The following is a 144,179-nucleotide window of genomic DNA, read 5'->3' on the forward strand; positions in this document are numbered from 1 at the left end:
AAGAGCTACAAATATACAGCACTTCTGATCCCAAATGCACTAGCCAACCAAGAAAGGAAGGAGAGGACTAAATGCTCAGCCAGCCGGTACTGTCAGAATCTATTTCACTGTTTAGTAATTATTTTTTTTATTACTATGACAACACGGACCATAAGAATTGCTTCTTTAACCCCAGCAAATGAGACTGTGCAGATGAGACTTTTTTCTTAACTGAAGTAATTGCTTTTTACTTCTGCCATGTAAGAAAGTGATGGCACTACCAGAGTGTCCTGCCCTGCTCTGCCTCCTCCTGCCCTGCATGGATAGCTCTGCTGCAGTGTGGCACTCGGGTCATTTTTTTAATATCAGGAGGCATTTGAGAATGGCTCCACACTGGCTCAGCATTTTCTGTCTTAAAAAAAAAAAAAAAAAAAAAAAAAGCAGCAGCATTCTCCTTTTTAAAGTGCTTCCAAATCTTTTACATCTCTTTTCCTTTTCTCTCTCTTTTCAACCCCCACCTTTTTTTTCCCCCCTTGTGGTCCTGGAGACCACCCTGTAAGCCTACATGACATCATGAGAGAGAATTAAACGTACTTGAAAGGCCACTTCTGTTTTGGTGGGAACTTCTATGCAATTGCAAAGTGCCCATTAAAGCACAGGTTGTTTCCTAGAAGCATGTCCAAGCCAGTAGCGTGCAAACCCCTTCAGGGCTTCTAGAAAGCATTCGCTTTTGAAATGCTGAAGGAAATTCAGAGATGAAAGGATAAGTCTCCCTGGCTGTGCATTTACAGTCTATTGTCTTCCATGAAGGATAGTATCACTCCTCAGTTGTGTTATTGCAGTTAATCCACTTAAATGCTATTGGATTTTCAGATGAGCTGAATTCTTTGCATCTGCTATTAAGAACCTTTGTTTAGATGAGAAAGGGCTGTTATTTAAATCACAATGAGTTCAGGGAGATGTCAGGGTGCAGCAGGCACCTTGTGCCAATTCGCGCCGGGGGAACGGGGGCAATTTCTCTCCGGGGCGGCTAGGAGGGAGGACGCGAAGGGAACGCGAGCTGGGCCGGCTCGGGGCCGGCTGCGGGGTTCGGGACGTGCTGCGGGGGGCCCGGGCCGGCTGCGGGGTTCGGGACGGGCTGCGGGGGGCCCGGGCCGGCTGCGGTTGCGGAGGATCGGTGCGGAGTGCGGGGCCGGGGCAGTTGCGGGGATCCAGGGCGGGGGTCTGGGGCAGTTGCGGGGGGCTGTGGCAGTTGCGCAGTTGCGGGGTGCTGAAGCAGTTGCGGGGTGCTGAAGCAGTTGCGGGGTGCTGAAGCAGTTGCGGGGATCCGGGGCAGTTGCGGAGGCTGGGTCCGGCTGCGGCGGAGCCCCGGGGCGCGGCGTGCCCGCGGCCGCGGCGGGGAGCCCCGCGCCCGCGCATGCCGCAGCCGGGTGCCGCAGGGCGGAGGGCTCCGCTGCCCCCCGCCCGCACCGCCCCCCCTGCCTCTCGTGCAGTTTGGGGGTGCTTTTGTATTCCTCAAGGCTGCGCGTGTGTGTTGTCCTTCGCAATGAAGGCTGCGCTGCAACGGCAACGTTAAAAGCCGCACACCACAACCCTCCGCCGCTCTGCCCCTCCCCTTCTGCAAAAGGCAAGGCCCCCCCCGCTAAAATAGAATAACAACGATAAGAAAGCACACACACACACACACGCACACACGATCGCGCCGTGGCCATGGCGATCCGCTCTGCCTTATGTAAAGGCAAAGCACACGGCCGAGCCCGCCAGGTTACACGGCGGCTGCTGCGCAGCAGCGCCCGCCCCTCCGCCCGGTGCCGCAGAGGGCCGGCGGCGGGGGCTGCCCCGCTCCCCCCGACCCCTGCCCGCCGCCGGCTCCTTGTTTTCCCCTCTCAGTGGGCAGAGCCCCTGGCCCCGGAGCAGGCGCCGCAGCTGCCGGCACCCCCACGACTTGTTGTTGGTGGGTCTGGTGCCGGGAGTACCCGGGAGGAGGGGCGGGGGCGGCGCACGGCAGGGCGGGAGCGGTATATGCTGCTCCTCGCCGGGGCCACGCTCCAGACCGGCCACCGCTCCGGAGCGAGCCCCGAGCCTCCCTCTGCCTGGAGTTGCAGTTCGTCTCCGATCCCCTTGGGATTTAAACCTTCTTGCATATATATATTTTTTTTCCCCTCCTTCCTCCTCCTCCTCCCGTCTTTTTCTCCCGTGCAAAGTGGAGCAGGAACTGCACCAAGGCAGCCCGCGAGATCCTGCAATACCGCTCCGATTTGTCCCTGCTATTATTCCTAATTAATTATTATTTTTTGACCTCGCCCCAGCCGGGGAGGGAAGCGGGACCATTCTCGGCAAGAGAAACATTTCTCTCCTTATCAATAAAGATTTTTGATTTTTCCCCTCTCCGCGGAGGGGCCGGGTGTGGAGGGCAGGCACGGCGGGGGGGGCCGGCCCTCGGCGGAGAGCGCAGCCCCGCGGTCCCGGCGCGGCGCGGAGCGGCGGCCGCGGCGGGGGGAGGCGGCCCCAGCGCCGCCCGCGCGAGGGGGGCAGCCGCCCCAGACAGGTGATGGGCGTTTCGGCTGCGCTCCGGATCGACTCCTTGGGTTTCACTTTGGTCTGATCTAAGCAAATATGCAGAAGTACCGGCTGGTCTAGTCCTAAGAGCCAAGAGGAGCGAGCGAGAGCGGCAGAAGGGAGAGCAGCCACGCTCCCGTAGCGAGGGGAACGTACAAACAGCGGCCGCGCCGTCATTGAGCCACCGCCGCCCCGGGCAGCCCCGACCTACCCTGGATGCGGAGGACCCCCGAGCCACCCCGCTGCCTTTCCCCTGAGGGATGGTACTGAATTCCTGCGCGGCAGGAGCCGGCCTGCAGCCCCTCTCCATCAGCGTTGCCTTCCCTCCGTGTCTAAAGTGCACTAGACCGCGATGAGGACCTGGGCTTGCGTTTTGCTGATAGGTTTTGGGTACCTGTCCTTTACCTTCTGCGAGGTAGGTGAGAGCGGCTTCCTGCGCTGCCGGTCCCCGGGGCACGGCGCAGCCGGGGGTTGGGGCGATCCGCGGCGGAGGGCAGCGGGGAGGGAGCGGGCTGCCCACCTGGGCTCCGCGGGCATCCCCGCGCCCCGGCCCCGCCGGGAGCGCTGCCCTGCCCCGGGCCCTGCGCGGCCGAGCCTGGCAGCAAGTTGCCATTTCATGCATGGCAGAAGCGAAGGGGAATGACCGTGCATTCCGCGCCCGGGCTGCTGGCCGCCCTTAAGAATTAATATGTATATAATATATATTATATATATATATAATAAATATATGATAAAATATCCACGCCCCGCGGGTGCCAGCGGGCTGCGGCTGTGCGGAAGCCGAGGGTGCGCGGAGCCGGGCCGCCCCCGCGGCGCCCAGCGCTGCACACGGCGGCCGCGGGCACCGCTAGTGCCGCGGGTAGAACTTGGCTGAATCCCCCGCGCCCCAAAACGCCGCTCCCCGCTCTGTGAATCTTCCCCGGAGCAGTCGGGAGCTCTCCCGCCCGCGTGCCCGCAGGGGACGGAGGGGGCGCGGAGCCGCGTCCCGGGGTTGCTACAGGTGGTCCCGGCCGGGGCGAGCGCGGTGCTCGGCGCTGCACAGCGGCTCTAACTTTTCCCGGGACCCGGTCTGCTTGGCACCGGCAGCCGCGACGTGGGCGCTGGTAGGATGGCGGCGCCCCGTGGGACGCGGTTCTCCTCCTCCTCCTCCTCCTCCTGCTGCCCGGCTCGGGGGAGCCCGCGCCCGCGGGAGACTTGGCACCCGCCCGGGCGAACTCCGGCAGCCGCTGCCCGGGGTGTGCTCCAGCCGCCCGGCGGGGCTCGGCGCTCGGCGCTGCCGGGCACACGCTGCCAGGCGGGGCCGTGCGGAGCTGCCGCCCCGCTGAGCCGTGGCGCAGTCGGGCGGGCGGCGCGCAGCCCCCGCGGGCGCGCAGGCGGGGGCGGCGGGAGCGCTCCGGCGCCCCGCGGAGCGCTGTGGGGGGATGCGCGCGTGGATTTTCCCCCTGCTTCATCCCCGCATGTCTCGCAAACACCCCGCACCCTCCCCAGCGAGCCCGGAGGCGCGGCGCGCCGGATGCCCGGCGCTGCGGGCGGGACTGCGCGGTGACCCGCGGTGTGTGTGTCTTTGAAGGAGGCCGAGATCCCGCAGGAGCTCATCGAGCGGCTGGCGCACAGCGAGATCCACAGCATCCGCGACTTGCAGCGCCTCCTGGAGATTGACTCCGTAGGTAAATTAGTCCCGTCCTCCTTCCTTCCGCGCCGTCGGCCGCCGCCGCCCCGGGGGGAGGCCCCGCTCGCCCCGCGCTCCCCGCACGCCTCGCCCGAGACCCCCGTGCGGGCGCCGCACCGAGAGCCGGGCGGCCCCGGGTGCGAGTCACAGCGAGGCGGCGGCCAAGGGGCCCATCGGGGATTGAAACTTCCCGGGGTTCAGGGTGGAGAGGGACCTTGTGACCCCCACCCCGTGTTTTTAGAGCTCTCTCCGTCTCGCAGCGGAGAAGAATTGCCGTAAGGTTTGTTGTTGGTCTTGCATTGCTGTGTTATCTTTAAACTACTGTCCTAGAGGTATTTAAAATATTTGAAACAATATTTATGAATGAAGTAATGTCTCTTCAAGTGCTGGGCTTTATTAAAAGGAAAATAAAACGGTCCGCACTGATTTTAAACAGAAACCTGCATATGAAGCTTACCCTCAAAAATACACTTTTTTCCTTTTTTTTTCAAAATAAAATAGTGCAGGGTTATTTTCTGCATCATTAGGCATGCAAATGGGTGTAGTGAGAACGTGCAGTTTAACAGATCGTTACAGCAGTAAATCTGATCTAGAAGCATGGTATTGCTGGGTTCCTTATCATTTGGTTTCACTTGATGCACTTTGTTCCTGGTGATTTCTTCTCTCAGTAGAGAGCAAGAATAAACCCCGGCACCTTTGATGTGCCCTGGGGAAGCCTGCATCTTGCTGAAGCACAAACATGGAGAAAAATGAATGAGTTCTTGCTTGCATTGGTACTGGGCCATCTCCTTTTAAACCATATGCTGTGTATTTTTGTAAAGTCTGTGCCAGGTTCAGTCACCTTCATTCAGAGTTGTGGGATCCTTCTAGAGTTTAACTCTCTGCTTTTTGTGCAGTGCTCTATTAACGAGCAGGAATGCACTAGGAACGTATTTTACAGTCATAGCTTTCAATTTTCATGTGATTAGAGAGCAAATGTTTTCCCATTACACTGAAAATGGGAGTATTTCTGTCTTGCACAACGATTTACCATAGAGGCTAATTAGTAATTACCAGATTGGCATTGGTTTAGTATTTTTGGAGAGCAGTGCTTCATCACAGTTGTTTATCACCAAAATTAAAGAAACTTTCACAACTGGGAAGGGGTGTGCAGTTCATATTTCCTCACTGAAGGCTGTTTTGGACCAGACAAGTGCACTACTGCTAAAATCTTTTTCCCAGTGAACTTGGTGGAGTTGGCTGCTGTTGCAGAAGGGCTGGACCTGAGTGCTAGCATTTTAAAATAGTGCATACTGCTCCTGCCTTTGAGTCAGGGTTCTGTAGCTACCAGAATACATTATTTTTTCAAATACCTCAGCGTAACAAGCCCATGCTTCATTTTTAAATACCACTTAGAAGGAGAGCAAAAGTTCACGTGGCTCCGTTGCAAGTGAATCAGGCAGACAAGTGGGGCAACGGCAGGAGCTGAATAAATGGGTAGATGTAGCAGAGAAATTTATTTCAGAAAATAATTATTTATCTCATGGTAAATATTAACTGGAGGATGCAAGACCAAAAATGGAGAAGGTCAGCCACAAGTTTACCCGTTTCATTTTGCTGTTTTCTTGCAATTTGTCAGTTTAGAGACCATTGGAGAAACAAGAGACATAAATATTTTACTATTTCACTGTGAAACAGTAATTCCTTAAGACATGAACTCAAACAATATTAAAAAATAAAACCAAAATATTCAGCCTTTCACCCGGCTCTTGCTTATGTGAGTGCTGCTTTTGCCTGTGTGCTAAGCTGTGCTCTGAGCTACTCGTGGTTGGGTTCTCATGGAGTAACCTTGCTTTACTACCCACAGTTGCTTTTCCTGGGCACAGTCCTGCAGACTTTACTGTCGTGAGTAATTCTTACTAAAGGCTTATCAGGGTGACTAATCGAGTATTGAAATTGCTGTGCTTTCCTCAGTAAACAGGATCAGGCCTGTTTACTATATTTAGTATTAGCTTGAATTAGCAAATCAAATGTTTTCTCGTTGTCCCTGGTAAGGTGATATTTCTGAAATTTATTTCCTTAGGGCTGCAATTGCCTTTAGGGAACAGCCAGTTCAGTGAGGGCTTGTACAGTAGGTATATTTCACTTTCATAGCATGTACTCAGTTTCAACTGAGGCTTAGAACAAAATCACTCCAGTGACTATCCTCTCCCTCGTTTTAGTGCATGGTATTGCCAGTCCTTCTGCATGTGAGTAGCCCTGTTTAAACTCAGTGGGTGGACTTGAGAATTAAGAATGATCTTGTAGGCTAAGAGTTTGCAGGATCAGGCATGCATGAAGAAAGTGTCTGATATTCCTGAGTAACAAGGCAGAATCTGTGGAAAATCAAGGAAGAACAGTCATTTTCACTCCTGCAATGCAAAACATATATTTTTAATTGGAAAAGTAAGTTTTGTAAGTCAGAGTGGGCAGGTTTTTCTTCTATTCTGACAGATTTGGTCTCTATATTGTAGCGCAGAGATGACTGATAACCCCCTTCATAAAATTAGAAACCACACCCCCAGACCATCTGGCATATTACTTAAAGAAAAACACTACCCAACATGGAGCTTATCATTGTATTCAAAAAAGAAAATCCAGGCCAGTTTGTGAGAGCCCAGTTCTGCATGTCCGACTCAGAGGGTAAAGGCAGCATGACAATTCTCTATTCCTATCAGGAAACGGGGTCTTGTATTAATTTGCTGCAATTGGGATCCAGAGGCAGTGACAGAATTGCCTTGGCATGAAGGAGAGCAGAGTCTGACCCTGTTTAAAGGAGAAAGCATGCACAGTCCCAGGAAGTAGGCAGCTCTAGTGTGCAGAGTACAGTTTTACTACGAGCAGACTAAACCCCCCAAACGGGGGCATTTCCTCTGCTCTGCTTGTGCAGCTCTCTGTGGCTCGGCAGCGTGCTTTTCCTCCTCGTGCTTCACCTCTCCCATCTGTCCTGTGGGAGGTAGAGTTCATTTCATCACCTATTATGCTTGCCTCCCGCTGGGAACAGATTTTTTCCCCAAGTCATCTGCCTGCTTGGGGAGAGGCAGGGCTGAGTGTGCCTCTTTGCACGGGTTAAGGGCATCCACCAGGGTCACCTTAGGCCATGTGAATTTAACGGCCTGTGATTAAGAACTAGCAGAGCAGCTTTTGTTAAGTGGAGAAACGTTCTAAATTAGCTGTATACTTCCATGGAGAAAGTGTTGGGTTGCTGCAGAACTCAGTCTTTTGGAAAATGAGCTCTTGACTTTGTGGGTTTCGGTTGGTGCTCCATGAAGGATGGTACAGTGCAGTGTGTTGGCTTCTCTTGCACCTCTTACGCATCGTGAGAGAGAGAGAGAGGTATCTTCCATGTGTGGCCTGTAGACAGATGAGGGAATATTCCTCCTTCCTTATAGCTGGTTGATCACACCTAGGTAAAGGAAAAAACAAAACCAAGCTGAACAAAACAGGATCTTGCGAGCTGCTACTTATATTTCCTTTAACAGATCAAAGTTGAAAATTTAATGACATCTATCTCTGCAGTTGGATGTCAGAAGGGCAAATTTTGCATCAGCCAAAAAGAAGATCAAAAAACCAAACTGATGTTGCCGTGGGCTTTCTGGCTCTAGGAATGATTGTGAGACAGACCATTTCAGCTTATTGTACCTTACATTGAATTCCTGAAAAAAATGAGATTATAAGAATTTCCTAAACTGCTGCTGTTGGTTCTAGAAATCTTGGATCTGTACTTTGTATCAAAATGCAATCTAGAAGGGTTTGCATTAAGACTGGATGTGTTGGGGGTTGTACTCACATAAAATAGTTTGGTAAGAAGATGGAAATTCAAAAGTATAAATTGATAAATAGAAAATAGCAGTAAACTTAGGATGCTTTCCACATGCTTCTTGAGCAAAAAGAGTAATCATGTATTGGCAGAATGTCACAGGAACTCTGTGATTTATATTCCATGACCCAGTGGAAAATTGCCAATCTGACAAAAAAGAACAATTTCAGCTACACTAATGGATTGACCAAGGCTAATTGCAAGAGTTTTTATGCCCATCATTGATATGTTGTCAGTACATAAAAGATTACAGAGAAATTTCTTGATCGGCTGCCATGAAAACATTTTTTTATTATTAAAACATTAAAAGAAAGCTGCACTAATCTGGCTCTGTGCAGCATCCTCCATCTTCACTTGGTGATGAGCAGTGTTTGAGTTCTAAACTAAGAACCACCCATTTCTAGGCTTTCTGCTCCAAGCCTCATTTTGTGAGGTGCTAACCCATAAACTCACATTTCCTTTGCTAAGAGCTACCCTGCACCGAATTCATTACATTGGGAGAAAAACTGATACAAATTAAGTATCATTCTTCCTTAATGTAGCATCATGGTTTTAATAAAGGAAAAGGAAGTCTTCTGGCCACACATTCAGAGCCAAGTGTGAGTTTCAAACCTGACTTGGTGATTTTTCACTCCTGCTTGGGCAAGACTCCTGTTGACTTAAACATTGCTTGAAGTGCATTGATTTTTCCCATTGACTCCACTGGGAAATGGAATTCCTTCCAAATGCCTGTGGGAATCAGGGGGGACACTTAAATGCCTTCAGCATTGTAGTGTCTTGTGGCTCCAGCCATGCCCCATGATTCTGTTTATTAAACCAAACTTGGATGATGTGTTGGTAGAAATAATACAATTTGTGTTAGATAACACATTGAGGTTTGACTGGAGCTTGTTCTGCTGAGCTAGCTGTGTTGATTTCTTTTTGCAACCCTCACAGAGAGACATGAACTTAGGAACTGCTGTACATGCTTAAGATATGTAGTGAGACAGTGAGGTACAGCATAGGCCAGAGGCCTTCATCACCTTAGAAATCATCTTATAAGCAACACAACCCTTTGAGGTGTCATTTTGCTTTAAAATATGTGATGGAAAAAGGCTGATTGCAGCTGAGTTGAGCAGTTATGTGTAAGCACATGACTTAACACACTGGTTAGCTGATCATACCAGTCCTTTGGTTCTTACCAGCTTCTTTCAAGGAGGATCCTTCATGCTAGGAGGGAGCTGTGCCAGCATTGCTGAGTGTGGGATTAGGAGCCATGGCCCAGCCCTGCTGTAGTGCTGGCAGCCCTGCCAGCTTCCCTTTCCAGCCTGATGCCTGTGCCCACCAAGCAGTTGGGATTAGAGGCATTACTTTTGTGTTTAATCTCCTTTTAAACACTGTTTGCTTGTGCACGGACATGCTTCTTGCTCCCAGCCTAGTTTGGATCTCAGGCTGAGCAGAATTCATGCTGCTTTCAAGTATCACTTCATTGCCTCAAATTGAGGGAGAGGTTGTGACAACTTGAAGCTGCCAAAAAGGAGGTCAGTATTAAGGTGTTGGGTGGCTGAGTGCTAGGAAACAGAAGAGGGCTGGAGGCACATCAGAACGGATCCTCATTTTGCCTAACACCATTTGGGATCAGGTGGATGGCCTGGTGCCATTGGAATGGGATGTGGGAGACCTGGCTCCACTCCCCAGCTCAGTTGCAAACTTCCTGTGGGATCTCTGGCAAGCCATTTTATTTATACCACTGATGAGTTTTCTGGAGTATGGGGTGCAATAAAAGCAGAAATAATACCCTTTAGTCATTGCTGTGTTACATTACTGGACTGGGACTGCAAATAAGGCCCAGTACCAGCTAATTAGTCAGGTTCCAAAATTTCCCATTGAAATCTAGGGGAAACAAGTACCATAGATAGGAACTAGGAGCCAATTTCTTTGGATAAATTGAGACTAATGACTAATTTCATACAAGGATCTGTTCAGCTGATAAAGGAGAATAGGCAGAACCAGTGGGTGATCCTGGCACTACCTCTTGGACCTCTGATTTTATTTTCTCTTAGCTACTTACATTAGTATTTTCCAAGAAGTAATGATAAACCCTGGGATGCAGAACTCTTTCTAAGGTGCTGAAGATCCATCTGTCTTCCTGCCTCACCTGGCTGTACAGGTGATTTCACAAGCTGCATGTTCCTTAGGGCACAATTTCTTGGAGGGAGGAGAAAAGGAGTTGGTTGTTTTGTGGAGCAGAGCCTTATGATGTGTGTTACTAATAAAGCTGAGATTAAAACACGTTCCAGAGACAGACAGCTGTGTGTACAGAACAAACTGGAAGCAGGGAGTGTGACAGTGCAGAAGATGGGAGTGTAGGGTGTTGGTAGCTTGCAGAGAGGGTAATTGAGTACTGTGTAATACCCTTTTGCTTTTTATTAGAGCATGTCACAGTTTTCTTAGGAGCCAGCAGTGAAACCTTGAAACTCTGCAGTGATGTTCCAGAGGACACTCCAAGCAGCAGAGTGCTAAACCCCTTAGTTTGGGTGTCCTGGGGTCTGTGTGCAGTTCTCTGTTTGGTTCCTTCTTCCTCATCCCCCGTTTGCACACTGTGCTTGTGGTTTTCAGACCCCACGGCATGGGACACGACCTGAACTGCTTCACTTAACAAACCCAAATAGTTGGAGCAGTTATTTTGTTGTTTTTTATGATAAATGAAATGCCAAGTTTTCCATCTTTGCTTTTTCTCATGGCCCTTTAACCCATGTGGTAGGCTTATTTAGGGAACAAGACAAGCCTGGATGCAGTCCCAGAGTTTGCAGTAGCTTCAGATGCCCCTCCAAAGGTTAGGATACTTCACAGGGGATTTGTTCTGCAACAGAGAGGCTAAAAGGAAACCCATGCTAGTTACTTTTTGCTTTTGATTCTGCCCTAGTACTGCCCTGAAAAACCAAGCAACAGAAAATTTACAGAGGCAGCATTGTTGCTGTTGGGTCTAATACCATATTTTCTACTGTTGCCTCATACCAGAACTTCAAAATGTTTGTAAGAAACATTACACATGCAGGAATATTGTTCCTATTTCTACACCTTTCCAGTAAGAAAAGCCGTATTATGCTTTTCACATAAAAATGCAACTGTTTTACTTTAGATATGGTTCTGTGCCACAGTGTGTGCACTCTTTCTGGGGGCTTTCAGTAAAATGGATATTGGAATTAAATTGTGCATGCTTATACATGATATTCAATGTCTGTGTCTTTACTCCCTGCCTTATGCCCTTGCAATTGCATTTGCAGGGGTTACATTAGAGTGATTGTAGCAGGATTTGGTCTTGTGCCTGTGAACAGCACAGATTTGTACCTGTGGAACAGCACTGTAGTGACATTGGTGCACATAACATACCTGAGGTATAACATTTTGTTTCCTGTTCTAGGATATGATGATGTTTCAGAAACAAACTTGAGATCTTACAGTGTTCATTCTGCTAAACATGTGCAAGAGAACCGTCCTGTGCCCATTCGCAGAAAAAGAAGCATTGGTAAGAAACAAGCTATTTGTACTTTGGGAGTGAAAGCAGAGGGGGTGCCTTTGGTCAGCCAAGCAGGACATTTCACTGGAAAAATGTGACATGCACAAAGGGAAAAAAGGGCCATTTCTAGCTTCTGCTTTTCTTTTTGCACAAAACGAGCCATTGCCTGAGAAGCTGTCTTCTGGAGGATGTCCATAGGAGACAGACATGCACAAATTCTTTACATTCACTTTCTTGTTGCAGCATGTTGGAAAGCTAGACCTTGGTTAGAAAATGCTGTGATATTCAATGTATAATTCATAGTGTGGGGAACAACTACAGCAGTGTGCTTTAAAAAACATCAACAGTTGGTAGAGTTTTCAGTACAGAAGCTCCACAAAAGGAAACAGCTTGACTCTTTATTCACAAGAAAAATACAGTTTATCCCAAAAATTAAAAGCCATTGATGGAAACGCTGGGGCATTGATTTCCATCACTGTGTAGGGCAGCAGGCATGTTTACAGGGGATTTTATCCTTATTAATGGTGATGAGGATGCAAAAAATCCCAAATATAAATTAAAAATGGGGCATGAGAATAGGATTTATGTGCAGTGCTTGTTCATCTGATTAGCTGTGAGTGTTCCACCATTCCACTGGCCCGTGGAAAACATCCCTGGTGCTATCCCTGGTGGGTAATTCAGCGTGTTTGTCCTTGGAGCTGTGGTGGCAGGCAGAGCCAGCCCAGCTTGCTGTCAGCAGGGATTTGCAGTGTGAGTTGGCAGCGCCTTGGCTGCCTGGGGAGAGCAGCGGTGCTGGAGCAGCCGGCGACGTTGGCGCCTCACCCTGCAAGGTGCTGGGTGCCTCCCCACCACAGGCACTGGGAACTGGGTGTGCTCAGTACCTTGTGGGAGTTGCCAGCTATCTTGCAGGATTGCATCTGTTAATTTTCTTGAGTTCATGGCACTGGGGGCTGAGTGTAAGGATTTTCACGCTGTTTAGTCTATTGAGATGCATCTTTCAAAGCTAAGCCTAGATTTCCATGTTGCAGGCACAGGCTAGGCCTGAGCTTCTTGTACTTAAGAACTAAGTGAAGAAGTGCAGGCAGTGTTCCAGTTCCCTGACACATCTAACCCAAAGCTATCACAAGCTTCCACTGTAAGGCAAAAAAAACAAAACAAAACAACCCAGCTGTCTTTGGAGAACTTATCAGCAAACAACTTGTCCCTGAAATTGCTATTTTTTTCTGGACTGTTTTGAAATATCAGTGTGACTTCTTAAACAGTTCCTAGGTTGATGATGATAAATGGTTTGGATCATGGCAACATCGCACAGTAGTACAGAGCTACTCTCTATAATCCTGAACAAGCTCACCTTACCTGAGCCCTCCAGGATATTGGTTTAGCTGCAGGTTTTTCCATCATGCTGCTCTGGTGGTTTTGCATCATTCAAGAAATAACAAATTAAATAAAACCCACCATCTACAAAGCTTTGATGATTGCAGGAAAAATAGTACTTTCCCTTTGGAATGGTGGATAAACCAGACTCCCTGATGTGGGGATGTTAAAGTTCTGGAAGTGGAAACCCAAGTCTTGAAAGTTTCAAGCTGGTGCAGGTTGTTTCCCAGCTGTGCAAATTGGGTATGACACAGATAATCCTCAGTTTGACTTCTGAGGTGGTGTTTGCTAGGTGTGATGGTATTTGTGTGAAGAGGTGCTGGAAAGCAACAGCTGCTGTTGCACAGTGACTCTGAGGGGTCACAGTCACTCTGCACTAGGGGGTCATTGAATGTGGAGGAGCTCCTGGCTTTCTGTCACTTCCAGAGCCAGGATTGCCTTATCTCATGGCATGTGCTCCAAGCTGTGTGGGGAGCCAGGCCACTGCAAACCCTCATTGCAGGCTGGGCTTTGGGAGCGAGTCAGGCTTGTCCCCAGGGTAAGAGCACAGCTCAGCTGTGAGCACACAGCGCTCGGCGCTGGCTCACCAGTGACCAGTGGGGACTGGGAGCAGTGACCCCGCGTGTACCTCATCCCCATGGGCGCTCACCTGGGGCTGTGACTCTCCTGTGCCTACATGTACCTCATCCCCATGGGCGCTCACCTGGGGCTGTGACTCTCCTGTGCCCGCAGAGGAGGCCATCCCGGCGGTGTGCAAGACGCGGACGGTGATCTACGAGATACCTCGGAGCCAGATCGACCCCACCTCGGCCAACTTCCTGATATGGCCGCCCTGCGTGGAGGTGAAGCGCTGCACCGGCTGCTGCAACACCAGCAGCGTCAAGTGCCAGCCCTCCCGGATACACCACAGGAGTGTCAAGGTGAGCAGGGGCTGCAGGGCCCTCCCTGGCTCCTCTGCAGCCTGGAAACTCCCCTTACCCCTCTGCCTGTGTGACCCAAATCTCTGCTGTCCATCCTTGCATAGAACGCCCCTCTCCGTTTATGGCCTTTTCAAGTTACGTGGTCATTTGGAAATCTTGGGTTTGGATTTGGTTTTCACAGGATTCCCTTTAGGTTTTCTCTCTCTTTCTTTTTTTTTTTTTTTTTGACAATGAAAATAAAGTTGATCGTGCCTTTCCCATGATCTCGCGCAGTACAGATCTTAAAGTTAAGAAGATAAAATGACTCAAGGGGCATTGGACTTAAAAAAATAAATAAATCACAGTATGGAATGCTGTTTTCTTAATTAAATATTATGCAGCCTAAATTGGGCTTTTATATTTGACAACATAACACTTTTGATCTGAAAAAATGTGTTTCAAATTATCTTACCCCAGGGATAGAAGACTCAACAGCTTCATGCTGTATTTACTCATTAGACAAAATCCCTATTGCAACTTTCCAGTAAATATTACGTGAAATATTTATGCTCATTTGGCTTCACTGTGTTCTAATTTTTATCAGTATTTAAACAAGTGCTGTTGATCTACATCTGTGTGTAGGAGATTAGACTTACACTTAGCATTCATATTGTGAAGACTCTGAGTTCTTGTTGCCCTGAATTTCTTAAAAGCAGAATTAAAATGAACCCCACCACATTCTTGAATGTGAAATTGCTCAGCACAACACACTGATTGCTGCACTTGTAATGGATTTCTTGAGAAAAGTGCTGTTCACTTAGTGCTGGACATCCTAAAACAAAAATAAGGCACCTAAGCAATTTCATTGTTTTTCATACACTGTTTTTCATACTTGCAGACGTGTCTGGGCAGAATTTCTTTTTCTTTTCTGTTTCTGAACATCTGAGAACAATGTTTTTGTATCCAAATAAGCTGGAAAAACATCTGAGATTCCGTCAGTGTTCCCAAAAATAATCATGCTTTACACTTGCTTGCTGCCTTGCATTTGTGGGATACACTTTGCAGAAACAATTAAAAATTATGTATAAATTTGGATCAATAATTACTTGAGGGCTGAGAACAAAGTGGGGAGGACTACAATTGTAAACCTTTCTGAATAGGAGCTAAACAGCAAAGTGCCTCAGGGCTGTGATATTTAGTGCTGTTGCCTTGGGTTTGATGCAGCTTCCCCTTGATTTTGTGTAGCAGCAAACATGTACAGAGCAGCTGGATGTGCTCAGCAATGAGCTGAGACATGTGTGATGAACTTGCTGTTTGTACCTGTGTGTGATATTGAACAATATTGTGAGATTGTGCTTCTCTCCTGGCCCTGAGGGATGGGGGAGATGACAGATGAGACAGAGACTCAAACTCCTGGCAGCAGCTTTGCAGGATGGCACTGCTGGGGCTGCTTCCCCAGCACACCACCACGTTGAAGGAATTTTAGTCTCTCAGCCCCTTGTAGTGCTTTTAGATTTGCATTCATTTTAGTAGGGCACAAGCTAAAAGTAGGCTCAGCTGAGCAGCTGCTTTTCGTGGCTGTGTAAATATATTGCCACCAGCAATATCAATATACGTCAGCCAGCTTTGGAGGACATTTTTTTTTCCAAGCTCCAAGACTGCTCCAAACAGTCATTAAGTAGCAGGGGAAAAAAAGGACAAGAGGTCAAGCAGGAACAGGATGTTCATTGTAAAGGTTGTAGGCTGACCCCACTGTAACACCAGAACTCTTAGAACAGAATCCATATTTATGCCCTCCAGAGTCAGATCCCCTTGTAGCTTTGATGTAATTGATGGTTTTCTGAGCCTTTTGCCAATCCTAAGTTTAGAGCTGAATGTCTGCTCATGCCATTAAGTAGCTGGCTCAGAGCGAGGGTCCCTGGAAAGGTGGGAGCGGTTTTGGAGAGCCTTCTCAGCTGCAGTGCATTGGAAAGCCAGCTTGTGTTTTCCCCTGATGTCAGACTGCATAAAAGCTCTCTTTTGATGGAACATTGAAAAGGCTTTCCCCGCTTCCTCCTCATTGACAAGGTAGTGAGATCATAGCTGGCCCATTCACACTAGAAAAATGTTCATCCAGAAAGGTCAGCAAGTGGGTTTGCATCATCCAACAGGCCAAAGCAAAGGGTGTTTTCTTTGTCTCACTGAGGGCCACTGTAGTCAAGGTTAAGAGACGGCTGGGGCAGGGTGGGAGGAGCAGTGGAGGTGCTTGTGTTGGGGCATTTCATTCCTGGGACATGATTCAAAGGCTGGAGGGTTCAGGGATTTCCTTTTTTCGTCTTCACCGAGCTCTCATCAGTGAAATACCATTTATGTGGAACTGAAGCTGTAGGGAGGCTCCAAGCCAGGGGGTTTGGTGGATCAGCTTCCCTGAAATGGCTCTTGTGAGGTTTCCCTTTCACAGGGTGGGTTTCATTAGTGCAAGGTGGGTTTGCCCTGCCTGGTGACAGTGAGCCCATGAGAGCTCTGGTCCTAAAGACATCTCTGTTCAGCAAACTGCACATGCACAGCCCTGCAGAACTCAGACTGGGATGGAGAGGCTGGATGGGAGCTGCTCTTTGATGGGAGGGAAAGGATTCCATTTCTCTCCTCATAGAGCAATGCTGACAAGGATGGGGGAGTTAGGGGTGGTTAGGGGTGTTGGTGTCTGTTTCAGAGAGCTTTCTCCTCTGTGTTCAAAAGCATTTCAGTAACATCTGCAGATCCTGTTGCTTCTGTCCAGTGAGTTCAGTACTTACCAAGTACCAGAGTATAATTTATTTGGGGGGTTCTGAACAAGAGTCTTCCCAAGAGGCTTTTTCAGCATGGTGTTGTTCTTGGTGAGTTTGGTCAGAGAAGCAGAAAATCATTAGTATTCTGGAGCAAATCCTGCCTATACTACTAATTTTGAATTAGTAGTTCAGGATGAGCTGTTCAGCAGAGCTACCCAGCCTCAGAGAGGGTTGAAAAGGCCTTGCAGAACACATGGGGAGTACAGGTGAAATGGCTGTATGTCACATTTGCAGGTTCAATAACCTTTTTCTTCTGCCATTGGGATAAGCAGCACTTGGATTGAGCTGTGGCTTAACTGCAATTGCAGGCAGGACCAGGTATCAAAGGTCAGTTTAGGAAAAGGAGAAACAAAGGGAACCCTGACAGAGGTGAAGGCGGAAAAGCAGCGAGGTGCCCTTGGAGCATGGGGTGCCCTGTCAGCCTGGCAGGGTCTGGCTGCTCTGCTCAGGGACACAGGGACCTCACAGAGCCATTCCTGCCCTCCTGTCCCTGCAGCACTGACTTGCCAGGCCCTGAAGGCTCCTGATGCCTTCCCAGTCCTTCAGTCTCTCTAGACTCACATCTTCCTCACAGACAGGCTTTCCCTCCATTGTATCAGCACACAATTATTTTAATATGGAAGCAATAGATGATTCCAAGAAGTATCCTCATTCAGTTGCTTTTTGGGCTTGTTTCCATCCAGTATTTAAGTATCAGCACATGAGTTCTGCTGTTATGAGGAATTGTCTCTGCTGACACTTCTTTTGCGAGCTCCTGCCCATGATAAATTTTAGCTTCATGCTGGAGGTGTTCTGGACATTTCTGCTTACAGTCTTGCTTTTTTCCCCCCCTGCTATTAATCCCTGATTTCATCTCTCCTGGAGAATCAGTAAAAAAAAGTGTTCCCATGATGTTTCCATTAGCCCGCATATTTTTATCAGATTGTATTTTCGTTTTTACTTAGCCACCACACTGTACTGCAGGATGTAGATCTAGAATCTACACTGATGCAAGTGTGGTGTCACTGATTATATACCATTTGAGAAGCTAATCACTTATTTCACTGTCTTGCTCTCAAAGAGTTTTTATGTAGTGATATTTTCTGGATCTGGAGGGCTTGAGGATTTTTATTTTTGTTACATTAGAGACAAGTAAAAGGAGCTTGTTGATTTGTCGAGGACTGACCACCTCAAAGTTCTGTGTAATACACTTGAGAAACTTTACAATATGAATGCCAGGGAGAAAAATACAAAGAAGAAAAAAACTTTGAATTTGCACACAAGGCCAAATCCCATGCTGTTGGCACAGCTAGCCCTGTTTATACCCACTGAAAATGTGACCTGCAGCCTTCATCGCTGTAGATCAGCACTGTGTGTGGCAGCAGGTGTTAACAGGTGACACAGACACAGCAGCTTATCTGGTTTGTGCTGCTTCACTTCCAGTATTTGCAACATCTACAAAATGAAATTCCTTTAACTTGTGTAGCGTGAAGTAGGGCAGTGGAACGTGTGCTGGATTGTATTTTAACTACAACGCTAAAAGCCAGCTTCAAATTGCTGCATAAATTCATTATGATCCCCCACAAAGTTTCTGGTTTTTTAACTGTTGTTTAATACCAAATAGCCACAGGAACTGCATATATCTTTCAGTTTGTAAAACCAGGCGAAACAAGGACAGACTTTTAAAAGCTTGATTACAGTTTATTTTTGTTGCGTGTAATTTTCAATGAGACTGGTTTATTCTAACAGCTGTAATAAGCATGACAGATCTGAGAGCTGTTTTGTGATTGCTGGGTCCCTTTCTTTGTCTCTGATGATGGAGGTGTCTTAATTACTGTTTGTTTTCATAAATTTTAAGGATTAGTCATCCTTTGACACCAGATGACTCAGTTGTACCATACATTTTCCAATCATGGTGTTCAAAGGCTTGATGGAGTTGGGTTCTGATAGGAAATTTTGAAACTGCTTCAACCCATAGTTAGTGTTTCAGATAAAGTGTTCTGGTATGTCATGGCCAGCTCCTAATCTGTTTACATGGAGAGCTGACAGTTTCAGAATATACCTTTTAATGTGGGTACTTCAGTTATTGCATCTGGCTCTGTAACTTTGGTTTGCTGGATGAAATGAAAATCATCTCCAGATCCTGTTGACACAAGGGGTGGTGACTAAAACATGGATCTGAACTCCTTGCTCTGTGAAAGCTTAGATCTCCTATTGGCTTTAGAAAGGCCAGGATTTCGCTCTAGCTTCTCTCACTGGCATTCAGAGGCCCTTGACAGTTGTGACCCCAGAGCCAGAAGAGTTTTTCTGGGAGCTGGCCATAGAATGGGTTTTTCCAGCCACCACTCTCATTTTGTGACAGTGTTGTTCCAGTTTTGAAAGGGCAGGGGAATGATTTTCGCAGTGTGAAGATTGATTTGGAGCATTGAATCCTCACCAAACACACAAGGAGGTCATGGCTGGGAGTGTCACTGTGGATGCTTTATTTGGTAGTGACTACAGCTTTTGGATGGACCAGCCTTTATGGCTTTGTCATGTAACTTCTGTAGAGACAACCAGCCTGCCCTGTCCTTCTGCTCCCTCACCTCATTTATACAGCATCCCTGTGACTTGTAGTCTTCTTGTTTGCTGGGATAGCCACACTGCTGTGCCCAATTGTCAGATGGGTAGGTCTGAGAAGCCATGATTTAATTGTAGTGATTTCCATTGCATGCAAATGCTCAGCACCTATTCTGCAGTGTCCAACACAGTTGAGAGCAGAACACAGGACCCCTTACAAAGTCTCTAGTATTCTCCTTGCCCACATCAGGCCATATTCCCTTGCATGGCCCTGACCATCATGCCCACTACACTTAGCACAAGTCAGTGCCCAGCTCCCATGAGCCATTTCAGTACCTCAGAACATCAGTGCTCTGCCCCCTCTGCCATTCCTCCTCTCCTGGCTGCCAACCTGTGAGTCAGGATGTTTAGAATCCCCCACCCCAACATCCTTCTGTTCTGCCTTGGTTTCCTTAAGATGAGAGATCTGCATGTAGCCGGAGCTGCTCCAGCATGATCCTTCCTCCAACCTCAACTTGCCCTCCAGACATTTTTATTTAAGGATGCCATAAGTGGAACAGTGCAGTTGTGAACAGTTGGAAGGACTGGGGAGAAATATTCTGTCTGCCAGCTTTCCACAATAAAGCCAAAGGCTGGACCCAGTTCAGGAGTGGTAGTTCCTTGGACTTAAAAACTGTGCTTGAGAGCTCTTGTGAACAAGCCCCAGGTTATTGCAGGGGGTGAGTAGGAATGAAACTGCTTCTTAAGGTGATGTCCAGATCCTGGTCATGTAGGGTTGAGCACTTCACATTCAGAGGCCTCTGGAGACACCAATTTGTAAATAATAAAATGTATTACAAACCAATCTAATGCCTTCACTGTCAGCCTTTAACAACACCTACAGAAGATTGTGCTAAAAGTGGCAGTTTACAAGAAAAACCACTGATTTGAATCTGTATAGAAGTTTATTGTGATACATGTGGAAACTGAGTTGCTTAAAACATCAAACCAAAATGAATGGGAAATTGTTTTATCTCTTGGGGGAAAATTGTTTCGAACTACTGAACTTGAATAAACAAATAGTCTGTGCAATATATAGTTACACGATGCACAATTAAGATAAAAGATGATTAGTATGCTAACATTTTATATGGGTTTGGCTACATTAAAAATAGAGGTATATAGTTATCTGTCTTCAGTTCTGAACTGTAACCTTGTTGATGTGTCTCAGTACATACCTCATCGTATTTTATAGGTGGCAAAAGTGGAGTATGTTAGAAAAAAGCCAAAATTAAAAGAAGTTCTGGTGAGATTAGAAGAGCATATGGAATGCACCTGTACATCATCAAATACTAATTCAGATTATAGAGAAGAAGAAACTGGTATGTTTTCCTTTTATTTTTGCATTAATGCTGATTTCATATGGACCTCATTTTTATATTAGTAAAGAACGTAAAACAAACGTTGCTTACAGTGAACTGAGTAGAGAAGCTCCCAGCTACTTTTCTGTGTTGAAGATGCCAAATGAGGGCCAGTTTGTGCTGTATAAGGAGCATGGATTTAAAATTTAATGTGTATCACTTCTCATTAGGTTGGCCTTTAAATAAATACAAATGCCCAGTAGTGTTCAGGTCTTGCTTCACTAAGTTAAAGGTTGTCATGTTGCAGCTCGTGGATGAACTCTGTTGCTTAATTTCTTTAGACTTTGTGGATAACACTGAGATTTACTTGACCTTGGGGAAAATATGAATGAAATTAATGTAAAGCACTTGGGAATAAATTCAGGATTCAGGGCTAAGGAGTTAGTTTGGAAACAACATTGCTCGTTCCTGTTGTTTCTTTACAGATGTATACTCAAGAATTTGTCAGTTGTGGCATTAAACCTAAATTTGCCTTGTCAAGACAACCCTTGAGTTACAACAGGGAAAGATTTGTGGGGAAAAATTACTTCCAATCTGGCTTTCATAAAATCATTCTAAATTAATCTAAAAATCATTGGCTCTGATCTACTTACCACAGTGCAATCAATGCAGAGCTCAGCACACTTATTCAGGAAACCCACTATGGTAGAAAAGACATTTCCTTTTCTCCTGATACTGGTTGAAGGCTGCCATAAAAGGTTGTTTTGCACCTCTGCAGGGAATTTAAGGGTGCAGTAGAACCAGCCCAAAATTAAAAAGTCAGTGAAGAGCAGCTAAACATAGGAGGAAAGCTGCCCAAAGGTGGTAGATTTTGTAGGGTGAGGAATGGTTTTCTGTACTGGCTCCATCCAGCAGGGAGACATAAACGTGGTCCAAGCAAATGTAAACTTTAGTTCCTATGTACAGAGCAGAGGAGTTAGAATTTCTATGAAAGCAATTTTACTGGACATCAATTTATCATCAGAGCTGAGTGTTTAGCTGAAACCAGGTGGAGTTATTAGACAAAACCACATATAAAGTGGCTATTTTTAAATGTGGGTATGGTTTGATACATTTTCTGTGTCTCCCATTTGGGAAAAAAAGTTTCATTAGATCAATTTCAGTTTTTCACATTGTCTTTAATTGCCATAGACTAAGCAGCTATGATTTTAAGATCAAAATTTTTGGTTTTGATATGTGTAAAAACTGGGGCAGAATTGTCATGGAAAAATGCATATTTCTAGGATTTAATTACTGATAGGAGCAAAACTTGCACCCAGCAAGTGGATGGTGAGCTGAAAATAGCTCAACTCCAGAACTGAAGGCAAATGTTGAGTACTGCATGGTAACAGCAATTATAGATGGATCCTGGGAATGACGTGGGCAATGCCAACTTCGTTTATTATTTCTTTACTTTTGTGTAATTACTTTGTAAACTCAATGTCAAATCAGACGTTATAAAGTTATTACTTTAATGCAAAGGATAATGAGATTTCTTGGAAATGTAAACGGTTTGAGTATTTATGACTTCAGTGTTACACGAAATGCATTACCTTAGGGCTTTTCACCAGCCCTGCCCTTATGTTAACAGGAAGGCCTAGGGAATCAGGTAAAAAACGGAAACGAAAAAAGTTAAAACCAACATAAAACCTACTGGAACTATTTGATATTCAGGTAGGACCTATATGCTGAACACCCTAATAGCACAAGTACTGGAAAACTTAATCAAATATCATCACTTCAACTTAATCACTGTTCAAAATCTTGACACTTGCTACCTCAAGGCTGCAAAGAGATTAGATTTGATTGGCTTTGATAATTCTACCTGCTGGTATTTTCCCTTTAAGCTCCACATCACCATCAGCATCTTGCATTCTTGAGCTACTTCCTTTTCTTGCCTTTTTGATTTCTTTTTTATTGGAGGGTGCTAATACTTCAGCTTCTGAAATCTCAAGTTCCATTGCCTCTGCTTGTGTTTCATTATTATTGATTTCTGAGGTCAAAACATCACGTGATAATGCATGAATGAATTTCCAGGTTACAAATCATTGTGTTCCCAGTCCTTGGCTGTGAAACATTCAGTGCACATACAGCAAATATTATTTGTGTGACCATCAAACCCACGTTCTGGCATGAACTGGGGTTGATTGCACATGCACCTGACACAGTCTGATGATCTGCTTACTTGACCAGAAAAATGCTAAGAAATGCCTTTTTTTGTGTGTGTTGCAGAGTCCTGTGTTACTTACACCAGAAAATTAAGATCTTTATTTTTGGTCTGTTCAGTCTCAGTAGGATGATGATAGTCAGTCATCAAAATTCATGAGCTTTTCAATGTAGTGAGAAACTAACACCCTCTCAGTGCAAAAATGACTGAAATCCTTTGGCCAACATATTAGCAATGTATGATGATGGCGACACACATTCCAAATTAAATATGGAATTTCCATTTCTTAATGACTTGAAAGTATGTAAACTGCAGCACTTGCAATTGATTCTGGTATTTGGAGTGGGAATAATTTGGATTTTGCAGTGTCTGTGCCTAACGCCTGGATGGTGGTGAATTTAATTTCAAGCCCCTGTTTTTGCACATGAACTCCCAGTGGCAGTTTTCATTTATACCTATGTATCATTTCTAAAGAATGCTAAACTTGATATCCTGTTTCAGATTAACAGGTATTTATTGGGAGTAGTATGATAGAAGCAAAGATTTTCTAAAATTCAACTTTAAAAGTGAGCATGTAAACTCAATCAAAACAGCATTTAGAACTTCTTGTCCCAGGTTAGTGACTCTTCATGCAGAACAGTTTTTTTTTTTAAGTCATCTACTTCAAGGACAGGACCTTTGATTCTAATCATAGAGTTATTGTATCTTTTTTCTCTCCTGCAGATGTAAGGTGAAAATAAGCTAGAAAAAAAACTTCTCTCTGGGACATGGATGTACATGGTTTGTTACATTCCTGAACCTACTATGTATGGTGCTTATTGACTGTATACTTTATTTGTTCTCCTGTGTGAAAAAAACTGGCTCAAAAGAACACTTAATGAGAACAAAGAGACAATGTACATTTGTTTAATGTGACATCAAAGCAAGTATTGTAGCACTCTGTGAAACAATAGGAAGCTTCCCTGTCCAAAAAAGAAAAAAAAGCGAAAGAAAGAAAAACAGAAAAGAAAAAAAGACAGTTGAATGAATGGAGGATACCAAAAGAACTAAAAAACATGACAAAAATCTAAGTGAATAGTGGATTTCTGTCAGAGCAGTCAACGGTGCTTTACGTCAAGAAATGTGCCTGCGTTCTTGATGAAGATGGATGGACACTGGTGGACTTCAGGCACAAAAAAAGCAGGAATGTATGAAATGATCAAATGCCACGCAAACACTATAGAACAATACATCCTTGCTTGGTGGTGTTTTAAAAGTCTATACAAAAAAACCTTCTGGGGAGCCTTAAGTGGATTTTTTTTTTTTACACCATAAAGTGATTATTAAGTTTTCTTTTTACTCTTTGCCTAGCTTTTTATTATCTCTTGGACTACATTTGCCAATAACACATATAAAAGACTGGTATAACAATAAGCAGAACACAAAACATTATGGTATTTCTCCTAGTGGGATGCAAACTAATGAGATGTATTAAAATAAAAATGGTATACCTATGCATAATTTTCTAGACGTTTCTTGGTTTATGTTCCCCAACCTCCCCCGTAATTTAAAGCATTACATAAAAGAAAAAAAATAAAAAGAGAAAAAAAAGAGAGATGTGCGTAAACAAATCATAGGATATCCATGCAAAAATCCTTTTTTTTTCTTTAAGACTTATGCCAGTTGCCTACTAGTGATATTGTGTTAGCAATTGTCATTCTTATCAGTATACAGATACTTTTATTTCACATGTTGGAGCTGTGTGAAATGTACAAATTCTTGTATCTGCATTGTATAATGTCATGGTGGCATGGGAACTACCTTGCTGCAAATATTTGAACAAAACCTAAAATTCTTTATTTTTGGTAAAATGTTATGCTTTATGTGTATTCAACAGAAATATGTGTTTTTGTAAAGGTGAAGTTTGTATTTTTATCTAAAAATTAACAGTTTTATATACCTGAGAAAGCCTGCTATGTTTTCTTGAACCAAAAAAAAAAAAAAAAAAAAGAAGAAAAAAAGAAAAAAAAGCATTTTGTGGTCATATTTTTGTAGTAGAATAGCCCAAATAACATCAAAATCTATTTTAACTATAGCAGGGCAGATAAAATACTCTGGCACCAGCTCCTTTATTTTCAAAGTGCCAAAGGATTAAATGTTCAGTTCCCCACAGATTGCAGTGGGAGCCACATGGATAAATCCTTCTGTACTGCTTTGGAAATTTAGGGCTGTGCCAGATATGACATGGCTACTCACTTGGCCAAAATCACTGCCCCACCCCAGTAGTTTGGATTATGTACCCTTTGTTTTATTTGGATTATTACATTGGATATGTAAAATGAACTACTGGATTCTTTTATTTGTGAAACATCTACAAAGAGATGAAAGAGTTTTCTTAGTTTAGAACAACAAAAAGTTTGTCTTGAAGACAGTGTTTCCACTCAAATAAAAATATCTTCAAATGTGAATGAACTGCAGAACCTTCAAACAACAAAAGAGAGAGAGATTTTTAACCTTTCCATTTCTCTAAATATAGTTCAAACATTCCCCTCCTGTTCCTGTAGCTATGTCCAAATTCAACCAAACAAAGCAATGTTAGCTAACAGGCATTATTGGCTTCAGATGCTAATGCAGAGATAGAGTTAGTCACCGTTCTATTTTGTGATCATTTTCCCAGTGTATTTGTTGAGCACCAAAACTGGAAATACATTTAACTAAGATTGTCTGTGCTTGTTTTCCACTAAGTGTACTGTTCACGATGTTATGCACATGAATGTATGTGTCTGCGTTTAAAAAAGTGTATAAAATGTAATTTATATATTTATGTTTCAGTGGGATGCCAATAATGTTGCTCCGTTCCTTTTTTTTTTTTTTTTTTTTGTCTAAAAGATATCTAATGAAAGAAGAAAAACCAAACATATATCCATTAAAATCATGTAGATGAAAAGCATTATGTGACCCACTCAGACACTGTGCAGGTGTGAAAGGATGTCAAAGTCACTTAAGTGGAATAGTTTGCAAAGCAACTCTTGGAAAGAGTCCTGTGGTTAGACTTGCATGAGAAGGTTGTGTTTGGGTTTGTGGGCCAGCTCTTTGGGAGTGACTCCCCTGGGTATCCTGGAGCTCTGATTTACATCACGAGGGAGTCTGGCCTTGTAGCAAAGCCTTGAGCACAAAGCAAACCAAGAGGTTTTGTTGGTGCCAGCAAATAAACGTGTAATGCCAAATTCAGCACACCAGGAGAGAGTGAAGACTGAATGGGGACTTTTCCAATAGCCGTTTGTTTGAGACTTGAAGTCTTGAGTTAATTTTGTTACGAGGAATGAAACGCACGTGAGTCTTTGTTGTCAAGCACAGTGTTCATACAGCATGCGGCAGAAAACACAAAATTCTCAGGGCTATGTTCTCAGCTACTATAAATTGGCAAATGTTTCTGACTTCAGATGGCCCCAAGCTAATTTACATCAGATGAGGATGCAGTCCATGGCTGTTAACTTGTGAGGAGTAGTGTCACGACACGAGCATCACTTCCTGTAGTCCAGCTGAGCTCTCACCCACCAGCCTGGGGGCTGTGGCGGGTTGTGGGATTAGTCCTCCTTCCAAATGGCAGATACAACCAGAAGGAACAGTGACACTAAAGGTTGTGACACGGGAGTCGTTAATTCAAAGTTAAGTTGGACATTCCAAGGGCCATATCCTCAGCTGGTGTAAATCACCATGGCTCCCTTGCCTGCAATGGAGCTGTACCAGCTTACACCACTTGAGGGGCTGGTCCCTCATTCTTGCTCATCCCTTCCGCTCCTCGGTCCCGCAGGGATCTCAGATTGTTGTGTATGGTTAATGTAATCCTGTGTTCTCTAATACTTAAGCACAATAAGTGAATATAAGAATGAGTGTCAGACTTAACTTTGAATGTCCAAGCTCTGAAATGGTTTGTTTCACCATTGTGGCTGTAAATTAAACAGTTCTCTGTGCATTCGTGAATGCCGTGTCATATCTTCTTCTGCTGTCTGCTAGAGGTGGACTCCCTCTGGACTTCTCATGTGCTACATTTGGAGTGTTGCAGGGAAAGGTGTGAGCAGTTGGAGCCACAAGATATCTGATGGACAGCTCTGTGATTTGTGGGGTGGGGGGTGAGTAGGGGGCTTAATGGAGCCAAGGGTGGTGGTTGTCAAAAGTTGCACTTCCGTGCAATGCTTTAACACCTTGTTGGTTTTGTCCTTCCACATTGTAGACAGCAGTTTGGGGATGAAATGTTTTTCTGTTTTACGTTCTGCACTCATTTCCTCTGTCCAGGGATCCAAACTTCTTGGTCTGATTATGTCTTTTTCTGAGGTCTTGCCAGATCAGAAAGGACATTCAGAGAGGACTGCCCAAACCCAATCTCAGCATTACAATATGGTGCATGGTCACTGATTCTTTAGTCAGTTCATTACACTTAATTCAGTGCTTCGTCTTTCCAGACCTGTCCTTCAGTTGATTTTGTTGAGTGAAACCAGGGACTGTGTGCCAGTTTGCTTTCCTTTTCTCCTGTCCTCTGTCCTGCCTGGCATCTGCTTTATTAAGCAGTGCATGGTGACTGCAGGCAGTTGCTGCTCTCCCAGGTTCCCAGGTAGCTCCAGCACTTTGGCTTTAGGCTTTTTGCTCTTACTTGAAACAGCATCTTCCAATTGGCTTCAACATTCCACTTGCCTGTCCTCCTTAGGTCCATATTGCCTTTCTGTGGGCTGTTTTCCAGCCATTCTCTGACTTTTCCATCCCTCTTGTTTCTGTCTGAGGAAGGGAAATGATTTTCCCTTTCTAAGATGTGTCTCATGTCTGTTTTCTCTCCTCCTGCCTGACATACCAGCCTTTGATCTGGTAGACTCCAAATCAGTTGCTTTATCTGGGCATGTGCCCTGAGATCCTCTCTCCCAGACCCACAGGCCCATAACTGACCCCTGACATGAAAGGCAAATGCTTTAGAGAAAAAGATTCATCTTTGCATTTGGAAAAAATACTACTGAAGACTCTTTGCTAAAGCGCTGTCCAATTCCAGCAGCAGTGTGATGCTGGAATATTGGCATTGAGGCTGTTCCAGACATCTGACACTTTGACTAGGATCAGCGGCCCCGTTTATGTTTTAATTTTAATGTTTCAGACTTTATTTTGAAGTTTCAAAACTACCTCAGATTTGCATGCTCATATTTTACTGTAAAGCAAAGGAAATCATGTTTGTAGGCCCCTCTCATGGCTTTGAAAATGTTCTGGGTAATTATCTGACCCTCACTTGGGCTGGAAATCATGGTTGCTCTAAAACAGACATCATGTAGAGGTTTTGAATGAAGTCATTTCCTTGGTGTTTCTAATACACAGTTTGTGCTGCTAGCAGATCTCAGAGTCAGGTCAGCTCATACGAATCCCATTTAAATTTCCTTTAATTCCAGGTACAAAGCCTATCAGTGTTGCATTCCTCAAAAATGAACCTATGTTTTGTGTTTATTACTCAATTTAATTACTGTCTGTGTTCCCACATTTTATTAGCAAGGCATTATTCCATGTCTGAGCTTTTCTGTGCTGCTCTTTGCTGTAGCATCTCTGTGGCACAGCCTTGAGCTGGTTTGTATCCCTATGTCCTCTGAAATAAAGAACTATTGTTATCCCATTTTAGGCGAGGCCGAGGCATGGAGAAAAGCCTGTGCAAGGTCATACAGCAAGGCTGTGGCAGAACCAGGGAGAGGACTCAGATCTGAGTGCTCATCCAGTGCCCTAAATCACACGACCATCTTCCCTTTCCAAGAATGAATCCTTGCACCCTTAGAGCTAAATACTGAAAAGATTGAGGGTAAGTCATTTTGCCTAATTACTGTGCATTGGATACGTGATCAAAAGCCACTGCCATATTGTCAGAGAATGTAGTGATTGATGAAAATCCATCTTTCTGCCCATGCAATTATGCAGCCTTTTATCCTATCATGAGCCAGTCATTTCCTGCTTCTCTTACGAGTCAGCCTTTCATGACTTACAGTCAAAATTATGCACATAGAACAAGACTTAGATTTTATGGGAATTTACAAAAATTCAGTAGACAATTTTCATTCTCTTTCAGTTCAGTGTCATTCCTTCCTTTTATGGTGTGGGTAACTTTTCCATGGGGAACTGTTTTTGTCATGGGCTCAATCTGAATTTTTTTTCCCAGGCCCTAACATGGAAAAACACTTTAAGAGATGCCTGTGTTTGCTCATCTTCAAACTGGTGCCTGAGCATGCTCCTAGGTTTGGACAAACATCTCATTGACCTCAGGCAAATGGAGCAGAGTTGATGCTTTATTTTTTAATTAGTGTGTGCCTTCCTGACACAGGATCCCAGTTGTGGGCTGAGGGTCTTTGTGCTCTCAGAGCGTTGAAGTATTTCGTAAGCAACCTCAAAGATGAAGTAACAAAACTTGTATATACAACTAGGAAAACAGCTGGGATGTGCCACTCCTGCTCCCATGGAGGTTGCCATTTTGAATTACATATTTGTTATTTTTAGGGAAAATATTTTCTTAGCATGGGTGGATTCAGGACTGCAGTTGCTAATGCCAGTGAGCCCATTTCAGATGATCTTTTTGGGTACCTCAGGATACGGTTTGAAAACTCACAAGTTGTGCTGATAACAGACAAATTTTGAGAAATTTTTGAGAGCAAATTTCATGTGAAATCTGGCAACTTTTGGTTTCAAAAAAAAGAATTAGAAAGGTAGAATAAACAAGACCAAAGGCTCGATCACTCTTTTTTTTCAGTTGTGGCATGCCACCTGTCCTTTTAGTCATTCTAATTACTTGCTGCATCAGGCTAAAGTATGTGCTGAAGTAGCTCAGAATCACTGCAACATGTGAAAAGTTAGGACAGGTTCTTGTTGAACTACTGCCTATTGCCACAGCATATGACTGTGAGGTGGGGCCCACAATCACAGTTGTAAATCAAAGAACAAGTCATAGGTTAGGTTCTGTTTTCCTTAGATATTGTCTCTAAGTTTGTTTTCTGTATGCTGGTCTCGAGTGACGTTTGGTGAGCTTTCCAGTTAGGTGGAAAGTCATGAGTACCTCTTTCCCAGCCTGAAGGTAAGAAAGTGCTAACTCTTAGTCTAGCTCGTCATCAATGGATGAAAATTCTGGGAGCATCCTGGTGATAGAATTTCTGCCACTTGAAGATTTAATCTCACATTTTTCCAGGGTTACTTCTTCCTGTAGAGAGGAATCAGATAATTTATTTGTTTGACTTACTAGCAGGCCACCAAATCTGACTTGGTTTGAGTTTTGAGCAGCTCAAGAATTTCTGTTTGTACTGATACTTGTGTATGCCAGATGTCTCCCAAGTCCTTAGATAAAATATACAAAAAAGGCTCACTTGAGTGCTTCAACAGAAAAGAAGTTCACATGTGAAGGCTGGAGTAGTCCCTGAAACCAGTAAATAAGGAGGCCAAGTTTTTGACAAGTGTTACACACTCATCTTCAGATCAGACTTAGTGTTTGGGCCTCTATGTACTATCTTTGATCTTGGTAATGAAGGAAACTGTGTTTACTGTCCAGCTTTGAATTCAAAGTAGCTGTTAAATCAAGTGTGCAAAAAGCAGAAGTACACAGAGATGCAGTCAAGCCTACAGGGCTTGAAATCCCCAGGGATTTTGAAAACATCTTAATTCTTGAAAGCAATCACAAATAAGTAGGAGAAAAGCATTTTAAACACTTCTGAAAATCCCACCCTGGTTTATTTGGCAGGTGAAAAAAGGATCCAGAAGAGATACTACTTATAAGGATCATTCAGTGACAAAGTATGTGTTCGCAGAGAAGGCTCATGCTTAAATCTTTCAGCAGTTAATTATCATCTTTACAGACCATAATACTAGAATACTTCACTTATCAATGCATCAGGGCTTGGATGAACTTTGAGACGCATGAAAACAAGACACTCCTTAGGCCTGTGGTAGCTCTGTGCTCTGGTAACTGATCAACCAATTACATAATTGGTCAGGTCTCTGCCTTGCAGGAGCAGATACAACTCCATTGACTTCTCTGGAGGTGACACTTACCTGAGAACTGACCCGAAACTCTTGCCACGAAGCAGATAATGGTTTCATATTTTGCTGTTTAGTGTTGTTGTAAAAATAGACTCATTTCCTGGAGCAGTTAGAACAAGAAAATAGGGAAAAGCAATTTCCCACAGAGACTCATCCACGCTGGAATTCAGTGAGGACCCCGGATGTGAACATGTGCTGATAGAAAACATAAAACAGCAACTTTGTTTAGGGAAGCCTCTGACCTGTCAAAAATGCAGAGCATTTCTTACCAGACTTTTCCTTGGCAATTAGTGGGTAGAATTACTCATAGAAATTGTTTTGTTTGCTTACAAGGGGAGAAGTAAGACATAAATTCAAGATAGCCCCTCTGACCACAAGAAAGACTCTGTTCACAGAGGGCCTGTGGGTAAAGTGCTGTGTGGCCTCAGCTCCCTTTGGGGATGAACTCAAACTTTTAGACCTCAGTGAAGTATGAAGGACCCCTCCAGACTTGTTGGATATCCCTAGCTGGAATTTTTTCATCAGTCTAAGAGACTTGGGCATCCACTTTTAATTCATTTTTACGTAACTTTCATGAAACACTTTTTGGCTTCAGAACATCTCTGTCTTTGTTCTGAAGAGAGACTAATTTGACCCAATGATGTTATTGTGACTTCTGCCTTCCATGTGCAAGCAACAGCACTCAAACCTTGGTTTTCAGACATTTCAGATGCGGAGCCCCTTCACTTCAGCCATGCTTCACCTTTGCGTAGCACTTTGGCTTTACATGCATTTTCTGTGTAAAGGTGGTGCTGGTTTAATCTGAAAACCAGGGAAGTTTCAAAAGGCCAGATTTCACCTCTGGGCCCTGCTCAGCTGCTGGTGGAGTCTGTGTGGGGCCAGAGGAGGAGGGAGAGAGGGAGAAAAGATGCTCCAGCACTTCCAGTGTGGGTGAGGCCTGAGGGCTCACCCCTCAGACATTTCTTGGCCCAAACTCACCCACTGTAAAGAATTCTGCTCAGAGGTCTCCTTGGAGCCAGGAAGCTCCTCAGAAACCTGCCCAAGATCTGAATTCCCCTTGACTGCAAGGGGTTTCCACAGCAAAAGTGACAGAAACATTTATCCCACAGAGTGGTTTCTCCAACAGGCCGCACAGGAGTCGGACAGGTTGATTCTCAGCTGCTGTACTTCACTGATTGCCCCAAATACTGCCTTTAAATCAAAGTTTAGTTGCTCTGGGATATGTTTCTTGTAGAAGTGCTTCAGAAGAGCTTGACTAGCTTGTACCCATTTGTTGTGATGAGCCTCTGGCTCATCCAGAGTGGTTGGGCCATGCCTGCTTAGCTAAAGGTTTTTGGGACCTTGCAGCTGGGGTTAGGGAGTGCAAATGTTTCCCATTAGCTCCCTGCATACCCTAAGTTGTGATTCATCAAGGGAGACAGTGCAGAGCTGAACTTGAGGCCTGTGAAATGTTTCTTTGAAGTTACTTGTGCTTAAAGTTAGGCATGATCTGAGTTGGCTTGCTGAGCTGAGGCCTGAAGGAGCACATTGTGCTAACACAGTGCAGTTTAGTCTTTTCCTCTTAAGCATTGTCCAGAGAGATGTGAGTTTCAGAAGGGTCTGAAACCTTTCAATAAACCATTCCATAGTAATGAGGGAGAGCTTTATTCCGTGGTTTTCTACCAGTAAGCTCAGGTATACTGGAGAGCCCAGAGCTAAGCTTGCCCTCTCTGGCCCTTCCCCTTCCTTAGTTTCTTCAGAATGTTTCTTTTCAAAGGCAAGTGGGAAAAAAAATCCTAAAATGGGACCTAAAAAAGGTGGGGAATTAAGCAGATCATATCATCTTGATTCCTTTATCTCACTTAATTAAGGAGAAGTTTGCCAATAGTGATCTGGTATTTCCTAAAACAAGCATATATGAAGAACACTTTGAGGAACTTCAAAAGAATTTTCAGGCTAGATCAGGAAAAGATAAAAACAGAAGTGGAAACTTCTAATACACTTTATATTTCAGTACTTACAGGAAGTACATTGTTGCATAGGATACTAATGAATTCTGCAGGAGGAGGTTTCCAAAAGAAAAATGAAATGGCACCTTCTCTATCTTAGAGAAAAGGTCTGAGGGCTTTTGCAGTTATGACAGATATGCAGTGGATATGTATGGTCATATCACCTGGAGAGAGTCTATCTCTGGCAAAAGGCTATTTGGAGTTTCAAGTGTGTACACTATTGAATTTCTGTGGCAACTTCCTGGTCTAGCTGTGAAAAGTGATAAAGGGAATGGTAAAAGTCTATCTTGCTTTCAGTTGCCCTGTTCTACACCCCAGAGGACAGAAATGCTGCCCTGTGTGCAGCTGGGTGCAGGAAGCTTGGCAGGAACACGCTGGAGTGGCTAAGGATGAACACATGAAGTTGGTGCTGATGTTCCCAACCAGGTAGTGAGACCAGAAAAGTGAAAGTAGCAGCATGGATACTCCAATACACCAGTGACACTTGTCTGGAAAAATTATTACTTGACAGAGTCTTAATTAACTCAAGTGAAGAAGTAATTCTAAAATCCCAATTTTGGAATCCCAGAGAGTTAATGCTCTCAGAAAAGATGTGATACAGGATTGCTTCACATATGTAAAGCACACAGAAGTCACAGGTTAACAGTTTTGTACTGTTTGAAGAGTTCTCTGGTGTCAGCAGAGTCCTCTGTGGTGCCTTGAGAGTGGAGGGTTTGTGCCCCAGGCTCAGCTCAAGTGTTTAAGCCCAAGTATGAACATATTTTAGGCAGCAAGGCATTTCCATCAGGACTGAAGTACATGGACATTTTTTTCTTGTCTTCAGGCAAGACATTTAAATATGGGTTTAGTTGCTCTTTGTATCTTCAGGGCCCCAGATCCTTCTTAGCCTATGGTCACTGGAAGGCTCTCTGACTGAAAACCAAAAGGCCTTTGCCCTTGTAAAAGTTTCTACTCTTGCTTGGAAGTGAGATTTGGACTCCTGAGTTACAAAGATGCTTTAGCAATTGTTTTATCTGTCTTTCTGCTTCTTTATAAATCAACCTGCTTGGTCTGAACTGAATGTTTAAATAATAAACAGCTAAAAGACTCTCTGATGGCTTCTTTCTGAGTGTTTCCCTTAGGGAGCCCTTGGGATCACATGGCATCTGCCCTGACCTTAAGAACCTGCTTTCTGGAGGCTTTTTTACAATGCTAACAAACCTCACATTTTAACTAGCTATTAAATAAGCCAGTCAGTGGTAACTATTCAGGACAGGGATTAGGAGAGTATTCTTGCTGGCATACAAGATGGCTCTGTCCATGTGCTGGCCAGGGATGAAGGGCTGGAAAACTGTGTGGTGGAAGAGACTATTAATGTGATTTTCCACAACTTTCCTTGCAGCTGCATTTTTGAGAGGAGAGAGAGAGAGAGAGATGGCTAGGCTTGCAGTAACATGTTGTGCCATCATAAATGCTACAGCCACCATCTGTTTCCAGCCCACGACTTGAAAGAAAACTGAGCAGTAATCTCATAATTCACATGAGTGTTTTACACTTGTGAACCCTTCCCAACCTTTGTCTAATAATGAGGGGAGTGCATGGTGCTAAGTTTTGTATTTTTCCTGTACGTATTAGTGTTTATTTGTATGTCTTCTCCTGTTTTGTTGTTTTGTGGGGTTAAAAAAAAAAAAATCACTGGGAGGAAAATCAGACCAGTTCCACAGTCAAAAGAAACATAATAAAGGCAAAATCCCAATTCCATTGATCCTGCTGGCAAAATTCTCCAGGAAGAGGTGCATTTAACATTCCTCAGAGTGTCTGTCTTAGTTACTTGTTGATGAAAAGAAAGAGAGACATTAGCCAGGGAAGAGGCAGGTTGCTGAACTGCCCTTTCCCTGCAGAAGCAGAGCTGCTACAAGAGCTGGACATGTGCATTTTAAACTGAACCATCAGGCAGGATGGTGATGGAAGGTTGGATTTTAATGAAAACAGATTCTTCTGCTAATCTTTGCTTGGGGCTGGCCCTGGGCAGGATTAAGGATCCCACCTGCTGTGCCAAAGACACGCTCAGGTCGGGGCTGCTGGTGGGTGGGAAGAACACAAACATCTGAGTGGCTCTGCTGAGCAATCCCAGTCTGTCGTGGTGCAGTGCCCTCAGGGAAGCCAAAGAGTTGAGATGATTTAGTTGATGGAAATACTGCTCCCCTCCAGCCTGCAAAGCTGGAGCATCATTAAGGATTTCTTTCTGGCTGCTCTTCGAAACCAAGGGCTGCTCTGTCTCTGGGCTTCCTCTCACCTTTGGACCCTATTTGCACACCTCCTCCTACCACAGCTGAATGAACTCCTGCTCTCCTCTGGCCTTAGGAACAATGGCTTTCATCATCTCTACCAGACTGCAGAGCAGTTCAAGGATGAAAGGGCTTCTCATTTCATATATCCCACTGCTGCTAGAGCTATAAATCATCGATGGACTGAATTTATAGCCAACTGCTACTGCAAGCAAGTGAAATTTATTTTGTGTTGTCATATGTATGGTCAAACTGTCCAAGAAGTTGCCAAACAAAGAACTGGGCTGCTGCTGAGCAACCCATTCAATCTATTCTCATTTTATTTAAAAATAATAAATAACTGTCAATCAAAGGAACTTATTTTGACATGTACTACCTGCTGGGTGATCTGCAGTATCTCCAGGATGTGTCTGTAAGTGGAAGATAGCTGCTAGCTGTTGCCAGGTCCAGCAGATATGACATGAAGTTCCACCAAGAAAAGGTTTGTGGGCTCAAAAGGGTTGGGGACAGATTAAGGGCCACCTCCTTTTTTAACATTAAAAATTTAAAATTTAAAATTTTGCTCCCCTGAGAGTGTTTGGTCAGGTAGTCCAGGGGTCACAGTGACTTCTGCTTGAATCGGTGACAAATCTCCATTGACCCGTACAGAGCAGTGGCCCTTCTTCTGTCTCCCAGTTTGCAGACAGGTGGATTGCTGGTGGCTCTCTGGGGTCTGGAAATGTGGTCTGTGCCTATTTTGGTGCCTTTTGATGGCGATGAGCTAAAAATGAGAGAGTAGAAACTCTTCAAGCTGCTGGGGTCTGAATCACATATTTCTGTACGATTTACTTAGAGAGCCAACAAGCCTGGGAGGTTATTTTTGTGTTTTACCCAGGCTCATTAATTAGCTGGGGGGTGTTGGGAGCTGTCATATTGAGCAGCCTTTCCCTGCTCACTCCTGTTGTCCTGCTGGATTCAGTCCCTGCAGCCTCCCACCCCACTGTCTGTAGTTTCTGGCCACATCTGGAGTGTCTCCCTGCACACGTGCTGGTAGGAGCCTCCTCCCTGCTGGCACACACGTCATGGCTTTTGGGGTCTGTGGAGTCACAGTCATCCTTCCCAACATTTGTTTTTCCATGAGGGGGAAAGAGAGAAGGGCTACGGGAAGGGCAGTGGCAGGGAAGGCCTTTGACACGAAATTCCCAGGAACAGGATTTGCACATTTTATGACCGTTCAGATGGAAATGCAATGGAGCTGAATTATTCCTCCTTAATCCTGCTTTCTCACTTTCCTCCCAGCAGCCTCTTCCCCTGCAGTTTAGGTAATACAGAAGCTTATAAACAAATCCCACCGCGTGAAAAATAGCAAAAGGGGGGGGGGGGGGGGGGGAAGGGACCTGGGTTAGGGCTGTGATGGATAGACAGGTGGAAGGCAGGCACCAGAAGGGAGGATGAATGGTAAAAGCCTTTGATGGAAACACTAAAGAGCTATTGAAAATCCAAGGGGTGGGGGGAGGGAGGAGAAAGAATAGCAGGAGGAGGGAAAGCAAGGGAGTCGTGCCCCCGTCCCCCCGCCCTCTTTCTCAGGATGTTGAAAGTATTTGTCCTTCGTTACAAAATGATTGAACTGCCGCCAGGCCAGGCCACCCTTCCAGCCATTGCACTGGGAAACTGGCACTTCTGAAAGCCTCGTCGCCTCTCAAATTTTATAGCTTTCCCTTTTTGTGGGAGTTTTTGTGTTGTGCTGTTTGCAGGATTGTTTTCAGATTTGCCACGTATCAAAGAGAACTATGTTTTGTTTTTGTTGCTCTGACAAACACAGAATCCAGGTAATGAAAAGAAATATTAAAAAAATAAAGGCACATTTTTATCAGAAAATACAGCTGTCTGCCTTTTATTGAGTCAGAATTTCATGCATTTGGTATTCATGGTGTGAATTTGATTTACTTCTAGTGCTTTTTGAAGGAGAAATTTCATCCTACAAATAGAGCTTCTGCTTTACTAATGTCTCTGTGTGCACAAAAGTGGTGCCTGTTCTTCAGAGTCAGAGTAGTGAGGATGACCCTGTTGTATCATAATTAAAATGGATTTTGCATCATGTACATGCAGACAACAGTGGGAAAAAATAATCTTTCCCCTTTTCAGAATGGTTCCTGAAGCTCTGCCATGTCTTTGACCTGCAGGATCTACAGATGGAAAGAGCTGTTGAAGATCTGAGTACGAGACTGTTCCTGCTGCCAGAGGCTGTATTTGTACCATGTATTTATATGTGTATGTATTTATATAAGCCTGATGCTCGGAAAGGACTGGAGCCGTGTGCGTTCTTAATTAGATTTGGAGGTCTGTAGATGCAGCATCCACCCAGATTCTTGTTAACCAAGGGAGGACCCAGGGCTCTGAAGTCTGCCCAGTGCCACTCACATGTCAGAGAGGTCAAGGAGCTGGTGGTGCCCTGGCCAGGGGGTGACCAGGGCTGGTGCCTGCTCTGTGTGTGGGGTGAGTGCTTGTCTTGCTGTCCCATCATCTGCATCACCCTCACTGCAGCCCCAAGGGCACTTCTCTGAGCACACAGGGCAGACAGGCAGCTGTCTGTTGCCTCCAGGATTAGATCCTGGGATTAGGTCTCTGATGGGCCATGCCATATAATTAAAATAGTCCTGGAGGAGCAGAGAGGCAATGTGCCATCCATATATAGCTGAATACCAGGGGGCTGTGCTTGCTCACAGACCCACTGCAGCTGAAAGTAAATCTCTCCACTAACATTAATTTACAACAGCAATTTCCACGCAAACGTCTCCAGTGCCTGGTTATATTCATGAGTTTGCAGTGCCCTGAGAGGTAACACTGCCTTTGCCACCAATTCCAAAAGAGCAGCAAGGGTAAGTAGTTGGCTCAAGGTTAGGTGGGAGTCACTGGGGATGGTGCTCCACACTCCTGCCTTCAAAGGAATTTGCTGTGGTGACCAAAGCAAACAGCCCCTGCTGTTACCACGCTGGACTGTGGCGTGTCACTCGCACTTTGTATCTGAGATGCTGTGTCTGGGTAGGTATCACTGTCCTTGTGAAACCAACTTTTACTTCTGGAGCGTGGGTGAACGCTTGTCGTCGTGCCAGGATGACACAAAGTCTAGAAATTATGATGGCAATTCAGGTCATGGGATAAAGGGGGAAAAATGCTGTCTCAGAAGTGTCCCCATCTGGTGTCACTGTTGGTGATTATTTAAGATGCAGGACATGACTGTGGCAAAGATCAGGTTGTAGCTGATATGAATCATGCCTTGAAATAACACTTTCCTTCTTACATTGTGAAAATTACAGCAGTATGGGAAGTGAGGGAAAATGGGATTTCCCTGGAGGTTAAAGATTTTCCTTTAATCAGCTTTCATAATGTTAATTAAACTTTTGGAACAATGGCTGAGTCCTGGGATCCGCCCGCTCTTGCATAACTATCTCACAATGCTGATTTCACTTTCATGTTTATTTGCCAGCACGATTCCAAGTGAGAGCTGAGCAAGATCTCCACACCAAGGAGCTCCTTGGGGGTTTGGGAGAACTCACCTCCCTCTGTTACCTCTCCTGGGGAGAGAAGGCTCCAGCTCTCCCCTCCCAAGGAGGAGCAGCCTAGAGGGATCAAAGCACTTTGTCTGTCATCATCACCCCATCTGCAAATGGGGCTAATAAAAACTTACTGGTATTTTGAGGCTGGTGCATATAAATATATACCCACCCATATGGAGAAAAGGGTGTGTTTATAGAGATCAGTACATGGATACATCTATTCCGGGTAGGTAAGATGGATTACAGTGCCACTTGTTCCCTGAATTTTTCACTCTTTCTGTAGCATAGTTGCTATGTGCCCATGGGAGCCATGGTCCCTGCTCCTTTCAGCAATGGGCTTAATATAACCTGGTCTCACATCACACACACAGAAAATTTGGGGAATGGTTCACAGGCAGGGCATGACATTGATCACTCCAGCCCCATGGGAATGGGAGTTGTGCTGGGCACATTTCCTGGGCCTCTTGGTGCCAGGCTGGGACAACTCTCCCACTGGTCTGAGATGTGTTGGTGAGCCCCAGAGCTGGGCTAGTGATGTCACAGAGCAGCCAGCAGCCACACAGGCGCAGGGGGTGCACACACGTCCAGACCCACAGCCTGGCCACTTTGTTCTTCACGTTAGGAAGGACTTGCTTCAAAAATAAGGTATGAAAATGTACAAATATTGGACATTATCAGGGAAAAAATAAAAAGAACCTATTATATTTTAGGTCAAAGAGTTATCTAGCTCAAGATTTTTAAATATGTGCAAAATGCAGTTAGTGCAGAAGGGCCATTAATCAGCCTCTGGAAGAACTGCCTTTTCTGCCTATTTTTAAGCTGCAAAGATGAAAACAAAAAGCGAGGAGTGCAGGGGCAGCTCCATTTTCCCATTGTACAGAGCAGGAGGGCACCTCTATCTGTGCAGGCTCCTGCTTCCCTGGCAACATGTTCTCAATCTCTGCAAAAGCTGTTGGAATAGCCACACAAACTACAGGGCACTTTCCCTGTTGGCACACGCCTTTGTCTGCTTGGAGGAGCTGCTCTGTAAACACCACTGCTGGACAGGTTTTATGTGACTTATTCCTGATTCATTGGTCCTAAATTAGTAGCCCCAAGGCACATACCTTTGCTGCAGGCAGGGAAGGGATTGCCTTTTCTCCCCACCTTTGGGAACTTTGACCTGCTGGGATCACAAACTGTAGGAAATCTCAGAGGCGAAGTCCCAGGTACTGCCAGCAGTAAAACCCAGGAGTAAACAGATTAGATGTGTTTGAAAGACATTTCAAGGGAGCTTGGGCTATCTGGCTCAGCTTCCCCACACCACCAGCATGATTATTTCAAGACTGATTTTAATGGCACGGAGGCTTCTTCCTTAATACAGGAATTGGCTGTGTAATTTCTATATATATACACATATATATTTATCTTATTTTCCTCTTTGGCAGTGAGGAATTGAAACTTCTTCTCCACACCCCTTTGATTAGCACAGGAGTGGCAGGAGGGATTTTTCCTCTCTTAGTCATTCTGGGCAACCTTTGAGCCCAGGTTTTCCACCCTGTTCCCATTAGGAAGCTGCAGAGGCCACGCGAGTGAGTTCCTGGCCAGCTGGGAGCTGTCAGCTGCCTTCAAAGCCCTGGCCAGCCCTGCTGTGATAAATCCATGCTGAGGTGTGTAATGCACATGGTATCAGCCCCAGATCCCACACAGTTCCTGTCCCAACAGGGATGAAAGCTTTTTTAAAAACTGGAGTATAAAAGGGGAAAACCTACTTCTTGGACTTTTGAGTCAGTTTATGGATCAGTCAAGAGTGTTAGGGTTGGGTCCTCTTGGTTTTAACCAAGGGCTGCTGATTGTAGGTTTTACCAGCCTCTCACAGGGGTGAGGTGAGAAAGCCCTAAAAACTGAGCTGGTCCTTCCCAAATCCTCCCTTTGCAGATGGCAAAGAACATTGTTGATTTACACAAAAAAGAAATGCAGAATCCACTCTAGACATTTTGGGCTGAGACAAATGAAGACTTTGTTTTTGTTTTGTGATTCTGGCTTTGGCATCACCTTTCCAGTTCTCTTTTGTTTGGTCTCTCGGTGATTCATCTCTCCATTTCACTTCTCTTTTATTTGTTCCATAATTGCTGGCTTAACCTGGAGGCATGAGGCTTCCTTGTGGAAACATCACCAGGCTGTCAGTCAGCCACGGGGAGGTGGTACAGCTGGTACAGTCCTTCCTCCCTCTCAGGAGTGAGTGAATCATGCCTTGAATATGCAATATCATCCAGGACAGAAGCCAGGATTCTCAACAGGCACATGAATTCGAGCATCTCTGGAAACATTATTTCCACATTTTGGGCAGACTAAGAGACAGTAAGTAAATAAGCAAGCTGTGGCATTTGCAATCTCTTGTAGTTTTATTTAAAGTGACTGCCTGTGCTGGAAATGCTTGTGTGGGTATTAAAAACACAGATAGAAAAGCGTGTATCCTTGATCTGATACTGCCCAAGGCAGCTTCAGGGTATGGCCCATTTAATGCCATTGAGCAGTCCATTGAACAGTTAAGAACCCACCAGAAACAGTAACTGCCTGCTTTCCTCATGAACACTCACAAGAACCAACACATCCAAACCCTCTGTGTCGCTGGCCTCTGGATTTCTCCTTTAGAGCTGTGTCCATGCTCTGCAGGGAGTTGTTTCCCACTGCCCTCGTTCAGGAGCAGTGAAAGGCACATGGGCTCCTTCCCTCAGCTGGGATCTTGTTCAAAAGTGTCTCCCCTCCAAGGAAAAGAGCAATTTCCCATGTTTTCCTGGGCTGTAGGTGGGATGTAGCCAGAGAATCAGGGAATTCACTGCATCAGCAGGTAGTCCATGACACAGCATTTCACAGGATCAACAGGATTTTCCTGTGCTCATGAATCCAACAAAGTGCCCTGAACATACAATGAAATTTCACTGCTGAATGTGTGAGAGATGCAGTGGGAAAAGAACAGTGCTCTGACTGAGCTGGGGAACACTGGCCAGGAGAGCTGTGATACAGTTTTCTCTACTCTTATTAATACCAGGAGCCAAGACTTTTTCTGCTTCGCTTTTGTGCCAAGGTCACAGCTATGTGTTAACCTTCATCAGTCCTTCTGATGATAACAGTGAAAGCAAAATACCATTAAAATTATCTTCCTATATGTTTAAAGCACACTGGCACTTTTCCAGGCAGTGTTTGTGCCCCTGTTTATGCTGCAGACCCTGGTGACCCTGGAATACTTTTATTTACGACAGCATAAGCATCATTTCCATGGCAACATGCTTTTCAAGCTGCAGATTGGGGATTGCAATTTCCTGAGCAATAGAAGAAGCAATGGTGGATTTTTTTTTCTTCCTAATCAGCTAGTAGCAACTTTCATGTGCAAAACAACCAGCCACGACAAATCAGTTAAAAGCTACATTATCATCAAGGCAATTTGAAAGCTCAGCATGGTTAGCCTAAAAATAAAAGAGAGTTAGATCCAGTTGTTTAATGGAAATAGAGATGGTGAGATGATATCCTCACTGCTGCTCTGGTAAATTGGCTTCAATGAGCTCTGCAATGCTGCCTAATGAGGAGCAGAGCAGTTCCCTTCACTGCAGTGACACATTATTTACAGGAAGGCTAGGACAGTTATAATCCTATATGGCTTCAGACAACGCTTTCCCATATTGGAGGAGCTGACAAAGCCTGTTTGAAAACAGTCCAAACTATCAACAAAGGAATGTTACTAACGGGGATGTTGGTTAGCAGCTCGTGTGAAACTGCCCTTGGTGCTCTCTGCCTTCAGAGAGCCCTGGGGTGGAGCTGCTCCCCGGGGTGAAACAGCCTCCTGTGCACACAGAGGTGCCAGCACAGCCCTGGGGACAGAAATGCAGGATTGAGATGGGGAAACATCACACAGCACTGCTTCCCTCCCCAGAAGGAGTCTTCAATAGCAATTAAGTGTTGTCACTCCACCAATAGGATCGCTGAGGGCAGAAAGATGCAATGATGTGCCCAAGGCATCTGACAGGCAGAGGTGCTCCCTGGAGTCCAGGACACCATCCTGTCTACCAGGGGATGTGACCCATCTATCAGAGCAGGGTGTTTGAAGGCTGGATCTATCACAAATCTGTCCCCTGCTCAGCCAGCTTGGTGCCCAGCACCACTGGGACCATCCCTGCTCGCTGGAGATCAGCACTTCTCACAGCTGCTCTTCTCACCATCTCTCAGTGGCAGAAAATTTCCACTAAAAATACTGCCTTAATTCTGAATTCAGAAAAAGGTGAGGATTTCTTTTTTGCTGGATTGCCATTAAGAGCAAAGAAATCTCACCCTATCCAGGCAGGATTTGATGCTGACCAGGCCAAGCCCAGGGAACTGCTGTGTACCAGGATGGGTGTACTTAGCAGCACTGCTCACACCTCTCTGCATTATCAGTTACTCATATCTCTGAGCTCCAAGTTAGACCTTATTGGTGACAGTACAGAATTATCAGAGACAAATTTCTAAGTCATAGTACAAATCTTTTCAGAGAAAATAAGTGCTGCTGCTGGTCCCACCCACCAGAATTATTTGAAGTGACAAGTAAATAAATATTAAACTACATTCTGTAATGGTAAAAGTACACTCTACTTGCTAAAAACCACGTTCACACTGATTTGCTTTGGGCCTCCAATAGTTTTGGAGCAAAACTTCCACTGGTTTTGAAAGCAGTGGGGCAGCAGAGGTGCCTCCAGGGTACTGTATTTATTACCTCCCATCTTGTGAGGTACAGCTGGCCATTAGCTCTCCTGGAGGAGGCTGAGGAGATGCTGCTTTCAAACACCAGCTTTTCCAAGGCAGGGCCTGTGAAGTGTTCTGGGGTGTGAGCTATTGGACCAGCCCACTGCAGAGCTCAATGTCAAAAGCTTCCAGAACATCAGGATCTGCACTAGGCAACATTTAAAGGTTCCTTTTGGCCCAAACCATTCTGTGATTCTGTGACCACTGCACATTGATGTGCAATGCCAGCATCCCAGCATGCTCCTCCCTTTGAAGTCACTTGTCAGACTTGATTTGGAGTCCAGGCACATGGGATAGGAGCTCAGACAGCCCCTAAGCACGTTCTGCCCCAAGGAGAGTGCTCAGCCTCGTGCTGGCTGGCGATGGGAGAGCAGGAAGGGTTTGCAGCCTGCTCTCATGGTTTAGACTTGAACTTGGAACTGTTTGTTTTTGCTACGCCACCCCTTCCGCCCTAGTTAATAGTCAACTTTGAAACCCAGCTTTATGTCCCATGTTTGATTTACATTTCAAATGCAGGGCCAGCAGGGCAGGCTGTCTAAATCACTTGTCAGCACAGGGGAAGGAGGTGACACAGTGGGAGGAAAAAGTGAGACGGGGCTATGGCCCAGTATAAACGTTCAGGCAGCTGGGCAAAGCTGTTCCTGGGAGAGTCCCCAGTGAGGACAAATGCTCACCTTGCCCAAAGGTTGGGGTCCAACCCAGGCACCACACAGGGACCAGCTTGTCTCCTTTGATTTATGCTCTATTCCTCCAGCTCTGCAAACCTGCATCCTGTTTTCCTTCTCCTCTGCAGCTGTACGTGGAGGTGAGGGCTCAGAAAGACCCAGCAAGAGGAGTTTCTTTTGAATCCAAAAATAGCCTGTCATGATTTTACTGATTTTTTTTTTTTTTTTTTTGGTCAGCGTGTCGCAATCCTAAATTTATCACTGAATTGGCATACAGGAAGCTGCTCTAATCTCCAGTTGGAGGGCACAGGGCAGAGCGAGTTCACCGGCCACTCTCAAGAACCGTCTGGCTGGAAATATCATTTTCAGCTGCTCTTTGATGAGGTAACATCAAGGAGCAGAGTGACTACACACACCACCCAGGCCACTGCCAAAGGCTCTGCAGGGCCAGTCAATGCCGCATTGAGGAAAGGGGAAACATTTGCAAAATCGGTCAGAAATGGATTAAATGTGTTTTAAAGTAATTCCTGTGCAGACTGTTTACTTGGAACGGCACAAATATGATCAGCCTGTCCTTAGAGGCCTTCCCAGGCCTGACCTGATGGATGTGGTGATGCCTAATCCTGCCCTGATGCTGCTGCCCAGAGTTGTGCTGTTTGTGCCTCAACAGCTCATCAGCAGGGCCCTGCTGGCCACCACACGCTGCCCTGATGCCTTTGTGCAACAGGGCAAGCTCTTCCTTTCATCTTTTTATATTAAACACAAGATCCTGGGGCTGCAGGAGGAGCAGCCAGCCCCTGGTGGGGATGGCAGGTGGAGGAGCCAGTGTGGAGGCACAGCCCAGCACCATCAGAGGCTGGTGAGAGCATTGTCCTCTCCACTGAGCTCACATTTGTCCCAGCTTCCCAAAATTTTGCTGGAAATACCTGCCTCTGTTTCTTGCAAGCATGTTAAAAACTACCTGCCAGGTTCAGCTGATGTAAATCCTCATAAATTCATTCACCAGCCTTATTCCCTGAGAACTGCTGCTTAATGCTCTGTTTCTTCATAGCTGCAATTTCTCTCAGTTTCTTTTAACATGGTGCCTTGCTCTCAGTTTCACCACACACATCCTCTCTATTGCCAAAAAGGCACTGATGAACATGAGCTGTGTTACCAGAAATCACATTCCTGTTCCTGTTCCTTGGCTCATTTCTCCCTCATTTCCCTTTGCCTTCCTATTTTAAGACTGCATGCATGACATACCTGTCAGCTAGATCCACTCAAATATTTATCCAGTAATTTAATCAGTGGATTTTATGGTACATTGCTAACTACATTGATGATTTTCTCCTCATTCACGTAGCTTGGGTTGCAGTGTGGTAGGGAGCTGGAAGGCTGCAGGTTCATGGGGGTCTATGAAGTCAGAGAAGTTTATAAACCATGAGAAATTTCTCCTTTTTTCTGACACCTGTGAGGAGCCCTGGCTGTGTGCTGTGCTGAGGGGAAGGGGAAAGCTCCAAGAGTTGCTGATCTTGGGCATCAACGTGACCCCACATGAGCCTCAGCTGGGGCCAACTGCCAGCACATGCAGAGGGAAAAGCAAACAGAAAAGGGGCAGAGTCCACTGGAACTGGGAGTGAGGGATTTTACCTTTAAATTTCAGAGAACACCCCCTTTTTCCACTGCCTCCGAATCTCCACTCATTCAGAAGACAGAAACTGGACTTTCATAGGGAGATATTCCCCCCAAAGACAGCTGTTAAGCCAACCCCAGCCTTAAGAGGTACACCAGGCCTCCAGGCTGTGCTCCTGGAGCCTACCATGACCCCAGGCTGGAGCTCCCCAGAGCCAGGCACCATGGATGAGCCCCCCAAACCCCCCTGCTCTGTGCCCCAGGGCTGCTGAACCCTGGGCTCTGGTGCTTTGGCCAGGCAGCCCTTTCCTCACCTCCAAAGGGGCCTCAAAGCAAGGGAGGAGTGAGAGCTAGCACCCTTTTACAGTGTGAGTAATGGCTCAGCAATACCTTCCCCCGGGGCAAGGTATGCTCCACACACCGTGATTTCAAAAGAAGTTTAAAAAAAAATAAAAAAATAAAGCAATGAAAGAATGAGGAACTAACTCAACACACCCTGTAGGCAGGTTCTGGCTTCCCAGGGAGAATTAGAGAGCAAACTTCCAAACTGTGCTTTATGTGTTATAAACAGCTTTTTCTTTTGCCCCTTCCCCACCCTGAACCCCAGGTTTTGTTTTTGTTTTTTTACAGGGTAATGCTCTACCTTGACAAGATGAGAGAGTTGTTGTATATGTGTAGCTAGAGACGCTTTATCACCCATTTCCATTAATAGCTATTAAGAATAGGGATAGAAATGATAATCTCCCTCTGTTGCATCCTGTGCCCAGTCTCCAGGAATCCTGTTACTTAATGTTTGAAACACCCTTTTGGAGGATAGATGGATGTGGTCGCCCCCCACTCATTCCTGGCTCTGGAAGCAGCAGCACACCCTGAGCTCTGCTCACCACAAGCTCTGGATTTGGCTACAGAGCTCCAGGCATTTGCTGGAGGGCTTTGCTGGGCTGGTGTGCTTGATGTCTTGCAGGATAGGGAAGATTAAGGATTTTATCGCGTTCCCAGGAAAGTTCAGTGCAGAGTTTCATTGATTTGTGTGACCCTCATGGTTTGCACAGCTGGGAAAGAAGCCTGGGAGATCCCAGTGTCCTGTCCTTTCCTCTAACCATTAGGCTGCACTTGGAGAAATATGGGACATGGGGGAATTTACACTGTCTTCCAAGCATGAAGGTTGCTCCAAAAAGAAGCAATATTCTTATACAATTAGAAGCATAAATCTAGAATAATTACATAATAATGTATATTATCAGTGCATCAGAGTAAATGCCAGGCTGGACACAGTGCCTTTCAGCATACCTTGGCAGTTTTACTAAAACAGCAGATAAGTGGAGATTGATACAACCTTGTCAGAAGTGTGGATACTTTTTTCCCTCTGCAATAGCTGCACTTAGCTGAAATTCCACACGTGATTACATTTTCCTTGGGTATGTCTCCTACAGCAGTGGCATGAGGCCTATTAGGAAATAACTTCCAACTTACTGAAATTCAAAGCATTTTCAGTACATCAGTAACCTCAAACAGCTCTGGTTAATTGCTGGAGTGACACTGCCCTCACATCTCAAACAGCATTAGCTGATATTAGCTAGAATATGAAGATCAGAAGATGAAAACATTTTAGGCTGGAATGTCTCTTGTGAAGACTCTTGCAGATGTAGTCAGACTAGGTAGCTCAGCATGCCCTGGTTTTGTCAAAACGCTTTGATAAAATTATAATAATAATTTTAGTATATTAGTTAGTCCTCAGGGATAGCTCCATTTTCCATGCATGTAACCTTTGCTGCTTTGGGATGCAAGCTATTTGTCTTGGCAGCCTGAAACAGCCCATAACTTCACCATGATAACCATTTTTAGTTTGGCCTGTAGATGTATTTTTTTTCTTTTTCAAATCCATCTGTCCTGAGAAGTCAAATTCCTGATTTTATCTTGAACCACCCACCCTCTTCACTTACAAAGAAGACCTTGGAACAAACCCTCATCCTCTTCCTTTGCTTTTTGGTTTTCCCTTGCCTCATTCTCAAAGAGATTCATGTTTCTGTTTCATTGTGTCTGGGTTAAATGCTTCTGTCCCTGGAATTTCTGTACTCTGAGTTTCTGTATTTATTACCTCACAATAACAGCAATAACAGCCAAAACACTTTTGTTGAATTTACAAGTTTTAAGAACAAGAAAAACAACCCAGAAATCATTTTCCTGCCTTACCAAACCTGTTGATGATGTGTGCATGTGTGAGAAAAGAAACCAGCTCTTCCCCCATCCTTTTCTAATTTTCTCAGAGGCAAAACCAGCAAAAACATCTCTGCTAGAGAAATCATTGAGACTCGTTGGCAGTGGTTTGCCATTCAGCAGGTTCATTCAGGCTGTTTGCATGGGTGATTCTTTTTTCAGATGTCCAGCATCCAAATATAGCAGATGTGGATGTTTTCTGTCTTTGAAAGGAGAAAAATAGTCATTTTGATGAAGACAGTGGGACTGATGCAAAACACAGAGTGAGACCTGGTGCCTGGTGTGAGCCTTGGGCTGATTTTCATCTCCACATCATCATAAGGGCAGCTGTGAGGAGTCTGTAACTAATTCATAGCAGAACATGGGGCTATTCCATGTTGCCATAGGTTCAAGTTCAGCCCAGAATCTGCACAGGGTAGGAGGGACATAGGTCTGTCTTTGCCCTGTTGTTTCAGAGCACGAGCTCCACAGCCTTTGCACCACGTGCTCTCATCAGCTGCCCAAGTGTGATTAGGCCTCAGCAAACTCAGCCATGGGGGAAGGAATTATGCTGAGGAATTGTCTTAGGAGTGCTGTGAAAGTGGCAGCAATTTGAGAGACACTGGGAAAAACGCCTCTGGTAAAACATGTACTTCTTCACCAGCATTTTAGGCGTAGGCACAAAATGATGTTGAGTGTTTCTTGCTTCCCACAAAGTGCAAAGCTGTTCCTTTAGGTTCATCCCAAATCCTCTGAGTGACTAATTCCCTCTCAGAGCTAGCAGGGAAGACACGTTGGTCTGTTACACAGACTTAGCAGGGATTACTTGGTTTATCACATCAGTTTTCCTACACTCCAGAGCCACTCTTATTCCCAGCCAGATGTTCAGAGGAGGGCCCAGCATCTGGGCAGTGCCTCACCAGACCCTCTGGCTCCTCACTGACAAATACCTGCAAAAATGCTTTTAATTTGTTTGGTTTGGCTTGTCACAGGGCCACAGGGAGCAGCCTCACAGGCTGGATTCAGTTACTTGGGCTCCCCATTGGCCACCCCAGCTGGGCAGTCAGGGACTTTTTTGGGGTTTGAATCCTTCTCCTTGAAGGATTCATGGAATCACCCATTCTGCTGACAATCAAGATTGTCTTTTGGGGACCAATGTGTAGATATTCTTCAATAGCTTTCAGGGTTTTACCTCTTAATATGAAAATAATTAATGTTAATATATTAATATTACTAGATGTTATATTTTATTATCTCAAGATATGCATATTAATGAGTTAATGGCAATTTCTGGCTAATTAGCATCAAGTTTCTTTGATTATATTCTTTGCTCAGTTGACCACTTTACAGCTTCTGGCGGTTAGGTGTGATAAAAGCCTTGCAGTTGAAATTAATTGTAAAAATTAATTAAATTAATTAAAAAATTGTAATTAAAAAATTACAATTTTTAAAACTATAATTACTATGGCTTTCAACATCCCCATCTGAAGAGTATTGGACTGATCTCTTCTAGAAGAACTGGAATGTGTCTTGTGTCACTTGAAGGTTACTAGGTGAGTACAAACACGCCACATTTATTTAAATCTGTCATTTCCTTTCCCCTTGGTTACTCCTAATTCAACACCACAAAAGCTTTGCCTCCTTGATGATGTCAAGAAAAAGTCTTTGTTTCAGCCTGCTCTGCCAACCCAGTGACATAACCCGAGCTGCCAGATATCTCTATACACAGGTGTCATCCCTCTGGATCTTTCCAGTTCTACTGCTAAAGTATATCCCATTTATTCTGGTTATCTAGAAATCCTCCCTTCCCCTCCAGCCCAGTCCACCTTTCATCCCAGCCATCTGGAAGACTGCTGTTAAGCAATGCTATCTTGGTCTAATTTACAAGAAATAATTGATTTATTACTGTTACATACCTTCCCTGATTTTCCTGGACATGGCAGAAATAACAGGCTGTCCTGGTCTTAAAGAACTTCATATAAATTGCACTCACACACAACATTTCTGGGTGATAAGGGGACCTGAGCTCAAAGGAAGCCGCATCATATCTCAACCCTCTGGAGTTTTGAGAGGTTTATTTTAATAATATCCTGACTTTAGCATATACAATCCACGGTATTTGCCAAGCTTAAAACAACAGCCACAGGAGGATCCTGTCCTACGTTTTGCAACCGGTTCTCACATCAGCAGAGTGCTGATCCTGCATGGAATTCATTCCACATTTTATTCATTATCTGAATGAGTTATCAAGACAGCTCTCTGCCTGGCTGGAGGTACCAACATAGTGCAGACAGATTTTTTCCCACAGAACTCTCTGAAGCAATACTGTCAGCATGGCTATATTTAATGGGCTCTACCCATGCAGTCAGTCTCTCAGTGCAGAAGAAATAGTTTACAATCTCTGAAACCCTACACTCCTCTCTGCCACGGAGCAGGAAAAAGTAACATCTACCGTCATTCCTTTTGCATGTCGCTGGGTCCAGGGGGAAGGGAAGGCTAATAAGACAATGAGGACATTGAAAACAATATTTTGAGAGGCAGAGCAAGGCAAAAAAACTTAAAAAAAAAAATCAGTAGTCAGCATCTGCAAGCAATCTTCAAGCACAGCTAATGGCTGCCCTTAAATTCACATATGTCATGCCATTCTAACCTTTGTTTTAGGCTCAGTTTAGAAATAACCTGTGATCTTGTTTATATCATTGCTGTTGCTGAGTGAAGAGTTAGGACAAAGACTGCTGCGTGCAAAGAGGTTTCCCCAAGTTAAATGCCACTATGGAGAAAATAACTGACATTTTGGGCAGCATTATGTGCTTCAGAGTCCTGTGCTGTAGCCCTGCAGAATGCCTGACAGAGCTGCCACACGGATTCAGGTAAAGATCATTTGTCCAAAAATGATATCTGTGAAATAAAATTGCCTGTTTGACAGTTTTAAAAAGAGGTCTGGTTCATGAATATGGCAGAGAAATGTCACTACATGCTGATCAGGGTAAGTGGCAGGGTGATGGTGTGGCCTTCCCTTCACGTCTGAAATAAACCTCCTGGGGTGTGGAAGAAGGGTTGGTGAGTGATGTCTGTGAAACCTGGGCTGGGGAATGGGAAGGCTCCACACTGCACATGGCATGAGCACCATGGAGGGAGAACAGTCATTTAGTGAGGTTTGGCAGGATTTACCTTCAGAACAATAACACTGCTGAAAAACAAAATGAGCAGATGAGACAACACAGCTGGATGGCAGTGACAAGAGGGATGGAGAGCACTTTACCTGGGAATGAGCAGTGGCACAGCCGTGTTATGCAGCTCATCATGACTGAAAATGCACCTCAGCTGTGGCAGGAGGGAAGCCAGGAGCTTATACGAGCCATCTATCTCTGTAAGTCCAAAACCTTTTTCCTAGGGTTTTATTGTAAGTGCTACAGAGTTGGGATGTATAAAGGTTTTGAAATACAAACATTTAAAGGCTACCTTACAGCTCTAAGCTTTAGGATTGATGTCCATCACTTTTTACCATGCTGTATGTGGTATGTGTGTAGATCCCTTTTTAAAGTTATAAAATACATCAATTGTGATTGTCCAGGTCAAAATTTCCCCCTCTACATGGCATAGGCATAAAGTTGACTGCTCTTATGATACAGTTTAATTCTTAACTCTTCAGTCAGACAGGAAAAGATCCAGAGTTTTCTTGCCCACTATGTCCTCCTCCTCCCCCCTTTATGAAAAAAATACCAAATGTGCAAGTTATAAATAACACAAGTTATCTAACATTTCACCATATAAGGAATGAGCAGAAGTGGAAATGCTGATTTCTTTTTTGCCTTTAGCATTCAAATGAAATGGACAATGTAGCAAACTGAATATTCCCAGTGAAAATGGTTTGTGGGTAGTTCTGGTGTTCTTGTGCTCTGCTCTGAGCTTTGCTGGCCCCTTTGCTGATGATTCACCAGCCAGGAATCAGAAGTTTGACATTATATTCCTAAAGCATAATGGTCTCTGACCAGTTTGAAAGGAAGGGGCTGCCCTGCTCTTGTGTTCCATCCTGTGTATGGGTAGGGAGCACACAGGAAAGGACTGTTTGTAGAAGCTCATGGGACATGTAGGTACTTGCCAGAGACTGTCATGAGCTCAGTAACACCATCTTCACTGCTGCCTTTAGCCAGGGAAGGGATATTGTGATGGCAAGTACAGGCAGTTAGATCTGTTGTCATATAGATTAATCTTGGGGTAAGGTTTGAAGCTAATCTGGAGCTAACATTGGAGTTTGAAGGAACTGATTGTTTTAAACGACTTTTTCCTTTATTAAATAATAGGTGTCCTTCCAGACCCCTTTTTCCCCATGTGCAGGAGCTGATTTTGCTCTGGGAAGCAGTTTCCTTCCCTCTGTGCTTCTCCTCTGGAGCCTGAACTGGCCTCCAGTTAATTCATAAGGAATTGAAAAAGGGGTGAGGATGTGAAGCTGTTCTGAGCCTCTCTCTCTCTCATACAGGGAGATAGCAGCTACTGAAAAGCAGTTTTGTATCCCCTGGTAACACCAGGCTCAAGGAACATTTCATAAATAAGGAATCTGGCTACCTGGTTATTAACAGCCCAGTGCTTACTTATCTCCTACTCTATTTGCTCAAAACCAGGTATGAAAACATTCACTCTAAAAAATAAAAATAATGGGAGAATGCACTGATTTGGGAAACAAAGTGAGTTAAAGCAATGAACCACAGTACGTGTTTTTTTATACATGTACAGCAGCATAAGGAAACTGTGGGAAGCTAATTTGCAAGCCTGTTTACTGAATACCTGGAACAACTCCCATTTCCCATTTAAATTAGCTACAGGAAGCCAAGTGTCTAATTTGCTCCTCCAGTACCTGCTTATTCCACTCATTTATGTCCTTAGCCTCATGCATTTAGTAGACCATCTCTCCTGGCATTTCAGATGTTTATTGCTGCATCTATAGTCTGGAAACATTTCCAGGGAGAAATAAATGCAGCCTGCCAGCAGACAGGGCTGGCTCTGTACCTGCCTTGCACCTCACAGGCACAAACAGCTACTTGGAGTCAGGAGAACAGCGGGTCAGGGTTGTAACATCCAAAATCCCTGGGCCAAAAACAGTATGCAGCTCTTGCAAAGGCAGGGGCTGAGGAGCAGCCTCCTATTTGTGGTCAGTGCTAAACCTGTTCTGTATCCAGAGAGCTCTGGATCAAGCAAAAGATACCCAGGCAGGGAAATAATGGGATTTAAAGAATTCCCTTCAACTCACAGCAGCACCTCAAAGCTGCTTTCCAACCCCACCTGCTCAGGGCTGACCCAGGCTGTGAAGAAATCCTCTTGTTGCCATCGAATTTCCTTGGGAAAGGAGGGGACTTTGGGCTGTGAGAATTGCTGATGGAAAATGGTCCTGGGTTTATTCCCTGTGCTCTAGTCTCCAGAGCCTGCGAGCTCCAAGGCTCAGCTGTGTGACTCTAACCAATTATGGGCTGTGCTAGCCCTGAAGCTTGCTTTTCCAGAGGCAGGTCTCTCAGTGGAAAAATGTGAGAAGTATCAATAAATAGTGACAGTTTTGAGAGCACTGGGCCAAGGTTTCCTCTTGCCTATGGACACAGTTATATAATGGCTCTTCACCATCTGTGGACTTCTCTTAACCAGAAGCTGACCTGGAATATGCAGGTGATGCAGACAGTGGAAAGGAAATGCCTCTGGTTTAGTTGAAAGCTGGTTTACTTTCAGGAAGACTGAACTAGATGATCTTTCAGGTCCCTTCCAACCCAAACCATTTAGTGGTTCTGTGATTTGCAATGGCATAAAGCATGTGGAGCAGCATTTAAAATGCCTTCTTCTGCTGCTGATCAGCTCTGTCACCAGCCAGCCTGCCCCTCTGATCAGAGTGTGACTTTTTAATAGAACAGCAAATGCCAGTTCACTCTTATATATTTTATGCATTTGTTTGTTTGCTACTGACAAAAGAAGAAAATTCCTTTATTCTTTTCCCTCCTCTCTCTCCAGAGAGGTCAGGATTTATCCCTGAGTGATTACATGATCTGTTTCATGCTAATTAAATAGAAAGCAAGTAAGAACTATCGTTTATGGAGTCTTTAAGCCCAGAGGTCTTATTTTACATTTCAGAAGGAAATTGAAAACATTATTCCTTGGAGAACTGAGATATAAAAACACTGGGAAATATTCATGTAAGCGAAGCACACAGAAATATCCTTCATTTATGTTCCCATTTGTTAAAACAAAACGGTACTTTTTTAAGCAAATGATGAAAATTGAATACTTTCTTCACAGTAGGAATATCACTGGTATCAGCCTTATAGCCAGAATGACCACCTACCCCCTGGCCCTAGAAAACATCCTTTACAATGCAGTGCAGTCAGACTCTGTCCCAGTAGGTGAGTCTTGCTGAAGCTGTTGCAATTTGCACAGCGCTCTTCTTTAAAATAATCATTTAAAGTAGAGGTGGAAAAAAGAACTGTCATTCTTCCAGTATCAATGTTTGATTCACTGTTTTGACTCTTTTAAGCACATATCATTATGTCTTTCTCAGATGCCATACATAGTGAGTGAAATGCATAACCTGTACTTAAGAACAGCATATTTTTAAATCAATGCTGAACAGTGAGAAGTTCAATGGAGTTCTAATAAAAATCCAAACCCCAAAACAAAACCCCCAACATCTAGCAACTAGAACCTGCAGCTGCTTCTTTTGCTTTCTCAGTGGTTTAGGTTTAATTTTACAGGCATTATTACATTACATGATCTCACCCTTTTCCTTCTCCAGGTGGATGAAAACATGATCATTGAAATGACATTCCTATGGAGCTGCAGAACTCAGTTTGGTGGAGGAAGAATGGGACATAGGTGGTAAATGTTTCTAGGGCTGAATCACCTAAATTAAATTACAGCTCTACAGAACCTGTCTGGAGAGAACCATTTTAAAGCAAGGCTTATAGTAAGGCAGGTACTGAGCAGAAAGAAACCTGGGGATCAATCAAAGTAATGCTGAAGAAGATGAATTATGGAGAGATTTTGTTTTTAATTTGCTTTGGACAGAGTTATGGGTAAAATCTCCCTCTCACCATGGCCTTAATGGCCATAAAAACCAAATTATTCTGGGGAAGGTGTGTGGGGAAGGCAGCAGCCACCCAGGAAAGCCTCACAAAATGGCCAAAGCCATTTATCTTTGAGGTGTGAGGGTCATTAAGGAAGGCTGGGAAGTTCCTTTCCCCATGGATGCTCTCAGTGAGCTTTGGGGTGTCAGTGACCCATATCAGCACTGCAGAGCAAGCTGAGGCTGTTTTCAGCAGTGGAACAGAGACAAACCAAGCCATTACTGCAATATTCCACTGAGCTTGGAAAACTTGACTGTGTGAATGTCCTTCCTGCAAATGTGGGAAATGCTCAGCCATACTATCCTCCATGGCACCTTCTTGAAGCATTGGGAATGTACCTATCAAAATCCCTTCAATTTCATGGTTTTTCACTGGCTACTGATACCAATGAAGTGCTTCAGGAATCCCTCCATGCCCAAAGCAGCTGTTTTGCACCTGGTTTTATGGGAAACTGTGAAATGAGATTTTCTCAAGATTTTGGGGGGGTTGAGTGTGGGATATAAAGAATTTAAAACAACTATATGAAGCTTTATATCTTAGTGAAAATCATACATTCTGGAAGAATTCATTACTGGAAATCTTATGAACTATTAGGACTTTACATTTAATGTTTTGATCTTTTACTGATTTCTGATAAATATTTTTAATCAGGAAGGCTGACAGTGGTGACTAATCTTGAAAAAATCTTTCATACCGAGAGAAAGCCACAAAAGATTTTCTTCTTGTTCATAAATAATTCTCACAGAATAAGCATGATACATGATAAGTTTTAGAAAATACTGTGCTAAGACTGCTGGAAATTCTTCCATTGAGATGGAAACTGTACTGTGAGTTGAACAATTTTATTAGTATTTGCTGTAGTTACATTTCCATTTTCAAGTAGAAAACTGATATTTTTTTGGCTGAAAGTTCTTCCCTCCTCCGGCTCCCAGTGCAAAAAATGTCCGACCATTTTCTACTAAACAGGTTTTTGGCTTTCAGGTTTCCAAGAAACAAGGCAAATATATCCACTGTATCCCTTGCCTGAGCCACTTGATTTTACTACAGCACTGGGGAGGTTCACAGCTCAGCAGAACAACAGTGTGCAGTGTGCGCCAGCAGATAGGCAGGAAAATAATTTCTCTGTCCCCCCCAGCCTGCAGTGTGCGGGGAAGAGAGGAAAGGGAAAGAGGAAAGATGTGCCTAAGCAGAGGTTTAGCTGGGTTTTATGAGCCCAGTCATTCTTTCCTGCAGAAGAGTTCCAGTGAGACAAAGTGCCTTGGGGTGAATTTTGGAAGGGGATGTTAGGGGTGAGGTAGGGGGGAAGAATGGTGGAAAAATAACAGTGGAAAGGAGAGAAGGAAATGTGTGAAGGGGGGGAAAAGTGATAAAGAGAGGGAAGAGATCAGAAAAGGGGGGGGAAATAACTCACATGAGAGGAGAGTGATGGTTGGTTGGTGGAGGGCTTGAACAGAGAGGAAGGAGCAGGACAGAGGGGACCCCACATCCAGGGTCACTGTGAGTGAGGAGAGCAAAGCCTGGAGTTTTAGAGCTGACAGGGGGCAGGGGCCCAGAACCATGTGTGTCTCCATGCCTGCTGCTTTTCTTTGGGGGGCATCACCCAGTTTTGGCCAGATTTCTCCAGGAAAGAAGGGAAGATGGGAACCAGAAGGCTGTACAAGGAGTGATGGCTTTAAACTGAGAGAGGGCAGATTAGATGTCAGGAAGAAGTTCTCCCCTGTGAGGGTGGTGAGGCCATGGCACAGGTTGCCCAAAGAGGTGGGGATGTCTGGAGGAGTTCAAGGCCAGTTTGGATGGGGCTTGGAGCAACCTGGTCTAGTGGAAGGTGTCCCTGCCCATGGCAGGGGATGGGATGAGCTTTAAGGTCCCTTCCAACACAAACCATTCTGTGATTCTGTGGCTTTTCACCCAACCATTCTGTGATTCTGTGGCTTTTCACCCAACCATCTGATTGCAGGGCTTTTGCTCTGGTGACAGATCAGCCACGGGGTGCTTGGGAGCTCTCAGTGGGGAGCAGAGTCCAGTGCATGATGTGATTAAGCTGGTAGCTGCAGCAAAAGCATTTACCCCAGTGGAAATAGATCCACAGAGATGCATTTCATTCTTCTGCTATTAAATGGGTAACAGGCTGAGCGAGCCAGGCTATTACATTTCAAAAGGTAGCTCTAGGAATTCATCTTCCCCACACTCTGTGGTCCCATATGTTGTGTGAAGGAGATGGCTTTACTGGAGCCACTATCTCCTATTGGCAAGATGGGTATATTCCAGGAAAGCTATTAAATGAAGCAGCTAAGTCTGGTGCTGATGGTATTTTTCCTCCCCCTGAGCAAACTTTCTTTCTTATCTCTGGCTGTCTCATGTATTAGCACACATGAAAATTTTACTGATATGAATTATATAAATGCACTGGAGAGGCTGCTCAGCAGCAGCACAGAACAGGGAGGCTCTACTGTAACACCACAAAAGCACCTCATGGATGAATGACTGTAACAGAAAACAGAAAATCATTAACAGTTCACAGGCCAGCTAGGAGTGCTGACCATAATTTATTCGGATTTGCTTAGATTTCTCTTCTGATTCTGATGAGACATAAATTAGGAAACCTGGTCAGCCATATCATGATCTCAGGGAGAAGTGTAGCTTAGAAGTTGATGGCAGAAATGCCTTATTTTCATCAATCCTCACTGTGTTCAGGAGGGTCACAGGCATCTTTGGTGAGTCATATCCAGGTGGTGTGAGATGTCACCACCTCTGTGGTAGCAGAAGGTAAAACCCAAGATCAGGCAGTCCCTGAACCTCCAGTGGCCTCCTTCACCAACTTGTTCATCCTGGTATGGCTTGGACACAGGGGAACAGTGGAGTGAGGAAGAAAAGACAGAGAGGGGAAGACCCTCACATGGTATACCAGCACTGCTTGCAGCCTAGAAGTCATGGCCCAGATCTTCATCCCCTGGCAACACAGGGAAGCCTGGGAAGACTTTCCCAGCAGTGGTGGAGTGAGGCCTCATCCCAGGCCTCATCTGGACAGGGTACAGGGGGTGCTTCCTGCATACCCAGCCTGCAGGAGGGAGCAGAAATGCCAGGAATGCTCCTTGGAGCAGAGATGAGCCAAGCAACAGGAACACCTGGTCTCTGCTATCTGCCTGAAACAGTTTATGGAGAAAGAAGCAGCCCTGGGTCTCACCAGCACTACCTGGAAAGTTGTTTGATCTCTCTCCAGCTGTCCCCATTCAGGTTCATTCCAACACCACACAGAGACATCATTCTGTTCCTCAGCAAACATTTCCCCCTTTGGGAGGAGACAGAGCCCACCCAAGTCTGGCCAGACTCTGCTCTGTGTTTGGCCATCTGAGTCAGAGATGAAAAAAAATCATTGTGTGCATGAAAGTCCTTTTTGTCTTGTCTGTGCATGTGGGGGGAGCTTCCTGACATTTTGATGATCTTTTCTGTTTTCTTACTGAAGTTCTCATTCCTGTGCCATGCACAATTGATAAGCTGGGACACTTCTGAGAAACCTCACATGGAGACAGTCACATTCACTTCCTGCAGCATGGCCAGGCACACAAAGATTCTTCTTCACAAGGAGAGTCTTTGCATAAGGTCTCTTGCTAGCAAGGGATTTGGTTCCCTGTCTGGCTAAAACCACCAACACCTCTTCCAAAAGAGAGAGAAAAAGTGGGATGGCTCACTGAACTCCACAGGGGGAAAAGGAAAAATTTCCCCAGAGGGTGCAGGCCAACAGCTGCCTCTGCTGTTGGGGCCAGGATGAGACCAAGGCAAGAGAGTGAGAGATGATGCTGCTGAGATAAATCTTGGTTGCTGAGGTTGCTTTGGTGATAAACTGGCCTGCAGGGTCCCCATTGCTGTAGCTGCTGTGTGCCTTGGAGAGGCACAGCGAGTCATCAGCCAGGTTCTCATGGACTTTGAAACCTGAGCCACAAAGGCTTGAGCTGCTCTCAGCTGCTAATCATCTTTTCAGCAAGGCAGTCCTGATTTCCAGCCCTCTTTGGAAAATAGGTCTTGAGATCTGAGATTAGAATTTCCCAAGATACCCAAATGGTTGAGGGGCCTATTTTCTGGTATTAATGTATTTTAGCAACAACAGTTGTAGATTGGGTGATAGGTTATTGTTCATGATTAAGAAATTACCTAAGTAAATCCTCCAAAAGGCTGTTTGGAACTACTTCTGAATTTCCTTGAGGTTTTGGTTCCTCATCCTCTGTGTGGGATCTGTGGTTCTCCATCCCTAAGGAACAGGCAACACCCATCTTTCCATAGATAAGGTCCCAAATTTTTCCCCCTTGAAGTATGGGATCATGGCACAGAAGAGGCTGAGAACCACTGGTCTATATTTAAAATTTCCTATTTTGCGCCAATCCTGTTGTTACTCTTTTAATATACTGCAGTTTTGTCTTCCCAAGGGGATACTTCCTTATAAATATTTTCTTATTTTTTTTCTTTGCATTTTTGTACTGAGATAATCTGATTGGACACAAACCTTTTAATTTTGTTTTATATAAAACTGACTTTTTTAAACCTAGATATTGCTACATTTCCTAGGACTTTGTTGTATTTAGGTCTAATTGTTCTTTATTTAAAATCCATGGCTAAATTCCTCTTGACCCATTAAAAATAAATTATATCAAGAAAAATATATATTTATAGGATTAGGAAAAGTATGGATTATTACATAAGCTTTTTGTTTAATGAAAAGACATAATTAACCAATTGAACTGGGTTTGTGTGGCCTATTTGTCTATCAGGTATTGTGGATGTTTCAATACATTTCTAATTCCCTGCTGAGCCAATAATATTTCCAAAAATACTTAGGCAGAGGGCGAATTTGTAGGTGTCCTACTAAGTGAGAGCTTGTCTGTATTTTTATGATCCCCTCACAGTAGGAAAGCTCAAATCATTTGAAAAAAAAAATTAAGAAAAAAGATGCTGAAACCTCTGCAATTGTTCTCCTGCAATATCTGGGGCAGAGAGCACAAATCACACCCAGAAACCTCCTGGGACAGGCAGGTGGAGGAGCAGGAAACCGAAGAGCAGCAGTGCTGTGCTGTGCTGTGCCCATAGTGACAATCACTGTGAGCACCTCTGACATCACCAGCCACTGCCCAGCATGCAGTTAATAAATATCTGTGATGGAATTATTGCTGAGTCACTGCTCAGCAGTGTGTGTCCCCTTTGGCCTCCCCAGGGCCAGCAGGAGCTGATCTTGGCCATGCAGATGTTGGTCTAAACCAGTTTGCCACAACTGAATTCCTCGTGGGCGGGTGCTCAGAGACAAACTTTGGCTTCAGTGACTGCATCACATGTTTACTGGGTGGCTGTAGGTGCTGCCAAGCTGGTTTGCTGCTGATAACCTGAGTGGGATTAGAGGGAGCTGGGAAAAGAACCTTTGGAAAATGCCTAGGTGGGGAGCAGGTATCAGTTTTCCATTGCAGGGTAATTCATTAGGACACTGATAAATTCTCTCTGTCCCACTTGTCATTCAGAACTGTTATTGGGGTGAGGAGCTGTGGGTCCCTGCCTTTTGTGCCTGTGAGCTGCCCTGGCATGAGTAGTTACTAGTGAGAGTAGTGAGTGGGTAATGGTGAGAGCAGTGAGTAGGTACTAGTGGGAGCACTGAGTGGGTGATTGTGAGAGAAGTGAGTAGATAATGGTGAGAGCAGTGAGTGGGTAAAGGTGAGAGCAGTGAGTAGGTAAAGGTGAGAGGAGTGAATGGGTAATGGTGAGAGGAGTGAGTGGGTAATGGTGAGAGGAGTGAGTGGGTAATGGTGAGAGCAGTGAGTAGGTAAAGATGAGAAGAGTGAGTGGGTAAAGGTGAGAGCAGTGAGTAGATAATGGTGAGAGCAGTGAGTGGGTAATGGTGAGAGCAGCGAGTAGGTAAAGGTGAGAGGAGTGAGTGGGTAAAGGTGAGAGCAGTGAGTAGATAATAGGGAGAGCAGTGAGTAGATAATGGTGAGAGCAGTGAGTGGGTAATGGTGAGAGCAGTGAGTAGTTACTAGTGAGAGCAATGAGTAGATAATGGTAAGAGCAACGAGCAGACTTCAGATGGTTGCAGCCCAGAATGCAGCCCTTGCCCCAGAGATGCTGTGTTGCAAAGGACACACCACGTTGCTCAACGTCCTTGGTGACCGTCAGCTTTCAGAAGGCTGTAGCAATAATCAGTGTTTGCAGGCAGCTGGGTTGAGAGCTGATTTACCCTTCCCATGTGTGGGGATAGGTCTGCCTGTGTCTTTTGTTCTAATTCTTCATTTTTCTCTGATAATATCAGCCACACTTAGATGACCAGGACAAAACTTGACCATGTGGTCCTAAGGACAGAACTGCTTTTGACTCAGGGCCAGACATTTCTGATTTTATTTTATTTTTCCAGGACTGACACCGTGACAAGTCAGCATGAGGCAAAGTCATGCCACTGGTTCACTGCATTCCCAGTGAGTTCTTCAGGCAGGCTTTATCAATTTCTCATGGAGGTGCTCACACACACAAGAACATCAAGTTTCGAGGTGCCGACACTGAAACTTTTCCAAAGCATCTGTCAGTCCTTTTGTCCTCCTCCCTTCTCCCACCCCTCACCATTCCTTAACCCTCCAGAGAAATGATGCAGTGAAAGTTTGCACAGAAAACAAGGAAGGAGCTGTAGACAATGCTTTCACCTGCTGTGATGTGCACAATAGCCAGAGGCTGAAAAGACTCTCTTCGTTCTTCTAGGAGGAGAGTCTCATGTGAGCTCTCAAAATAGGCTTTAGCAAGCCAGAGCTGAACTTCATCCAGCCCCACTCTCTGCTGGAGAAGGAAAATCTTGATATTATTAACGTAAGAGGTGAGGTTAGCTCAGGAAGCCGTGCCAGAAGGGGCTGAAATCCCTGCTGGACGTTTTGGAGAGCTGGAGCCTGATGGTTACAGCCCGGGGTAGGTGCCCAGTTCTGTGGAGTTGCAGCTGGAACCAAATGCCTGATGTGCCCTTGAAAATCCCAGCCTGCAATTCCTCCCCTCTGCAGTTACAACAGCACAAAGACAATGTGGTAATGTCTGCTGCGTTACAGAATCCCTTTATCTGGGGGAAAAAAACTCCTGTCAGACTAATCAGGGAATTAGCAGTATTACAAAAGTGCTCCTCACAAATGCTAAAATACAGACATGACTCAGATTAATTTTCAGATCAGGAAACTTATCTTTCTAGTGTGCAGCACTAGTCTGTATGAGAGGATTCTGGCTTTAACATGGATTTGTTTGGTGGCACTTGGCATAGAAACAGAGGGCTTTAAAAAAAATTATTATTATTTCAAAATCTACTGGAAATGATTTAACAACCTTTTGGAAACATTATAATTTCTCTATTTTGGGGAGCTTTTTGACCTTTCTTAAAGAATTTAATTACCCAGAATTGTCACATCTGATTTCTTTAAATACCCATAAGAGGAAAAAACTCACAAAGCAAACGAAAGGTTGGTGAACTTTGCTTTATTTTGCTCACAATGCGAACTTTCAAACGGATTGGAAAATTATTTCCTTCTATTTTAAATGATAGAAGTTAAAGATAGGAATGACCTATTAGATCACTGCCAGCATTTCCTTGACAATCGCAGTTCTGTTTCATTAATGGGAAGAAAGGAGCCCAAAATTCAGCCAGTGAGCCGCTCCAAGGGCCAGCAGTGGGGTGGGGAGACCCTCGTGGTGGGGAAGACCTGAGCCAAATTAGGGGGGCAGGATGCCTTCAGCACCCAGATTCTGTCTGATGGCCTCATGAGATGAATGAGCTGCATCTGTCTGACGTGGAGGGCCCGGCATGAATAGCATGAATTTTGTGCGCAAAAAGCACAACTATGACTGCTCCATTTATTGGCCCTTTTGGCAGCGTGGCTGAATAGCAAAGGGATGTGGAAAACTGCTCGGAAACTCCCAAACAGGGACCCAGCTATGTGGGGGAACCTGCACTTCCTTCACCCTTTGACATTTTATTATTAACTACTAATTTTGCAATCCATTTTGCTCCCATTGGAGGAGCACAAAGAGAGCCAGCTTAGCACAACAATCATCCTCTTGGTTAAAAGGACCCATCTATGCTCCAGTGCTCACATGACAAAATTTGTTTTCCACAATGTTTCCTGTGGGCATAGCTTAACTGCAGTAATTTTTAAATAGGTTTCTTTTTCCCCTTTCTTTCCTTAAACCAGTATTACACTAGTAGGATGTATTTCAGATGGCAGGAAAAGACTTGTTCTTGTCCGGCTTGGAAGTAATCATGGAAAAGTCTCTTATTCTATCTCAAATGGAACAAATTGTTTGGAGCTCCTTCCCACTGGCTCTGCTACTGCTCCTTGGGACAATCTCATCCAGCTCGAGGATTTTCCATGGCCACTCTGCCCTGGAGCTTAAAGGTCCTTGAGCAGTGCCAGAGAGTTTTTTTCCCTACATCTCCAGAGGGTGACAGACCCAATTACTGCTGTTCCAGCTTAAATTTATCCTGGATCTTTGTGGCACTTTATTGACTTTGGCTGAGGGTGGCTCAGAGCTCCCGTGCAGCAGGGTGATGGATGAGGCACTTGCTGCAGTTTGTCAGTCCAGGGCTCTCCCAGAGCTGTGATGGCACCTCCCAGTGAGCTGAGAGTTGGGTATTCAAACACTTTTAATATTCATCTTCAGAAAGCTGGGCTGCATCCCACCAGCTGAGATCTACCTCTCCTTCACATGGATCCAGAATAAAATCCTCTTCTTTCAGGAGCTTTCACCCAGACCCTGTCCCAGGTGTGCCAGGGGTAGGGAGAATTTAGTGAGAATCAAACTCTCATAATGTCCTGGTTCCTGCCAAAGGCAGGAGCTGCAGAAGCTGCTGGTTCCTTATCAGAGATGTGAATCTGATATGCAGAGTTTGGATATATAGTACAGCTGTAGATGATCACATCTGGAATGGACTCAGATCTGAAGACACCATTTGGGCATCATTTTGCCACTGGGAATGTCCTGTCAGGTTAAATCCAGGCACGGGGTCTCACACTGCAGCTGCAAACATAGAGGAAAGAAGTGGTAAAAGGGGGAAGTCTGCTGAGGGCTGGGCATGAGGAAGATGGAGGAGGATGGAGGAGCATGGAGGAGCATGGAGGAGGATGGAGAAGGATGGAGGAGGATGGAGGAGGATGGAGGAGCATGGAGGAGGATGGAGGAGGATGGAGGAGGATGGAGGAGCATGGAGGAGCATGGAGGAGCATGGAGGAGGATGGTGTCCAGCTGCTGTGTCCTCACCCAAGTGACTCCCTAAACAGGACACAACCACCCTGGCTCCACACATCCCTCACAGGCCCTCCTCTGTGGGGTTTCTCTTTCTGAAAGTGGCCTTTCCTTGGTGGCTGCCACCTTGGTGTCATTGCTGGCTCCAAGTGGGGCAGTTCCCTCTGCTCTACAGGGTCCTGCTGACATAGAACTTTTGCCCTTCCCAGGTTCTCCTCCATGACAGCCAAATCCAGGTCCTGGTTGAAAGATGCAGCAGATTCCCATGTGCTGAACCCTGTGGGAGCTGCCGAGCTACAGGGATTGAGGCACACAGTGCTGAGAAGTCCAGGCTCCTGCTGTCACAGGTATCAGACCCCTTAGTCCCCCACTGATTTTAGGTATTAATTTCCGTCTGTCCCCTCTGTCTCTGTCTGTCTTGAGTGTGGCACTGGAGAAATCCAAGCAGATTCTGTTACAAGGCAGGAAGGTGAGCTCCTCTGAAGCTCTGGGTCCTTTGGGAAGGCTGGGAAGACAAATCCACATGTTACCTGCAGCATCTGGCAGTCTTGTTGTGGGGCAAATGGATGGGATTCATTTCCATGTCTGTAATGTCTCCTTAAAGGACTCAGATGGAACAAACCCTGTGAGCCAGTGTGTGCCTATTGCTATGCCTGAATAGAAGTGCCCAGTGACTTTTGAGATGCCTTTGAAACTTTGGCCAAACTGTTTCTTAAAAGGCCTTATGAAAAGTTCAGTTTGACTCGGTTTTCCCAGCATGGTCTTAGCTGCAGAGTATTTAATTCTCTTGAAACAGGTAGAGTTTATTTAAATCCATCTGTATTTGTGGAATTTTCCTGGAGAAATCCCTCTGTTTTCTAGATTTTGAGAATGCTGTTCTCTAATAAACTGTGGCTATATTTATCTCAGCACTTGTATTTTCTCCTTGTTATTCTTTGCTCTGACACAAGCTGTCCTGACACAAGGCACAGTGTGAGCTCTCTTGCTTTCCCTCTGTTTCCCAGTGTTTCTTTTGAAATTATATGCAAGAGCACACATTCCACCTTGGCATTTGGCAGCCCCTTCCCCTCTTATCTTCTATTCATGAGCTTTTAGAAATGTCCTGCAGTAGCCCTGCCTGGCTGCTGGGTGTCTAAGGCTTTTAATAGTTCTGCTAAGTTTAATTGTGCTTGATTTTGCTGCTTCATTTTTATATGCATGCCGGACAGCTCATCCCCTCAAGAATGTCCTGAAGGCATCCTCTGCCATAATAAATAACAGAAGTGATAGTTAAAGTATACATGTATAAATAAAGTTTGCTCTGGTGTGTGAGTTTGCCTAGCAAATATGAAAATGTGACCCAGGGCCTGCACCTCTGCATTCAAATGCTTGCTGTACAGTGAAATGAACTGGAATGTGCTACAGTGATTTTCTTTGATAATGTCTGGCTTATAATTTACTTTTGGCTGAAGCAATCAGTGAGGGAAATCCATTTGAATGGCTTTGTAAGAAGGCTTTATTTTTCTGGTGCTGCAGGCTGCAACTTTCACACTCTGAGACTAAATCCCTTTCGCATCGTCCAGGTCCTGGGGAGAGACATTTATTTAAAAGTAGCTGAAATGAAGCACAGAAACAAACTGTAAGTGATTTTTGGCATTACAAGTGCACTGACTGTAAAGCAGTGGCTCGGCTCCATACTTTAATAGGCTTTAACGTATCAATTATAGTGCTGAGTAGTAATTAGGGCTATGGAGCAAAATGCAGAGTGACCTCTAAACTGTTCCAAAGCTGTGGGAACTGGTGGGAAGGGGGATTTGGGAGCAGACTGAATTCTGGTAATCATACCACAGGGTGCAAAAGAGCAAATGTGACTATTAAAAGTTGAATTTTGTTTCAGCAGCGCAGGCAAGCCTAGCCTACCCTCTGAAGGTGAATCTTCCCACAGCATGGAGCTAAGTGGGCTGAGCAGTGGATAACTGTTCTGGGAGCATGGGCAGCAGCGTGCTGGTGCTGCCAGCCTGCCCACTCCATTAAATAAATTGTGTCTGAATCCCCTGCACTGCTCTGCTGCGCTCAGCTGCTCGGGAGCCTCTCGGGAGGAAGGTGAAAGCTGAGAGTTAGGGCATGCTGCTTCTCCTCTCACTGTGGCCTAAAGACACCCCCCAAAAATTCCATGCTACAAAGGGGATGCCTGGCTTCCAGCTACACTCCTCCACCCTGCACTCAGCTGGGGAAAACAGGCTTGTCCTGGCTTAGAAAGGGCACTCCAAAATTTTGGAGGACGGAGGCACTGAACCCCCCTTCATAGTAATGACAATAATAAAAATCATGGTAAGAGCCATGCAAACCACAAAATTACAAGTTTTCTTCCCTTTCTGGTTGTTTGCTGCTCAAATTGCCCTGGAGACAGAGTGAAATGTCCAGTGGTACTGTGGATGTTTGGTTGTAGGGATGGCAACCTGTATCCTCATGTGCCTTGTTAGTCCCATAAACCTGAATGAGCCAAGCCCCAAACCTCCTCTTGTTTGCAGGGTGGAGTCAAAGCCACAAAATACTTCTGCAATGTTTGTAGCCAGTGATCAATTGTAAGCTAAAGAAATATTTATTCTGAAGCGTAAACTGAGCAGTGGGAATTTCTTTGCCCAGGATATTCCTCTTGATGTTACTATTTTGATATGCCTAAGTTCATTGGTATAAATAGGGTGCAGTTGTCATCACATTTAACTATAAAAAACCCTCCTCAGCTGACAGCATAGGTATCATAAAGTCACATCACCCCCTACTAAGCAATTTTCACTTGAGCCATATGCAAGCCTCTGAATGACAATTCTGCCTTTCTAGCCTTGGCTGGCATATAACTTAAAGAGCAAGGGAAAGATTTCAGAAACAAAGATTTGTAGGCTTGACACAGCACCAATGAATCATATACTTGAAAACTTTATCCATTACAGCTGAAAACAAAAATCACATACAAGCCAAAAATGCAAAGTGGGCCCCATGGATGTGACATGGCTTGGCTCCCCTCCAGGAGCCTTCAGTAATCTTCTAGCATGGTTGGAAACACGCCAGCAAGTGTCCTTCACCAGGCTGGAGGGAGTGAAACGTTCACAAGAACTAATTTCTTCATGTGAGATCCCACAGAGAGAAATGGCTGCTCTACCCTCATGAAGAGCAAGATGAAAGTTTATCCCATTTTAGGACTTGGTTTTGTCTGTCCAGCAAAGCACTTGTACAGGCTCCATGCTGTCCTGCCTGGGCCAGCCGTGGTCTTTAACACATTTATTTTTTGCTGGTAAAGGAAGGGCTGATATTTGGGGAAGGCATGAGTGGCAACGCAGCGTTCCACCCCACACTGAGAGAATGGAAATTAGCCCTGCTTGTCTCAGCAGCAGAGCGAGTCAGGAGGAGCTTTAGTTGAGCATGAAAAACCAGAGGGAGGAGAGGCAGCCTGTGCGAGGTAGGGAGAGCTGCCAAGACTCAACTGGATAAGTAACACGCAGTAAATGCTCAGAGTCACCTTGCCAGACAAATATTTGCCTTTCGCTTTGAATGAAGACCAAATCATGTTCTAACTAGTAGGACCAAGAAATTCCACGCATTTTAGCAGGTTGAGTGTCCTACTGGAGCTCCCGTGGTAAGTGTATGAGGGCAGACTTTGGGGGATTGCTGGACAGACAGGAGGAAAAAGAAAAAAACAACCCCGGGAAGATATTTCAGTGTAGGAAAAAGATCAGAGGGAATGCTGGAAACTGGGAACAGCGTGGAAAAAAGCTTTGTAAATGACTGTGGCTGAATATACCACCACATTCAGTGGATAGTCTTCATATTTATGGTGGTCAGAGGGGAGCTGAATCCAGGAGCTGAAGAGGTCAAAATCTCTGGGGAAGCACTGGAGACACAACTATGCCTCCTCCCTAAATCACACTGTCTCTGAAAAATATGTTATGGGAAGAACTAAAATCTAGAGTAAAGACCACAGCCCCTGGGCATTTCCAATCATTTCTCACAACCATGTAAACTTCTCTCTCTTGTTCAGTGAAGCAAATGCAGAAGACAATGGCAGACAAAAGGCAGCAGTAGAATTGTCCTCTTTGTGACAGATGTGGCCTTGGTATCATTATTTAAGGACTACACTTATAGGCAATCCTCATTGTTCTCAGGCCATTCACTCTGTCTGCTGTAGTAGCCTTTTATGACCAATTTTTGGAAATAACTGATTTCATCAGCTGTTACTAGGTTGTTACTATATTAGTAGCTCTGGTTGGACTTTGGCGCATTTATCAGTTTTAATGAAAATAGAAAAAATAAAGAAGGAAGGCTGATATGGACCAGCTCTGGATCACTGGGCTGTGCAAGAACAGAATTCAGACACTGGTTGTGACCCCTCTAAGTGCAGACTACTCTTCCACTTTTTTTTTAACTTTAAAGTGAGCCAGAAATGACACCTTCACAATTTCCCCTGGGAAACCTGGGATCCAGAGCTCTCTGCATTCAGTAAGAATCTTTCCATTGACTTTGATGTCCTTTGGACTAGAACTTATGTTTCCATGGCATTTCTGGGACGTGTGTCTGAAATTCAACTTGCTTCCCTTGCTCTTTCTCATGCATCATTCTGGCCAACACGTCTCCTGCCATAAATACAGCATGCTCAGGAGTCCTCCAGTTTTCAGTCAGTAGCAAACACTGTCTGATACCTGTCTAATTTTCCTTCCCAGCTTCATCTCATTCCAGCTCTCTGTATCCCCTTGGGCCCCTGTGGTTCCTCTCCATTCCAGCACCTTTGCAATCATGTTTTGTGACCTTGTATCATGTATGTAAACACGGAAAAGCTTAATTAAAATGAACAAATGTATCAAAGTATATAATCTATATACAATCTAAGTACTTATGTACCTTTAAAAGGCATATCAGAAGCACCTGAAAAAAGCCCTGTTTAGCAACTATTAATTAAGTGATGTTTATAAAATGCTTTGAACATGTAAAATGGTGAGAGCTTCTGAGTATATCATGAGCATCGTTATCACTGGTATACAAAAATCAGGAATGTACTGAACTTTTCTTAATCCCACCCAATTACCAAAGACTTTGTGAGATGAAGGGAATCAGCCATGACAAACTAACAGATAGTCTTTCTTCCAGCTGGGCTGTCCTTTTGTCTCCAGAAAATGGTATAAAGTGTAACTCCTTTTACCCATCTTGTTTATTTAAGCACATTTGTCAAAGCCTACCGCAGAATGGTTATTCCAGTTTAAAGAAATCCTTCCGGGTCAGAAAGTCCTTTGGATGTCTCACACCCAACTGCTCTCCCTTCCCATTCCTCTCTTTTAAGCCCTTGAAAGTCTGTCAAAGTCTGGGCTGAATTCCTGGGGCCAGTTGGAGTGTAGCTCTCCTTTTGTTCCCCACTGCCAACTGCAGAAAGCGACGTTCGCTGGGTTTTGTAGTCACCAGCTTTAAAACCCCTAAGTCCCATTGCTTCCTTTGAATGGCCAGATGCAAAGCAATGCTTTAACCCCAGGAATGACTTTACAGAGCTTTTCACTTGCCGTGTTGGATGGGCTGCTGTGCTGTCTCTGATTTCAAGGAAGAATGCCTTAAGCAGCCTGTCTGTTTCTTAAGACTATCAGAGGTAAGGCTAAAACTTGCAAAATAACATCTGGAGAGTCCAGATAATTTTCTAATACAGAAATAGGATTTTCATCCTTGAGGTCTGAAGGCTATAAACATAGTTCTATCAATATAATTAATTCAGCTTAAAGGGATCTCTTCCGTTTTTAAGTTATATACATTTAAACATGGCTTAAATGGAAAACTGCTTCAAGTGCTGTAGGGCTGCTAAGTTTTACTGCACTTGAAGGTACAAGATGTTTGGGTAATTTTTGTCCTCTTACTATTCATCAGTGAATTAATTTACTGTTCTGCTTACGGATAGAAGTACAATCCAATACATTAATCATATCGAGATTTTTAAACCTGCACTAGTCTGTTACGACTTGTTCTTCATAAGGCTGAAAAATATTTCTTTCATCAGAATGGCTTAATGCCTATAAACATGTCCTAATTATATTTTCTTGGAATTAATCAAGTTCATTATGTTAAGTTTGGGATCTACATCTGAAGTGAATTTGAATTGTGAGCATCTGCCACATTCCCTTCAGATATTACTGATAAGAGTAGTGGTGTGGGATTTTCAGAAATACTCAGGTCTGGCTATTCCTGTTCCTCTTAATGCCAGTTGGAGTTTTACCACTCTTTCAGTGGTGTGGATGTCAGTCAAACCTGAGCACTTCTCAAAACCTTACAGTTTTGACAAATTTTTCAAACAAGCTGAGAGGAGAAGTCTACACAAGGTGTCACTTCATTTAGAAGATACAGTTATACCTGTTTGATTGGTGGTTTGGGTTTTTTCCCTGCATTTCCCCCCCTGAAATAGAGGTTTACTGAGCATTTCAGATGAAAAGTGATTTAATAGTTTGCTGTCAGAGACTTGGGGGGTTTTTGCATGAGAAAATCCTTCAGAAACCTACAGAATCCCTCAAAATCACTTAAAAAGTCAATGGGCTTATACAAAGAAGCCCCACTTGTACAGAAACGAAGTCATTCTCTTTGATTTAAAGCCCTCTGAGAGGGTGATCTTTATCTCATTAGTTCAACCACAGTTGTTTCCATTGCAGTTTATTCACAAGAACCAAATCTTGAGGTCGGGAATTCAGTTTGGTCAGGTCAAAGAAAGTAATGGTCCCAGGATATGATCAATTTCTGATTCCTGATCTTCCCATTGAAGATAAATTAAATCATGCTTTCAGAACCATTTGATATTGAGGATTGTAAAAAAGGAAAGGGTTGAAAATGAAGGAGGAAACTTGTTATCAACCAACCCATCATTGTTTTCAAAGTCCATATTTTAGCAAGCCCAGCCTTCTGAGGTGGTCAGGCAATATCCAGAAACACAGTACCTACCAATTCAAATGTTTCTTACCCTTGGTTTTATTTGGTTCAAGTGCTGTGGAGTGAGCACGGGAATGGGATGCAAGGAGATGCAGTTCTGAGACATCAAGGAGCCAAAAAATTCCCTCAGACAGTTGTGCTTGTCAACATTCATGAATCTTGCTAATTGAAGGACCTCTCACTGAGATCACTGCCTGCACAGCAGCAGGTCCATGGGGTGGGCTTGCCCTCCCTCTCCTGTCTCAGAATTTGCTGTCTGGCTGCAGGTGGGTGTCTAGACTCCATCTCAACCTGTGGAGTTATCCCTGCTCCCAGGAGCCAGCTCACCCATCCAACCTGCATTAATCACCCTCCGGCTGTGCTCGCCTCTCTCTGCTGATGACAGGGAAAGCCCAGATGGGTGACACCCATTCTTGTGTTGAGAAGCTGAAATTGGGTGAGGTGGATCCCACCCACATCGCTCACACACTGCTAATTGCTCTGTCAGGAGATCTCGTGCGTATTTAAAAACACAGATATTTAAAATAGCCACTTCTGGCACTGCAGGGTGGGCACTGGGATGTGGTGGGCAGGTTTGGGTGCCTGAATCCAGCAGTTGATGCTGTGGGCCATAGTGAGAATGTCCAGGTGACCTTCCTCAAAGTCAACACAGCCACCTGAGCAGGAGCTGTGGAGGGAACATTCCTCACAGCCATGGAGGAGAGGAGCAAAAAGCTCATCCACATGGAGGGGACAGTGCCAGCAGAGCCAAACCCCTCAGCTGTAACCACCAGAAAAGGCTTTGCCTTAGTGGCAGGACAGTTTCACCAAACCCAAGAGCTCCCAGGACGAAAGCTCTCGTCTTGATCTTCCCAACATCCTTCTTAAAAGTGGCTTGGCTGCAAACAACTTCTACAGCTGATGCATAATTAAAAAGCCATTTTCATTCATTGCACGGATCTCTCAAATGTCCATTTGTTGCTCACTATCACCAGCAGACCATTAAACTTGGCCCTGGGCTGTACTTCTGTGTCTGCCTTTTTGTTAAGCACATGTGCTTGGTCTGTCAATAATTAGAAGGAATTGAATCTTGGCTCTCCTTTTCTGGGAACTGCCCTGCTGCTGGAAAAAAGCTAACAGAAACATACCAGTGCAGAGTTTTCAACATTGTGACACTGCTTGGCATGAGAGATAGCTCCTTGTGACAAGTTAAATGCTAATTTTTATTGAAGGTAACAGTAAAATGGGAAATTGGTCTCTGCACTTCACTTAGGCAAGAAATTAGGAAGAAATCTGCCAGCAATTGCTGTTGCAACATTATGAACTTTAGTTTACAACATGCTGCTGGACCAGAGAAAACCCTCTGATTATTGGAAATCTGTGTGGATTGATCACTGGGGAAAATCAATGGGGAAAATGATTTTCTCCCCTCCTCACAGAGATAAATACACATTTCTTTGTGTGGAGCTGAGGCAGGCAATATCACAGCCATTGCCCGGGGGCAGTGCAGTCAGCCTGGGCCCCTGATCCAAGATTTTAATCAATCAATGGCAATTCCTTCTGCAGTAGGAATAAAGTTTAAAGGCACAGTCAGCACCAAGGAGTTTGGTGGCTGTGGCTGACACAAAGTCCTTGGAAATCAGTGACCATGGGTTGACCTGTGTGCTGCGGGTGTAGCTGCTCAAAAAACCTCATATACTCAAAAAACCCTCAAAATACTCATCCAAATCTGCCAGTCTAATGCCCAAACACTTATTTTATTTTGCATTTTGGTAATTTGCAATGAATATTCATATCTCATCTGGCAGGTGTGCAAATACATGAGGTGAGCTTGGGGAATGGAGACAATAAATACAGGGTGCAAAGTATGGGGTTTTGAAAAATCATCTTCTGAGTTGTTCGAAACATTTTTCAGGTGTTTCTTCATAGGCACCAGGACTTAAAAACTTACAATTTCTTCTATTTTAAGGAAAAGCCCTGAACCTCATGCAATCACTTGTCTCCAGGGAGACCATTTAAGAAAGAACAAAATATCAAGAGATGAGGGACGATTCAGAATAGTTAGAAGCAATGTGTTTGCATTAGAAATATTGATTGGTGTTTTTGGAATTTAATTTTCTGCTCAGCACTGCAAAGGCCTTAGGTACTGAAAGGTGCTCTATTACTCATTTTATCTATAAAGCTCTCCCCCTCAACACATCCTGTAAAAGCACTCAGGGTGTTACATGGTAATTAAAAGGTGATATTAATATTTCCTGACATGCACTATAAAACATCTTCAATTAGCTTCCTGTAACTATCACACACATAGGAAATGAAAAGGAATGTATAATAAGAAGAGAAAAAAAAATTATTGGGAAGGTGGTTCCTGTGACTTTCTGCTTGGGTGTCCTTTTTTTTTCCACGAAAAAAGTAAATCACCTTTGTTTTCCTGTCTGCTTTCCCAGTTAGACCAAGACAACTAAAATCCCCAGATGCTGATGTTTTTCAGGCTTGTTTCCCACTTGGAGCCTCATGGGCAAATTACTCTGTGATACAAAGATTTCCTGTAAGAAAATAAGGGAATTTATTCCTCAGAGTTCAGATTTCTCCAGCCTCTGTGCTGTCCCAGGCCCTGGCATCAGTGACACCTGATTTGAAGTGCAGCAGCAATTTTTTGTGCTTCTGTTGCGACATTTTGCAATGTGGGCTGCAGGCAGGGTCACCTGGCAGATGTTTGCATCACTTGTCCTTCCTGCAAGGGACAGAGAGACGTCTCCAAGGGCAGGGCTCTGTGCAAAGGACATGGTTATAAAGCAAGGTACCAAACTGGTAAAAAATCCATTCTTGCACAAAGATTCTAGGGCTCTACAGTGCCATTGAAGGTGATTTTTTGCTGTGGGATTTGAATTTCTGCATTTTCTTTGGGTGCCTGTTGTCTTGTTGCCTCTTTGGTATTTTTTTCTCTACAAGGGGTTTGGTGTCTGCAGCCTCCTCTGTCCTGGTCTCTTCCATGGGACCTGCATGACATCTGCCTGTCAGAAATTTGTAGGGAGAATGATGCCAAGATTAGAAAAAGAACTGAGAGACATCTCAACAGATCCAGGAGATGTTTGGGTACAGATAGAGATGTGAAACCTGGACCACACATAAATATACAGACCCCCCCTGAGCTGATGTTTTTGCTCTCTAGTTCAGGACATAGTTAAGATCTCACTTTAATCTGCATGAAGTGGAACAGAGCATTTAGAAAGCATGAGATAGTTCAGAGTGTATTATAGACATGGGTGTTTCCTAATTTCACCATATCAAGCCAACCTTTCCTAATGCAGCACTGTGCTCCAACCAGCACCCATTAATTTCAGGAGATTGAAATAAATTCAGGGCATTTATTTAAGTGCTGAAACTGTTATAGGATTTTTTACATACAAAGGTTCAAAAGAAGAACCACAGGGATGGATGCTCACATCAGCTCAGTGTGAATCTGACAGTGGTTGGTAGAAAAAGCTTCAGAGTGATGTGAGGGACCCAAACAGAGGCTGCTCCCTCATCATTTCCTTGTGTGTTTCACCTTTATTTCTAGCCATTAGAAATTGGCTCAAGACCTAGAGAAGGATGCTGAGTCAGCACACATAATTTTCCCTCTTGGTATCATTTCTGTCACTCTCTGGATATCCTAGGAAATATTCAACCTCTTGTTTGATAGTGCTAAGCCCTGGGTGGCTTTCTGTGGAGGTGATGTGCTTACTAATTAATTGCACCTGCATTTAATCCTTGTTCCCTTTTATTGGTTTTGTTGCATTTCCACTGCACTTAATGTCACCTTGCTCAGTGGCAGCAGCACAGAGGGCAGAGCACCTGCCCTGAGCCCTGGGAATTTCACAGATACCAGAGATACCCACCAGGATTGTTCCTAATCCCCCCAGTCTCCTTCATTCACCTGGGATTTTCAGCCATCCCTTGAACATTGTTTTCCTTTGAGCATTGTCTTCCCTCCCACCACCCTTCCCCAAATCCCTCTTTCTCCCAGGCTTAATTCTGTGCTTTGGGTTTGTGCTCTGCCATGATTCATGTGTCAAGCCCAACTCCAAAGCACTTAGGCCCGTGGTAATCTTTAAACCCAGAACATGCTGAAGTGCTCCACTTAACAGAGATCACATCATTCATGTGCTCAAAGATAAGCATTTGCTTAAGTACTTTGCTGAATTCAGGCCTAAACACACACATTAAATTCATCAGCTAGGACCCTTGACAAATTTTGCCACAAAGGTGCCTATCTCTCTCCATGGACTATAAAGGGAGACTAGATGACTAGTTTAAACTAGATAGCTAATCTTTAGGCAGCTGAAATGAGGTGAGAGGAATCCCACCCTCTGTACCTATCTGTGGTGTCAGGCACTGATCTCTGTTGGGGGCCCTCCATTCTACTGAGAGGCAATTAATGAGAACCAAAATTGGGGATGGCCCCAAAAGGTGATGGGGAGGGAATTTCTGGGTCCCTGCCTCGAGCACAGCAGCACCAAGGAGCAGCAAGGTGGAAAGTTAATGGATTATTTCACTCTCAGACCTGAATTCTGCCCTGCAACAACAACAACTGGGCAGGTTTTAAATGATCCCTTGTCAGAGATGAGATGTTGAAGTCCGTGTGCTTTGAAGTGAGCTACGTGGCTGTCCTGCTGAAAAATTCCCCAGGAAACCTTCAGCCTTGACCTGGTGGTTCAAAGTTACAGAGATTGAGCTGAAACGTGACTTTAACGTTATCTGGGCTTTTTGTTTCAGTTTTGATCATTAAACTCGGGGTTGCCACATAGTCAGGAGTGAGATTGGGTTTCTGCCAGGCCTGCCAGTGGCACGAACACTTGAGCCATTCCGTACACAGTAACCCAGGAGTGCTGGAAATGCTCATGTGCCTGCAGAGCTGCCCTGTTCCTAATGTGAAGTGCAAGTGAGGGCTGTCAGCTGCATACTAAAATGTCCCTGTGTGCAATAGCCTGGCTGCACAGTAAACAAGGTTTGCACCTTGAGGTCCAGGCTGAGGGTCTGGAGTAGCTGGTGGAAATGTTATGACCATATCTGCCCATTAAGCTCACGATGCTGATGAATTGGTGTCTGCTGCTTTTATTTTTTCCCCATTTCATGAGATAAAAGGAAATTAAAAAAAAAAAAATCCAAACCCAAACCAATACATGGTGTGTGTCTCCCCACCTGGCTTCTGTCATTTTGATACCATTTTCCTTGGGAAATTTATTGTAGCTCAAGCCTTGATTGCCTAATTTTGCCTAGCGTGGTCTGCTTGACCATGAGCACAAGAGGCTAATTCTGGTGTGAAGAAAAAGACATTTCTGAAAATATTGCCATTATTCTGCTGAGTTACTTTTTGAGGAATAACATATCTTTTAAAGCTTGCAGTGATGTGGACAATTCCTTCATCTGGGGCTGCTGACCAGCTCACCTTTCAGCAGGACTGTGAATCCCTGGGCTACCACCAGGCACAGAACCAAAGCCAAGGCTTTCCAGCCATGCTGAGAAGGGCCAAATCCAAATTTGTCTGACACAGGGACAGAGGAGGAGCCCTTGCTGCATGGCAGCTTCTGTGCTACACATGCCCTGTGTGCAAAGTCTGTCATTGGAGTTTCCAGAACTTTTAAGTCTCTTTTCCCCTTTCCTTCACTCATTCCCTCCTGTCTGTGTGCCTCTGCTCTTTGTATTCACTGCCCACATTTGTCCTCCAAACCAGGAGGCTCTAAACAAAGCAGGCTCCAAACAGGAGCAGCAGCAGCATCCCAAATCTAGAGAGGATGCTCTCCACCCTGCTCATCCTGGGCAGAGAACCTCCCCACACCTCTGGCTGGTTACCCCCACAGAACACAACAGCATCCTCATCTTGGAGCTGAGCATTTTGACCTCCAGGAAACTCTGCTGCTCTTATGTGATACCCAGTGTTCCCCAGCTAAATGTCACTAATAATAATGGCAGCCCTTGGAGTGGAAAGTCTTGGGGTTTCCACCATGCAGTGGTCCATTTAAAAATAAAAATGAACCAGAAGCTCACATTTTTCTGAGCCAAGAACGTTATGCTGGCACTGGTGCCTCAGAAGGGAATTGGGAAAGTCTCTCCTGGGCTGGAGTGCTTCCTGGCTGATCTGCAGGATTCCTGTGTGCTCTCCACAGGGACCTGCCCCAGACACAGGCAGGGTAATTCCACAGAGCAGGATTGGATCACTCAGTCTGTGCCCTAGGAAAGAAAAGTTTGTGTCCTGACAATGTGTTTGAGCAGCACAGTCTGGGCAGTACATCCAGGCATTAGGCTGTGCAAGAAATGGAATGCCATAATTATTCAGATTTGGGGGGAAAAAAATAATAAAATCAGCTAGGGAAAAGTTACACTCCCCCCCACCCCCCAATAAAGCATGTCATTTCTTAACTGTGCCTCTGAAGTGTTAGTTTGCTTTTGGCATTTTTCCCCTTTACCTAAACCCCTCAAATAAGCCATAATGACAGCAGGAGTTGCATGTTACTTCGTGTACTGCCTTGCAAAGCACTGGAATTCCTTAGGTGTCTTAAATTATGGGATTCTTTAGGACAAATGACTTAAATTCTGCCTGATATTTACCAATATGCTGCAAACAGCACAAATATTGGATAGAGTTCATGTCATTATTGCACAGACATTTGTTAAAGTATGCACAGTTAAAGCTTCGTGTGTTTATTGAAAATAGATTTAACAGCCTAATGGTCTCTCATATGGGACAAATACAACACAATGAGAGTACTTGTGGATCTGTATGTCACAAACAGAAAATCTAACTCTACAAATCTCTACCAAAGCTTCACCCCTAATTTAACCTCCTTCATACACCTGAAATAATTTTTGATAGCAAATTCTTAAAATTTCAATTAATTTTTCTAGTTGGATCCTTTTTCTTAATCTTGTGGACAAGTCTAACAAAACCTTTTTGTCAGCACACTTTCAATGTGTTGTTGACTAGAATTTATGAGAAATAAAACAAGAAAATCTAATCTCAGTGATCATTTCTTCCTGGGAAAAAGCAAAAGATCTGAGGAGTTTCAGTTAAAGAAGTACTGTTATGAGGCTGATTCTCCCCTCTCCTGTAATAGGTTTTGTAATTTAAACTTTTGGAAACTGGGAAAGCAGGAATATTTCTGTGCTGCAATAGAAATTTATGTCTCCTTTGCACATGTCTAAATGAGCACAGGAGGGACACAGTGGTGGGAATCTGGACTGTGGATCTTGCACAGTCTGGACCACTAAGCTTTTTCACTGATTCCCAGAGTGAGGAATGATTGCTCTGACATTTTCCCCCTCCTTTCAGTACTGAAATTCTTATGAGAAATCCAAAGCTGCTATTTTTGGCAGGCATGAACAGTATGATCTTTGGTACCTTACTTAAAAATGTAATCTATTTTCTTTTAATTGCCACAACAGCTTTATTGTCCTCAGCACTATTAAAGTATTTCACGCCTGAAAAAATGAGTCTGTAAAATAATGAAGAAGGCCTTTGATGCAACATCCTGCTCTCCACAAAAGCATAATCACACAGAATATTGAATCCTAAGAGATCATACACTTACCACTTTCCCTGAAAGGAAGCCAGATTCTGTTCTCATATGAACTACATCAAATTTAGGCCAGTAGACATGAAAAATACCCCAAACCTGGGTTTTTATGCAAATGCAAATAAGCCATAATATGTGAGTGATCTTTGCAATTGTGTTTAATACTTCTTGACCTCTTCTTTTTGACTTTGCTCCTAATCCAGTAACATTGAGCATGATTTTAACAGTATGAATTTGCCAGATCTAAAAACTTAGGTCATGAGAAGTGCTGTTGTTTTAGTCTGGATCTGTCTTTATCTTAAATAAAATAAACCAATGGGACTTAAGCACATTATATGAATGGAAGTAATTGCTTATGCACTGTGCTGTGCTGATTTGGGCTAAATGGGAATCTCAGGAAATTGTCATTTGTGGACATTGACATTTTCTGAGGTATTTGTAGGTGAACTTTTATTAACAGCTCTGTCCTTCAATAGAGGTTAATAAATCACTGTTGGATTTGCAGGCACTCTCAGAATAGATAGGAAGCCAATTCCTCTGAAAGATTACTCCTCTATTTGTTTAGCCACTGGCTCTTGGCTTGTAACTGATAGGTTTGAGAGCTGGGAATGCTGCATTTCCCTGTATGCTCTAGCTGACTTGTTAGAGATGTTTGTGTTTGATAAAGGAGAGGATGATCTGGGGCTGGCTAAATGCAACAGGGTTTTGGTTTTGTTTTAATCTGTAAAGGTTAGAGATGGGAATTCCTCAAGCAGGCAAAGACACTGGCTTCTGGCAATGAGTAACTGTTTTGTCTTGGATGCAACCTGAGCTGGTTAGTGCTCTCTCTCTCCCTTTCACACATGCACACACACCCTCTTGGGTCAGCTCCAGCCCTCTGTGATGGCTCAGGGGGAGCCAAACTGCTGCTTCTCCTCACTTGGCTCAGAAGCCTCAAAACGTGTAAAATGCACGTGTGTACCAGTGAGCCCCCAGCTGCTTGAAAACACACTTGGTTGAACTGGGAAAATGGCAAGAGGAAATGTGCTAAATGTGTGAAATGTGGAGAACACGGGGGGAGTGGGGGAGCCTGTCTGAGACAGACACTGCAGTTTAAAAAGGGTCAAAATGGAACAGGGAAGTTCAGAGGGCAGATTTGTGTTCATGTTGGGTAAACACATGGGAAATTGCATTTGGTTTGCTGCAGCAGTAAACAGGAATAACAGAGAATAAATATCTGTGTGCACTTGGCTCCTCTGTCCTGGCTGGATGGGGCTCATCTGTGGGTACCCAAATTTACTGTATGGACAAATTATTACAAAGAGTACTCTGTTTTTTTTTTTTCTGGGAGTCTGTAGCTAAGTGCACATCACATTTAAGTTTTAAAATCCTATTGCAATGCTAAGATTCTAGGCAATATCTCTCTGCTCTGTCCTTGCAGATTTGTATTTATGGTATCCATTAGCCAAGGTGTCCACCGGCATTCAAATTGGACTGGCTGATACCCAGGGGTGCCATCCAACCTCAGCTGTTCTTTGATTCTATGGCCTCTCTCTTGGACATTGCTGCAGTGTGAGATGGTTTGAATTTGCAAGCTGACTTCAGCTTGGATTTTCTGCCTCGCACAGAGGTTGTTTTTCAAAAGTGCTTAATCTAAAAATAATTATTTGAATGTAATGATTAGAAGTGGGTCAAAGAAGCTGGGATGTGAGTTGTACCATGGGAGTTTGGAGCTTGCATGTGAGCTGGTAGCTCCCCAAAGGCTCTTTGAATGAACAAGCAAAAAGGTTGATGGTTTGGCAATCAAAGTGGGCAGTGATCAAAAGTTGCCCCCTCTCATTATTGGTGGAAAGGAATGGCTTGGGCAATGCTGGGCTGCCTTAACTGCAATCTGTCTTAATGAAGAGTAAATGCTCAGTGTGAAAAAATGAAACAAACCAGCTTCTTCTCCCTCAGGCTTACACAACAAAGATTATTTCCCCGTGGAAAGCAGATGTTTAATTGCCCAAGCCCAGAAGCAGGATAACACATGGCTGCTGTACCTGTCACAGCTGTGTGTGCTGCATGCTCAAGCTGCCGTGTCACAGCTACAGCTGCACTCTGGGTCTGTTCACAAGGTAACTGTGAACAGAGAGCTGTCATGCTGCCTAAAAAACAGACTCAGCTGGTACAGCAGGGTAACAGGGAAAGTAGTGCAGTTTTTGCCATTATTATTAATAGCTGCATAGAAAGAGTGGAAGTGTCTGGTATGGAGCCAGAGGCTCCCTCTGTACGGTACAATTCAATGAGCTCAGTGCACGATACAGAGACACTGTTTGAAATCTCTCTCCAATCCCACTATTGCTCCATGAGTCTTTGGTTGTTTTGCCTGGGGTGTGTTTCAGCTCTCTGAGACTCCTCCAGCAGCAGGAACTTCCCTGGGCATTGCAGGACCCTGGGGCAGCACTGCTGAGCCCACGGGTGTGATAGAGCAGAGGAAGGAGAGGGCTCATCTTTGGCATGGGTAACGTGGTCAGGTCTCAGAAAATCCTGCCTTGGTTAGAACTGGTGTTAGCAGTTTGTTCTGGGGTTAATCTGGAGCTGAGCTGCAGCCTCTGCTGTTCCTGTGTGCAGTGGGCAATGCAGATAGAGCCAGCACTTCCCAAGGCAGGGCTTCCAAAATATTCCCCCTTTATTTCTCCCGTGTCTCTCAGGGCAGGGAAGGGAGGAGAAGTCACTGCACTCTCTGTGCAGCTGGCAATGACATTACAAGGAGCTCAGGGACATTTTGGCACCCTGTATGACTCCTGCAGGGACCAAGCCAGTAAAGATTAACACCTGTTTCCAACAACCACGTTCTTAACTAGCAACTTCCTTCCACAAGACTAACTTTATTCTTTTAGTCTCTCTTTTTGTTTTGTTTCTAGCAACACACAGTTTTGTTGACAGTGAAGTAGGAGTGATGTCCCATGTGCCCTGGTGGGTCTCTCAAATGAGCAAGCAGACAAACTTCCCCTCAAAAACTCCAAGGTGAAACACTCAGAATAGTTAGGATGTCATTGGGACACAAGATTCATGAAATGGGGAATCTGGACTTCAGATCCAGCATACAAAGAACTTCCCCAAACATACAATTTATAAAAAAAAAAATAAAAATCATCTGTTTGACTCCATTGGAGAAATAAGCTGTCTATTTTTATTTGAAAATTGTATCCAGCTTGCTTGGGTCTGAACCCCTGTAGAGCCTCAAGAGAAAAGGTGCAGGAACAGGAAAAAAAAAAAACCACCCTAAAGATCTGCAAGGTTGAGAGTCACAAATGAGGGAAAATATCTAATATCCACTTATTTCTGGTTGCAGAGCTTATTTTTATTAATGCACAGTCCCATTAGCTGGTTGCCATGATACAGGGCAGTTGAGAGGAGGTGCAGAGTAAGGAGGTGAATAGAACTCAGAGCACTCCAGGGAAATGTGAGCTTTTCATGGTTTTTCAACATCTGACCTCCTGAAGTCTCTCTCTTTGTGCTGCCTTTGATGGATGGACATGAAGCTCTCTGCAGAAGGGAGATGTAATTGGCATTGCTTTGGCTTGAGAACTGCCCTCCCAAGTCCCCTGAGGTTAATAGTGACAATTAATATTGGGATTAATATAAATAGCAGCAAGCCTGAGAGCACAGTGGGTGTTATAAGGAGTGTCTGCTCCTGCAGGAACTTGGGAGGGTGGTGATAGGAAGGAAATGGTGATGGGAAGGGAGGAATATCTCCAGGAGATAATGGAAGCACTGCCCTGCCATGCTTTAATGACAGGCACAATTTTTCTGAAACAAGAGGATGCTTTGGCTGGCATCCCTCTAGACTTACTCCCAGGGTTTGCAATCCTCAGGTGGCATCAATGGCAAGGAAGGCAGCCCATTCTGGCTTGCCATTAAAGCCTGCTGTTTCTCTGTAGGAGAGTGTCTGGCCATGCCCTAGGGAAATTCAACAAAGCTACCCTGTGCACTGATAGCTGGATCTGGAAATGAAGGAAATAGCAGAGAAGGAAGCTTCAGAAATAATGGACACCTCACTTCCTCAGAGTCTCTCTGCTCCCTCCCAGGGTCACTGCTTGTGCCAGCTCAGCATCTTCACCATGCCCTTTAAGCTCTTGAGTAAGCTCATCCTCTCACAGACCACTCACATCTTTCCCAGCCTTCCATGAGGGAGTTTTTCTGTGATTCAAAGCAATTCACTGGAGCCCTTCTTAGACACAAAGCCCTTGGCCCTTCATAAACTCCCCAAAAATGGAATAGAGACAATGTGGAAGAAAGCATTGCAGGAGTCCTATCTCACAACAAATAGAGATGAGATTAGAGAGAAAACAAGAACCTCAGAGCTGCCCGTGTCAGCAAGCCCAAGCAAGCCAGGCTGAGTGAGGTTAAGAGGGTTTGTGGTCACTTCGGAGGGCCAGGCCACCCATGGCTCTCTTGAATCATCTTTGTGTCCCCAGTTTTTTCTTTTCCAGGCTGAAAAGCCCAGTTGCACTTGGGCATTTCTCTCCTCAGATTCAGAAAATGTCCTGCTACAGTTCTATTCCATATTTACTCTGTGAGTGTTTGGGAAGAGAATCTTAAAGGCTATTCTCAGATATAAGCTACCACCTGACAGTAATAAATAAAACCACAGATGCACCTTGATGGCAAAGGCCAGGGGATATCCCTTCAACAAGAAAGGGATTTTCTGTTGCTGTTTTATCCTCTGCAGCCCTGTCTCCTTCTGCTCCAGCCTCAGATGGAAGCTTACAGGACTTGCCTTTCCCCTACCACTGCAATCCTGCTCTCAATGGAATCAGGACACAGAAATCCTCCTCTCAACTTGGCCTCTCCTTTCAGCCCCTCCCTGGCATGCACACTTGCAAATGGCTCAATTTCCTGCTGGCTCAGTGTAAATTTTTCAGCGTGGGGATTTCTCTCTGGTGTTGCTTTGCAGCGTGAAGCTGACAGGGGTTTATGGCTCAGAAGGGACAGAAACTCTGCCAGGTTAAACTTCAGATGTATGATCCCACCACGTGTCAGTCAAAGTCACTCTGTACACTGATCTATTCTGCATTTTCCCCCCATGATGACAATGGTTGCACCCCATCAAATAAGCACTGAGACGCCTCATGTTCTCCAACTCCCCTATGTACAGAAAGAACAAAAATATCTGTTATCAGTGGAGCAGGGAAAGGGTAGTGCAAGGAAATTCTGCTGACGAATGCAACTCATTGTGCAATTAACTGGCATAGCCTGATACCCTGTATTCATTTGCATATGTTTAAATGAATTAGGCAAGTCCTAATGCTGAAGTTGGCACCCAGACATTTGTGCTCATACAAACACACCCAGCTTTGCTAAAAAGTTGTAACTTAAGGCATAGACTTTTGTCTCTTTCATTTGGTTACACCTATCTCTTCCTCTATTGTTTTAAATTATTTACAGAATATACCTCAATCCTTACGATATTTCCACACGAATCATAAAATCAAACATTGTCTTGCATATTTTAAAACACACAAGCTCCATTACTGTTTTATAATTGCTAATTAACAGATAAATGTTTCATACTCCCACATTTTTTATTCTCCAGATACAGCAAAACAAACAGATTAACAGAGGAAACCTGAGGACTGCAATATCTGTTTTATGATAAGAGCATTTTAGTAACTTAATCCCTACTATGCTCAGCTCTCAAAGACAATATACTGCTGGTTATGTGATACACAATAATGAACCAGTACAGTACTTTTGGTCTCTGGTTAGAGTGGGAGCTGAGATTTAGGCTATTTGTTTTTGGTTTTTTTTCCCCTTGGGCTTGCTACTAATTTAAATGTCTTTTCTAAGGATGTAGAATGATTTCAACCATTTTATAAATCTTATGCTGAGAAATGGAGAAAAGGCATAAACCCCTCTCAGCTGTGCACCCTTGTGTATCACTGCATGGGGACACCATGATTATTAACCTGACATAGCAACCTAATGCAAATATCTGGTATAAAAAATAATGAGAATTAGCAGCAGCACAGGATGGCAAATAATCATCTTCAGGTGACAAATGCAGGAAACCTGAGAAGTACCAGAGGGTAGTGGGACTTCTCCAGTTGCTCCTTAGGACTAATTAGCTAATAAAACCAGGATGTGATTGTATGATACTGAGTCATGGATTCAATGTGAGACGCTGTGCTATATTAGAAGATGAAGTAAAAAGGTATTTTGAGTCTCTCTCTGGCTGGAAGTAAATGTCTTATCTAAAAAACCACATACATTATGGTTTCGGATATCTGCATTTTTCCAGCCTAATTCCTGATTATTGCAGAGGAGGTATTTGTTTAGCATGGGACTCTTCCCAAAGTATCACCATTTAAATTCTCCAGCTTGCAGCAACACACTTTCTATTTTGGCAAGATGAATCTGCTGGTATCTGCATACCTCTCCTGTTCCTTCCTTCCTGTAATTAGGGGTAAATCTGCTCCAGGACCTGTTCTTTTGTAGAAGACACCATTTTTAGAGCAATACATCATTGGCAAGTCATGACACTAACAGATCCTTGGAGAGGGCTGCCTCTCTAAAGAGGTGCAGTATCACCTTGATCCCTGCTAGGCACTGCTCAGTAAAGAGCTCCATCAGTTGGTGAAAAAGCAAGAATAAACTCATTTTAGCTATAAGGATGCAGGTGAAACCTGCTTGTCAATTAAATAGCCTCAACAAAGTATCTCTTTTTTACCTTGTGCTATTTCCCCTAAACGTTCCCATAATGTCATTTTGATTTTATGGATTCAAGTTGAGCTGGATGGATATATAATGTTGGAGGTTTTTTTCCCCTAAAAATATTTATTTGCATCTGAAAATGAATCACTTCTATTTTTGCTGCATCTGCTTTCCATGGATATTGGTCTGATAGTTTGTATTGACAAACACAGAGCAGAAACATCAGAAAGAGTTGTGTTTGTGCCTTCTTTCATGGGACTGGGGAATTGCTGGTGTTTATGTACCATGGCTCTTTTTCTCAGCCCATAAAGAGGTTTGTGAATTACTGATTGATCTCAGCCTCATTAAGCTGTGGATGAGAAGCCAGTGGTGTCAGAAACTGCTGGTCCACAGACCAGTCTGGTCCCCAGAGCTTGTGTTTCTTGAGTCAAGATGAAGATCAGCTGGTTGAGGTGCTGAAAATGAATAAACAAATGAGAAAATGGACCCATTCATCAGCACAACAGAGAATATTGCCCAGGAGCCAGAAGGCATTGAAAATATTCAAAATAAGACTGAAGAAGCTGGTATAAATAAATGTGAATATAGTCACAGGTCTGTTCATCAGGTAATAGCATTTTTTGGGGGCAATTCAGAATACCTAAATGGACATCCTCAGAAAGGGTTGCTTACAGAGCTCCGTCTGAGAGACAAAATTAGATGTCCAAAGCTAGAGACTGTGAATGCTGCCAACCTGTTGGCAAACTTGGCCTTATCTTTAGCTACCCAGTACCCTCTTGAGGAAGTGGATGCTGGAAAGTGAAACCTCTCTGTCATGATGATATTTCCCCTTCTTACTGGTACCAGGAAGGAAACCTGGTGGATTTACACTTTGGTGGCAGTGTCAGATGATTCACAGGGTGATGCCCCCTCTGGTCCTGCCTTGTGCCTTGCTGCTCCATCAGCTGCACTGCCCTGCTGTCCGTCTGTCCATCCATCATCCATCCATCCATCCCTTATCCATCCATCCATCCATCCATCCATCCATCCATCCATCCATCCATCCCTCATCCATCCATCCATCATCCATCCATCCATCCCTTATCCATCCATCCATCCATCCATCCATCCATCCATCCATCCATCCATCCCTCATCCATCCATCCATCATCCATCCATCCATCCATCCATCCATCCATCCATCCATCCATCCCTCATCCATCCATCCATCCATCCATCCATCCATCCATCCATCCATCCATCCATCCATCCCTCATCCATCCATCCATCATCCATCCATCCATCCATCCATCCATCCATCCATCCATCCATCCATCCCTCATCCATCCATCCATCATCCATCCATCCATCCATCCATCCATCCATCCATCCATCCATCCATCCCTCATCCATCCATCCCTCATCCATCCATCCATCCATCCATCCATCCATCCATCCATCCATCCATCCATCCATCCATCCCTCCCTCCATCCATCCCTGGTTTCTGCATTGTTCTCAGAGCTGGAGCAGCTCGGAAGCAGCACTCAGAGCAGGGATTTCCTCCGTGTCAGCTCACAGAGGGGCTCTCCTCTGACTCACTGGACTGCTCCCAAAAATAGCAGCTTCAGAATAGAAACCTCCGTGCCCTTTCTGTCCCAGAGAACAATGTCTTGAACAATTTTTTCCTCCCTAAGTATGAAATAAATCCCCTTTGTGCTTCCAGCTTGGCAGGGATAAGATGGAAGGGCTTGGTTCAGTGCTCAGAGCACCTGACTGTGCTTTCAAGGAGAGGAGTTAATCACTGGGGCTGTTATTTACTTAATTCTCAGCAGGGACATTATTTATTTCATTTTCATCGGGGTTTTCTGGTTTTTGTCTGGGGAGATAGAGACTTAAAATGGAGAGAGAGTCAAGCAAACACCCCTCTTCACAGTCTGGGTTTTTTTATCTTTCTGCAGGGCAGAAACCAGACAGAACAATCAATGAATCCAACAGGAAGGACAAGGAATGTTAATGAAGTGCAGAATCCTCCAAACAACTGAAGTGCCCAAGGATTTTTGGACTGTTTGCTTACTTTCTGTTATTATTTTAAAAATGCCTAAACATCTGCCAAGCCCATCTGAGAAAGAGCAAGACCCTTCTATGTATAACTGTGTGTCAGTGCTTTACAAAGCCAGCAGTCAAATCTCTGTGGGTTGGCAGCTGCTGGTGGTCCCTGTAGAGCTCAATTCTTGTTGGGCTGTGAGGGAATCCTCAGGGAACAGCACTGGCACCCCCACCTTCTGCCTTCTGCTCCTGGCACCCATCACTCATACAGAGAGCCTGCCCCTCTGCAGGCTGGCAGCATCCTGATTTTGGGAGCTGATCTGCTGGATTTTAGTCACTCACTGTCAGCAAGGGCCTTATCCAAACTGCATCTCTGCAGCTGAACACAGACCGGGCTGATGGGCTAAGCTGTGCCCTCTCTGAGTGCTGGGTAGGCAGACTGATAATTTCAGAGATAATTTTCACAGCTTCAGATAATTTTCAGAGCTTCATGTCTTCAGTTATTCTGACAATCCAGGTCTAGCAATCTCATGTGTGGAACACTTTCAGGGAGCCAGGCTGTTTCCTCAGCAGAGATTGTGACTACTGAGAAATATTAGAAATCCAACAAGAAATATCCACAAACACTGGAAAAAGGCATTTAAACATACAACTTCCTGAAAAGCAGGAGAGGTGAGATTCAACTGGTTTTCTTTTCAGAGAGAAAACCCCAAATCATTTTCTCTAAAGTATGTGTTGAGCTTTTGAAAATCTTCTTCCCCCTCCTCCCTGCCCGTCTCTACAATAAGTACAATTGTTAGACAAGGCAGGTCTTTGTGCTCCAAATTTAATACATAGTTTTTGACCCATGGAGTGATAAGCTGGAAAATAAATGGCTGGATTTTCCCCAGTGTTGAAGAGCTCCTTTCAGATTGACTTGGGAACTTGCCTATTCTCGTCTGCCCACCTGGCTTTCACTTTGATATCCCTAACATTATCATAACTTTTATTATGTTTTCATGTCAGTCAAGCCTTCTTCACTAAATTACTTTCATTTATACATCCTCTCCTGCTATTTGGTCTCATCATCATCTATGATTTAAGGTGAAAAAGTTTCTTCCATTTGACAGGGTGGGAGGTGGAAATTACTATGTGAACAGTAAACTACAGGTTACATAAATAATGTGTCATTGTATATCACCCAGTGGAGCCTTAAATCAATTCATTAGTTTGTATAAAGCCTTTGTCTGCTTTTTAACTGCATCATATCCAAATTGATTGCACATTTGCTCCGGGTTTGGCTTTTTTCCTTTCTTTATGTCGTCAGCTTTCAGGATTTTTATATATAGAGACTTTGAGTGTGTTTCTAAAGATTATTTTTCTTTCTTGAGAGGGTTGGTTTATGTTTTTTCCTCTGCTTCTCGACACATCCCTAGCCTGAGGCAAAAGTGTGCATTTTGTTCATGAAAGGTAGACACAGGGATATTCTTCCCTGTGTGTGGAGGGAAAGGCAAGCTGAGATATGCTGGATTACTGAGAGAGGTACTGAGAAGCAGCTGGTTGATCCAGAGTGAGCCATTCACTTGCTTTTATGCTGTTTTATAGCAAAAAAAACCAAAACAAAAAACCAAAAAAAAAAAAAAAAACCACCCCCAAAACCAAACCAAAACAAAACCAAAAACAAACCCCACAAAAAACTATAATCTGTACTGTACTATACAGATAATTTATAATAACACCAGGAGTCTCCTATCCTTTTCATAGGTTAATTTTTTTTACAGGCATGCCAGAAGAGATTGCTTTTTGCTTCAAGTTGAGATTATGGTAACACAGAAGAATCTTGTTTTGGAAGAGGACAGAATTGAATAATATTTTTTTTACAGTCTTTACTGAAAATCTTAAGAAGATACTAGTTTGGGGAAACAAGAAAGAGAGAAGCAACATTTTATTGCATTGTCAGTAAGTGCCCATGCTGAAAACTGGTCTAGCCTGACTGCAAAGCAAAAACAGACATTGCTTTGATACAATGATCGATTTTATTATTCCAGCTGAGATTTTTCTCTTTCATTTTTCTGCAGATCTCCTCTGGTCAGTAAATAAGGAACTGTACAAAAGTCCTTTACAATGCAGACTTGATGTACAACAATATTAAGCAAGAAAATATTCCAACAGTCATGAAACAGCCATCAAAAGTGCTGCTCCTTTTTTCAATCCCTGCAAGAAATCAAAACCTTTCAAGCAGAGCCAGATTTTAACGAAGGGTGGCTGTTTAAAGCAGAGTTGCCAAAAGCCTTGGCTGTGCCTGGACTTTTATTTTAAGTATTTGTACCATTAAATATTAATATAGGTCAAATAGCTGATCCCCCTGAGCAGATGAAATCTGCACAATGAAAACAAACACACTGTAAAACATGCGCCAACCTTCCCCTTAATGTTACTGCATAAATATGCAAATACAGACCCCGATTTTCCTGAACAAGTTTTCTTATTGACGTTCTGGGAGAACGAGAAGGAAAATATAAAAATTAAATAATGGTCACAGCCCTGGAACTTTTAAGAGCTGATCTGAGGCTTGTTGGCTCAAGGGAGCTTTGCCTCTATTGCCTTAAAGAGCTGCAGTGCTGCAGAACCTGAAGCACACACAGGGAAATCACAACGTGGTGCCACACAGACAAGGCAATGTCACATTTGACAGCAGATGTGTCCTTAAGGACATATTGCTGTAGGAATGAAAAAGAAGAATTTGCACAGTCGCTTAGTTTTTTATTTACTGCATTGTCTTACTTGGAAGTTTTACTGCAGGCGTCATTTCTGCAGCAGTCCTGGCTGCAGCTCAGCCCAGCCAGGCATTGGGGTTTGCGCCTTGGACGAGGGGTGGTGATGGGAAATATGGGGGATCCTACAAGAATGTGGGAGATGTCCTTGTTCTGGGACCTTGGTGAGGTCCAGGCATGGTGAACTCCTTGTCCAGCTCACGGTCAGCCTTTTGAGGACTATTGATAAGGTGCATTAAATAAAATTGAAAAGGAGGAGGATGGAAACTGAGAGTTCCCTGAATTGATCAGTTTGTGTAGAACCTCAAATCTTATTCTGGAGAGGCAGCCATGGGAAGCCTTTGCTCTTGGTCCTTTTTCTCCTTTATCCCAATCTTCCCAGCTGGATTGGTGCATCCAGGCCCAGCCTGTGTGCTGGAGGCCTGGCTGCTCTGGGATCTGCGAGCACTTGGAAGTGCTCTAAGTTTGAACTGGGTACAGGAAAAACTTAAAAAAACTGTGAAAAATAGCACAGATCCTTGTTATTCCTCAGGAATAACTCTATTCAAATAATGGCACTGGCATTGAAAAGTTGTACCTTAAAAATGATGAGTGAAGGTACAAGGACACCTGAATAATAGTTTAATGATGCTTAATTCAATGATTTAAGAAGTGTGAATCCTATCTAGTTCCATGCTTCCAGCAGCTGAAGAGTTAAGAATAATCCTGATGCTGTGAAGCTTGGAAAACTTCGCTCAGGGAAATATGGATTCCTCTAGCCAGAATACTCTGGTAAGACACACAACAGTGAATGCAAAAGTCCAATTTCAAATTTTAAAAGTGAACAGTCCCATGGCCTAGGCTGTATTTCACCTTTTTATTTGGCTGCCATCATGTTTGGGAGCAAATAATACAGAATGACATGTGTACTCCAAAGGGATAGAATCTAGATTTTCAGTAGTTGTGAAATGCTCCCATTCTGTAAATATAATCAAACCCATAGAAATATTTCCTTCAGAAAGAAAAGTTCAGGTTTATCAAAATATGAAGAGAAATATTCCAAATATTAACTAAAGCACTTACATTAAAATATTGGATTAGAAATTAAGCTCTGAAAAAAATCTAAATATTCATGAAAATCTCATCTGATAGAAATTTTCCATATAATTTGATCTTTTTGGGTACAATCTTTTCACCTTGTTGAAATCTGTATTTATGGAAACGCTTCTCATTTCTTGCACTTTGATTCAAATTTTTAATCATGTCTTTCTACTGATGTGCACCATTCTGGAGGCTGCTTCTCAAAATCTAGCCCAAAATGCTCACATTAGAGTGCTGATGTGAAGGAGACAAAGCAAGCCTGGCTCCAGCCCAAGTGCTCAGCCCTTCCAAAGAACACTGATTGGAGTCATAACCATCCGGCTAAATGGAAGCTGGTAATTAAAAATATGCAAAAGGCTTTGGAAATGATGTGAATCTCTCTGAATGTGGATTTTGAATATGGGTGTCTCTCACATGGGTAAAGTGGATAATTGCCTGCCTATCCTGCCTCTATTCATTGCGAATAATTGAGTTGTTGTCAAACACTTCCAACACTGCCTATCACAATAAATATGAGAAGACAGAGGGGCTCTTTGAATAATCTCATTTTTTGTGGCTGAGGAAGCTGTTCCTTTTGTGCTTGCCTGGGGAATGGCATAGCAACAGGAAATGAGAACGGCAGAAAGAATGGAGACAGCACTGCAGACTTTGCTTTATTTTTTTATTTCGTATCTCTACATTGCATCTAAGACTCCAGCCCCACACCTCTGCTTCTCTAGGGGTTTCTTTTGTACAGAACCCCATGGCTTGCTCTCCACAGGAGCAGTGGGATGAGTTGGGTGGGGACCAGGGATGTCAGACATCCAAGGGAGCTCAGCACAGGTGCCCAGCTAAGGCAGCTGTGAGGAGTGGGACACGTTTGGGTGAGGACTGAAGGGACGCCTGCACAGCTCCCTCAGGCTGCACAATGTCACCAGTGTCACCAAAGTCCTTTGGAGCACACAGGGAATTGCCTGTATGTGGCAAATCAGCCTGACTGATGGAGGGGGTGTCACCACCTCCAGGCAAGCTCAGGTGCTGCTCTGGGCTTTGCTCTGGTTCTTGGCTCCTGCAAAAGGGCTCAGGTGACACTTTTCATTGCTGTTGCTCCATTCATGTCCCTACTCTTGCAGGCCCTAAAACACCTCCCCCTGCACACCCTTCCACCCCCTGCTACTTGAGCAGCCTTCCCCAAGCCCCATTTCCCACCCTGTCACAGCTCTCCATATGCCACTGCCGTTCCCTTTTCCCCACATTTTCATCCTTCCCATCCTACAGCAGACACTCCCTGCTGGTTTGCCCTGGCAGTTTCCACTGTGCTTTTGGGGTTATTGTGTTTTGTACCTTTCTGCACAGAGATATGGACAGAGTGTGAGCTGGGTGGCTGCAGCACTGAAAAGGTGAGAGTGGTGCTCCAAGAGATCTGAGAGAAGGATTTTTGTGTGGAGAGACCAGCCCTTGTCTCAAAGCAGCTGCAGCAGGTGGTGCCTGCTCCTTTCTGCCTGCTCCCCAAAGGAACACTGACCTGCATCCCCCTCTTTCTTATCTTCTGAATTTCAGTTTTGCTCGGGGTGTGTGCTCTCCAGTCTCTTTCAGACAGTCTCTGAAATTATAATGCAGGCTGAGCTGGAGGAACAGCCCCAGAAAGAATCTGTCTCACATCTCCATCCTCAGATTTTCCTGAGCATCAGGACCCTGCTTGGAGTATTTCTGGACACACAGTGATGAGTTTATCAAAAATTCCCTTTCACCATCAGGGCCTTGACATTTCTGCTGCCACCTTTATTGTAAGGCAGAAGTTAACTCAGAGATGCTGCAGCAGAAAGCTTTGCACATTGCAGCAACCAGAGCAAAGCTTTGATATCTGAGGGCTGATCCAGCTGATGCTTTCTAAGGGCTCCTGCCATCACACAAGATTTTGCCACAGTAATAATGCAGTAATCTGAGAGCTCAGAGATGGTTTTGCCTGTGCAGCATTGCTCTTGTAGTGAATAAGAGGCACTTGGGACCTATTACAGCCCCTGGCAATTAGACAGAGTGCAGCATCTCCAAAATGCCATTGTCCAGGCAAATTAATTAATGCTGTGCCCCTGGGACAAGGATTGTTCCTGACCTAGCTGAGTGTGCGGGCAGTTCTGGGCTGCTGGGGAGAAGAGAGGGGGCTGAGGCCACTTTTCACCTGGGTAAATCCATCCTGGAGGCCCAGTGACTTCTAGACATGTCAAATGTGTGGCACCGTTATCCCTGGAGCTCCCCCAAAGCCTGGCTGAAGGCAGCAAGCCACAACATCTCTGTCCATGCTGTAATTGTTGGTGTGCTTGAATCAATTCCTGCAGGGGCACGTGCCATGTAAAATGTGTGAGGCAAAAAAACCAGAAAGCAGACCAGCTTTGCACTGTCATTTATACTGGAAGAGCAGGCATGTCAAATCCCTTTTCCCACAAATCCCCGTGCTGCAAATCAGTTTTGGAGCAATGCAGCTGGGTGTCAGGTGCTGCGCTCTCAATGACTCTCTGTGCTCAGGGATGTTCTTGAAAGCTGTGCTAAAATAGACCAGGCAGTTTTGGAAAATAGAGGTGTGTGTCCAAACAGCTGAAGTGAATGAGTTCATTCTATGTACCAGGGAAATGCACAGCGGGCAGAGTGGCCAAAATTACAGGCCAGGTACTTTCAGAATGTTCCTGGCTGGCTTCACGAGCAGGTGTAAATCTGCTGGATGCATTAAAAGCCAGTGCAATTCAGATGCAAAGTGGGAGCCTTTGAGGAGTCCTGGAGGAGACAGCCTGGGTTGGAGGAGAGCCTGACTCCTGCTCATTAAAATAGCTGTGCCTGGGATTCTGCTGGCCCTGGAGGAGAACTGGCAGTGCTTCCTGCAGGGAAAGGTGGGCACCATCCTCTGAAAGCAGGTGTGCAGCTCAGAGCACACCCCAAACAGGCACAAGCCATCCTGGGCACTGGCAGGGATCAGCATCATGGAGTGAAAGGACCCTGAGGAAAGCATGAAACAGAGGTGATGAGAAACTTGGGCAGGTCCCTGTTGTCAAAATGTCTTTCATTTCATCATTGACATTCATGTTGTCAGTGTCTTTCTAAGGAATAACCCATTGTGGCTGCTGAGCTGGAAGGCCCCATCCCTTTCCACAGCCCTCACTCCAGTTTCTCAGGACTTCTCACCTGGGAAAGCAGAGTCCCAGGATTTTATCCTGGCCACAAATGATGTGGGAACATTATCAGTCCCTGTTAATACTCTTAAGGGTAAAATACCTCACTTTTCAATTTGCTTCTGCTGCCCTGCAGCTTGGCTTGAACGTGTTCAAGCAAGGGGAAGTGGGAGCCAAAGCACCCCATCTAAATCTTGTGGATTTTGGTAAAATTTAGTTTTCTTTACTCATTTTTTGAACCGTAAAGATTTACATTGCATTCAGTCGTGTAACTACTCAAATTAAAAACTCAGCTTGGCAGGAATCACCCCAGAGTCCTCTGCTGGCATCTTTCCTGGAATGCCAGCTGTTCCAGAGAAGCAGAGAGGCCAGGCTCTGCTGATTTCCATAGCCTTGCAGATACCTGCTCCAGATTTGTTTTTTTAAGAAATAATTTAACATACAGGTGGTTTTTGGGTTGAAAGTCACTGTTTTATTCTTCAGATTGCCAAGACTGATGCGACATCAGGTCTGGATCCAGTGAGCATGAGAGAACTGAACTCCCCTTTCAGCAAAAAGGTGTGAAGTTCATCTCTGAATTCAGGCACAGGTATTTTGGGACAGGAATTAAACCAAGGGCTCTTTTCCTCTGAACTGCAGCTCAAATGAAGAAAGTTCCGTATTGGGAACAGTGATTAGCAGAACTGATTTTATTATGGCAAAAATCCCCCAAACATGGCAATGTGAAGTGCCAGCATCAAAGCCTGTGAACGTTTTCTACTTTTGCATGTTGGAAGTTATATATATTTTTAAATGTTAGACATTTAAAGGGTTTGTATATTCTTGATATAGAGCAGAACACAGAGAATTTCTTTGGATTCCTGGGACCACACTCCCCCATAATGCCACTGTAAATTAATTGGCTGCATAACCAATACCTCTGCCTGAAAGTTGTATTTTTGCTTCCCTGAAATGCACTTAGAATTACTGAGGCATACTGAGTGACTCCCTTTACTGAAAACTTCTATCACTTAAAATATATATGCAAGAAAATCAGCCCTAAGTGAGAGAGAGGTTAGTGGGGGAGCATGAGCGATAACGGTGATAAATTGAAGGAGGGAAGATTCCAACTAACAAAAGAGTTACAAAATAAAAAAGATAATGATTCACCATAACTCCTGTCCATATCAGGATTTTCACAGAGAGCATTTGGAGTGTTGGGCTGGACAAAGCCTTGGGCAATCTGAGCTGAATTTAGTGATTTTCCTGCTCTGAGCAGGAGGCTGGACCAGAAATCTCCTGATGTCCCTTCAATCAGAACTGCTCTGTCCTTCTGTGAGAAACTGTCATGAGCCGGCTTTTGCCATTTTAAAACAAATGACCAAGTTCTTGGGTTTCTATTAGCAGGGGCTCAGCATTTCTAAACAAATCACCATTTTTGGCAGCAGGAGTGGCAGCCAATGTTCACTGGGTGATGCTCAGGGTACTCATGGATGCCTCTGCGCAGCTCTGTCACTCCTTTTGAACTCACAACTTTTGGCGCACGTAGTGGGTTAACCTGGAGCGGGTCAGCTCTGTGTGTTTATCCCATGCCCAAGTTTGTCTCAGGAGTGTTGCAGGCACCTCCTTGACTCCACGGACAGCAGGGGGACCAGGGTGGCCCTCACCAAGGGTGGGAGGTCAGCAGACTGAGCAGAGCTTGTTCTCCACCACGCATCTGCAGCCTCCTAATACAAAGGGGGAACCACTGCAGGTGATGCTCTGACTCCCTTCAATATGCACAAGGCCTTTGCAGTAGCTGCTGCTGAGCCCTGGTGGAGCCACTCAAATCCTCTCCCTATTTTTTTCCCGTTTTCTGCTCGATTTTTCACTCTGAATTAAGCATGCTGATGGGCTGCATTTGGCAGAGTAATAAGCAAGCAACAGGTTGCGATCTAAATATTTGATTCTGATCCCCACTGCCATCCCTTCATTGTTGCTGTTGAATGAAGATGTGGGTGAATTCCAGCAGGGAGTTTACAATCTACCTCTGTGTTAGTAATTACTGATTTGATTTCCAGGTGTCCTGCAGCTGAGTACTCTCATTTCACATTCAAGTAAGATTTTCATCTTTCCTTGGGAGTTAATTGTGTAACATGCAAACAAGAAATCAGCCATGAAAACATGGAAATTCCCAGGTCTTCATTTCCTCTCTTTTGTTCAAAGTTGTATTGGAAAGGTGGGGTTGGTTGGACACGGCTGGGACAATGTGTCCAATGTGGATTTGTGCAAGGTGAAGCCAACATACAAATTAAAAAGAGGTTAATTGCAAGAGGTTGATTCTGAGTGCCAAAGTACAAAGTCTTGGGGGAAGAAGGATGCACAATTTTCAGTCTCTCTCTGCTCCCCATGCTAATGCAAAAACTCTCTAACACACACCAGCAGAACTGATCAGGGTGAGGCCATTTCATACCAGAAAAGTTTGACATAACATCTTTTAAAAGAAGGAAAATTTCTGTCCATCCAGACTGAGTAAATATCTCTTCCTCAGAGATAAGAACCCTACCTTCAATATGCAGCACCGTCAGCACAACCAAAATGTCAAGGAGATATCGTGAGAAGTGCACAGAAAAATAGCATGAAATTAATTTTTCATTCCTCAGGATACTTCTTCCCACTGAAGCTATCTATCACCTTTAAAGTGACACTATGACTTTAATGAATGCTTTCTTGCCTTTGGGGCTGCTTTGGGTAGAAAGGCAGGTAAGGATTAAACAGGGGGATGTCCTTGATGTTGATAAAAATGATGGCTTTCAAATCCACTTGAGCAGCCAAAGGGATGCACTGGCTCCCTCTCTTAGCGCCGAGTGAAGGGAAGAAGAAAGCTCAGGAAAGTGACCCATCCCAGAGGCACTGCAAATAGACACTGCCTTGGACACACAGCAGTGACACACAGCCAAGAAGTAGCTGTTCCCTGCTGAGCCCCAGTGCTGTCCCAGATAAAACCCTGGGCCAGGTTCGTCCCCGAGCGCCTGCTCCGCTCCGCTGCCGCCTCCCAGGGCTCCAGCAGGAGTGCTCTCTCTCTGAGGCCAGCTTTGTGTTGTGCTTGGCACGCTGTGAGGCCCTGAAAATAATCTCTTGTATTAGCTGAAACCCTCCCATGCCAACTTCGTGATCCCTCTGACATATTTGCTGCCAGCTCTCGGTGTCAGTGCGTTGGCCCGCGGCTCAAAGCAGTTCCATTTTTCGTGCTGCACAATGCGTACCTTCTCTCCCTGCATCCCTCTCTAGTGGATGAGCAGGGCTTGGGGAATTTGGCTGCAGCATCGTTTTCCCCAGTAAAGACTGGGGACTGATGGAGAAAATGATCTGTGGTCCCCCACAGTGTGTACCAAAATGGCATGTGGTAATTCTCATTCTGATTTCTGAAATGCTGGATAGCAGCCAGCGTCTCTGCTCCTCCAGCCCCATACAAACTCTTTGGGACTGTCAGTTCTCCAAGCCCTTATTTGAACAATTCACTGAAGAACTGGAAGGGATAAGGTGATCTGAAAACACAGTGAAATTCTCCAAAAACCCCAGGAAGGTTATTGTGGTTTTTTACCATATTAAGCAACAACTCTAGTCCATAGAAAAATAGTATCAAAGCATTAAAGAGAATTGAAGAGCTGTCCATATAAAAAACAACCTTATAATCATAATCAGCTGAGCACACCTTGAATTAAACCTGAGTAGGTGTAGGAACACAAATGTTTTAATGTCCTCCTGTAACCTCCTTCTCCCAGATGCCAATTTTCACTCCATCTTTAGAGAAGCCAGGCGTTTTGCCTAGCTGGGTTTTGCTGGCCATTAACAGAGGTCCAGGCAGGAATCCAGTGTGGACAAGCAAAAAAAGGCCCTTTAGTTGTTGGGAGGTAGAAACTGGTTCCAGTGCTGTGATGGAGAGGGATTGCAAGGCAGAGAGACCAGACTTTGCTTTGTTCTGCAGAGTTTTAGTGCCCACCAGGCTGTGCCATGAGGTGCCAACCATCATCCTGCCAGGCAGTCTGGGACCTGAGGGGCAGAGACAATGGCTGAAAGAGCAGGTTTTGTAATAACAGCAGCAAAACTCAAAGCAACAGAAGGGAGGAAAGCGTCACAACGGTGAAAAATAGAAGGTGGCTGCAGGTATGGCACAAAGCTGTGAGGAGCCTTGGTGACCACACAGCGTTGGACATGCACCTGCAGAGCAAACCAAGCCATTCATCAGCTGCAAAATGGAACAGCATCTGTGTTTTTTTCCTTCAGCTCAGATTGCCTCCTTGTATCCGAGCCCATCACTGAGTATTTTGCTGCAATGGATGAAATATCTCAGGTGGCGTTTCACTGATGCAACATAAACTGTGAGAGGTGTCCAGTGCTGGAAAAATTGTTCTGACTTAGCATCTCAGCTGTCCTTCATGATGTTGGCATTTTTCTGTCAATTACCATTTGGTCTCCTAAATTAAGAGATCAATCTCAATTTTGTCCCCACATGGAGAAATTTTGCTATTTCCATTTTGTCTACAAAGTAAAAGCAAACTGTAATTTATTTTTTGTGGACAAAATGGGTTTGGGTTCTTTCACTTTTCTTTTGGCATTCCTTCCTGTTGACAGCATGATTTGCACAAAATTACATTCTGTTGATAAAAATGTGCCGAAATGTCTTTTGGTTTCATTGAGTGAATGATTTGCAGTAAGAGGTTTGACAAAATGCATGTTGTCGACAGAATGAAATGGGGCGGGAGGAGGAAAGAATATACTTCAGACATATGGAGCAAACAGTTACACATTCTCTTGGTTTGTTAAAAAACCCTGCTCAGAGTCTATCAGAAAGAATTTTGTGGGATTCAGATAAGACAATGGTTACTTTGGAACATTTCATTTGCACAGACACATCTGGCAGGGGGGAAAGGCATAAAGAAAGTTAACGGGTGCAGAGTTTGGCCAGAGATCATTGCAAGTGCTGTTCTGCTTCCTTAGATGTCTTTCTATCCAAATAAATTTCCTCCATTAAGTTTACAGATTTCCTCATGCAGCTTTTAAGGGAATACTTGTACTGGAAATGAACAAGACAGGGAAAAGAAGTATGTTAAAATTTATGAAAACATCTGTTGGAAGTTCTGAGAAAGATGCTTTTGTTTTAATCATCTAAGCAAGACTGATGGATTTTATCAGAGCTAAGTACTGAAGAGTCCCAAATGGGCTCTTTCTCCCAAAGGCAAAGCACTTGAGCAAATGCCCAATTTTAAGCACGTGAATAATGGCCTCGTTTACTCCAGTGCAAAACTCAAGTTCTACAAGCCAGTGTGTTGGATTTTAAAATGCTTTGGATTAATGTTAAAATCTTGACCAAAAAATTGTACCAAAAATTAATCTCAAAGGTAACTGCACAAAATTATTACAGTTAGGACCAAGTTTTTTTGGTAAAAATAAATCACATTAAGTATCTGCATCTTGTATAGAACATTAGGATAAAAAGACACTTATTGATTAAACAGGGTAAATATTAATTATTAAATAAGATTTATTTGCTAAGCCTGAAGTGACATAGAGATCATTAACTTGGTGGGTGAGGAAAAACCTTTGCAGAGATATTTCTTCATTTTATCTAAACTTTTTCGTTACTCAATACATTTACTGCTCTAAGTCAATTCTGAAAAGAATTTTAACACCTTTTTTTTCCCTTAGCTGTTTTCTCACAGCAGCATCCTTTTGTTGAGCACCAAGTCTGGCTGTCAGTGAGAGAGGAGGAGGAAGAACAAGAGTCAGATCTGTGCTCTCTTTCAAGAGGGGTTCTGTAGGTGTGGTAATGAGCTGTGGCTTCTTCTGGGAAATTTGGGTTGTGAATTAAGTTGTAGATGGTGTTATGTTTCCATCGCAATGTCCAGCTCAATTTTCTGTTAAGGTTGCTATGGGTATCAGAATATGGTGCCAAAATACCCTAAAACACTATTCCAGACAATTATTCTCATTTCTGGATGTAAATGCCTTGATTCCACCCCCACAGTAAAAATCCCACTGGCAGGAGCTGGATCAGGGGAATAAACAGTCTCTCTTCATGTGCACACACTCAGTTCATTTCACTCTGCTGTCAAAACTGATTGCGTTTTCCTCTTCAAACAACAAATGCACCAAACCAGAGGAAGAGTCTGTGAAAAATGCTGTTTGCACGGGGACAAGCTCCTGGTTGTGCTGGGGTATAGCAGAGCTGGGGAGCAAAGGGGGCTCTGCTGGGTGGGCTCAGGAAGGGACTGTCCAAAAGGCTCCTCCCATTAGAGGAGAATTTCAATTGCTCTGGGGTTGGTGGTCCTAAAAGAGCTGATTTTAGGGAGTTGCAGTCTGACAGAGTGCTTAACCTGAAAGCTGGGGGAATGAGCTTGGGAGGAACCAGTGGTGTGAGCTAAGAGCATCCTCAGGGCACCATCAGCTCTCCTGACCTGAGGAGCTCAGTGCTCATGGTCTTTTTGGACAGGCACAATTCAGCACCCAAATGCTGTCGTGCTTGACTCATTACACACTTGCACCTGGTGGCTACTGTTTCCTAATTTTGGAAAGCCTTGATATACATTGCACATGCCCCTTTTGAATGGAAATGCTATTCAATGGCGTTTAACAGTGAAAGAGCCACAGCTGGAAAACAAAATGTTTCACAGAAATTTTGGAAATTGCTTTTTTTTTTTTTTGGCTATGAAAAAGCTTTTTCTATTTATCTTGAGTGACATCATTATTCTTTTAGCTTTTAAGGAGTAATTGTCATCCAACTAAGCAAGAGCTGGAAGTGCAGACTTGTCTTCAAACCTAGCAGGGGATGGATTTTTGTGTTATGAGATGTGCACATCGTTGCACTGAAAATTTGCATGTGTTTAGGGCTGACCATAAATGTTGGGTCCCTATCTCAGGAAAACAACACTCCAGGTAGATTTCTGTCCATGAACTCAAGAAGAAATCAGATGTAGGGAGGATATAATGCAGATACTATTGTCAAATACATTTTCTATGGGAAAAAACAAAGGTACAGAAAAAAAAGCATGGATTTTTCAAAGCCATGGATAGAAATGGGAGTAGTGAGACTGAAATGAAATGGAGAACTTAGGTCAAATTACTTCAGAGCGTATGAGCTATAAGCTGCCAAAAGAAGTCCATCAAAGCAAAATTTACTCTTGAATTGAAAGCACAGCCAGGCAGATTCTTCTGGAAGAGGGAGAACTGTGAGTACGGTAACCAAGCACAGAGCTGGCGTTTATTTAACCATAGAAAAAGGTAGAGTCTGTCATAGCATTTTCTAATTCTGTTTCTATTATTTGGGAGTAGAGCAGATGACAAATCTGTTAGTTCAGAGTGTTGACACAATACACTTTTATCACTTTTTGTCAACAGAACATAATTGTGTTCAGATTACTCCATCACAGGGGAATAGCCATAAGATCCTGCTGTCCATAAAAATAAATGTCCTGTTCTATTTCTGGGAAAACAAGAGGGAAGTAGGAAAAGCAATGCAAGAGAAGAAAAACCTTGGACAAACTGAAATATTTGACAGAGTTTTGGTTGCACAGACACTGTGATGATGAAGAAGTTATTCACCCCAAACTGACAAATCTGTGCCTCTAATTTGTTTCCCTCCTTGCCACCCCATACCATTGAACCCAAACACTTCAGGAGAATTTTGGAGGACACACCCAAACGTGCTGTCCTCTAAAACTCTTCCGCAAGTGATGCCAACCATGGGCCATGAGCAGTGTGCCAACAGCAGGGGTGCCAAACCCTGAGGAGGGAGAGCGATGCTCAGAGCTGGGGATGCTCAGGGAGTGGAGCAGAGAGGCTGAGATGGCAGAGGCACCTCCAGTGTGATCAGCCTGGCTGCATTTGCTGCTGGGTTTCAGGGCTCAGGTTCCCAAAATCCAAACCAAACACAGCCCCTTGGGGAGGTGGCAGCTGTGGGCTGTCAGCTCCTCTCTCCCAAGCTGGACCCTCTCTGCCTGGGGAAGGGAAGGCACTAAATTGCTCCACGCTCTGCTCCTCCAGAAAGTCATTCCACCTCAGGCATTCATTTCCCAGACAAAATGCAAGCTCAGCTGCAGGAACATGTCACATTTTTCAAGATTAAGCAAAGCAAGAACGAGTATTTTTAATAAAGCTGTTGGAAATATTCAGTTGGCTCCATTCTAATGGAAATAAAAGTCTGCCCATCCATCATCTTTCCTTGTGACACTCTGGAGACAGCTGTGAGTGGAAATGTGAGGGCTGAAGGGGTTTCAGGCAGGTACTGGTGTTTGTGCACAGCAGACAAAGGGGATTAGTCAGTGTGGGGAGGAACCAGAGACACTTTGGGCTCCCTCGTGGTCCAACACAGGTGCAGTCCCTCCCAATTTCCTGTAGTAATTGCAGAATGAATCACAGCAATGAATTCAGTTATAAAAATAGAAACATATTCTTAAGGGGAAGAAACAAACAGAAAAACAAAGTCCGTTGTCAAAATCCAAATTCCATCTCCCTTGTCCCTAATTTTATTTTCTCATAAAGTCATGTCACGTCTCACACCTTCCCATTAGTTTTTGACATGCTACTTTACCAACTGAGAGACCCAGAGGGGATGGGGGATGTCGGAGTCTTAAAAAAGAAATAATTAATCTCCACTGAGAGCAACATGCTGCCACATATCACTCAGCATTGCATCAACGGCCTGGTGGCGTCAGGAGAGGTGACTGAGAAGGAAACAGGAACTAACTCTTGATGTTTGATGATGAAAACTGAGATATTTAAAATCTCCAGTGCCCCTTTGCTGTGCAGTCTGCTCAGAGGCATCCAGTGTGATTACAGCACCCAGACAGAAGAGTGTCATCCTCAGTGCTGGTGGTGCCACGTTGATGGCAATTTCGCAAATGATCACACAGAGATGGAAACACTGATTAGTGAGCACACAGAGCCTTGGTGTGCTCTGCTCCTGCACAGCTTTGAACTCCTGGAAGCCGTCACACTGAGGAAAGATCTATCCTGCAGGTATCTGTGATGGTATTGCTGTCACCATTTAGAGTGACAGTGTGTGTGAGCTCTGTGCATGAGCCTCAGTGTCACCAGTCCAGAGGGGCAGCTGCGTCTCAGCTGCAGAGAATCTGCTCATTAAAGCAGGAGGCTGTTGGGAGAAAGAATCAGCCACAGCCCTCTAATTGCTGTCATCTCTGGAAGAGAGGGGCTGATACCATATCTGAGTGTGAAACCCAAGGGGACTGCTCTTTTGGTTTGAGTTTTCACTTCTGCAGTCCAAAAAGGCTGAGATCCAGAGTGAGAACTGACCCTGGCAACTTCCCACAGGTTCACTGTGAGCAAGAACACAAATAGACTGTCCTTCCTACATTTCCCAGCCTAACCCTCCTTCCTGACCCTGCCCACCTCTCTTTTACAGTAGCCTCACACAGTGGTGGAGCTTTCTGTGTCACTTTTCAAGTCACTCAGGCCCACTGAAGCTGTTTAGAAAGGAAAAGTTTTTTGCTTGCAGGACTTGGACAAGAGTAAAAAAAAAAAAAAAAAACAAAAACAACCAAAAGCTCAAAACTGGAATAATGAGAAAATGCTAGAGATATGAAACAGTGTTCATGGCTCTGAAGGGTTTGCAGGAGGCACACAGATAAAACAGGGAGGAGAGAAGGCTGCAATTCACTGCTTCAAATACCTTGCTCTAACTGACCAGGACCCTTATCCAGTCTGAGTACCTCAGCACACTCCTGTCCAGTGGAACACCCAACCTTAGAGCTTCTCTCTGTGATCCACAGCCAGACTAATTAATTAGTTTGTTTTTTTCTTCACCATTTCCATAAGCTGCAAAGCAAATAATGTAATTTTCCTTTGATTTGGGATTTTTATATGAAAGGATGGAAATGGCCATATGCACAGCTAGAAATCCAGAGGAATGCCACTGGTGCTGGGGATTCAGAGACCAAGGGAATTAAACTGATGTTTCAGAGAGAGGAGGGCAGGAGGTTCTTTGGGCACAGCTGCTCAGCAGCGCAGAGGAAATGCAGAGGGCTCTCAGGTGGAGCAGGCAGCAGGGAGGCACCAAAACATGTTTTCATATTTGCTTCTGCACACTCTGAATGAGACCACAGCGGAGTAGCAGCAACAGATGTTCACTCAAAGCTCTGTGTCAGCATCCAAAAAATCAGAATGACAGGGAGGTGTCACCTCCTGAATATCGTGTTTGATGGAGTGGCCCTGGAGCAGGTGGGCAGCTTCAGATGATTGTTTTTGCTCCATGATGGGTGAGCAGTGTCCAGGCTCAGGAGGGGCATTGGGGACTGGCTGCCATCTGATCCTGATGAATTGTGGCTGGAACTGGAGCCCTCAAACTGACACTGGGCTGAAGTGTTTGGTGGATTGTGGCAGCTCAACCAAGAGGAATAAAAAACGTATGAAGTTTTGAGAGTACAACAGCATCACTGGTATATATTGAGAAAAAAGAAAAAAGAGTGACATTCCTCATCTCTGGCTTTTCTGCTTAAAAGGGGAAACTTTTCTTTTAATGCATGAAATAAATAACCCTGACTTTCCATTAAGTTTAACTTACTGGAAATTTTAAACAAAAATTCTAACTCAAAGCTGCCGAGCCTAATGTCTCATTTTTGCTTAATCACTGGTGCCAAGTGCTAAAATACAACACTTAGGGGCTTTGAAAATAGCACATTGACATCTCCCTCCAGTTTCACACTCACCATTGTCCTTCTCACCTAATCTCTCTCTTTATTAAAATAGACTGATTAGTTTTGCCTACTTGGTATGAAGCACAGCTTCTCTTTATGAAGGCACCAGTGCAAAAGAAAAGGTAAATGGGGAGAGAGAGAAGGAACTAATAAATGATTCTGCTTGACACCAGGGCTAGCAATACAAATGTCAGCACAGCCACAATTCAGTGAGACACTTACGTATGTGCTTATACTTAAGCAAGTGTTTAAGTCTGCTCAGATTCAGCTTCCTGCCAAGGACACACTTCACTTGTGGGACAACTGTGAGTTAGGAATATGCTAAGTGTTTCAGTGCTTTGGTACCAGCCCAATAAATGCCCTTCACAAGTAGCTGACTAAGTATGTGCAGTTATTTCTCAGATAAAGGGTGTTCACTGCATGGTTTGGTGGCTGTGCTATCAACCCTGCTGATCTTCAAGGCTGGCATTGATTGAGGGACACTGAGGGATAGAAGTCTCTGATAGTGTGTCTCTGCATTTATCTACCTAGATTTTATTTTTTTTAAAAAACTTACTTTGATATCTGAAAAGAAAATCTGTCACCCTGCCAGTTTGTGAGTTACAGATGGAAATGGAGTGTTCTGTCAGGATGGACTCCAGTACTGGCCAAGAATGCTGTGGTGAGGCAGAGAAACATGAGCTGGATGTGTCAAACAAAGGTGTGAACATCTTCAGACAAGGTCTGGATTTCAGTGAGCACCTTTCCAATGGAGACAACAAGAATCACCATGAGTTTGCCAGGAATTTATGACTTTGATGCTCTGGAAGAGAACGTAAGGCCAGCCTTTCATGCTGCAAAGTGAATTGATGCTCTGGAACCATTCCTGAGAATTCAAGGATAACTTTGAAAAATTATGGAACTGACTGGAATCATGCAGTATTGCAAATGACATTGCTTTTTCTAAGGAAGTCACCCCAAGATCTGAGTCACCCCAAAAAACATTTTCTAGAAGTCACCCCAAAAATATCTCTCCTTCTCTCCAGGGGCTAGATACATGGCCTCAGTGCTGAGTGTGCAGAGGGCCCTGTTGGGCAGCTCTTGGTGGTCCTGCTGCTTGTTAAACACCCCACAGGAGTGTGGGCATGCAGAGTAAATGATCCCAGCTCATCACAGCCTTTGGGAAGCTAATTGGCAACCAGGCTTTTAAAGAGTCAAATGTTTTAACATCCAGCCCCACTCTGCTCTTTGAGCAGTCAGGAGCAAGCCTGATTAGCAGGGCTCTTCACTGCCTTCAGCTCTGATGTTAACTCATGACTGACCTTTTGCTGCTCTGTGTGTGGAGAGCAGAGCCAAAGACACAGTCCCCAGAAATAGCTCACAGGCTGAGTTAGAGGCTGTGCTCAATACAAAGTGCATGTTGTTTTTAAAGTCAATAATTAGGGCTAGCTTCGTGGGTCTGCATTTTACTTAGTAGTTTCAAGCAGATGAAAGGCATGAAATTTGATTTTCAACCCTTCTTTCAGCCATAGGGAGACTTCAATACAGGTGCCTTTATAACCAGGCTTCTTCAGTCTGTCGATGGCTGAAAATCCATCAGGATTATTTTTGTAGGATTTATTTTTCACAGTTGCAGACTTTCTTGCTGAATGATGCACTACAGATCAATGCTGTACCGTCAGAAATGTCCCCAAACTTAACTGGACAGACCCCATTAACAACAATAGGTGAAATTATTTACCTAATTGTTTTCTGAAGAGATGTCAGAACATCTGAACTGGCTCCAGGAAGGCTGCTTGCTATTTTGATTTTGAAAACTCTTCCTTGTGGCCTGCCTGCAACTGCATGGATTGGTGTCTTGAACATTCCCCAGAACTCAAATAGTTATTTATTATTTAAATACAAACTAAGAGCGGGAAACTCTTAAAATTCCCCAACGCCCTTCTCTAAAAATAAAGATCCATTAGTTCATCCTGGATAAATAATTCTTAATTGTTCCCTCAGGTGAAATTGGACTCCTAACTTCTATCTCCTTGAGTTTCCTTCTTGGCATTCTCTGTGGGTGCAGCATTTTTGTGCTGTTCTGCCACTGACATTCAAGTGTTAAAGGCAAACTTTGTGAATCCATGTGGAGGGCAGCACTGGCTCTGATGTCATTCACCAGTAGCCTGGAATGACCCCCATCCACTCATGGTGACTCCTGTTTGTTTTGGACAGTCCCTAGAGCTCCATTTCTCCCCCTCTATCTGGAAGATATCTTGCATATCCTCCCTGTTTATGATCACACTCGCCTCTGATGTTTCCTTGTTAGCATTGTTATCCATTTCTGGCTTGGACATAAACCCTGAATGCTCCCAGCCACTGAGGATCTGATGGCACTTTTGACAAAAGGACATGACTAACCTCCATGGCCTGGCCTGGCTATTTACACCCTGTCTACCAGAAATTCCTCCAATGGCCATGCTGTTCCTCACTTTTTGTCCCAAACAGCCATTGAGTGGATGCTGTTTTTCACTCTGTGCTGTTTTTCACTCTGTGCCACAGCTCAGCACTCAGTGGCACTTTGAGCTGGCAGGATTTTCTTTTCTGCTCTGGGTCCTGGGGGCATGTGGAGGTGCCACAGTTTGATTTCCAGGAATGGTCTCCAGTTGTTCCATGCCTTGCTGTGGAAGGATCCTGTGCCAATCCCCCATTTCTCCTCACTAGCTATCATTATCTCTAGCTATTCTTATCTTAATAACATTTTTTGGAATGATTCCAGTGTTTATTCTGTTTCCCATCTTTCTTTCCTTGCTGCCTTTTGCAGGAGGTGCTGGGGAAGGTGCTCAGCTGCTGTGAAATGGACGGAGAGCTCAGAGCTCTGTGCACTTCCAGCTGAGAGAAACCCAGCCAAGGGCTTTTCCCATATACAGGAAAACTTCTAATTTCAATGAGTGCTATTAACTCTGCTTGTCTTCTCATTGGATTTTGGTTTAAAATTAACAAAGTGTCTGACTGAGTTTTTCTCAGAGTGGGTTCCAGAAGGATCCAGGGGGCAGGAGACTGTGGTGAGACTTGGCAGGTAGGAGGGCTGCCCCTGTGAAGCCTGCTTGCTCCAGCTAGACTGCTCTCTCTCACTTTAAGACTCACCCTGTTGCCATCTTAAAGTCATTTCACTCAGTCAAAGGAGATGTGCTGCAAAACCAAAGATATTGGGTCAAGCCAAGATGTATTTGGGAAGGGTAGAGAGAATGTGTGGAGCACCAAGATTATATGCCCAGGGACAATCAGATTTGTACCATCTTTTTCTAATCTTTCCTATTCTATTTGATCGTGGTTTGCCAAAATCAACACCACTGAGTTTAATACAGGTGCCTTTGTTCCCAGAAATGGTCTGAACGAAATCTGGGATTATGAATTCTTTCCCACGTCATGCTGAACCTTGGAAAGCTTTCCATGCAGCAGGTAATCCTTTGATTATTTATTTTTTCTTTTCCTGTTGGCTGTTATTAACTTCCCCTACCCAGGTCTGACACTGTTGTAGCAGGATTTTGCTGTCCCACACCATGGCGTGACAGAGGGGCTGTACCCATCACAGATGGAGCTTGTAAATGTGATTTTGGGTGCTAATGTGCCTTGGAAGGTCCAATCCAAATAATATCCAAGATGTGGATATTGCAATTGCTCCATGGAGACGCTGCCAGACTTAGAAGAGTCAAAAATTGGGTTCAGGGCTGAAACAGAAAAAGGCTTTGGAAATCTGCAAGTTCCCTTCCACTCAAGCCCTTCAGGCACATTCAAATGTAGAATATGACTATGAAAATAAAAGTTATGAAAAAATTGCCTCAGTTTCACTGTTCCTTTAAAACTTGAATCTCAGCCCAAGGTCACAAATTGGTCCTCCCTGTTTTATAGACTTATAAAGAGACCCTGGGCAGTGTTTTGAGTAAACCTGGACTTATTGATGGCTTAGTGTTAAAGAAACACGTGAAATCTGTGATTCTGCAGAGCTCCAGTGTGAAAGCTGATGAAACTTGTTAGAAGGGAAAGGTGGTTGGTGGCAAATCACACACCTGAGACACCAGCAGTGAGGGTCTCTCTCAGAGAGGGTTTTTGGGACAAGTCATGTCACATCCTTCTGTATCAGCGTTATCATCAGTAATGACAGGATGGGAGGATTTATCTGCCCTACCTGCCTGCCTTATTTGCAAAATAGATTGAAAACCCCTGGAGATGGTGTAATAAGTGTTAAAATTGCTTCACCCAAAACCATTTAAAGTTTCTGTCTTTGGAGGGGTAGGAAATCTCACCTCTTACAATGTGAAGAGGCAGCAGATGACCTATTAGTTTGCATCCTACATATAGTGATCCATCAACACCAGGATCAATTTCCTGAAGGTCACTAGCTCTTTTAAATCCTGCCATCCTCTTTGAATTCAGACAGCAGGGATTTGGCTTCTCTCTCCCTCACCTGCATTTTCCCTTCTTTCTCCTTTGATAAACATAGGCATTGCAGCTTTAAGATTTTAAGACCTTTCCCAGATGGAAAAGGTCATTTGTCTTTCACTACTCAACACTTTCTTCATGAGTTCATTTAAACATTGCCAGGCATCAGAAGAACAGAACTCAGCTGTAGGGTTATCTGTGTCTTATTCCCCTTTTGTGTAGGTGGCAAAACTGATCTAGAACAAAACTGTTTGGTTCCCATAGCAATTTACAATGTGCAGAGACCACAATACTGTACTCTTCCCACTCCTTATCTACACCTGTTATGCCTTCCTTTGCCACACTGCTAAGAGCTGTAACACTGGCACTATTCTGAATGGTGTCAAGCAGGCCATTTCCCCAAATTTCATGCAATTTCTTCCTGTTTCTGGTAAGGACAGGATGCATTTTTAATCTAAGGAGCAAAAAGCAAACATTTTATTAGCCTCTTTCAATTGGATTCTCAATGAAAAGTTAATTAAAGGAGTGGAATGAAAAGATATTACAGTGCATCTACTAATCTTGGTACATTATTTATATGAAATCAGTCATCCAAATTAGTCATGTGCACTATCTTGCTGTGTGTGGTCTGGTTTGAAATGGTGTGTTTGTTTCCATTCAGCTCCTCTGGATACACTTAAGATACACATTTGATGTGTTATGCAGTTAGATCATATTTTGAAAGTTTATTATGCTCTCTATCTCCCTGTATCTGCAGGCTCGGAGTCAAGGGACCATTAAAGGCTTTCAGCTCAGCTTTGCAGCGTGCCTGAGATGAGACAAGTGACAAAAGTCCTCCTTTGCTGCAAGCTCCCAGGCACAGCTGGCCCCAGCACATCCTCTCCCAGCCTTTGGCTGTGTTTCCCTGCCAGGTGCTGCTGCTGGGGCCAGGGGAGCAGTGGTGCGAGCATCCCTTGCACCCAGCCCTTATCCACTCTGCTGCTCCATCTGGAATAAATCCCTCTGGTTCTGCTGTCAGACTCTGGGAAAATCATACCCCCTGCAGGTACCACAGTGCCAGCTTTGTTTGGCTCCTCTCACTTTTCTCCTTAGGGTGTGCACCAGGAAAAATCAGGGTCAACAAAGCCATTTCTGGGTGGTCAAAGAGCGGCTCCTTCCCTCCCTGCCTCGTCTCACCCTCTCTCCTGCAGAGAGCAGATAGAGTTTCAGATCCCAGGAGAGGAGGATGGTTTAATGATCCCTCCTTAAGGTCACTGTCAATGCTGTTGCATGAATTGACCTACTAGGGGCTTCTGCGAGAGCAGAGCTGTTAACTGGACATGGAGGGTGTAGCATTACAGAGCAGTGCTTGCAAGTCGCCCACTTAAATCACTGAAGCATTTTAATTGACATTCAGAAACTCTCCTTTTCTAACAGCTGCCTTTAACAGAGTGAGCCCTGCTGATGCCACTCATGGGGCTGCTCTGTGCTCTCCACCACAGCTCCTGCCAGAGCTGCAGGAGAAATACAGCTGAAAATATCAATTTTTTCACTGCAAAGGCAAATGTAAGTGTGCAGCCTCAACACAACACAGGCTGTGAGCAAGAGCAGCTTGGTGGGAAGAGCTAGGTTAAGAAATAAGAAATAAGTGTCCACATTAGCTATGGGCTGTTCAGCTCAGGGTGAGTTGAGGCTCTCTGTGAGTTTTCTCTGGAAGACGGGGAAAGGAGCAGGGAAAGCAATGCAGGGAGGTGGGGAGGTATTCCAGCTGATCTCCTGTCCCTCGAGTGCTTCCTCACTTTTCCCCATTGATGTCCTTCACACCTATTGCATTTTTACACTTGTGAAAGGCTTTTCAAATTTCCTATCAGCATCTCCTTCTTTGAAGCCAATACACTTTTGGAGACTCTTGATAATTTAATAATAATTTCATGTTCTCCAGCCTTACTCTGCAACAGCAAATCACCAAATACTCTTCTGCCATCACACTGCTTTGCTTACTTGTGGGCAGCTTAAGAGTTGATATAAGGACATGATATGAAATCCATCTTGCAGGCTCAGACCAGACATATTGATCCTGCAGAATGAGGATTTGTGCTCTTGAGCATCTCTCCACTCACTATAGCAGCAGGAAATGTGTCTATATCTGCAAAAGGGCAAAATAAAGAGGAGAGCAAACCCCCTGTGACAGACATGGTGAAAGTCTAAAATGTATTTTCGACCAAGACACATTTCTGCTCTCTGATTATATTTTGGATTTTTTTTGTCTTGAAACGAATGCATGTCTCTAGTTGAGATGCACAATGCTCATGAGGGATTGCAAGGTAGCTGAAGAAACCAAACAAATCTGGTGAGCTACAGACAGCCACTCTTGCTCCTGTTGGATAGGGCCTTACTCTGAGAACAATCTAATTTTTTCCCAGTTTCTCCCAGTGGGTGAAAACAGATTTTTGCTCTGATTCCTTGAATGGGGCAGCTGGGGTAAGGTCTCAGGTACTGTGTAAATGAATGGGGGATGGCAGATATAAAAAGATCCTCTTGAAATTTCAGTGCAAATTCTGGCAAAGCTAGGAAGCAAGCCACAGTCTAGATGATTTTCCATATTTTATTACCTTTTCTCATAATTTTTCTGGCTACAATGGCTGAACCTGGGCTCAATGTCTCCAGTTTCTCACAGAAGCATCATTCAGTCTGTGTTCCAGAATGAACTAAAGCAGTAAGCATAAAATGGATATCTCTTGATCAAGGATGCATCCCCTCTGACTTTTCTCATAAGATATTAATGAGAGGGAGACATTATCAGATTCCATTTAACAGGTGTGTAGAAGAAGGGGAAATCTCATAATCATTTAATACCTTCTGCAGGAACATCCTTCGTCAGCTTTTGCTAATTATGAAGATGAAGCCATTTGCTATTTTGTTTCCCATTTAAAGCCAAAGACAAAATTCAGGTGACAGCAACAGCAATTTATTTTCTAGGTTTTGCTTTCTTCGTGCAAAGGAATGCCAAGGAAACCTCACAGGGTTTCATTTAAAAACAAGAATTCAGAGGAAAAATACCATGGCTTTAGCCCACTGTCTCTATTAGTTTATTAAAATATTAGTCTTGTAGGTGTGTTAGATTGATTTGCCTTCCATGGTGTTTAAAAATAGCTGTGAGAATAATGGGCTTCATCAAAAATCATTAACTGGGACATTACTTTCATTTTTTAACCACAGAACAAAGTGTCACAGCCAGATTAAACAAGCCAGAAAGCATTTGGAGCGCACACAAACAGCCAGAAATTTATATATATATACATTAATCATGGAAAATCCTGGAAGATATTAGCCATCTTCCACTGCAGTTTGGTTAGAATCCCTAAGAAAGGTCAGATTGTTTGAAGTGGCTGGTATTTGTACCACCTGACATGCAAAGGCTCAGTTATTTATAGTGGTTTGTCTGCATCCCCACAATGCTAAGGGACTGAATGAGATTGCAGAGATGAAAGGAGGGTTCAGTCTAACAACTGCAAATAGCTGTAACTCAGTGAACTTTTAAATTATGACATTACCAAGCCAGGGAACTGCCGAGCTTAAGCACAGGTCTTAATCCTTATGGGGTAATGGGATTCCATAAGAGCCTTTTTTTTGGAGGGGTGCATTTTGTTTTGATAAAGTTTAGTTCCCTGTGTAGTGCAATCAATCTTTAGGGCTTCCCTTCCAAGTTTCCCTTATGAGCTGTGTCGTCTTTATCTGGTTGTGTCAGCCAGCCCCTCTGATGGGGTTGTTTTTTTTAGCTGTAGCACTTGGACAGGGAAAGAAGAAACTGGGGTCATGTGAGGAGAGTGTTGGGACTGGGAAGAAATGTGGATCCGAGTTCATCAGGGTGAATGCTCACCCCTTTTTGCTGAATATTTGGTAGGCGAGTGACCCTCCATAGATCAAGAGGGAGAGAGAGAAGACATTTCTGATGAAAAGGAAAACACTGATAAAGCTTATGGGAAAAGATAAGGGCAATGACCATGGCCAACAAGAGTGAAAACTCCTGTAAACTGGCACAGGAGATCTCTCTTGAAGAAACCACCCACAACGTCCAGTTTTACTGGGTTAATCAGGTCTCTGCTTTCTACTCATCTGCAGGTCCCAAATCACCAGGGAATGGCAGACATGGAAGTTTGGCCCAAGCTGCCAAATGGAAGAAAAAGGCCCTTGCAGTCAGTTCAGCCTCATGGGAAACCTCCCATTTTGCCCCAGCAGCAGCAGGCAGGGAGCAGCTGAGCTGTTGTTCCTTTAAATCAGTTTGGTTTGGTGTGGGATGCCCTTTGGAGCACGGCTGATCAGGCCAAGAGTGAGCAGGGTGTTATCTCCGAGCAGCTCATGAGCCTTCCTGAGCAGATAGCCTGGAGAGAGCCCCAATGACTGGCCCTAATCCCAAAACCTTCCCTCACACAGATAAACCCCCTACAGCCAGAGGGACAGAGGAAATTACTGATATTCACTCATCTATTTATATTTAGACAAAAGATTAAACGACTTGGAACTGCCATGCCATGTCCATGGTGAGGCTCCTGCAAACATGAGAGAGCTTGCAAGGCTTCTCTGCACAGGCTTAGCTGGAAATGGACTTGGGATTGTGGACATTTTCCAGCAGTGTGCTTCCTCACTGGAGGAAAGTTATGTTTAGAAAGGAAACAGACTGGTTTTTTAGGGGTGGACTTACCAGGAACCATCATTTTGATGAAAACAAAAGATTCCTGTTGAATTTGTTTCTGTAAAGCTCTAAACAATCCCACAGACATGAAGCATTGTCACTTTGTGAGGACTGCAGGCACGTTGAAACAAATCTTTGCAAAGAGGATGTTCTGATGTTATCGGGGCAAAATCATTCAGGATTTCAGTTTCATAGGAAATTTCAACCTTTCTTTTTCTTCTTCCGTCAAGGTATGAAAAAGAAATAATCAGAAGATTGTAATATCCCTGGCTTCAAAGGGAAATTCCAGGTTTCAATCAGCTTTACTAAACCTCCCTCTACTCTTGACTGGGAATAGGCCAGTGCCAAGCTAGGCACCTGAATAATTTTATGGAATTGCCATGTTTCTTCATCACCCCTTCTCCCACATTTCCTTACAGAGAACACACATTTTGCCAGGTGACAGAAAGACACGTGAGAATCAGGACCTTTTGTCTGTGTCCTGCCCCATGACACAGCATGGCATAAGCAACCTTTGACCAGTCACCTGGAAATGCTTTGCTCTTCATCCTCATGTTATTGTTGTCAAATGAGCTGGACAGAGCAACTTCTGGCCTGATGGTTTTTGCATGTGTTTGAGGGACAGCTCCAAGAAACATCTTCTGACCATTGCTGTCTGCTCTAAAAAGACTTTTTAAAGGGTTTTGGTGTTAGAGAAGACATCAGCAATTGTTTTTCAGGTGGTGTTTTACTGGAGGCTTGCAGAGACTGGACTGGCCTTTATTGATTTGCCTTGGTCAGATTGTTGCTCTCTCTCCCCTTTCCCTCACTTTCCCCCCAAATCCAAGACCTAGACCACTACCCTGTGCTTGGGATACTCAATATATGAAAATCAAGAGTGACAACTCCCACACCATGGGACACATGCTCTGTCAGAGCAGGGTGAGTTTCCCTCAGGATGGCCTGGAAGGATGGCATGGGTGAGTTTTCCTCAGGATGGCCTGGAAGGATGGCATGGGTGAGTTCTCTTCAGAATGGCCTGGAAGGATGGCATGGGTGAGTTCTCTTCAGAATGGCCTGGAAGGATGGCATGGGTGAGTTGTCCTCAGGATGGCCTGGAAGGATGGCATGGGTGAGTTGTCCTCAGGATGGCCTGGAAGGATGGCATGGGTGAGTTTCCCTCAGGATGGCCTGGAAGGATGGCATGGGTGAGTTGTCCTCAGGATGGCCTGGAAGGATGGCATGGGCCTGTGCAGGAATGCAGCCTCACCACAGAGTGGGTCAGGGTGCAAGGACCACTGGGGTCACCCAGTGCAGCCTCCCTGCTCTGACAGGATTCCCCAGAGCCCACTGCTCAGGACTGTGTCCAGATACCTTTGGGATATCCCAGGGAAGGAGACTCCACAACCTCTCTGAGCACTGTCCCTGTGCTCAGCCACCTGCACAGTAAAGAAGTTACAGATATCTTCAGTTTCTTCTCCAAATGCATGGACCTTTAACATGTAAATACACAGCAAGACCACTCCAATCCAGAAATTCAGAAATCCAGCTTAATGCTTGCAGTTTGCCCCATGCCTCACCAAACACAAGGCCACAGTGGAGTTTTCTTCCCCAAGAAGAGATGAGAGAAGAGACTGGTGACAGATGTTAATTAGAGTGTTAAAATCACCTCTGGAAAGAGCTCAGACATGTCGTGGGGCCTCCCAGGATACATTTATTTCCTTGGAACTTGCCTGTTGGTCCTACAATTAGCACGGAGCCTGGGCCCTGCAGTGCACAGTGTACTGGAGGTGGCATTAAGGAGGACCTGTTTTCTCAGACTTGTTATTTTCCTCCCTGCTATCTGCAGTGTATATTTATGTTAATTGGAGCAATACATCTGTCCTCAGAGTTTATCAGATCCAAGGAGATAAGATATTGCCATCAAAGCCTATTCTGAGCTGCGAGCTCCCCAGTAAATCAATGGTACATGAATTAAGATTGCCTTGAGATTTTTTTTCTCTAGAACATTTCATCTGCCCATATCTGGAAAGAGTTTCTAATCAGAGCCCTGTAAAAAACAGCTTTAGGAATTTTCTCATGCAGCTTACAAACTCTGTGGTCTCAAACAGGCTTTAATTACCAGGGCTGCAATGGCAGCAATTTTATGATGCTTCAGAAGTGAAATGGTTTATATTCTGGTGATAAGGACTTCATAGGAGCCAGTAAAACATAAAGCAGAATTCCACAGCAGGAGATGGATTTTTAAATGGGTTTTTTTAGATAATTCTTAGCCTTTTCCACCAACAATGAAGATACATAATGTGTTAATGGACACTTACACTTCTTTACTTTTCAGTAGTTTTACCTGGTGCTCCCACATTTTGCTTTGCCATGTTTTGATACAAAATCAACCCCATTTCTTTCTATTTGAATACAAAAAAAAAAAAAAAACCAAGCATACTTCTACCTACCACAAAAAATATGGGACAACTGTCCTTTTAGGACAGCTGTCACCATAACACAAGCCCCGCCACAAGCTCCACACGGATCACACTGTTTGGCATTCTGCACTCACATGGTGGCCACAAAGGAAGGTAAATATGGAAGGGTGGTCTTTCATGTCAGAGCTGAAGTAAACACCTGGTAGCATTGGGGTAGGTGGAGACTGCCAGTACACACAGGAGTAACTTCAATGATCCAGTGCTGCTGAGTCTGGACTTCTAAGGATAAATATTTGCTACTCTAAATGAAATATTTAAGTCATACAAGTGTTTGTTGCAGTCTGTCTAGGATAGATTAAGGAAGAGTAAAACTTGTGTAGTTGTCACGTGGTCCTTGAACTAAAAACTTTCCTTTGAGCAGACAGGTGCTATTTTAACATTTTACCATGTTCAGAATTCTTCAGAAAAGTTCTAGTTTGTCTAACTGGGGACATTGCTCACCCTGCTGGCACTGGGGTCCATTCCCTAATAGCTGATGAACCCAAAGTCCTGTCCTTGCCTTTGCCACCAGTCTGTGGGGTGAAAACAGGGGAACTGTTTGTCCTCTGTGGTAGTGCCAACATTACATCTGAAGTGCCAGCCAAGCCTTTGCTCAGGACCAAACTTGTCCATGAGATTTGGGTGTAGGTGCAGAGGGGTCCAAAGCACAGGAAAGGAGACAAGTTTGACTCTTATGGACTGTGACTTCCTCCATTTTTGCAGTGAAACGACCCCAGGTTGTCACCCCGTTCTAAGTTCTTCTAAGCCTTCTAATGTTTACGTTTTTGTAATGGAGTTTTTCACACACTTTTAATGGAAATAATGATTGTTTTGCATTCCCTTCTAGAGGAAGAGAAATTTGATGGACTGTTAATTTGACCAGTGTAGCTGGAGAAGTAGCAATTTCATCCTCCAATCCATAATCACTTTTAAAAATCTACAAATATTAGAGTCAGAAATAAACTACCCTCTTTTTACCTCAGAGCAATTTCATCCTCCAATCCATAATCACTTTTAAAAATCTACAAATATTAGAGTCAGAAATAAACTACCCTCTTTTTACCTCAGACATCCCAGCTTCTGCTTGTCATTCATTTCAGTCCTATTACAGTACTGGGTGCTAATACAAAGCAAATAATAACACCACAACTTTTTACAGTTCAGTTTTACTTTGCTGCAAGGATTGGGTCTGACCCAGTCCCAGCCTGGACAAGCCTCTGTCATGTGAAGTTTGCTTTGATTTCTGCCTGCATTAACAGGATCCAGGTGGCCAAAGGAGAGCGTTGGGTTTGGGTTGTTCCCACTGGTGTTTCTCATCAGGTCACTCAAACAGCAACACAACTTTGGCCATGCCACAGCACTGTAAAATCAGGCTGCAAACCCTCATGTTTGGGTTTGGAACAGTTAAATGTCATTGCCTGGGGCAGCACTGCAGACACAGCTTTATTTGCTTTGAACAGAATTGAAATGAGAAATAAAAACGCTGCTTCTGACAGCAGTTTAATTTTAAATAGATGGCATATTAAATACTGTTTCTTAGGGCAGAGGGTTAATCATGCAACCTCTTTCCACTGCATCTTGTTTATAGGAATGGGCTGAATCACCCCTGCTTGCTGTGCCTCACATCTCTCAGGGCTGGCTTTCATTTTGGCAGAGCACTCACCCTTTTGCAGTATTTTGATACACATCAAAATGTTTTTGTCTGCAAAGCCATGTTATCAGGCTGACATTCTCAGACAACCTTTGGGCTGAGTGGGTTTCTGGAGCTTGGCAGCACAGGCATCTTCCTATTTACCACCTTCCTAAAAATACAAGTGATTGTAGGGAGGATAATTGATCATACTTGAGAAACACACTGGTTTTACCACTACTTCCTTGCCCCTTTTGCTGGTTTGTGCACTTCTGTAACCCAAAAATTGTTGTGTTTCTATAGAGTGAGTATTTTTTTAAAACAGAAGCTCTGAGTGATGGGCAAGCTGCATATGTTGATTTTTTGGCAAAGAGGGCCTTGCTAATTAATATCAAAATTTAGTTGGTATGTCTGGTCATAGATTGTAAAGTGATTTTTCCTAAAATAATAAAAAAGTTGTTTTAAAAAATTAAAGAAGTGGAAGACTATAAAATTGCATTAAAAATGTAAGATATATATTTGTAAAGTGATCTATTTTTTAAAGAAAGCTGTTCTTGAGTGCCAAGAGCAGCAGCAGAGTGCCTGTGTTTGTACACATGTGTACACACCAATGTTTCTGACCCTTTCACAGGGTACCTTCTCTTTTAGGAGCACAAAGTAAATTGAAAGGGCTGGAAAAAGTAAATTTTCACTGGCTGGAGCTTGGTGTATATTTGCACAAACCAGCTAGTATCAGAATTTGGCCCTGAAAAGCTTTTTTTCCCCCCAATGATACATAATAAATCTTCCATCTGAGGGATTTTCAGACACGCTCCTACTTGACTCAGAAGTAGTGTTTATTGGAAAAAAACTTTGATGGAAAGGGTTTTTTCCCCCATCAGTAAAATGTGGTAGTGCTAAAATAATAATAAAAAGAGAAGTTTGTGAGCTCATGTTGCTTTTGGGGAATTTTAATTTCAAAAAAAGTGATGAAAAAGGTTCCAATAATGTTGAAACATCCTAAATTAGCTCCATTACTGAAAAATGTGAGATATATTATTTTCTTTTAAACTTGTGTAATTTGTTCCTAAAAATTGATACTATATTACATATTAAATTATAGAATCGTGGGGGAAATGCAACTTTCAGTTTCTGCCAAATCAAAAATTTTCCATGTGAAAGAAAACAGAATTTGCTCTGAAAGGCAATAATATAATTTCTGCAATCCCTGAATCTCTGTGAAATGAAATTCACTATTTCCTTTTGTTCTTGAGCAAAATTATCAGTGTGAAAAAGATACCTAAAAAGAAAACAATGCATTGATTCATCAAGAAACACATTTTTTTTTCCTGCTGTCTTTTGGGTTTTGACTTTGCTTGCTTTGTTTTGTTTCAAATGCCTCAGTTAGTATTTTATGGAAAGCTTTCCTCTTCCAGGTTCAAGGTCTGGTGTCTGAAATTTCAGAGAATGCACCAGTCCATTTCCCTCTCTTGACCTCAACATGTTTTCTCTTGAGGTCTGCTGTATGAAAATTGTGTGTGTGGTTAATCAGCAAGAAATTGCCCCGGTGATAGATAAATCTACAAGACTTTCTAAATTTTATAAAAGTAAAAATACTCATTGCAGGTGCGACATTTCCTCCTGCGGTCACAGCCTGTGGTTCTCAGCCACAATTAAGAATGTTTTTGTTCGTGTTGCTTTGCAGGAATTTGCTCTGTGCTGTGTAGTGAGTAAAGAATGGTGGATCACAAGCAAAACATCCCCAAGCAAATCCTGTCAAAAGCAATGTGCTTGCAGAGATCCACTGCAGGAGAAAATCTGGAGGACATTTCTTCCATCTACAGAAAACTGATGTGAGCACAAAATTTTGGATCCCCAATGGTTCCTCCATTGGCAAGAAGAAATAAACATCAGCCAGTGTGTGAGATACCAGCTTTTGTCCTCTCTGAGGGGATGATCTCTTGGAGGAAACAAAACTGGGACATTTTCATCCAAAAACGACAAATGACTTTTGAGAGGAAGATGCAGTGCTTTGTTTCAAAGCTGAGTTTGTACAAACGACGCGACAACAGGAAGGATTAATAAATGGGAGATACAGGTCAGTGTCTGATTGATGGGACAAGACTTTCACCTGGTCATAAAGAAAAAAAGCAAACAAAAACAACAACACCAAGAACAAAAAAAACACCAAGCAAACAACAACAACATCAACAAAGAAACCACCAAACAAACAACAACAACAACCACAAAAACCCACCAAAAACACGCCCAACCAACAACAAAAAAAAACAAACAAAAAACCACCAAAAAACCACCAAAAAACCCAAACCCAAACAAGAAAGGTGCAAAAAAGCCTTGAGATGTTTCTCTTCTGTCTCTTGACAGGTCCTTCAAGCTCCATGTCCTGTGACTGTGGATTTTTCTCTGATCTTTTGGAGTGCTGATCTTATGGAATGATATTAGTCTTCCTTAAATGTAAAGAAACAGGCAGCCTCCTCCTGGAGCCAAATAAGGAGCTGGTTTAAAAGTATCTCAGCCTCCAATTCTCCTCTGTAGGTAGGTGTGGAAGAGTTATCTCTAAATCTTCAGTTTGTCCCTCATTTTGTGCAAAGAAACACACTTCAGGGAAAGACAGCTCACAAATGAGGGCTCTGTGGTGAAAGACAAGTCCAAGTATCACGGCCAGCTTGCATCAAATGGAGCCTCTGCTGGTGCCATCTGAGTGACTTGATGTTATTTGCCTTTCTCAGTCCTTGGAGCTGCAATCAGCAGCTTCCAACAGGTTCCTTCCATGCATGTCCTCTTCTTCTGCCCCCAGAACTCACCTAAATAAGCTGAGAGAGGATGGAGCTTCACAGCTTCTCACCTGAGAGTGAGCCAGTTTTCTTTGCCCATGTTTTGAGATTAACAGAGACACATTTGGTCTAGGAAAAACACTGCAGCCAGAGAAGCATCAGAGCTGTGGGAGAGAGCCAATAGCAAGGACTCTGAGGATGGGACTGCCAGTCTGCTCTGCTGCCCTCTCTGCTCCTCTCAGCCCTGGCAGCTGGGGGAAGCCAACCTGCCCAGGAGGACACTGCACCTTCTTGGGCTGTGCCAACAAACCCACTCTCTGAAGGGTGACTTGTTTTTCTGTTTACTGTTTGCTCCCAGTCCTCCCCACCTTCCCAAAACTACTTCACAAGCAGAATTTCAAGGGCAAAGCGTTTGATTTTTCCAAGTACTGGAGTTTTCTGTGATCCTGCTCCAGTTTGAAGTGGTGTCAGTGGATGCATTAAAACATTCCCTTTTTTGTGTGCTTTCCCATCCTGCTTTGGCAGCGGACCCACTTAAAAATTGAGACCCAATCCTTCCAGTTGTTGTTTTTGGGCAGACAATGCAAGCATTGTGAACTGCTTAAATGGAGCAGATTCCCATTGTTTACACTTCTTGTGGCATTGTTAGGCTTTAGCAATTTGTCTGCTGATAGCCCCATATTAGGAGTTCTCATCTGCAGAACCACTGGAAGATATGATCAGAACCAGATCTGTGGTGGCAGTGCACATGTCACTGCCAGCTCTGTGGAGTGACAGACAGACTCACAAAAAGGCCACAGGGTGAGCTGAGCCAGCGATGTTTGCTGGTCTGGGTGGCACTGTTATGTGTGAATGATTCACATCTGTTGTGAAAGCAAGCACTGAACGTGAAGGGAAGGTAGATAAGGAGAGAGATGTGACAGAACTTCCAGCTGGATTTGCTTTCTTGGACTTTGGAGTCTCTAAGCTGAAATGCATTTGGCTGCTGAGTGACACAGTAATAATAATAATAATAATAATAATAATAATACCACCTTAATCCATTTCAGGTGTGTTGGTATTTGTCACCTGCTTTGAACTCTTGATTTTGCTTTTTTCTCTAGAGAAGGGCATGCTGTGAACAAGAGCAACTTGATATGGCTTTCACTTTGGAAAGGCTTTCTTGGGAGATTTCCACTTTCAGGGAGCTTCCTATGAAGCCATGCTTATGGTCTAATTAAAAGCTTATGTGGCTGAGGTAGATAAATAAGGGGAGGTTTTATTTGAAAAGAACAGTTGCTGCATTTTGTGAGGCTTTTACCTGAGAAATATTTTGATTTGCCACATCCCACAGATGTTTGCACCTCTGTGCTGGCCTGCATACAGGCTGCACTGATTCCTGCTCCCAGCCATTTCTGACACGGGGTCTGTCTTGCTGCATTCCTGTTTATGTTTTATAAACTTAAATCTGCTTCTCCTCAGCATGCCTTGCCTGTGATCAGTCCCTGCTTTGTCGCCCATGATGGAGACAGCTCACCTTGAGCTTTCAGGCACTATTTGTTGACCTTGGTCTGCAGGAAGCAAGGATTGCTGGAGCATGGCAATCCATTCTGGGAAATAACCCTCTGTGACTGTCACACAGATTTCCCTGTTCAGCCCCATCTTCACAGCTCATTACAAGTGCAAACCCACTTATTTAAAATACAACTGTGGCCTGTTCCATTGCCATTTACTGAGAAAAGTTCTGTTTTCTGAGCATTGGCAGAAATTACATGGAGTGTGGCACCACTCCACAGTATCAGCTCCTGGTGGAGCTGACACCAGCAGAGATCTCTGCAGCAGTCTGTGTCTTCCTCTTGGCAAAGTTACAAGGAGTTGGTAACTAGGCCTTGTAATGGTCTCTTCTGGAATTTTCCATGCTGGGTGTATTCCTCTGCCTGACTATTTTGAGGAATGTTCTAGCAAAAATAGTTCCTTTATTTTGAAGGCCTAAAACTTGATGAAAAACTAATATGAACAACTTTAAAACAATTTTTTGCAGCTATTTCATCCATAAGCTTGCAGTGATGTTTTTCTTTGGAGCAAGAGCTTGAAAATGAGTTGGCCATGTCCCCTGGGGCCAGGTTATGGCTTTTCAAAAGAGACCTTTTGAAATCCCTGAGCATTGCTGCCTGCACCTTCTCAAGCTGTTAAACTCTTTGGAAGACAAGGCTTCAGCAATCATCTCGAAGTGCTCTTCAGGCTGACCAAGACCATTCAATACAGGGTACGGAACAGGGAATATTTCTCTCATCCAAGAGTCTTTCTCACTACTGAAGGCAAAATGAAGATGCTGGTGGGAAACCAGGAGAAGAAAAAAGCTGGCTGGAGTACAGCAGCAGCAGAAGAAGATAAGGATTGAGTGGGTTAATAGGTTTTTGAGATGCCATTATGTCCCTTTCTGAATTTTTTCCACTGCTGTCTGTCACCTTGCAGACTGCCAACACCTCATTTTCCTCATCCCCCATCAAGAGAGATGAAAACGCTGCTTATATTCTGATACTTGCCAAGAGAAGAAACTGTGGTTTATATTCTGATATCAGCTCCTCTCTTACCTCCAAAGCTAGAGGTGTACCTCATTTCTCTCCAAGTCCAGTTTTATTGGTTGGGTAGGTGGAACCCAGGGCCTTTCCACCACTGGGAAGCCCTGTTTTTAAAATTTTTCTTCTTAAAAAAAGATAACAAAACAAAACCAAGGGTATTTTGTTAGCAGGCATTAGAAGCACTGAATTGTTGTGTCTGGCATTTTGGCCTCTAGCACTATTTGAGAATGGTATTGAGGAAATGAATCATGGTTTGTGCTGAAGGAGGCTGCTGTTAGCCAGACCATTGCCTCACACGTCCTGGGAGATGAAACACAGACAGTAAATGGGGCAGGGACCATGGTGAGTAGCACAGAGGATGGTGAGGTTGAGGAACCTTAATCCCTGACTGACCAGAATCATTGACTTTGTCCTGGAGTGTAGCAGGGACCTCTAACGTGATGCTAGAAAAATGGCTTAGAGGAACCTTTCCATATTACTTAATCTTGATAAATCTCTCCTTTACTAAACAACCCTGACACATGGAATGATTCAGCCTATCAAAAAAAAACCCAAACCAAAAAAACCCCAAAACACCCCACAAGAATTTCACCTAGACTTGGAGCTACAAAGGTTTGTATTTGTACTTTTCCACTTTTGTCCTATCAAAGTACAGGATATTTAATCAACACCTACATGGTTCACATTAGAAAATATGACAAGTTTGGGCTTAATCCTTCTAGGTCTTATCTCCCAGGGCTGTTGTGAAAACTAACTGATGGCTGTGGAATATTGTCAGACTAGAGCAGCAATATAATAGGAAACTCACAGAATATAAGAACACACCTTAGTTCAGTGCAATGCTTGGGTATAGAGAACAGTAGATAAAGCTTGAAAACACAGTTGAAATTACAAGGTTACAAGAAAATACAAACCACACATCGGTTCAGTGAGCCCCAGCCACTTTGTGATAAATAAAGTGAGAAAAATAGCAAGTGTTAAAGTTCCATAATGGGCACAAAGAAGGGCAAACAATTGGACATGAGACTCCAATGGGCATTTCCTACTGTGCAAGTGTGAGAGCTGCCAGCCTTGGATTTTGGAGGTACAGAACTGTGGAGGTGGATATTGCAGAAAACGCAGGGATTTTGCTGCAAGCACCGTGGAGTGCCTCAAGGTGACCTGAATGTGTTGGCACACAGAGGGCTCCTGTGTGATGCTGTTCCACAGCTCCAGCATCTACAGCCCTCAGGCACGACAGGCCTGTGCCTGTGCTTTATTCCAGCCCCGGAGGAGCCCCTCAGCTGTGGTCTTGCGAGCCATTGAGGCATGATACATTTTAAAGAAAGTTTCCTCCCTTTGTGGAAGAAATATCCCTGCAAAGCTGAGGAGCTCCACTACCCAGGGCAGTGGAGTCCCATTTTTAGAGATGGGACTAAAGATGAATTGGTATGACCTGAACAGGGTTTAGGAAGACCTTTTCACAGAATAAATGCAATTTACTTTCTCTTGCTAGACTTCCTTGTCCCACACTTTTCATTCACCATCAGCCAAAAGAGACCAGAATACTAACCCTCAAATTATTGGCAATTTGTTCAGCTCTCTAGAAAAATGCCTCTAATAAACACAAACCCTGCAAGTCAGAGTAGCATTAAATCAAACCTTAAAAGATGAAAAATGCTTCTTTCACTGTTTTATCTGAAGCCAAAAAGGATATTGCTTTACATTTTTTCGAAATAGAAGTGCATAGCTTTACTGCTGCCTTCCAGCATCAAGGGATGTTCCCCCTGGTAAGAGCTCATTAATTTGAGAGTAGGCTTGATTAGACTAGAACTGAACAAGACCGAAACATTTCATTTCATTCTTTCACACTAATCTCTTGGCAGAAAAAACCCCTTTTTTGCCCATCTCCCCCACTCAAAATACAAACAAAAATAAGAGTTCCCCCTCCTTCAAAATCTGTATGGACCACAAAATAGCCTGAAGGGCTCTTTTGTTGTTACCATAAATGCATTACACAAGTGAATAAAATAGCTGTTGGTAGCTCAGGTCTATGGGATACTAGTAATCCTATATAATTGCCAACTTGTGGGGTGATTGGTGAAAGAAACCTTAAAGCCTTTTTATTTTATCTTAGTAATGATGAGGGAGTTACCCAAAACATATGAATGCATCTCTCTTCCTTTAGACCATCAAAGGTTCAACAATGAATTCCTTTCTTTGAGAAAGCTGGGCTTTAGTCTGCCATGAAACTCAATCCATGGACCCTCTCATTAATTTTGCTAAATAGATTAGCCAATTGGAGTTGCTGCTTCAGAGGGAAACAACCTCCAAAACAAGTTTTTCCCCATTCTCAAGGTGAGATGTTTTGCTCACAGGACATCCTTTCAAGTGCACTGGAGTACTTTTAGACTGGATTAGCTGAGGCAAATGGATTAGTCTTTGTAGGTATTAGAACCAAGGGCCTTTAAGAAAGGAAAACAAGGTGCCTAGTTTCACCAGTATGCCACTAAAAGCTACTTAGTGCAAACATCCGTAAAACTGTCAAGAATGAGGACTTGTAAAAGCAACTGTAAGCACATCCTCAAGCTAATTGTAAGACACACATTTACACAGAAATATGCAAACTGCAAACACAGCCTGAATAGGGACTGTCACACACGTATCTGTTCTTAGGGAGCATAGGAAATTTTTACTGGTGTTTCAAAGGTGAAACACTGCAGCATCTGCTAATTTTTCTTTTGCAAGTCATTTGATTAAGGGAATAATCCTCTCACAAAGGTAAGCCCAAATGACACTTCTCTTTACTGGCTTTCTGAGGGTCCAGCCCAGGGAAGTGCTGAGCTTTACAGAATGGGGAATCCACACATCAGTGGCAATGTGCAGCCATTCAGGGTTGGGCCTGCTACTTATTCCTTCAGTCCCCTCTTGCCTAAGCGTGAAACAGTAAACCAGCAGGAGCAGAATGCTTGTCTGAAGCTCAGAAAGTGACTGAGGAAGGCAGGAATTTAAAATACTTCTTTCTCCTAAAAGGCTTCCTACCTTATCCCAAACAAGCATTGACTTGACCGGGCAGTAATGAAGGACATGCTCCTATTCCTACAGAAAAGTTTGAAAAATACCCCAAACTCCAAAATTTAGATGGATTGGCAATACAGACCACAAAAAAACCAAACAAAACCAAAACCACCACAACAAAAATGGAAAAAATAGTTAAAATACAGAAATACAGCAGTTGCTTGACCTGCTGCTCAAACATCCAAAAGTTATTAAAGTCTGTAGAGGGTTCAGACACCGAAGGAGAAACCTTGGCATGCCCGTAGGTCATTCAAGCATTAAAACCACTGCTTATGTTGTGCACCTCTCCAAATTACTGCTCCTCACATGTCTCCTGTCCTTGGCTGTAAAGAAGGCAGTTTGTTCCAGGAAACACTTCCATAAGGAACATCTTACCACGTCATGTTCTAAAGGGTGTTCTGCAATTATTCCACTCATCATTAGAAATGTCAGGAATTACTGTTCTGAAGGAACCCAAATTGCAATGCTTTTCCCTTTTCTTTCAGCAGCACAGATCAAGGAGGGCCTTGATTTAATTAATGCAGAGGAAAGAACTTACTGAGTCTTTTTTAATTTTTCAGGAGCTTTCTACTTTTTTGCTTTGTCAGTTGAAATATTATTTTTTCAATGATGCTGGTAATTCTAATGAAGTTATAAAGCAAAGAATGTGGGGAAAGCCCGTCTCATTGCCCATCACTGTGGGTAGTAGACTTTTTTCTGAATGGATATAGTAATATCATACTTAAATGACAGTATCAAAGTTGATAATGGAAGAAAAGGAACTCTTGTGAAGGATGGTTAATCCTTGGTTTTGTTGATCAAAAACATTAAAAATATGACAATAAATGGTAAACACTAGAAAATAACTTCCTGAATATAAAAATGCTTGAGAATTATTGTGGTTTAATAAATATTCTACTTAAAAATTTTATGAACAAACGTGTATATTATGATGGAATAGTAACACCTCACTGAGTATCCTTTAAAAATCTGTTCTTTTACCAGCTGTGTGAAAGCACACAGAAATGACACACACATTTGAGAATGTGCTCAAAAGATAATATTCCTTATCTTTTTCATGAGCACTATAGAAATGTCTATAAAAATCCACCCAGACACAATGATCTACTGTTCAGTAGCACCTTCCTGTCAAGGTCTCACAACTCATTACAATAATTTGCAGAACCTTAACTACTGCCTGAAGAAGAAAGAACATTTTTCTGATCGAGATGTGTCCTTTTGGCAGCTGCACTGGGAACAGTTCACTTATCCTAAGGTTATCATTGGACTTTTGTCTGTTTTCAGAGCTGAGCCTGCCACACTCAGTGGGCACAAGGGAAACTGTCAGTGCCTGGAGCCCTTCCAGAAACACTGAGATAATCTTCAGGGATTTTATTCATGCAGATATAAAATGTTGATATAAATTGTAAATGCTGTTTTCGGAAACACGGAGCACCTACACATCCCACTGAGAGCAGCTGGAGCCTTGAGTGCTCAGTGCATCTGAAAATCCAGGCCTTTGGGATGCAGCATTCCCTGAAGTGACCTGCAGACAGCACTGCCTTCTAGAACACAGCAACAGAAACAGGGAAATTGCAAAAGGCTTCTGTAATCATAGAATCATAGAATGGTTTGAAAGTAGCCTTGGAATTAATCTAATTCTAAACCCTGCTGTGGGCAGGGACATCTTTCACTAGACCAGGCTGCTTAGAGCTCCATCCAACCTGGCCTGAACACTTCCAGGGATGCAGGGGCAGCCACAGCTGCTCTGGGCACCCTGTGCCAGGGGCTGCCCACCCTCACAGGGAAGAATTTAATCTTAATATCCAACCTAACCCTGCCCTCTGTCAGTTTAAAGCCATTCCCCCTTGTCCTGTGGCTCCAGACCCTTGTCTGAAGTCCCTGTCCAGCCCCTTTGTAGCCCCTTCAGGCACTGGAAGGTGCTAGAAGGTCCTCCTGGATCCCTCTTGTCTCCAGGCTATCTCATCATTTGTGTCTGACCATGGTACAGAAAGTTTCCTTCCACAGCATGCTCACATCAGTGTTTTCCCTAGTTCTCAGTTGGAGAGGTACCATCTTGGAAAAAACAAACTGTATTTATGCAGGCAAGCCATCAGGGCTGCTGGAAGTCCAAGAGAATCCTTTATTTCCATGCCTTGTCCAACACCCACCCCACTTCTTGCAGACATCTTTTCATGAAAATCTTTTCCTTAAGATTTTTTCCTCTTGAAAAACTGTGAGGCCTCAGGAACAAAATGTAAAAAATGGTTATCTGCTTCTGTGGAATGCAACAGGTGGGTCTGTGATTGGTCTCATGTAGATGTTTAGAATTAATAGTCAATCACAGCCCAGCTGACTCAGACTCTCTGTCCGAGCCACAAACCTTTGTTATTCATTCCTTTCTATTCTTAGCTTAGCCAGCCTTCTGAGATGAAATCTTTTCTTCTATCCTTTTAGTGTTGTTTTAATGTAATATATATAATAAAATAATAAATCAAGCCTTCTGAAATATAGAGTCAGATCTTCGTCTCTTCCCTCATCCTAAGACCCTGTGAACGCCGTCACAGTGCCACATTTTTGTGGGGTGTAAAGAGCAGCTTGTGACCCAGCAAAGCTGATCCTGGCTGCTGACCCCAGTGAAAGGAAGAGGCTCTTGGGGACACCCTGAAAAGCTGCCATGGAGCTGCTCAGTGTCAGAAATCTGCACCCACAGTGTACCAGCCACTCTGCAGGTCAAGGAAAGCAAGAAATGCCAGATTCAGGCTGATGAGGAGCACAAACCCACCGCACCAGCTCTGCTAATAGATCTGATCACAGATCAGGCCAGCAAGCAGGGACAAGTGATAGCAAAGTAACGTGAATGAAGGTAATGAAAACAGACTGGAAGCAGATTTAGGATGAGCATAATTAGAGTTAATGTTAGCACTGAAAGCAGAGATTTGGGGGTTGGTGGTGCCTGGGGCTAGTTGACGTTTATCAGCATAGCTTGACTGTCTCCCTAAGTGGGGTTTTGTACCTGGGAAGGGATTCTGACATTTTGTTCACAATTGGACCACCTGCTCATGTCTCATCAGCTAAAAAAGAGCTTAAAGGCTTCTTAGCACACGGGAGGTATGGATCAGGCATGCAAAAATATTTTAGTCTTGGATGCAGCATCTCTTAACAGAAATAAAAGAAATAGGTGCTCATAGCAGAAATAGGTGCTGCTTCTTTATGTCTTTATTCAGCATAATTAAGGCATAAATAGCTAAATGAAGCCCATTTCTAGCTGGAAATACATGGAGAGTTCCTTGATATGTCTGCAGCTAAAAGCATGCTGCAGTCTGGGGTGCACTGAGCTCTCCTGGGCTCTCATCTCCCCCAGCCCTAACCCTGCTGATATTGTGGTGATCAGCACAGACCAAGGGCCCCACCATGTGTCTGCTCTGATGTGTCCAGTGCCAGCCTGGGCAGTGTGTCACACTTTGGGGTGCAGCCTTGACCTTTAACAGGACAATATATTCAATATACTGTGTCTCATGCACGTTTGCTTTGCTGTTTGTTCTAAATGCCCAGTTTGCTCCCTGAGTACTCCTGGTCTGATGTAGTGGGCAAATCCTTGTGGGATGGTGGTGGTGGCCTGTGTCCCATTGCAAATACTGATTCTCCTCTGTGACACCCACAGGACAATTTGGGATAGGATGGTGACTCTCCATTAAATCACACCAGTTCATGTCATTTTTCCTCCCTTCCTGGTACTTCTTCCTCTTGAAGCTGCTGTGATACTCTCATTTAACAAGAAACCAATTATCATTTTTCAATCCAATTGAAAAATCCATCGGAAAAATGGTATGGGATAAAAATTCTAGCCTTGGCACATTTAAAAAATGCACTGGAGCCAAACCAGACAGATTTGGTTATTTATTTCTGTCAAGGATTGAACAAAAACTTCCACTTGAACCCCTTGAGTCCCTCCCCTCCTCCTTTCCTCTCCTTTCTCCCCCCTACACCCTTCACCAAAGTTCAGCTCAAGTTGATGAAGAATGTGTATTTTTTGAATGGTAAATGCCTGGCAGGCCTAGGAACTATCTACAAGACAGGTGTGTGGCTCAGGCAGCTTCCAACTCCCTGCTTGGGACTGATAGTGCCTTTGTAAGAAAGCAGCTTCAATCCTGTCCTGGAAGAAACATTCCTGCCCCTGGGGGACAAGTGATTCATTCACTCAGTGAGGTCAGTCCTGCTGCAGATCTGCCTGAGAGAAGCTGCCAGCTGTGTTGAACTTAACTCACAGTCACAAGCCATTGTGGGATTTGTGCTTTCTACCATTTTGCAAAATGGAAGAAATTTTGTGAGCTTGGACTGAGCTCAGGTCTGAAATTCAGCGTCACCAGGGTGAGCCATTATCACAGCTGGGGTGGGAGAGTGGGGTGTGACAGCAAATCAGTGTGCAAGGGAATGAAACCCCCAGGACTGGAAGATAAAGGGAGAGAGGAGAACACCTTGAATCATTCAGCAAAGTTTGTGATTGCAGGTTCCCATTTGGGGTGTCTGTACTGGGAGGGGATTCTGAGCTGAAGGGGTTGCTCAGGAGCAAAGGGGAGTGAGTGAGGGGGAAGGAGACCCTAAAACAAGAGGACTAAAAGACCCTAAAGCAAGAGCAGGAACAAACAAACAAACACACACAAAACCCCAAAAAACAGAAAAACCCCACCAAACATCAAAAAACCCCCACCAGTTTTAAAAGAATCAGTAGCATCCTTTAACCAAGGTCAATAGGATTAAATCTTCCAAGTCTTCCTGATTTTATCAATTTTCCCCATCCCTCTGAATTACCTTTAACTCAATGTAATTGCAGGAGAAATGACCATTTCTGTTGATTTTGTCAGTTGAAGAATATACCTTTTTTAAGAGAGTTTAGAATGCTTTGAGGATATCTTGTTAGATAAATTATTTATTGCTGGGCTGCCCAAAAGCTGTGTGAGACTGACAATATCCTGGGAGGAAACTGTATGGGGTCTGCCCTTAAGAGCCTTGGTGCTGAGTGTGCTACACTAATGTCAAAGCCAGGTAGACATGGTTCTGCTTTCTAACTAGGGTCAAAAAATTCAAATTAACAAAAACATTGAACCAAGATCAAACTATAAAATTTCTTAAGTAACTGAAAATACACAGAAAAAAAGATCAACTTTGACAAGGAGAAATTTAAGGAGCTGTTTGACCTTCCAGCTCTATTCAGTCAAGGAAACTTTCCCCATCACTGTCTGATTTGTCTTTCTGGATTGACCATAACTACCTGGCAATTTTCTCACAGCAGAGATTTTATTGAAGACTTTGGCTGTGATTTCTCATGAATTTAGACACTCTTGCTTAGAGAGCCAATGGTGAGCAAGCCAGAGCTCCTTGTGCCCAGTCTTTAAAGAGACAATGTGTGATGTGATTTATGTATGAGGTTCTTTCTCTTTCCACTGTTTTAGGAAGATATTTCAAATACTCCACACCCCTGTGCCCACCCAACACTCATTACTGACTGCCCTCCTCCCTTTGAGGTTTATCACACATGACCAGATGTGTCAGTGGGAAACAACTGGGCAAAAAGGAGTAGAAAATTTCCAGATTTACGTCAAAACTGTGGGATGCAACAACAAATGGGGACTTCCTGGCTGAGGGAACTGGGCAGGCTGGTTTGGAACAAAGGAACCTTTTCCTTCTGCTTCTTTGGAAAGCCCATGGCTCTAGTGTCAAAACCATAAGGCTTCCTTGTCCTCTTGACCCCACTCTTAGGGCTTGGTTGCTTTCTCTTTTTGGGTAACGAGGAGTGTCAGTGTTTCTGTGTGACAGTTCCTTGGCCATGTGTAGGGTGGTGGCTGCACAGAGGCTGTTGGGTCATCCTGTGTGCCCTGCTGTCCCCTAGGGTCAGGGATTGATAACTATTGATATTTTGGAGTGTAATTCATGGTGTCAAACCCAAGCCAAATGAGTGAAATTTGCAGTACTCTGGGAAATGGGTGTCTGAACTTGCTGTTTCATCATGATATGAGTCAATGAAAGTCACATGTTTTGCAGAACTCTAAGAAGAATGGAAATGGAGAAGAAAAACAGGAACTGGTTTTAGGGAAGTTTATTTTACCCACTTTTCCGGAGCAGACAACCACAAGACTCTGAATGACATCAATTTTGGGTGCAGGACCTCTACAGGTGTCTAAAAACAAATTATTGCCCAATAAAATGGAGCCTTTCAGACAAACTTCTTGTGCATACCTTCAGAGTTCTTTAAATATCTTTGAACCACTGTTCCTTAATCCTTCTACACCCTTTGGGTCACATACACAGCATCAAAATAATGGTTTATGATGATCATTGGGAACAAAGTTTTGTGTTTCCAGTACAACTGTAAGGGTCAGAATTCACAGGTCGTGAATTGACCTAAATCAAAAATCATGTAAATGGGTTTTACTCTGTTCTTCCTGCTGACTGGTCCTTCCTTGATGTGCATGACAATTTCCAGATCATTGTCACACTTCCTTCTAAACCCTGTGGTTTCCTCCAGAGTCTTGCATGGCCCCAAGGCTTCAGAGTGGGGCCATAGTTGGTTCAGTCCCAATGGGATGATTTTTGGGCAGATCTGAGTATTGATGATGTCAATGTGGCTACCCAAGAGTGGGTAAAGCAGTGGCCAGTGTCCCTTTCAAGGCTTAGAAGACATTTTAGACCTTGTGGCTGCAGCTCCTGTAGTAATTTTGAGCAGTTGATGGCATTAAGCAAGTTTCAAGGCAAAAGTTCCTACATGTTTACTCTCTTTATCTTCCGTGACTCACATCAGTTGTACCAGGCCTGGCACAGCTGAACCATGATCGGTCCTGGAAGTGTTTTCTGAGCTGTTTTATCAGCACAGGGCAGCAGGGTTTAGTGAGGGCAGAGAGCAGCACATAGCCACACTCCACAGATCCCTCTGCTCCGTGTCAGCGTCAGCAGATCTGCAAGGCAGCTTGGCTGCGAGCCACAGCACTACTCAGCAGCTCCAGCCTCTGCAGTTCTGGCTACAAACCTGCTGCTGCTGCCCCACAGGTGTGCTGGGGCCAAGCAATGGCAAAGCCAGGCTCCAAACATGACCTGCTGTCCAGGAACATCAGCTGCCCACCTGAGCAGCAAAGCCTGAGGGGAGCCAGAGACGATCCAGCACTGAGAATTCCCACTCTCCCGTGAATTTCTCGTATGCTTTGTGACAAAAATGTCACATCTCAAGCTATCACACTCCTGTCTGTTCTCCCACCCCCTCTCTTGTCCTCAAAGTTCCTGAGTTTTCCCTCCAGCAATTCTGCCAGCCCAGTTCCTGGGGATAATGTGCCAGGGCCTATAAACTTTGGAAATATTGGTGGGCATCTGAGCTGGAAAGAAACAGTTCATTGATGTGTCTCTCAGTGTTTGTATTCTAATTAAGCTGAAAATTCAAGAAATTAAATACACAGAGAAATAAAATTACTTGGGAAGGAAAGGACATTTCTCTCAGGTCAGTCAACACACCAATGGCCTTCAATGTCCCAAGAGTCCAGCCAAAGATTTTTGTGTGTGGATGTTTGTCTGGAAGGTCTGTCAGGCCCTTTCACTCAGGTACAAACTAAAGTTCAACAGATTCCAGAGTGATTCTGGCTAAGCATGTCCATATGACTGATGCAGATATTTCAGTGAAGAGCTGGAGTTATCTGAGCATTTGTCAGCAAAGCAAAGGTGCACAAAGATGGGATAAAGGGTCTGCACTGGCACAGACGCAGTGCAGTGAGGCAGAGAGGGAGTTGTCTGTCTTTTTGCCACTTTTATGTTTCAATAGCTTATTTTTTGAGGAAGAAATACTTGAGCATGCACCTGTGGCCTAGCAAGGAGAGGCTTTAATATACACTGAATTTCGTGAAGATTTTCTGCTTCTTCAGAATCTATTTCAGGACTCCCTGATAGATTCCTCCACCCTATAACATTGTCCAGAGATGGAGCTCAACCACTAAATCTGAAAAATAAATAAACACATCACCAAATGGCTCTGAGCAGAGGAAGGAGGTGAAGAGATAAATGATGCACACACCTCAGGCAGCAAATGGATGTCTGAGAGAGCAGTAAGTGCTTTACTTTGATTTGTTCACCCACTTAAGAGAGAATGGATGTCCTGAAGCTTCACTGGAGAAGGGAAGGCAGCCTGTAAGGAAAAAAGGCTGGAGGGAGGAAAGACAGTGGTGTAGTGGTTCTTCCTTTGCATTCTAGATAAAACAGAAATAGGTGTCTGTGTTGCTGAGGAGGCAAGAGAGGAGCTGCTATTCTCTGGCATCAACAGTTTGATTTCTCTCTCTCTATCAACAGTTTGATTTTCCAAAGCTGCTGGAGCAGGGGAGGATCTTGGCCCCAGCTCAGCCCTGTGGTCAGTGGAAGGAGCCTTGCATGTGATGACTGTCCCCATTTGTCATCCACTCCCAAAGGAGCAAAGGGCAGCAAAGTTCACGAGGAGAGCTTTCACCCTGTGCAGCCTTGGCCTCAGCCTTCAAAACCACCAGGAAACATCCGTGTGGGTTGGTCATGAGGGGTGATGAGGGACATTGCCCTGTCCCGAATTAACACCTGTGTCAGGGATCACAGAGCAAACCCAGCCTTGGCTGGTGCAGTCACCTCAGGTGATGTCACTGGGGCATGGTGAGGCCAGGGGAAATTCTGCGTCATCAGTCCAGGAAGCCAGGGTGGGAAATCCCCAGGCTCCTTTGGATGTACAGGGGTTGTGCTCTGTGCCCTGCAGGAGTGAGTGACCTCACTAGATGTGAAAGGGAAGCTTCTCCTTGGCAATAAAATGCATTTGCTTCCTGGAAAAGTGGGTGTCTAATGCAAAGTCATCATCAGAACCAACCTATGGTTGAAGGTGAGCATAATTTAGGAACTCTTTGGGTGATGGCAGCTGTCCCACCCATGAGGTCTCAGAGGAATCAGCACCCAATAATTTCTCTAAAATAGGGCCCAATTGATGATTTTTAAAAGTGTCTGCTGTGTTCTGCTGGTCTGCAGGACAGCAGGATCCGACTGCAGCTTTTCATCCTCCCAGGCTCCCTGAACAGCCCTGTGGTCCTGTGCAAAACCTATTGCAAAGCACAAAGTGAATTTTTCCGTTTAGCCCAGGGAGGTTATCGGCCCCAGAACTCCTCTCCCTCCTGCCCCTTGCTGCTCCCTCCTGGCACACACACTCCTGCCCTCTCCAGCCCTTGTGCTTGTGCAGGGAAATGGTGGCTTGGGGCGGAAAAAAGAAGGAGACTGAGTCATGAGGTCACACCATTATCACATTTCTATTCCAGTGCTTTCTCTCCTGCCTACAATTATCACTCCTTTATTCTTGTACTTGGCTTCTTAGACTTTGATCTAGTCCTTTGCTTCATATCCTTTGATGCATTTTAGCTTACATTGTCTGTAATCTGACCCCTTGCCATCTAATTCCAGCAACTTCTCACAACCCATATCAGCCACTCTCTCCCCCCTTTCATCTTTCTTTTGTATAAATGTATACAGAGCTATAACAAAGAAACTACAGTGTAGTTGTAGCACTTCCAAGATCCTTAGAAGTGCTGGATAAAATCTCTATGCATTTATTTTGCCCCTCACAGGTCATTTAAAAACATCTTTGTTTATTCCTTTCCCCCCTCAGACAAAATAAAAATGCTAAGGAAAGAAAAGCTAAATACAGTACTTTTTTCCCCCCCTGAATTTGTTATGAAAACCTTTTAAAATTATTTTTGTTGTAAACCTATCTTCAAGTTCTTTTCAATGACATTAAGGCTGTAGAGACACGGTGCATTTTCATCATTAAAAGCTGGCAGACCCTGATCATGTTTGCTTTCACTGAGCAAAAGGAAGGAAAGGCCAATGCTTACATTGCAAATACCAATTAATGCAGAACTACAGTGTGTGCATATGTATTTATAAATATATATTTAGAGGAAAGAAAATAAGTTGGTTTTTGCAAAGTGGGATCTGTGGACAAAAATATATGGTTGTATTTTCCAATGTCTAAGTAATGCAGAAACAGACTTACAATTCTCCAAGGTGATTGAGAAGGTCTTTTTAAATCAGTGGATTTTGAGACTTGTCAGTGTCTGAATATTTGGGAATTTTCTTGACTGCAACTTCAGGCATTTAAATTTTATTGTCAGTCAGGTCCCAAAATCCTTTAGAAATTGGATTTAGAATTCAATCAGTGAGACAATTTTATGCACTTTCGTCCCATACTTCTGGTGTATATTTAGCAGTATCTTGGAACTGAAGGAACAGAGAGTGAGAAGAGATTTTTTTAGATGCCTCTGCATAACCAGAAAGATATTTACAATAATATTTCTCTTTCTGCTTGATAATAACAGACTCGTAAGGGCAGGAAGAGGTGGCTGGGTGCAGCTTTGGATGGTGGCTCTGACATCTAACTCAGGAGAGATGTTTCTTTATTTTTAGCTGCTGGGAAGCAGTGATGAGGGCAGAGAGTGTGTTTGGTTTGAGCAGTCCTGGTACCTCCCAGGCAGGTCAGACAGGTCCCAGACATTTAGGAAAGAAATTCTGCTTTGTGCTTGCAGGTTCTCTGGCCACCCAGCTGCAGGTGTGATCTTTTTGTGGACTGATGCTTGTGGGCTTCAGTCTCTGCTGGAGAATAATTCTGCTCTCCCCCTGTGCCCAGTCCTGCATGGCAAAATGGTGGAAAAGACATTTTGAGCAGTTGCTGCTACCCTAGAAATCTGATCCATGGTTTTCTAGCAGGAAATAGGAAAGGGACAGGACTTTCTGCCTGTTTTCTCCTGCAACACTGGGCTGGGGCTGCCTTGGCAAAGCTGCAGATAAAATGTTCTGTATTTTTTTATTTACATGGTGTCTCCATACAAAATGGACGCTCAGAACCTGATTTTTAGTCCTTTTCTCTCCTGCAAGTTATTTTCTGTCTGAAACGTTGCAACTCTGAATAATTCCTAGATACACATTGGGAATTTTCTAGATAATAAATTCCTCCACTGCTAGTAGTTCCCAAGGATGTCAGGCAAGCCACCAAATTGCAGGTGCTGGGGAGAAAAACAGCAAAAACAATGAAAAGAAACTCAAAGAAAACCTTGAGGTTTTGCTTTGTCCTGCAGTAGCTAGTTGGTTAAGCACCTTTTCTTGCTGGCTGATTTCAATCTCTAAAATCATATTTTCCATAACAGGGGGCCAAATGGTTCCTGGGTAGTTTGAACACCTGTGAGCCTGGCATGCTGAGCCTCTAAATAATGCACACACAGCAGTTCCCTCTGCACCTCTCTGGTTCACATACTTCCTTCCCTAGCTGGCAAAACCCTCTGGTAGAGACAGTGTTTTGCAGCTGGAAAATAGAAAATAGGTCACCTTCAAAGCTGTGTATTTGTGCACACATATGTGTGTGGATGTGCCCTGAAGTTGAACAAAGGAGTGGAAAAGTCGCATTCAAGGAAGAACTCCAGATTTGTCATTCATGAAGAGCCCTGAAGGGATTAAGTGGAACATGAAGGGTTGTAAATATGGCAAAAGACTGAGTCCAGGGAAGGGCTTTCCTGGACTAGAGCCACTCAAGAAAGAGGGGTCTATCAGTAGATTAAGGTCTGGTTTCAGCTTGGTTGAGGTTTGGGAGTTTCACCAAATCTGTTCATGGTCACACGCATGCCTTCATGCACTCAAACAGAAAATATGTCCTCGACACAAACTGCGAGAATTCTGCCTCTGAATAATCGATTATTTTATTCAGAGATTTCTGTGCACGGTGGCGAACCAGCAAGTTTATTTATACTGAGGAAGTTTCCCATCCATAATTGATGACTAAATCAGCTCTGGTCTTCCCATGGTCTGCAGCTCCTCTGATGTGGTCGTGTGTGCAAAGCAGCTTTGAGTTGGGCATGGATGGTTTGCTTACAATCAATTATGCATGTCGTAGGCACAAAGGGATTGTTTAGGGCACAGGGCAAGCTTCTCCTTCCTTTTTTAAGTTTGCAGAGGCAAACACATTGTATCAGAGGACTCAGAGCTCCCATCTCCTCTCTTGCAGAGCTTCATTCTCGCTACTCACAACCTGCTGCTCATTCAGTGGTGCCTTTCCTTCATTCCTTCATAAAAGAGTAGTTTAGTTTTATTTTTCTGTTCTGTGCACCACTGCCATTTCAAAAGGAACATCATCAACTAAATCCACTCCCAAACCTATCTAAAGTTATTTAAAACCTCATCTTTTTTTCGGACCATATATGAGGCTATAAAAATATGGTACATCTATGCATAAAGAGTGTAATAATCTATTTTTAACCTGGAAGTCAATATGAGTTTTACATTTAACTTCAAAATAGCAAGAGGATTTAACTCCACAGAGCATGGACACAACAAGCACTTGTTCAGATGAGCATTTTGGCATGACTGCTAAAACAACTCACATTTAGCTATGGGAATAGAAACCCAAGTGATGGGACCTCCTGCTTCAGCAAATCCATCCACAGCTGTTCTGCCCAGCTCCTGGGATTTGTGCTGAGTTACACTTCAGAGTCCCTAGTCAGAGGTCCTAGTCAAAATCCTTCCTCTGAATAACTGATGAACATATGAAAAACCTGCTGCATTTGGCTACATTTTCAACCCAAGTCTATTTTCTTTTTTTGTACACCCATCCCTCCTTTTACCTCTACAGGGAATAGTCTTGCAAGGGAAAAGACTCCAACCAGACACAAGGCATTCCCTGTTTTCTAAATCCCAGGGTGGTTTTCTAAGCTCCTTTGCTGCTCTCTCTTGGAAGGGAGCTCTTACTCTGCATCTCAATCCTTGTGGGCCAGGAGGTTGAGCATCAAGCTGAGATCCACTGACCACTGGCACCAAGCTGCCTTTGGCCACTTTATTTTCTTTTCCTTTCTTTTTTAGAAAGGACTGAACTTCTACATGGCAATAAAAACTTAATGACCCCAGCCACCAAATCAAGGATATCAGACCCTGTGATGGAAATATGAATGTGTCTAAACTGGAGGCAATTGAGGACTGAATTTGACACACATGGTGATGATGACTTGTAAAATGTCATGAATGCTTGACCTGGCATTGCTGGGACACAGCTGGCTCTGCAGGGTGGGATTTATGTGGTGGTGGAGGTGGGGAGGTGATGGTTAATGTATCTCAAGAGCTTGGTGAACCATTTGGAATGTTCAAGGGGAAAAAAATAAAATAAGTAGTAAAATAAAATAAAATAAAATAAAATAAAATAAAATAAAATAAAATAAAATAAAATATAAAATATAAAATTTTTCAGTTAGATGAGTTGGAGTGGCACATTACAGTGTTTTGTGCTGTCTGAGCCATGTCATGTGAAATCCCCCTTGAGGCTTCATGGGGCAGTCAGTTGGTGAAAATACCTGTTTAAAACAAAGTTGGAGTTTTGTTTTTCATCTGGAATAATCCATTACTATTTAACAGATCTAAGAATGCTGCAGATTTCAAATGGCATATAGTCCACAACGCTGAGGTTTTTTTCCCCTTTTAACAGATATAAATGCCAAATTCCAATTCCAGTTATTGGTAACATTTTATATAAATTGCTTTAACAGTTTTGACTATCTCAAAGGCAGATTAATATGGTCATGATTTAACTGTGAGGATAAGAAGGGCACAGCAAACAAAATTGACCTGTCTTTATAGGATTCTTACCCCAGTGGGTCACCCAAAAAGACAGGGCTTAACTGGGGATGTGACTTTAAATCAGTGTGAGATTTGACTGCCTTTGAAACCCTCTCTGGATGCCTTTCTCCCCACTATGAGCTGTGGTGGGTGACACTGAGGGATTCTGTAGGGGAAAAATAGAGATTTTGGTAATTTTTTTCCAGCAGAACTGGAAGGAATCCACCTTTCCACAATGCTTGGAGCAAGGGCCAAGGTAGGTTCCACCAACAGGAGAATCAGACAGGCAACATGGGAGGATTTCTCTTCATCCATCCCATTGCACCTCCCAACTTTGAAGTGCTGGATGTGTTCATGCTTCACAAGACCAAAAGTCTCATTTTTTCCCTGGAAAATTGTGTCTATTTCAGCATGGTATCATTCAATTTTCAGGCCATCCAGACTTACTCTATAATTTCATGCTTCACAAGCAGCAGATCATGGAACTATAAATGTGATGTTTCTCAGCTAGATGGCTGATATCTAATATTTCCATTCAGAGCACCTCTGTCTTGCAAAAATTAGGCTATACATGACCCTTTCTGCACACTTCTATTTTTAAGACATTAAAAAAAATCCATCTCTTCTATTTTTAGGTACAGCTCAGTTCTCTAGACTGGCTGGTTCTAATAAAAAATTCCTCACCCTCTAAAGAAAACCCTGCATTGAAATCACAAATCCAGGGGAACGTCCTGTTCTATTAGCAAACCTGCTAAGATGAAAACCAGAGCTGCTTAGGAAGGCCCCCAAACAAAAACATTAATCCAGGCTTGAGAGGAAAAACAGGCAAGGAAGAAGCATTAACCCCAGGAAAGTTTCTACCATGCTCCCACCTTGCCATGATAAATACATAGAAGATATCTTCATCAGTTTAGAAAGGAGATCAGGACCTTGGACCTCTTTCAGGTCTCATTTTGTCTGATCTATTTGGTTTGATTGTTCTCTGTGTTTCTGATAGTTGTTTGTCTTCTTAAAAACCTTTAAAGTCATCCAAAACCATTGGAAAAGTCAGATATTATTTAGGGAACATTCTGTGGAAGAACAAATATGTGGGCTAATTATGAGAGGGACTCTCTGAAGCCACTTTAAGAAGGGTTTACCTGGTCCTTGGTGCTCTGTTTCTGCAGTCTGGAGAGCTGGAGGTTCCTCAGCCTATTTGGTTGGACATTTCATGTACATTTTATGGAAGGATTGACTGTCCTTTCCTCCAAATTTTTCAGAAGTTGCTATTCAGATCTTGGCTCTTCGTCACTCATAATGTGCCCTCAGGCCATTAAGACCTGGACCTGCAGTGTTTTCAAAAGTTAACCAGAAAATGCAGTGTATAAATCTGGAGACTCTCAAAACTCCGTTCATTTTTTGAGCCTTAGCTGCAAATCTGTAAATCTAAGATGCTGTTGATAACTATTAATAACTGCAATAATGTGCTGCAGGGAGAAGCTGTTAATAACTGGTAATAATGTTCTGCAGGGAAAAGCATCCTCAAGAATTTGTGAACAACTCTGAAGCTGTAAGAGGAGGCTCTGTGAGTGCAGAGATGGAGAGATAGCTGATGCACAAGCAGTTCCCCAGGGTGTGGAGCAAAGCACATTGTGCTTTCCACTCTCAAAACTGCACCTCAGGGACACGAACAAGAATGGAGTGTGATTGACAAGAGATTCCCTGCAAAAAAAAAAAAAAAAAAGGCAAAAGATCTGCTCTTCCTTTTGGTGAACGTGGCCATATATATTCATCTTTCAGCTGTAAACCAAGTGCCAAGGAAGTGCACCAGGAACTGTCAGAGGGAGAGCAGCTTTAGCAGCCCTGCACACCTGGTCATGCAGGGTGAGAGGGAGGGAAGGAGAAAAAGAGGATAAAGATGAATTAAGGCAAGTTATGGTGTCTGCATGCCATGGTGATTGACAATACAGGAACACATGAGAGAGACCAGACTTGTCAGGTACCACCTGGAAGTACTCAAGTAATTTTCAGACAAAATTTTCAGAAGATGAGAATTCCTGTGAGCAGCACCTTACAATGGACACAAAGTGTCTGGCATAGCTATACCCAGTTCCTCACTCTGTGTTTGCACTCCCATCCTAATCACTGCCTCACTCCTGCTGCCCACTGGTTTCTTCCCCTGCAGGGATCACCAATTAGAATAATTTGATTCTTTTTTCAAAGGAAAGAAACCAGTGATTCTTTTTTCTTTCTCTCCCTCTCTTTTTTTTTTTTTGATTTCCTTTTTAGCCCTCACAGCATGAAGCATTGTAGCAAGGAGCAGGAAAAATGATCTTTTTCCTTCTGTGTGGGTGAGAATCAAGGGCAGGTATCAGAACATCTCCCCTGTTTGGGTGGCATTCTGCCTGCTCCTGCTGACACGTGTGGATGGTGATTCAGTAGAGCCCTGTGCTCCCCAAACACACAGATTATTCCAATTGTGTGGGGCTTGGATTTTGTGTGGCTTAGAAAACACCACAGGCATTATGCCATACCAGAACTAACAGAATGAAGAAGAATGCCAAACCTGTGAGCACAAGTGGCTTTTTTCACTCTGACTCTTGGACTGCTCAGGTTTTTATTTCAAATATCTACTTTTTTATCTAAAGAAAGAAACCGCATCTTTTACCCACCAACTTGCTAATTTTCAAGGTGCTGCATACAAGGTTCACAAGCACTTGATTACAGGGTACTCTATACTGTAATTTATAACTTTAATAAATCACAGCCAAATAGTACAAAACATTCTTTCTAATAGTTGCTTCATCAAGGATCTGAAATGTGAAAAATTGTGCTGATACAAAGCTCTCCATCACTGTAACCTTTAATTTCACTTTGAAGTGGTCAGGATGTGTCCTGAAACTTGTGGGTTTGCATATTTATCCTCTGGAATGAAACATATAATTTGGTATTCTTGCTCTGTCCATAACTGAGACTCACCTCTGTGGCCTTTGAGGGGCATCATGAGAGCAAAAGCTGCTCGAGGCATTAACCTGTTAACTTCCCCCAGGGCTGCAGGGGGATGCTGAAAATGTGCCTGAGGACTTGGCTGGAGCTTGAGGAGTGGTTGAGGTGGAAGGGGATAGAGGAGACTTCCACCCCTCAGTTTCCTTAGCCAAAAACACAATCAGTGGCCAAGGCTACTTTGGTGTGTCACTATAGGACATGAAAGAGCACAAGCTCACGCTGCTGCTCTCAAGGTGAAGAAAAAGGGAAGTTTATTGTCTGACTCCAGCATTTATAGTTTTCCAAGAGTGACAGTGGATTGGAGGGTGACAGTGCCACCTCTCCAATGACACTGGTCAAACCATCCATCAACTCTCAACTGGTCAAACAGTCCATCAACTCTCTCCTCCTCCATAAAGGAATGCAAAACAATGAGTTATTTACAGGAAGTGTGTGAGAAAGTTCGCTACAAGAATGTCAGCATCAGAAGGCTTAGAAAATCTTAAAAAAACAGGGTGACATTAATGATAGCTTCTGCTGAAAATGAAGAAGGGTAGAGGAAAGCACTAAGAGCTATAATGACCTATTTGTATGCTGGAAGAGCTGTTAAGAAAAAATAATCATTCCCCCATGTGCCTTCACCTGATACCCACAGAGATGTCCTCCATCAGGGGAACAGCACCCCAAAATTTTTGTCAGAGCTCCATGGGGCAGCGTGTTGGGTTGGAGATCTCTTTATGGGCTCTGCTTCCAACTTTCCCTGCCCTGGCTGTCCCCAGCGAGGCTCCTGGACCTGCTGCTCCACAGGTGCAAGTCCTTTCTGGCTGTCACCACCATTTGATGCTGTGGCAACAACAGGCACGGGGCCAAATTTTGGCCATATAACCCTGGGAGCAGTGAGGTGCTGGAATATTTGGTCTCTGGAAGGAGGCACGTGCTGTCTCTGCCCTCCCAACTCCCCACCAAACAACCCTGCATGGTTTGGATCTGCCCTGGCTCCCTGCCAGAGCTCTGACAGGCTGCAGTGATAGAGGATGCTTGATAAGCCTTTGGAAATGAGTCTACCTGAAGGTGAGGGTTAGTGGAGGTGTTAACACCGATGCCATATCTGACATCTGCAGCACACACAGTCCCAGCTCTTGGCACCTGTGCTCTCCCATCAAGTAACACTCAT

General features: G+C 44.0%; 1 protein-coding gene across 11 annotated transcripts; it reads left to right on the forward strand.

Moving 5' to 3' along the window:
* The first annotated feature begins 2,490 nt into the window (after positions 1 to 2,490).
* Positions 2,491 to 87,180, forward strand: PDGFA (platelet derived growth factor subunit A). Of its 11 annotated transcripts, none has more exons than XM_058035168.1 (7): positions 2,491 to 2,953; positions 4,109 to 4,205; positions 11,449 to 11,553; positions 13,651 to 13,838; positions 20,397 to 20,523; positions 28,338 to 28,511; positions 87,164 to 87,180. In XM_058035168.1, the coding sequence occupies exons 1-6, from the start codon at positions 2,891 to 2,893 to the stop codon at positions 28,469 to 28,471; spliced, it is 714 nt and encodes a 237-aa protein (XP_057891151.1). In that variant the 5' UTR covers positions 2,491 to 2,890; the 3' UTR covers positions 28,472 to 28,511; positions 87,164 to 87,180. The 11 variants fall into 11 exon arrangements, 10 of the variants coding, with proteins under 10 accessions (XP_057891151.1, XP_057891150.1, XP_057891146.1 ...); XM_058035167.1 differs by lacking the exon at positions 87,164 to 87,180 and adding an exon at positions 37,145 to 37,195; XM_058035163.1 differs by lacking the exon at positions 87,164 to 87,180 and adding an exon at positions 28,866 to 36,818.
* Positions 87,181 to 144,179: the final 56,999 nt, after the last annotated feature.

This window comes from Melospiza georgiana, chromosome 16 (assembly GCF_028018845.1).
Source record: "Melospiza georgiana isolate bMelGeo1 chromosome 16, bMelGeo1.pri, whole genome shotgun sequence".
NCBI lineage: Eukaryota > Metazoa > Chordata > Aves > Passeriformes > Passerellidae > Melospiza > Melospiza georgiana.

What these genes read in the sequence shown, in the direction of transcription:
- PDGFA (XM_058035168.1), top strand. Translation starts at nt 2,891, where the DNA reads ATGAGGACCTGGGCTTGCGTTTTGCTGATAGGTTTTGGGTACCTGTCC. An exon ending in TCGCAGAAAAAGAAGCATTG is followed by an intron (nt 11,554 to 13,650) that starts GTAAGAAACAAG and finishes CTGTGCCCGCAG; the next exon opens with AGGAGGCCATCCCGGCGGTG. An exon ending in TTATAGAGAAGAAGAAACTG is followed by an intron (nt 20,524 to 28,337) that starts GTATGTTTTCCT and finishes ATCCCATTTTAG; the next exon opens with GCGAGGCCGAGGCATGGAGA.